This window comes from Pseudorasbora parva, chromosome 3 (assembly GCF_024679245.1).
Source record: "Pseudorasbora parva isolate DD20220531a chromosome 3, ASM2467924v1, whole genome shotgun sequence".
NCBI classification, from domain to species: Eukaryota; Metazoa; Chordata; class Actinopteri; order Cypriniformes; family Gobionidae; genus Pseudorasbora; species Pseudorasbora parva.
In genome coordinates this window covers 46,729,426-46,873,604 of record NC_090174.1, presented here as the reverse complement: position 1 = coordinate 46,873,604, position 144,179 = coordinate 46,729,426, and the positions used below count along the sequence as shown (strand labels likewise).

At 38.7% G+C, this 144,179-nt stretch overlaps 3 protein-coding genes across 6 annotated transcripts; 1 reads left to right on the top strand and 2 right to left on the bottom strand.

Moving 5' to 3' along the window:
- Window positions 1-28,254: 28,254 nt before the first annotated feature.
- Window positions 28,255-50,445, bottom strand: smarca1 (SWI/SNF related, matrix associated, actin dependent regulator of chromatin, subfamily a, member 1). The gene is made up of 25 exons (XM_067439221.1): window positions 50,270-50,445; window positions 49,272-49,355; window positions 48,565-48,731; window positions 48,236-48,336; window positions 46,022-46,122; window positions 45,549-45,728; window positions 45,028-45,183; window positions 44,710-44,841; window positions 43,739-43,807; window positions 43,532-43,641; window positions 41,611-41,837; window positions 41,373-41,494; window positions 39,868-40,020; window positions 39,591-39,723; window positions 37,244-37,389; window positions 36,906-37,034; window positions 36,588-36,698; window positions 35,483-35,596; window positions 35,250-35,372; window positions 35,021-35,153; window positions 32,522-32,640; window positions 32,192-32,266; window positions 31,961-32,098; window positions 29,367-29,477; window positions 28,255-28,888 (listed from the first exon to the last, which is right to left on the bottom strand). Exons 1-25 carry the CDS (start codon window positions 50,324-50,326, stop codon window positions 28,829-28,831), a joined length of 3,051 nt encoding a protein of 1,016 aa, XP_067295322.1. The 5' UTR covers window positions 50,327-50,445; the 3' UTR covers window positions 28,255-28,828.
- Window positions 50,446-52,585: 2,140 nt separating this feature from the next.
- Window positions 52,586-93,031, top strand: gab3 (GRB2 associated binding protein 3). Of its 3 annotated transcripts, none has more exons than XM_067439225.1 (10): window positions 52,586-52,786; window positions 66,065-66,368; window positions 76,485-76,689; window positions 81,748-82,151; window positions 82,283-82,335; window positions 82,480-82,711; window positions 86,444-86,534; window positions 86,881-86,935; window positions 90,531-90,644; window positions 90,989-93,031. In XM_067439225.1, exons 1-10 carry the CDS (start codon window positions 52,715-52,717, stop codon window positions 91,103-91,105), a joined length of 1,647 nt encoding a protein of 548 aa, XP_067295326.1. In that variant the 5' UTR covers window positions 52,586-52,714; the 3' UTR covers window positions 91,106-93,031. The 3 variants fall into 3 exon arrangements, with proteins under 3 accessions (XP_067295326.1, XP_067295325.1, XP_067295327.1); XM_067439224.1 differs by having other exon boundaries at window positions 86,851-86,935; XM_067439226.1 differs by lacking the exons at window positions 90,531-90,644; window positions 90,989-93,031 and having other exon boundaries at window positions 86,395-86,534; window positions 86,851-86,941.
- Window positions 93,032-93,493: 462 nt separating this feature from the next.
- arhgef9a (Cdc42 guanine nucleotide exchange factor (GEF) 9a) lies at window positions 93,494-138,405 on the bottom strand. Of its 2 annotated transcripts, XM_067439228.1 has the most exons (11): window positions 138,216-138,405; window positions 125,518-125,697; window positions 125,094-125,177; window positions 107,718-107,933; window positions 107,237-107,416; window positions 106,910-107,142; window positions 106,605-106,734; window positions 99,192-99,323; window positions 98,324-98,567; window positions 98,074-98,142; window positions 93,494-95,509 (listed from the first exon to the last, which is right to left on the bottom strand). In XM_067439228.1, exons 1-11 carry the CDS (start codon window positions 138,222-138,224, stop codon window positions 95,337-95,339), a joined length of 1,650 nt encoding a protein of 549 aa, XP_067295329.1. In that variant the 5' UTR covers window positions 138,225-138,405; the 3' UTR covers window positions 93,494-95,336. The 2 variants fall into 2 exon arrangements, with proteins under 2 accessions (XP_067295329.1, XP_067295330.1); XM_067439229.1 differs by lacking the exon at window positions 125,094-125,177 and having other exon boundaries at window positions 138,216-138,404.
- Window positions 138,406-144,179: the final 5,774 nt, after the last annotated feature.

Here is a 144,179-nt window from a genome sequence, read left to right as displayed (position 1 = left end):
TTTCTCTAGTAAAGAATGGTGTATCAACCTCCTGCTTATTACAAAGCACCATGCTAATATAGCTAGCTAAACAATGAGTGACGTGTTTCGAAACATCCATTTACATACAACTAAGACATTTTTTGTGATTTTAATAATTCTACAGAATACCTATGTTTATGTTAATTTGCTCTTGCTCTCTCACACACACACACACACACACGAATGTGCATGTACAGACATGCACAAACAAATGCACATGTGCATGCACAAACACACACTATATGGACATACACTCCCCATATTAACACAAATTTTATTGTTGCACCTATCATTTAAAATAAAACTGTTGTCGTGGCATATCACTTTAGTTTTTGTGCCGTTAGTTTTTGTGCATTTTGTCTACCTGTTACAACTTACCCCAGCATGTGTTACAACCTACCCCAGGTAGTGGGGTAGTGTCACAATTCACCAGTGTGAGTGTGCATGATCACCACCAGAGGGCACTCCACCCCGGACTGTCACTCCATCATAAACTACATTACCCATAATCCTTTGCCTAGGACTCATTAGCACTCACTGTTTACACCTTTGTCTCATCACCTCATTACCTCTGCCTATATATACCTTGTTCACTCAGTCATTCAGGGCGAAGTCTTGTTTAGTGTCACAACTGCATTTCTGAGCGTTTCCCTGGTTTCATGTATCTTGGTCTTTGATTTCTTGCCTTCTCCGTGGATTACCCTTTTGCCTGTTCCTTCTGTTTTGTTTGCCTTTTCAGACTGCTTGCCTGTGTACGACCTTTTGCGTTTTATGTACTACGACTTTGGATTACCCTTCAATAAATACTGCATTTGGATCTTCAACCCAACCTTCTGTCTCAGAGCAGTTCATTACAGAAGACTTCGCCAACATGGATTTAGCAGTATGTCTCGTCCGTCTATGCCGGGGAACTCACTCACTCGAGGACCACATCATAGACTTTCTGAACATTGCAAACTTCACCAACCTCCCGGACTTTATGTTGATTGACTTTTTTTGCCATGGACTCAACAAACAGTTGCAAAGCAAACTCGTCCGTGATGGTCCCTGATTGAGTTCCTTGATTATGCCCTACAGGTAAGCGGCTCTGCTTTCACAGTGGGTGTCATGGAGGATGATCATGACATTTCCACTGCATCTGCTGAGCCTGTGTCCTCAGGCAAGATGGCCGTCGAGCCATTGTCCTCTGACAAAATGGCAGCCGAACCTGTGTCTTTGGACAAGATGGCCGCTGAGCCTGTGTTCTTGGACTAGATGGCCGCCGAGCCTGTGTCTTTGAACAAGATGGCCGTCGAACTGGTGTCATGGGACAAGATGACCGCAGAGCCGGTGTCTTTAGACAAGACAGCAGACCTTCCAGAGCCTTGTGTCGTCTCAGCGACCCTTCCAGAGCCTCGTGTCGTCTCAGCAGACCTTCCAGAGCCTCGTGTCGTCTCAGCAGACCTTCCAGAGCCTCGTGTCGTCTCAGCAGACCTTCCAGAGCCTCGTGTCGTCTCAGCAGACCTTCCAGAGCCTCAAGTCACTGACCAGAGTCCCGAGAGGGCTCCTGTCCGTGAGCCGAGTCCCGAGAGGGCTCCTGTCCGTGAGCCGAGTCCCGAGAGGGCTCCTGTCCGTGAGCCGAGTCCCGAGAGGGCTCCTGTCCGTGAGCCGAGTCCCGAGAGGGCTCCTGTCCGTGAGCCGAGTCCCGAGAGGGCTCCTGTCCGTGAGCCGAGTCCCGAGAGGGCTCCTGTCCGTGAGCCGAGTCCAGCGAGGGCTCCTGTCCGTGAGCCGAGTCCAGCGAGGGCTCCTGTCCGTGAGCCGAGTCCAGCGAGGGCTCCTGTCCGTGAGCCGAGTCCAGCGAGGGCTCCTGTCCGTGAGCCGAGTCCAGCGAGGGCTCCTGTCCGTGAGCCGAGTCCAGCGAGGGCTCCTGTCCGTGAGCCGAGTCCAGCGAGGGCTCCTGTCCGTGAGCCGAGTCCAGCGAGGGCTCCTGTCCGTGAGCCGAGTCCAGCGAGGGCTCCTGTCCGTGAGCCGAGTCCAGCGAGGGCTCCTGTCCGTGAGCCGAGTCCAGCGAGGGCTCCTGTCCGTGAGCCGAGTCCAGCGAGGGCTCCTGTCCGTGAGCCGAGTCCAGCGAGGGCTCTTGTCCGTGAGCCGAGTCCAGCGAGGGCTCCTGTCCGTGAGCCGAGTCCAGCGAGGGCTCCTGTCCGTGAGTCGAGTCCAGCGAGGGCTCCTGTCCGTGAGCCGAGTCCAGCGAGGGCTCCTGTCCGTGAGCCGAGTCCAGCGAGGGCTCCTGTCCGTGAGCCGAGTCCAGCGAGGGCTCCTGTCCGTGAGCCGAGTCCAGCGAGGCTAGCTGCTAGCTAAAAAGCTAGCTGCTGCCCCCTGCTTCACTCTCACGTCTTTATCTAATATGTGGGGACTTTTAAATGGCTTTTACTGTCTGTATGAGCTAATGATACAATATTTTCGATCCCCTAAACCAGTGGTTCCCAAAAATTTTAACCTGCGCACCCCCAATCTATGTCCGGAACGGGTTCGCGCACCCCCAATACACACTTAAAAAAAACAAAGCTTTGTTTTATCGTCATATACAGACTGTTTAATCATGGGCAAATAACCAGAACACGAATGACAATAACAACATCAAAAAAGTTTCAATATAATGCAACAAAGCCACGCACAAGCTTCCACTTTTAAGAGGATGTGACAGACACATGCTCAGTAACAGAAAGCACGGTTATTTTCAGCCGCATAAAATAAACATTGCAGCAATAGGCCGCCGAGATAACGGAGCCGAGCAAAGGGAGTGCTTTCAATTAATTCCTATGAAAGTTAAGCTTCCATATACATAAACTGAAACCGCGCCAGTGCGCGCACACCGTGAATGACAGCTAGTCAGTAAATGCGCGCTCTTTGTGGCCAAGCAGATTTTAGTTTCAGTTTTGAATTAGTACCGATTCGGGGGCGGGTTGCTTGAACTGTGGGTTCATTAGCCTAGTATCTTAATGAAAAACACAACAACACACAATGACAAACTCACTTACTTTTACATTTCACTTTGAAACCAAATCTTCCGAGATCATCTTGTCTTTTTATTTATTATTATTGTATGAAAAATCCCATTTAAAAAAAAAAAACGCCATTACATTTTTCCTCTTGCGTACCCCCTGGTGGCAGCTCGCGTACCCCTGGGGGTGCGCGCACCACACTTTGGGAATCCCTGCCCTAAACCTAACTCTCAAAGAACTTTCTGCATCTTTGATTTTCATTATTACTTTATTACCACTTACTGGGACCGTTGTCTGTCACCCCAGTGTAGATGGTTGTGATGAGGGTAAGACAGAGAGGGAAATGAAGAACATTTGAAGAACACGTTTAAAAGCTATCATTAGCTTCTGTTGAGTCAGTATTGCATCACACACAATCAGACTTCACTGCTGGCCTTACATAGATATGTGTGTGTGCAGTCCTGGTAAACCCAATGGTATAGGGACAAAATGTCCCCATGAGGAAAAAAGCTTATACGAACTGCACTAAATGTCTCGTGAAAATCTAAAAATGCAGAAAGTTTTCTGTAATATGTTGTGTTTAAGGGTAGAGTTAGAGTTATGGGAAAAATAATACAAAGTTTGTACAGTATTAAAATCATTGTCTATGAAAGTTACCCATAAAACACAATGAACGCACACACACACACACACACACACACACACACACACACACACACACACACACACACGTCTAAAGAGGGTGGTGAGTGATTGTCTAATATAAAAGGTCAGTTGTTGCTTTGCATTTATTATTGATCTAACTTAAAGAAAAAACAAAAAACAAGTATTAAAATGTCAGTGATACTGAAAATATGCTGTTTATATTGAATGCTATGTCGCATATTGCAGAGCTCTTTTATTTATTTATTTATGTGTGCATGTGTGCGAGACCGAAGAAAGAGAAGTCTAATTTTCCTCTTCCATTTTAATCCATTCAGTGAGAAATTTGATCCATTTCTTATCCTGCACATATTGTGAACAAATGGAGTCAGTGCAATTCTCAGACATATTTGATGTTTGCTGAACTCAGCATGAACTTGATTTGATGATGTTTAGGACTGACTCACAGCTACAAACCCAGATCGTTTTTATCACTTTTTAGCAGCACTAATGAGCAAAAGAGACATTGTTGGTTTAACATTTTTGAAGCAGAAAGAATAAAAAACATTATTTTTTTGTTTATATTTAATGTGTTATTGTGCCATAAGCTGAAATATTGCTGAGGATGTAATTATTTGAATAGCTTTTTGAATGTATGTATATAAGATGTGAGAACAACATATTCAAATAAAACTGTACTGGACCATGTTTGATAAGTTAGATCTCAAATATAGACACAAATATTTGAAACATACCCATTCAGGCAGAACCTGCGCCACGCTCTGCTAATTGATGACTGCTAGGTTTTGTACAGCGAATGTCCTGATGTATTATGCAGGGCTGTGATTTCATCAAAATCAATCGGAGGGTATAAAAATGATTGACGGGCTGGAGTCTCTTTAAAGTAAATCAGTTCGCTCAGTGGCCATCTTGGCAACACCCCCCAGGCAGCTATTTTTTATCTAGGCAATAGGCATGCAGGTACAGATCTAATTCAATGGGGGAAAACAGAAATCTCTGCAAGTGTTTGTCAAGATTACTTTTCAATACCATGTCAAGTCAAGAATCATAAATCAAACAGTATGCTTCTTAAGTTAAATAACACTAAAAACAGGCATGCATATTCTGGAACAAAAGGCATTGTATTTCTCCAATTCATTTTGCCACGAGTGGTCTGTCTTTTCTTCTTACGACTGTCTCGCGAATCCCACAGGGCCCCGGCATTCTAATCGTCACATGAGAGTTCAGCTCTGGGCTTTGCTGCAGTTTACAGTTGAATCACATTTACCATTACTAGACAACAGACATAATCTAACTAACAGGCGCCCAATGAGATTTCGTCCATCGACATTGTACAGAATTCACCAGATTGCCACCAACCAAACAGACGCAGAAAAAAAGCTAAATCCAATATACATTCAGACTCACCTACAAATTCTCCTTCAGCCAAATCCTCCTAAAATGAAGGAATCACTGTGGCGCATCATGAAACCTGACTTGAATTAAAACACTGTGTTTATACAGTATTAATGCAATATTAATATTTTTATTTAGCAAGGATGCATTCAATTGATCAAAATTATGAGTAAAGATAATATAATGTTACAGAAGATTTCTATTTTATAATAAAGGCTGTTCTTTTGTGTAACATTGTTCAAGGTTCAGGGAAGGAGGAGGCGGGAACCGGCGAACATTCAACAAACTTGAATCCGAAAATTAAAGGGTTAGTTCACCCAAAAATGAAAATTAGATGTTTATCTGCTTACCCCCAGTGCATCCAACATGTGGGTGTGTCTGTTTCTTCAGTAGAAAAGAAATGAAGATTTTTAACTCCACCCGTTGCTGTGTGCCAGTCATATAATGGGTAAATAGGTAACAATTCTATGAGAGCAAAACATACAAACAAAAATACATGCTTAGGCAACATGCACAAAAACCCTGCTGCTCCTCATGACACATTGATTTGTTAAGACACGAACCGATCGGTTTCTGTGAGAAACCGAACAGTATTTATGTTACATTTCAACCTCATATCCTGACAAGTCTCATTAAGTTTTCCCATCACAGGAACTTCCTTTAGGTGAGGTCAAAACCGATGCGATCATAGATATATACCATGTAGATCCTCATTCGATCGATCTGCGCAGGCACAAATGAGGATCTATATATGTACGATATATATGATATGATCTATATATATATGATCGCGTCGGTTTTGACCTCACCTAACGGAAGTCCAGGCCACTGTTATCCCTCCTCCTTTTATTCTTTTCAGAGCTCCTCTGTGAGAATCGAAGCCTGTTGTGGCACACGTGACGCTCTCCCACGGCTCAAGGCCTCGCCCTGCCTGCCACATTTTGAACTTTCTATTAATCAAAAGGGCTTTTCACACCGCACTTATAGGTTATCGTCGTTCTAAACATTGTTTCACGCTTGCATTTTATTTTGTATTTTTGCGGGTTTGGCACTTTTTACTTGGGGATATGAAAATATGCAAATATGTAGGTTAATCCAGGGTTCAGGAATGCACAATGAGAAACGTCAGTTTATGAATAGCCAGGATTAATTGTTAACCCCAGGTAAATGTAATTATTAGGATTAAGTTTAACTATTTCAAGTGTGAAAAGCCCTAAAGTATCACAACTCAGATTGATTCTGAAGAATGGAGTAATGGCCGGTGAAAATTCTGCTTTGTCATTATATGAATAAATTACATCCATCCATCCAAATAAATGCAGCTTGGAGAGCATAAGAAAAAATATTAACCCAATGTTCTGAAGGGCAGTGTATATAACTTTAATTTAATTTAATCTAAATGTTAATTTAATTATATTCAGGGTTTTACTGGTATTTCCAATTCTATGTATTGGTGTTATCAGGGTTAGCATTAGCCTTTGCACAAAATTCAGTCGTTTTTTTCTTCCATGACACTTGCCAAGTGCGTAAGTTTGGTAAGATCAGTGGTTGGTTCAGGGTTAGACTCTGGGGTTTGATAATGAATTGTTTGGGCGGTTGTATGATTACAACTCCTGCTGGTCTCAGTGTTCTCCTACAGAGAAACACTTTGTAAATCTTTAGTACTGAGTTTTAAAAGATCCGGCCGCAGCAGGGAGCTTTCTAAGGGTTAACAAAGGAAAGTCAGAGTGAGAGAGAAAGAGTCTTTCGGTTTGATCTCTTGCCCCGTAGAGATGTGTGGAATTGTGGGATAGCAACAGCCCCTTTCCCACATTTATATCTCCATGGTAACGCCCCATAGGGAGGTGGAAGGGTGGAGGTGAGCTAATCTCTAAGTCGATACAGAAGAATGTTCAACTCTAACTAAACTCTGAGAGTGGGGAGAGTTAATCTATTCTCTCTTCCAACTCAATGAGTTGTGCGTGTACGTGCATGTGTGTGTGTGCTGTGTTAAAACTACTAGACAGGAGAAAACACCAGCATGTAACCAGCAAAATACTTCACCATGAACATTTATACAGAAATTATTAAATATATATTCAAAAAGGATAAAAAGGATATTCAATTTTTTATTTTTTATTTAAAGGGAATATTTAATTTTTTTGTATTCCAATTGTATGAAATAAATTAAAGTGCCCCTATTATGTTTTTATTTTATTTTAATATTCCCTTCCATGCAGTGTGTAATATAGTTTGTGAATGTAAACATTCTGCAAAGCTGTAAAGTCGAAAGTGTACATAAATAAATGGTCTCCCAAAAGAATCGCCCATGCAAATCTTTTGTATTTTGAATCTCACTGTGATGGTTCTACGTCACCAGAACAGATATTTGCATAAGGCCTGCCCTATGTTGTACGTTGTTGACCGCAAACTTGACCAGCCCTCAAACGTCACTTTACTGACGACTGCTTCACAAATCTCAGTTCAACAAGGGATTCACAAAACCCTTTTTCTGGAAAGATGGGTCATTACTCAGTTTATTTGTACAAGCTTACTTCTCAGAATCACAACCTGTAAGTATGAATAATAATTATTGATGTATATATTTTCTACTGGGAGTTCAAAATATGTGGTTTGTGTTTTAATTTGAGTAAAGATAAAGGATGGAGCAAGATTTGTTTTACAAACATTTATTACATCAGTCATTCATGTTAGTGCTCGGCTAAAATATAAATAACTCTTAAAAATAAATATAATATACTTAAATATAAGTAAATTAGAAATATACACATTGGTTTGTTGATTGACACACACTTGTAAATACAGATAGTGAGGAATTACAGCTGCAACATCTCATAATGTACCTCAAAATGAGTAGCGTATCACTGAGAAACGTCCTGCTCAAATCGTCCTTGCGATAGAGGTTTGGGTTGAATAACTAGTTCTTCAAATGTTTCATCATCGGACTCACACTCAGATTGATATGGTGAAATCGACGTCATCATTACTCTCTTTACAGCGTGTACAGTCGCTGACCTTTAGGAAGCCTCCAGACGGAGTTACACAGTTGACCAATCACAACAGACTGGGCTATCTGGCCAATCAGAGGAGAGTAGGATTATGGAGTGGGAGTGGGAAATAGCTATGGGATTTCTTTTTTTATTTTCTTATTTGCTTTTATATGCCAGTTTAGAGCGGAAAGTGGAGAATGAAATTGAGACATGATGCCGGCCAAATCTGAACCTGCATCCCCCTTGAGCATGACAGGTCTTTATGTATGCTCTAACTGTATTCTTTCCTACTTTTCTCCAGTTTTCTGTGTATTCTATTATTGATGTATATAGTTTCTTCTGGGTGTTCAAAATATGTAGTTTTGTGTTTTATATTGTGTAAGTTTCAGGCTCTCACACGTTACTACTGTCTTACTGAAATAGATCATGCTAATCAGCTGTGGACCAAGACTACCTAAAACTGTATCTATTAAAGGTGCACTATGTAGTATTTTGTAGTAAAATATCCAAAAACCTCTAGGCCAGTGTTATATATTTTGTTCAGCTGTGTTCTTACAATATCCCTAATATTTCCAACTATTTGTAAATTGTGAGAAAATTGCTATTTTAACTTAGGAGATGTCTGAGCATAGCGTCTGAGAGAGTAGCCTCTCAATTGCGTCATATCTGCGTTACTCTCGGTTTATTTGGCAGAAATGCTTTACTCTTAGCAGTGTGAACAAGAGTCACAGCAGCAGAGTAGGCTCACGGAGAGGAGGGATTAATTGATTCATTCTTCAAGTCGTTTGAGAATCACTGAAAATGTGCTGATTTGCAATGTATATTATGAGAAAATTCAACTTTTTTTAACCTTTGATGAATGTCAACCTGTTAAAAATTAGAAGCCTTTAAAATATTATAATAGGGGCATGTTAAGTCTGTATATTATCTGTCAGATGTCTGTTTGATAGTAGTGTACTGAAGTAGTTTTTCTGTATTTTATTAATTTACTATTTATAAAATGTAGACTTTTACTTTTTCTTTAGTTCAGAGCATAATATCTTACTTTTTACTCCACTATAAACATTTTTTTCCTTGTTATTTGGAACGATTAAATAAATCAAGACCCGGTCCGATATGTAATAGCGATATCCGATTCAAGACTAATTCATTCTTCTGAGAGGATTGTTTTTGATGAAAATGTTGAATCCATAAACAGTTTGCACTGTTCAATTAATTCTCCAATTAGACATAAGATTACAGTGAGCAGAGGACTTGGCTGAAGCCAAGTTTCTTTTGCTGAATTTTAGTATTGTTTATTGTAAATGAAAATCATATTTAGGTTATAAACTTGCATAATAATTGTTCTCCTAATAATGGAACCTGTCATCATTTACCCTCTGAAATGAGTAAATGATGACAGAATTTCTGTCAACTATCCCTTTAATAGTGTAGGACAAGTTTTGTTAATAAAATTAAACATTTGCTTATTTGCAGGTCATGCTTTTTAATGTCTTCATCCAGTAATCTTTTTTTTATTGAGTTGGCTGTCTGATAACTTGTACTTTTATTGAGGACTTTTACTGGTGTAATATATTTGATTAGAACATCAATGCTTTAACTCCGGTATTTCGTCCAGCAGTCCCCTTTCACATAAGGCTGATTTAATTGCTAATATGCATGTTTTCCTCAGTTCTACTCATAGGCTCCAATCTTACCTCTAGGCTATACTCAGATTAAAGGACTGTCACAGCGTCTTTGAGTTCTAGGGGCAACAGTATCAAAGTTGTGGCAACAGAAAGAGAGAGGGGGATGAGGAATGGAAGCCACAAGAAGAGAGCAGAGCATTTACACTGCTAAGGGAAATAGCTATGTGATTTATTTTTTTATTTTCCCATTTGGTTTTATAGTGCAGGCCAGTTTAGAGCGGAAAGTGGAGAATGAAATTGAGACATGATGCCGGCCAAATCTGAACCTGCATCCCCCTTGAGCACAACAGGTCTTTATGCATGCTCTAACTGTATTCTTTCCTACTTTTCATGTCACATTATTCAGATATTACCTTTCATGCAGTGTGTAATGTAGTGAAGGTAAAATATCAAGTTTTAAAGATCAAAGTGCACATATAAAGTTATTATCTCGCAAAAGATTCACTTATGAACTGCCAAACTGAGCCATCAGTAATTAGTCTCACTTCGGTAAATGTAACCATAACTAATTTGCACAATGCAAGAATATGGCTTTCATTGGCTGCCTGCAAAAAGTGTTTACTTTGACCCTCCTTCAAACACTGGTTGATTCATGTTGTGTACATTTGGAAAAGATGCTGTTTTCTGTGCTGCAAAAGCAAATTCTCTTTGTACATACTTCCAAAAGATGCGGATGTGAAGAGTCAATGATTCAAATTACCACAGTGATACCACAGCAGTAAAACCGTTTGTTGTGTTCCTGTCCTTTTAATAACGACTGCTTCTCAAATCTCGGTAAGGTCAATGTGGGGTTTGCAAAGCGCTTATCAATTAAAGATGGGACAGTACCCTTTTTACTTGGACCATCTTCCTCCTCTGAATCACAATCTGTATGATTAATTATTTATGTATATATTTTCTACCCAGTACAACTGTAGGTCTCTGGCTATCCGGCTAACTCACATCTTATTATTAGCGTTTTACTGAAATACTTTACTGAAAAATGCTAATAAGCTCTGAGCCCACTATTATCTAAAATTGTTTCAATTAAGGCAGATTGTCTGTCATTCTTACTACTTTGAGTAAGGTAAAGGATGGAACAAGATTTTTGTAAATGTTACTTCATTCACATTGGTGCTTTATTAATACAGTGCACCTCAATTAAAAAATATACACATCGGTTTGTTGCTGGACACATATGATCACACTGGTGTGATCAGTCTTGGCTGATCCCCGGAGCATACGATCACACCGGTGTGATTAGAACGGTCAGTGCACCACGTGATCAACTGCTAAATTCAAACTCACTTTTTGCGTGTAGCTGGCGCTGAGCCAGAAAAAGACACGTAAATACTAGCAAAACAATACATTTAGAGTTTGTAAAATACACACTTATGTCTATGATGGATACAAACTGATGGACGAATTCATGTGTTGAAAATCTAATAGATCTGATTCTCTGAACTGCGGCACAAACTAAAATGACTAAAATCATCGTGCATATAGCTCAACTAAAGTGATCGTTATAAAAGGTGTTTAAACAACAAAACAGATCCACTTGCCCATATTTGACATTCGGAATATCAGACATTTCATATTATAGCTAAAACATTTGTGAATATTTTTTATTAAAAAAAGGAAAAATTAAATAAAATCAGATTAGTCATACAGCACTTTTGTGACTACGGTGTGCGTGTCATGTGACAAGCAAGGAGTCAATATGGAAACTAAACGTGATCCGTTCTAACAGTTGGCTTGGAAAAACTCAAGCAGCAAGAATATTTTAATGCTGATGTGAAGAAATAATGGTTACAACCTCTCATAACGTGATAAACTGAGTAAAACTAATAACTACTTTCATCTTTGGACTTGTGGTCAAATGTATATAGTAAAATCGACGGCATCTTTACTGTCCTTACAGAGTGCACTGTACAGTCACTAAGGAATCCAGCGACGACCTGCGTTTGTTTATATTTGTTTTTGTATGCAGACAGCAGTCGTCCGTGAGGGGCTGCCGCCGTTATTTTATTTTGTTGGTTTATTTTATTAAAGTCTGCACATTATTACAGTCTCCACACACGCTGAAATAAACGATCTTTGCCGGAATTTAATGATACACAGAGTAGGCTACTTACCCAACATGATCATCATTTTTGAGAGAAATTGTGAAGGTGAATGCATATACAAACAAGCTCTCCGTTTAAGATTTGAACAAATATAATCCAAGTCCCTTTGATGACGTGCATGATAACGTTAATGTTTATCATCTGTCCGTCATCGTCTAAAGCCCGCCCTGATGAAGTTCGGCTGGCATGCAGGCTAACGTAAACCGGTATTCACGGCCAATTTTTTATCTAGGAAACTATGACAATTCCGATACATTTAAAAGCAGCATTTGAGAAAGGACCTTTGAATGAGGCGTTTATTCTCTTTGAGAAAAAAGAATATTTTTCAATGTATATTAAAGTTCAATGTATATTATGAGAAAATGAAGTGAAGTGTTTTTTTTTTGTTTTTTTTGTCCTTGATACATGTAAACCTGTTTTAAGTCACGATTGAAAAAAAATCTATACCTGAGGTCTTACCCGAAGATAACTTCAACTCTTGATTCTAACCTCTGGTTCTAACCTCCACATTCACATCCAGAAGGTATATGAATTCAAACACAGAATACAGGAAAGCTTTGGCGATGTGAATGAACAAAATCTTACAACAGTTGCTGCAACAAATTCTTTGTGTGAAAGAGGCCTGTAGAATAGTGTTCATTATATTCGTTGGTCAATGATGGCTGTGAGTGGGTGTGAAATTCATAAGGACATATTTCTAGCATTCAAACTCTAATGAAAATCAAATAAATTTGTTTGTAAAAGATTAGATACTGCTAAACTAGAACGACAGAAGAAAACCAAGGTCAACATCTCAGATGTTCTGCCATTTATTGTGAAAGAAGCTATCATGAAGCAGTTTGGGAAAAGATTGTCAGGATCTGAAAATGCTGCTCTGAATCATGTACTCTGAAAACAGACAGGCAAACAAACTTTGACCCCCCTAATAAACCTGTAAAGGTTTCTTTTTGTGTTTCTCATAAGGGAGATTTCAAATGTAGTGTATGTCAGCTCTGAAACTCTACAGCGCTTTGAATGTGTGGATATAGACGACAAACAGCCTGTATCGCTTCCCACATACACAACCAATCAGAAATGAGTGACATTTAAATTCCCTGAGCATAAGGCAACTGAAAATACTGAGAGAGGAAAGGACCACAGCAGGAGTAGGCAAGTAACCTGAAGTGACTCTTAGAGCTGGGACTGTGTGTGTGTGTGTGTATGTGTGTGTGAGCAGGGACTCGTGTCAGCAGAGGGGCTGGCTGATGGAACGTCAGAGGCTGCAGATGAAGGGATGAGAAATGACGATGAGCCGAGCTTGGCTGTGTGACACTGGTCGAAAGCGTGTGAGGGAGATGGGAGCTCTGTAGATCAGATTAATCTTTACTCAGATGAGACGAAAGGGAAAAGCATCAAGCCTAGGTATTTTTTCCCTGATACGTTTGTTGCTGCTGTCTATTGGGCCCAAAGATTGAGGGGCTACAAATTCAGTTCACCTTTTGTGCAAACAGTGCAGTATGATGTGCTGGTGGTAAATACGTAATAAATAAATACATGAATAAATCCTTTATGTAAAAAGAACATAAAATATGTAACACAAAGAACAACTTAGACCGGCATGAATCATTTACTAGTTTCCAATGGAATTTACACCAGTTACTGGTGGATTGGTGCTGGCCTAGTGCTGGAGTTGCTGTTTTAGTCAAGGTTTTTGTTTTTTGATGAAATAACTTTTTAATATTTAAATATTAAAAGGATCGTTCACCCAAAAATGAAAATTCCCCATGATTTTACTCACCCTCAAGCCATCCTATGTGTATATGACATTCTTCTTTTGGAGTTCTTCTTTCTATAACTGGAGATATATACAAGTATTCAAAAGGCAGCCCAAATTTTGAAGACCAAAGAAGTGCACCCATTCATTATAAAAGTAGGGGAGAGTTCTCAGTTTGTGTAAATTCACTTGGGGTTCAGAGTATTTCTTTTTTTCCCACATTAATGTCACATGTCTATACAATTACGTGGTTTAGTTTCATTAATAAAGTTTATACTTTTTTTCTTGATAAGCCCCGAAATAATGGAAGAGAAATGTGACAACATGCCCCATAGTAACATGACCAAATTCTATTAAAATGTATATTATATAATTATAAAATCTATAATATTTTGTCAATAAAATAGAATGATTAACTTTTAAAAATAAAATAATGGCATTTATTCATAATTAAAAATAAACACATTTTTGAGTTTGACTACAGCCGCATAGCTAAAAAAAGCTATACGGCATAGTTCAAAACATAATAATGAATAATTTCTGAACACTGACTCTCAGTCATTATTCACCATTTTCTCATGGTTTCTCAAAAGAGTTCATAAAAGTATAATGGCATATTTCTAATAGGGGCTGATTGTAACGCAGTGTGAAAACACACCCCACCTGCACAACTGGGATTGTTGGTCTTCTGCTGGTTAGATCAGCGTTTAAGAACGATCTCAACTCTAAAATAACAGATATAAGATTAAATTAACATCCGATTTGTCTTATTTCAAATAAACACAAAAAACAAAGATGAAAAATAAACTTAAGAAATTTACTTTTGCTATGGTTAAATAAATGGTCAGTAATAGCTTTTCAATATTTTTTTATTTTTTCTCAAAATAATACTGATATGGCAACTAGTAAATACAGTTTTAAACCATGTGTGTTACAACTAACCCGTGTTAGGTTGTGCCTTGCTCCACGCAGCTCTGGGGGGTTATTTAAAGGCCTTCTGAAGCGATGGGTTTTTGTAAGAAAAATATCCATATTTAACACATTATAAAAGTAAAGTCTCTACCTTTTGGCTGAGCGCCTTCCGTATTCAACTTACAAAGGAAGTGTAGTGCCTCTGACTGTTCAAAATGCTTATACGTCCGATGTCATCAGTGCCTTAGTTTTTCGTAAGTACATTTTTTGGGCTTCAAATTTTGGGCTTCCATTCACTGCCATTATAAAGTTTGGTAGAGCCAGGACATACACTGTAAAAAATTATATGTTCAATGAGTTATGACAACATATGTTTTTACATTGTTTTAACTCATCAAAATAAGTTAAGAAATGTTAAACTTGTTTTTTTTAGTTATACAAGATTAAACTAATTTTTTTAAGTCAGTTTAATATAATTTAAGTTGAAATAACTTAAACATCCAAGTCGATTGTACTGCAAAAGTTCAAAATTTGCCTTTGTTTTTTACAGTGTACAGTATTTGAATAGAACTCTTAATTGTGTTCGTCTAAAAGAAAAATGTCGTATACACATAGGATGGCTTTAGGGTGAGTAAATCATGGGGTAATTTTAATTTTTGGGTAAACTATCCCTTTTTTATCATGTTTTGTCAATATCTCTGCATAGTCATACATAGTCAAAATAACATTTTGTCTTCAAAAATGGTCTTCGTTATACATTTTGAACATGAACAAAAACAGATATAACGCATGTAGTGTCATGCCTTAGAGAGGTGGTGGAATGGGGGAAATAGTGTGTCCAAATGGTTTGTTTAGCAGAAAATGAAAGGGGGTATGTTATCACAGGCTGGTTGATGTGGGTAGGATCAGTGACCAGCAGTCATAGTTTAATCCCCCAACTCCAGGGTACAGAGTTCAGTATTTCTAAAGGAGACTTGTCTTGTCTGAGTGTTCAAAATCAGAACACGCTGCCAGCAAAACACCTTTACTGTGCCCCTCCTCTCCCACCTGCTGTAGTCAGGAGACTGACTGCAAGGAGGTGACCAAAAGGACGGGGCGGCACTGACATAAGGGTAGGCGGTAGCTCAGTGATGCTGGTTAAGAAGCGTGCTGAGGAGACCAGCACATCAACATCCATGAAGACCAGCATCCATCACTCTAGAGACAAGCATCCAAAATACAACATATGTTCATCTGTTTAGTAAAATATAAAGAAAGTAGGTAAATTCAAAGCTTAGGCTTTGTTTATCGGTATGGTGTGTGTGTGTGTGTGTGTGTGTGTGTGTGTGTGTGTGTGTGTGTGTGTGTGTCTGGGTAGGTGGGGATGGGCTGTTGTTGTACGGCATTCAGAATCGATGCCTTTAAAACGCCTTTATGAATCAAAAATAATTGAATGATGGGAAGTAGGGTTATACTGAATTGAAATTTTTAATTGATTTTACTGCACTATCTGTTTTTGAGCGCAAGAACGCATCCTCTGTGAAAACCCCTCAGAGAGCCTGATGTCTTCCACAGGCTGTTCCATATTTGGGGACTGTGCATTCTCTTAAATGTTTAGTTTTGACTGTTAGAAAAGGTTTAGAAGACCACAGAGACCTGTTTGTAATAAACTTCACAAGCTTATTAGATATGGGTTGATACATTAAGGGATCTGAACACCAGTAAAACAAAATCAATTTAAGATTTACTAAATCAAAGATGTGTAATGCGATAAAGCTGAAACATTTGGGGCCCTTTCTCGAGAAGATTGCAAATGTCCAGCATGCGGACTGGCTGAAACAAAGATGAGATGTATTCTGTGTTGGGACTAAGATACTGAGGGGAGGAAGAGCTAAATAAATGCTTTATTGGATTTACTGGAAATTTCACGCTTTGCGACGTCCACCGCTTTTGCCACAGCTTCCTGTTCATCCCTTTTGTTCACATGGAGATTTTATGCACAAAATAATGTTAATGAGAGAAGGAGGGAGCAAGGTTTCAGAACTGTCTCTCTCTTTCATTCCGTCCCTTTCGTTCCCTCTCTTCTAATTGCAATGCATACACATTAAGCAATCCATATTTTCAGACTTACTCACTCTCTCTCTCGCTCTCTTTTTATCTCTTTTTCACCTAATTGCATGCACACATTAACATATATTTCCATTCGGGCTAAAAGCAGTGGCTTTGTCTGCCACCGAATATCAAGAGAATGTTCCTGCATGTTTATGAGAGATGGAGACGTGGGACATCTACGAACAGAAAATTACATTTTGTTCACATTGGAAACAGAATGTAAATGGAACTGATGTTACACACTGTGTATGTGTGGGCATGTTTTCTATCCTGGTGGGGACTTCAACCTGAACGCACACAGGCTCATGGGGACTGGTGTCACTGCTGTGGGGACCTAAATTGAGGTCCCCATGGGTACAAAAGCTTATAAATCATGCAGAATGAGTTCTTTTAAATATGTAAAAATGCCGAAAGTTTTGTGTGATGAGTAGGTTTAGTGTAAGGGAATAGAATATATGGTTTGTACAGTATAAAAACCATTACATATATGGAGTCCCCAGAAAGATAGCGTGCCAGTGTGTGTGTGTGTCTGTGTGAGAGAGAGAGAGAGAGAGAGAGAGAGAGAGAGAGAGAGAGAGAGAGAGAGAGAGAGAGAGAGAGAGAGAGAGAGAGAGAGAGAGAGTTTTGGCATTATTTATTGACATGGAATGAAGGCAGCCTTAAGAAATTCAGCATATTCTCTGCCATCTCACGATCAGGGATTAGCCAAGTCTGCATGGGCAAGCATACATACACACACTCTATCTTTGTCACACACTCAGAAAAATGCAATCACTTAAACTCCAAAGTAAGGCCTCATATGCATGCAAACACACGTTAAATTAATTAAATCAAGTAATTAGTCATCCCCATTTAAGGTATGACATTACTGAGAGTGAGAGAGTGAGAGAGAGAGAGAGAGAGGGAGAGAGAGAGAGAGAGAGAGAGAGAGAGAGAGAGAGAGGCATCGACTGTGGAAGCAGGAGTCAACTCGCAGACACTCGGTCGCCATGGGAACCACTGATGCGCCCGACAGGGGGTCACACATGATCAGGTCAGCCCAGAGCCCCCTTATCGACTAGTGCTGTTTACAGATTTCACTTTGTTTCTCCATCTCACATCCCTGCGACTGGGGTGGGGCTCAATGTTAGGAAAGAAATGACACTGTCCTCTAAAAGCTGACAAGCCTTTGATTTTTCTGATTTCCATTCTTTGTGGTCTCTCCAGATGAAATGTCCCGCGGTGTGATATGGCGCTCTGATCTAGGACCAGCTGTTCAGCCTACACATTATCAGAGAAAGCACATGGCCGCTCATAGACCACTGGACATGTGTAGCTGGTGAACGCACTGCTGCATGTGGGAGGAAAATTCGCCATTTCCATTAATAAGGCTGAGGTATTGAACAGGCAAGTGGACTAGAAAAGACTACATTCACACTGCAGAGTTTTGCTGAGAAAAAAAGAAAAAGAAGAAAGAAAACCATGAGATGGGCCCCACCCCATGTCTGTAGGTGAAATTAAATAGTGGCATTTATGGAAACCGTTTTCTTTTTTAATAACTTTCTAAAGCCAAGTGGCATGTTATCTGTACGCAGATTGAGCTATCCGCGTGTATGTCTACGCCGTGCGATTCCGCATGAATGTCTACGCCGAAATGAACCATTATGTGTGTGTGTGTGTGTGTGTCCTCACAATGTAGATAGATTTATACTAAATTATGTTTTTTTTGAAAATGTAAAAATGCAGAATGTTTCTTGTGATAGGTAGGTTTAGGGGCAGGGGCAGTGTGTGTGTGTGTCTGATGGGTAGGTTTCGGGGTAGGGGTAGGGGTAGTGTAGGTCGATAGAATGAAACGGCATTGATAAACACACTAAAAAGTGATTGTGCATCTTGTTAGCACGCCAAAATGGCATAGGAATTGGCGTATCATACATACGCCATTTCATGAGATCAGTCTGATATGGTGTGCAATTTGTACAAGAATTACCATTTCATTTTTTAAGTGTGTAATAAATGTATTTATGGAGTAGGTTGTGCGATATACTGATATCCATATTTTTCGACACCCGATCGCTTCCCGGGAGCCGAAGCCAAAAAAATGGCTGCCCACTGCTCCTGGTGCGTGTTCATGGTGTGTGTGTGTTTAATACTCACTGCTGTGTGTGTGCACTTGGATAGGTGAAATGCAGAGCACAAACTGGGACATCATACTTGTCTACACGTCAAGTCACTTTCATTTCAAATAACTAGAAAAATATAAAAATGTGCAGTAAAAGGTAAAACTATTTGCGCAACAATCCAGTGTGTTTATGATTACGATAATAAAATAAAATGCGATGATAAAGACCAGTTTGCAGAATAAAAGCGCATAACAGAATGTTGTGACAACGGACGCCTTGCGCATTTCAAGGTAAAATGGCTTAACGCTAAAAATAACAGGAATCCAGTAAAAAATGTAATAATTTTGTAAATTTTGATACTTGATCCAAATGACATTGTGCATTATAAGGCACGGTTCGGCAGATCACACAGTGTGATGCTAAGCGTGGAGATGTTGACAAAAGATTAATTTGTCAGCACAAGGCCACTGAAGAGAAGTTTTCATTTAATGAGATATTTATTATTAATCCACATAAATGCCAGTCTTGAAAATGCCCTTTTTCTCTCTGCAGATCGTGTACTTAACTGCAGCAGTGCGAGCACAAGCGCTCAGCGTGTGCTCAGGGACTCTGTGTCTGACAGCCGCAGCCCGTTTTTCTTCCAAAGGGCTACACAGAACAAGCTCTGAACTTTAAAAAGACTAAATGAGCTTCCAAAAATAGAGATTAAGTGCATTTTATGCCTGAAATCTGATGGTCTAAATGCATTCATCACTGTATGAGACACAGAATACGATGAAGACAAACTCCATGGTGGAGGACTGCAAAATAGCGAAATATATTGTTACAGTACCATATGAGCTGATCCATTGTTAAGCCCCTCCCCTCAAATGCAGGTAAGCCAATGGTAGTTAAGTATCAGTTGCACGGGGACCTGGACTCGGGACATCTTTAGGTTTCAGCGCCATAGGGAAGCATTGGAAGATATGAAGCTCTCATCGGTTTGATGGGCAGGTATCTTGAGAGGATGGTCAATGGGTTCCAAATTATTCTTGTTTTATAACCATATTTATTTTAAAATCTTTGACATATCCCTCTTGAATGCTCCTCGACGAGAGGAGGTCTTTCTGTGTCCAAAATTGATCAAAAACATCTTGGGACAAGCTTTTCACACTGACAGCTGTCTTTGTAAGTCAGTAAGCAAATCTGTTTATTTGTCCGAGTTCGCAAAAGTAACTAAGGGGGGCGGGGCTTACCGATAGGTCGATTAGAGACTTTTATTCTGTTTATTTGAAAGGTCCAATCGAGCATTTAACAGAATAAGCATGTTAGTCAAATTTCTTATACCAGGTATAGGCTAATAAAAATAGTAATAATAGTTAATAATAGTTAATTATTATTATTATATAATTATATAACAATTATCATCTGTTACAAATCATTGTTTTACAATTTGCTATCTGTCACAACTGCACAGCCATCACCCTCAGACACAGCCATCGGGCCACACCCACTCGTCCCCAATCACCTGTATACCATACACCTCTGCACAATCACCAGAGCCTGATATAAAGAACTCCTCATCCCCACAGTCGGGGTCTGGTCTTAAACCGATCAACACTTTTGCTACCTGATACTTACCTGAAGTCTACCTGCCCGTCTTCCTCATCATCTTCATCCTCGTCTTCGTCCTTCATTCTCGTGGTCACAGTCTTCATCCTGTCTTCACTAAGGAAAGTCTGTTGTCACTTTGTGTTTCCTTCTACGTGTCAAGATTCACCTTTAAGTTCAACCTGTATCCGTTACCTCTTTTTAATAAACACTGAACACTGCACTAACCATCTGTGTCCTCGTCTGTGTCTGACAGAACACCAGACCATATGCAGAGCTCTTCAGACACAGGCGGGGACCGCACCACCGACCACTTCCCCACTCTGGTTCACACAGTATGGTCCTCACTGAGTCACGACACCGCCACCTTCACCTCAGCAGCTAATCCAGCTAGCTCACCATCACCCGCATCTACGTCCCCCGTCACTTCCGCAGCTGCCTGTGGTAGTCCCATGGCCTGGCCGTGCCGAGCACTTCAATGGGCGCAATCAGTGTGGGAGTCTGATGCCCCCGTCACCGGCTCGGCCTCTGCTTTCTGTATTCATCTTAGAGAAGTCTTTGGTCAACAAGCCGCTGTTAATCCACTGCCCGTCCAACCACCTGTCACCCCGGAGATGACAATGCGTGAGCCGCCCGCAGACGGAGAGCTTCTGCCCGCCACTGACACGGAGCCTGTGATGACAGCGCACACTGAAGCCCCGGAGCCGAAGGTCCCGCGTGAGTTTGTCCAGGGGTGTGAGCTGGCAACAGCCGTCCCGGAGGGAATTTTGGTGGAGCTTGACATGGGGGAGGATTGGCTCATTGACTGGGACACAGAAATACTTGCCTCCCACCCTGATCTATATGAATTATCTTCGGTGACCTCTCTTCCTTCGGTGCCTATTGAAACTGCCAGTCCTCCAGCCCTGTTTCAGCTGTCGTCGTATTGTCTTTCACCTTCCCTTGGGTCTTCTGACAGCATGGTCCAACACTCGTCAGCCTCATCCAGTCAAGAGGATCCATGGGCGCTGCCTCTGGCCTCGGATCCTCTCACGTCACCTTGGCCCGGGTACCTGCGAGCTACACCGTGGCTCCCCCCCACCCTCGGAACCACCAGAATGCCTCACCCCTGCGGCTTCACCGGGTTCCCTCACCCCTCCAGCTCCCCCTTGGACAGTCGGCACCTCACTTCTGCCTCGGATCTCGATCCTCCCGCTGCACTACGGATCTCCACCTCTAGGGCTGCAGTGGGCCCCTTCTCCCCCTCGGACTCGCTGGGGTCTTCGATCACACCAGTTCAGCCTGGGACCTCGGCAGTTCTGGTGTCCCCTCGGTCCTCAGGTCCATCAGCTCTCTGTCTGCGCTTGAGGATCCCCCTACACCGGTGTCGTCTTCATCAGTCGGCCCACGGAGGTTGTTAACCACACCCACTCCATGGCTCCTCCCTCCATCGACAACACCGCTCTCTGGGTCTGTTACATCTGGCCACTCCTCTCGTCAGCGCTTCCTAGAACACTCCCTCAATGGAAGCTCTGCCCACCTGCCTGTCCGTCTACCAGTCCGCCTGTCTTCTGGTTTCTGCCAGCCCTCTGCCTGCTCCTCCTCTACAACCCTACTCCTTCTCCTTGCCCACCTCCAAAACCTCCACCCATTCCTTCTGGTTCACCTTACGTCTTGAGGACGCCCCTACTGGGCGCTGCCTCCGGCCTCGGATCCTCTCACGTCGTCTTGGCCTTTGCGTACTACACCTTTGCGTACTGTCAAAACTGCACAGCTATCACCCTCAGACACAGACATCAGGCCACACCCACTCGTCCCCAATCACCTGTATACCATACACCTGTGCACAATCACCAGAGCCTGACATAAAGCACTCCTCATCCCCACAGTCGGGGTCTGGTCTTGCACCAATAAACACCTTTGCTACCTGCTACTTACCTGAAGTCTACCTGCCCGTCTTCCTCATCATCTTCATCCTCGTTTTCGTCATCTTTGTGGGCACCATTTTCGTCACTTGTCTTCTCTAAGGAAAGTCTGTTGTCACTTTGTGTTTCCCTCTACGTGTCAAGATTCACCTTTAAGTTCAACCTGTGTCCGTTACCTCTGTTTAATAAACACTGAACACTGCACTAACCATCTGTGTCCTCGTCTGTGTCTGACACGATCGGTCTTTTTTTTTGTATATACTTTTGTAACAAAGCAATAATTTTGTCCCTGTTTGTTACCTTAAGCAGATGTTATCAACCTGGGATCCAGTGATCCCCAAGTGAGTCTCTCTCTCTCTTTCTCTCTCTTTCTCTGTGTGTGTGTGTGTGTGTGTGTGTGTGTGTGTGTGTGTGTGTGTGTGTGTGTGTGTGTGTGTGTGTGTGTGTGTGTGTGTGTGTGTGTGTGTGTGTACTTGTTTATATAACATTGTGGGGACCATCATGGGGCCAGTGGTCCCATGTTAATGGATTCATAAAATACTAAATTAAGTTTTTTGAAAATGTAAAAATGCAGAATGTTTCATGTGATGGGTAGCTTTAGGGGCAGTGGCAGTGTAGGGGGATATAATGTACCGTTTGTACAGTTTAAAATCCATTACGCCTATGGAAAGTCCCCACGTGTGTGTGTGTGTGTGTGTGTGTGTGCGTGTGTGTGTTCTTGCAATTTAAATTTCTTATGGACAGGGGGGATCATAATATTTGGGTTTCCACTGCATTAATAAGTTTGAAAAACATTGTGGTTATTGATTCAGTTTTTATAACTAGGTAGTGGAGGATGGTATCTTTCTAAAGCTAAATCAAGTCAGTCCTATTCCAGTGTAAATTCACATGTATTCAGACTTTTGCCTTTTGACAAAGCTTTTTCTGACCAATTACACAGCAAGACACAATCTGACTGACAAACAAATCAATCAGGTTTTTTTTTAAACAAGTTGTTTAGGCAAGTAAATCTGAGCTGATTTATACCACTTGTCATTTCTGTGTGCTGTATACAACAGGCAGTCAGTGAACAGACTGTCGAAGATCTGTGGGCGTGCCATCTGAGGCTAGTGTAAACCCAACTTTTGTGCTATATACGTGGTTTAAATCCTTTTATTTAGTCTTTAGAGGCTTGTCTTCAGTTCTATCCATAGGGCTGCTGATTTATTGATCATCAATGCAGGAACAGACAAGCCTTCGAGAATGTCGAACAATGATTCTAAAGAAATGTCGTTTAGAGATGATTTACATTTACATTAATGCATTTGGCAGACGCTTTTATCCAAAGCGACTTACATTGCATTCAAGGTACACATTTTACATTATTGTCAGTTCTTGCTTTCTTTGGGAATCAAACCCATGACCTTGGCATTGCTAGCGCCACGCTCTACTGGTTGAGCTACAGGAAAGATGATACACAGCAATGATTCCTAGCAGGTGAATCCAAGAAAATGATCCATTACAAGAGTCATTCAAACCAGCCTTAACAGTGCTAGTCACAGGAGGTACTCTGCATCCATGGCAACAAACTCCGAAATCTGTGTTGGGTCCTTTCGTTCTACTCGGAGAGACGCGGTGTCCCTGTGGCACACCCGTGTCTCATTTGTACAGCTGGATAAACAAATTACTCCAAGCCAATTAGCACAAGCTCTTAACACTAGTGTTTCAAGGTCCTTTTGCATTAACTGTACCACACAGTTAAAACTTATTTTAATAAATGCTATTAATGCAACATCAATGCTGCATATATATATATTCTGAATAATTTTTGTTTGGGGAAAGCCAAGGTGGGGTGCAGAAGTCTGTGGTTTAAAAATTATGCTCCTGTGGTATTTGGGCCAAATACATAATTACAACTAAGGATGTAATAAAGATTATGAACTGGGGGTGGTCTATGAATATTTGTCCATAACACTTTTCCTAGAACATACCCACCTTATAATAATAATTCAACCAAAATGAAAATTACAAATCTGACATTAGCTTGTTCGTGCTGCTCTCTGCTATACCACATATTTATATCATTTCTTATAATATTTCTTGATCATCAGTTGTGCTCCTTAATATTTTGATGCAGTTTTCAGGATTGTTTAATGAATATAACAGCATTTATGTATTTTGCAAATTTGTATAATGTGTGTGTGTGTGTGTGTTATATACGGTAGGCCTATATAATCTGTCAATAGACCTTATTCACAGCAGCGCGAGTCTGTGTGAGATAGACATATATCTCTTCAGTGGGTTGTACTGTTATTTAATGTGTTTTTGGATTGTTTTGATGATGAAACACTGCAAAAATATCCATCAGAGAAATATCAGTCCACAGACAATATGAGCTGTGGAAAATTATAAAGTGATCTAGAACCTTTATACAGCGGATGCCATTGAAAACACAGCAAGTCTATCAAATTTCACAGCCTCACTTTCATAACTGAAACTGAAACGCTGCTCTGGCCAATTTTTTATCCATTTAAAACCATCTGCATATATCGGTTTGAAAAAGACTGATTTAACAAACCAATGGTTTATTAATTAACTGTTAAGTTGTATAATGTCTGTTGCATAATTCACCTTTATCTCTGGATAAAATAATTAAATGTGGTGAATTGAGGGGTGATTGAGAAATCTTTTTGCCATTGAGATGACTTGGAAAAAGTGTCCCAATCAACCTAAATTTACCCTTCTTGCTAAATCAATATAAAACCAGAAAATACAGCAGTGGTGCCTGCGTGAACGATGCACGATACACGGGGTATGATATACGGGGCAACTTTCTGAGCAAAGTTGCTGAGAAATGTTGCTGGGCAATGTTGCCGTCAACGGGCAAACAGGTGAGACACAGCACCCACAACCGATCTAAAGTATTCAAATAGAACTTTGTTGCCCATTGTCAATGGGTAAGTGCCCAAGCACTTTGGGTATTTTCACCCTCAGTCCCCCATCAGGCAAGTGCTGCACCTTCTGGAAAGTGTGTCCTTTGTAGGTGTTTTTAAGCCTTGTGAATTTAAATATTCAAGAGGAAGAAGACGTGAGAGAAAAGTCAATTCTCAACTCAAGTTGTGTGTGCGCACACATCCAAAGCGCGCACACGAAAAGCCGTGTTTTAGACCAAGTGCAAATAAATTGAGTTCTCTTTCACTTATTCTAATTCACAGAAAATGTTATTAAATGCCCGTCTTTGTGAAATATCCTCGTGATCCTTGTTTTAATATGAATTAAACAACAAAAGACAACAAATTGTTTATATTTTTGACTAATAACTTTTGTAATTTTAATAAGGATTAACGTGCATTTAATTTATACAATGAAGAATATATTTTACATTTGATTTATTTCTGTACCTGAAAAGTGTTTAGACCTACCTGAAAACCACTGTTTATTTCACATGCATCTTTTGTTCTGTCGTATTTATTTATTTATGTTGGCCTGTTGAATGTTAAAGGGATCCGATCTATGTTCAATAGAATTGATTTTGCAGCATTAAACTAGCTAGTATACCTTAATGCATGATTTTTTAACTTTGTTTTTTAAAACAAAATGAAAACACTTATCTTTTTTTAATGACAAAAGTTCAAATAAGAGAGCAAGTGACAGATATTGGTATTGGTATCCGAATCAGGCAATAGTTGTTTGTGAAAATGGGTACTGGCACAAAAAAATCAGATCGGTGCATCCCTAATGGCATCAGTGATGTCAAACCTGATTTGTCTTGTTATAAATTTACAAAACAGCATCATTCAAGAACATCAAGTATCATTATATTGATTTTCAAAGCTGTCTAATAAAGTGTATAGCTCAAAGCCAAATGAACAGCAGTTGGTAAAGGGAGACAGCTTTGAACAGTATGGGGCCGCGAGACTATTACAAGAGGAGTGTTTTGTGGTAAACAGTCTCTGTTAAACTTCGGAGTACATTTAATTTTGACAGTCTCAAATTCTCTTGAAAATGAAGACTGTGTTCATACTCACAAACCTGTTCCGGTACCCAGTGAAACAGAAGAGTGAATATTGCAGTGTTCTTTCTTGCTTTTTCTGAGCTGCATATGTTTTATATAGTGTGTTTGGTTGAGTGAGATAAGGTACAAAACGCATTAACACCTGCATTCAAGACACACACACACGAGCGTGCGCGCACACGTACGCGGAGATGGATGATGGGGGAGATTGGATTTCTGGGCCAGTGAGCAGGAAGCAGAATGCAAGCGTGTGACTGCAGTTCTGTCACAGCAGGTCATTTGGGTACTAATGACTGTGTGTGAGTGAGTGTGTGTGCCTTGCATAAACCGTATAGGTGTGATTGAGAGAGACACGCTAACACACACGCGCACACACACACACACACACACACACACACACACACACACACACCAACTGCAATTTCAATTTAAAACACCTCATTTTTATATAAAGTAGTGAAGCAGCGATAGCGAAAGTGGCAGGGAGAAATAGAGACTTTTGTTTAGTGCTGTTGAAGCACAGCTCTCACCTGATAGTACAGGTTTCTTGTCTTGTCATCTGCCTGCGCGCTTAAATAAGATGTCATCAGTGCGGTACGGTAACGGATGTCACCAGAACCAATGATGTGCTCAGAATGTAACCGGAGTCAGATACCGGCCAGCAGCTCATCTCTGCCCGTTCAGGTGTTTCTTCGTGTCTTTAAGACAACCGGTTTCTGTACTCACGTTGTCCGAGTGTGTGACAGAAAGTGTAAAGGCGCGTGCTACACATTAAACAACTGAACGGAGCGAGTACTGTTAGCGCGCCAAGCGGAGAGAAAGTACAACAGCGCGCCCAGGTGGCAAAATATGCGGTACTACAGCCCAAATCATCCCAGAATGTAATCGAGCACAGAGTAAGGCTAAATGTTGAGCACGTTCGCCAAGGTTAATGCACCGGTATTATTTAAAAATGTTTAGTGGTATAATTTATCAGTACAGTCTGGTGCTATTTTAATTATAACACCATACTGTCTAGTTAAATTATTATTGTATAGCCTATTCTTGTTTAGGCAGGTGGAAACATATTTAACTCACCGTTTTTTTTTCTCCATAAAAAAAAGGAAAGAAGGTAAAGTTATTTATTTTTTTATTTTTTTTTAGTCAATGTATTTCTCTTTCCCCCCGCCCTAGACTCAGGATCAAAGCCTGAGTTGACAGAGAAAGGTACCAACAAAACATGACTGGATCGGTTTTGTTAACTCGAAACTAATTCTGTAACCCTGGTTCAGGCCTCTTCTGAAGATTAAGAGATCGTTTTATAAATTATTATGAAATTAAATGTGTTTTCAAGGCAGGAATAAACACTTTAGTTTGAGAAGGCAGCTGAAAGAATATCTGACTATCAATGCAATGTGGATCAAAGAAATATAGGTTCACAAAGAGCTTTTGAATACACGTTGTTTAAATTAATTATGAATGCATGTATAATATTACTATTTGACTACTTGTCAATTAATATATTTATATAAACATATTATATGAATTCAAAGTGATTATAATTCATATTATTAAATAATTAGCACCAAATGCACAATATTATTTCAAGTTTTTTCATCCTAAACTGCTTTAATTTGGAACGAAAGATACAGGGGGTGTGGCATCTTTACTTTCAGCTGATTGGTCCAGTTTGGGTTTGTGATCTCTAACCCAGAATAAAACCTGCTCCTGCAAGTTAGCTGTGTAGTGTCAGTTACTTACCATGGTGATGAACACCGCTAAAAACCAGTCCACCTTATTGAGCCCGAAAAACCAGTTTGCTCAAACTAATCTCGAACTTACCTGGGTAACAACTGAAACCAGATTTGTGCCACAGGCCACTGGTCTCCCAGCCTGCTTTCCGAGGGCTTTGGGTACTTTTCAAGTGGTCCCTTCCTCACTGTGAATCAGTTTCAGGGTAGAAAACAAAGAATGTCATGCTATACCTGGTTAGGACACACAATTTTAGTCCCATTATGCAAAGTTTGAACATTTCAAATGGCACAAGGGCATATTGCTTTTCTCCACAATAAACAAAAGTACTAAGATGTAAACAAAACCAACCCATTTCGTTCTTTAATAATACTGGACTTGTACATATAAAGATCAGCAAAGGTTCAAACAAGAATGTGTAAAATAGCTTAAATGCAACATTAAAATGGCACACGAAATGTATAAAAGAGCTTAAGAACATTGGATGTGCAAAGCTACAGATCACATGGATTAAGGTGCAAATCACAGAGACCTCAAACGTACAATAACAGAGTCTCAGGCAAAACGATTTTCATTTATAAAACACAAACAAGATCAGAATGGGCTTTAGAGCCCCTATTTAGCATGCTAAATAATTGACAATGTTGGAAAAAAATGATAAAAACCAGCTCTAGCAAAATGTTGTTTAGCTGCCAACATGTATGCAGCCCGCGGGACAAGATTTAACACGGTATGGAAGTGATTTATATGTCCCAAAAAAGCTTTGTTTTGCTCAAATGTACATGTTTATTTTAAGAAACGTGTGTTGAGTCACAGATATACCAGATTTTTTTTTAAAAACAACGGCAAAGTCCTGTAGAGAGCATCGGATTATTGTAGTGCTTCGTAATGGGGAACTGCGGGCACAGGAGTCAGGTACGAGCTTTCTTCTCTTTCCTGTCAGACGACACTTCGGCTTTACGCTTGTGAGCCTGTGACAAGATAGACAGATGGATAAATAGACAGACAGACACAGACAGACAGATAGATAGATATATAAGACAGACAGACAGTTAATTTGCATGCTGTTCTTGCCTTCTAGACAGATTTAACACATTGTAAATCTTGTTAACATTATAGGCATTTAGCTTGTGATGGAGCGGTACTGAAGCAAAGAGAACACAGACAGAAAAAAATGCTCTTCGCTCCAGGCAAAATCTTGCAACTCGCCATGCACATGCTCTGATAGATAGACAGATGCATAGATATATGGACAGGTTCTGAAACCATGAGTGGGATATACTAAACTTTACTGTGGACAGTAAATCTGAGGGGAATTTTGATCATTTGCATGTTGCTCTTGTTCAGTTGTTCAGCGTAAATTCTGAACTAGAGGGAAAGTCTCTGGGGACGTGAAGCACGGAGCACAACAACAGATGGAGTGAAAAGAAAGAAGACAGGACGTATTACTGATTGTCCTTTGGGTGTTCTTCTCTTTTTCTCAGCTCGCTCTTTCTCCTCTATCTCCATGTTCTCTTTCTCAATGAGAGAAATGAGCGTGTTACAGCGACGCTGCAGCTCCTAGCAAACCAGACAAAACACATGGAAGGAAACTCTTTCATCATCTCTGCACAAGAGTTATACATCACACCTCATATACTTTTACAATTCCTTTCAGGCATCACACAAGCATCCGCACCCACACACTTTCACAAACACGCACACCAATATGACCTGAAAAACGATCCCTGGATGTGATATGATTAAAAAGAGAGTTGCTTTGCATTTGTGTGAGACACGCATACACAGGCTTTTGATTTTACATAAATACTACACATCTTAACCCAAACTGTAAAAGAAAACTTTTGGGATTTTTAAGATTTTATTAACGTTTTTTCAATTGAGGCCCACTCCAAATGGAGGCTTTGTCAGATTCAGTTCACTGCTTTCTTCAAAGTACATCTCAGTAAACCCACATTCACACACAACCATGTACTGTACGTACATCTATTTGAGACTTCATATTCACATCTAATGTGAGCTGACAGTAACTGTTATATAACTTTAAAATTAATAATGAATTAAAGTACAATTTAGAACAGTGGTTCTGAACCAGGGCCGGGGCCCACTAGGGGGCCTCAAAATGACTTAAATTAAGTCAAAACAAAACAAGCATTGAAAATAATCTTAAAATGACTTAAAATAACTACTATTTCTTAGTATTTGGTTATACAGGTCCTTCTCAAAAAATTTGCATATGTGATAAAAGTTCATTATTTTCCATAATGTAATGATAAAAATTAAACTTTCATATATTTTAGATTCATTGCACACCAACTGAAATATTTCAGGTCTTCTATTGTTTTAATACCGATGATTTTGGCATACAGCTCATGAAAACCTCAAAAAAATTGCATATTTCATCCGGCCAATAAAAGAAAAGTGTTTTTAATACAAAAAAAGTCAACCTTCAAATAATTATGTTCAGTTATGCACTCAATACTTGGTCGGGAATCCTTTTGCAGAAATGACTGCTTCAATGCGGCGTGGCATGGAGGCGATCAGCCTGTGGCACTGCTGAGGTGTTATGGAGGCCCAGGATGCTTCGATGGCGGCCTTAAGCTCATCCAGAGTGTTGGGTCTTGCGTCTCTCAACTTTCTCTTCACAATATCCCACAGATTCTCTTTGGGGTTCAGGTCAGGAGAGTTCGCAGGTCTATTGAGCACAGTAATACCATGGTTAGTAAACCATTTACCAGTGGTTTTGACATTGTGAGCAGGTGCCAGGTCGTACTGAAAAACGAAATCTTCATCTCCATAAAGCTTTTCAGCAGATGGAAGCATGAAGTGCTCCAAAATCTCCTGATAGCTAGCTGCATTGACCCTGCCCTTGATAAAACACAGTGGACCAACACCAGCAGCTGACATGGCACCCCAGACCATCACTGACTGTGGGTACTTGACAATGAACTTCAGGCATTTTGGCATTTCCTTCTCCCTAGTCTTCCTCCAGATTCTGGCACCCTGATTTCCGAATGATATGCAAAATTTGCTTTCATCCGAAAAAAGTACTTTGGACCACCGAGCAACAGTCCAGTGCTGCTTCTCTGTAGCCCAGTGGCTTGACCTGGGGAATGCGGCACCTGTAGCCCATTTCTTGCACACGCCTGTGCACGGTGGCTCTGGATGTTTCTACTCCAGACTCAGTCCACTGCTTCCGCAGGTCCCCCAAGGTCTGGAATCGGTTCTTCTCCACAATCTTCCTCAGGGTCCGGTCACCTCTTCTCGTTGTGCAGTGTTTTTTGCCACACTTTTTCCTTCCCACAGACTTCCTACTGAGGTGCCTTGATACAGCACTCTGGGAACAGCCTATTCGTTCAGAAATGTATTTCTGTGTCTTACCCTCTCGCTTGAGGGTGTCAATGATGGCCTTCTGGACAGCAGTCAGGTCGGCAGTCTTACCCATGATTGCAGTTTTGAGTAATGAACCAGGCTGGGAGTTTTTAAAAGCCTCAGGAATCTTTTGCAGGTGTTTAGAGTTAATTAGTTGATTCAGATGATTAGGTTAATAGCTCGTTTAGAGAACCTTTTCATGATATGCTAATTTTTTGAGACAGGAATTTGGGGTTTTCATGAGCTGTATGCCAAAATCATCGGTATTAAAACAATAAAAGACCTGAAATATTTCAGTTGGTGTGCAATGAATCTAAAATATATGAAAGTTTAATTTTTATCATTACATTATGGAAAATAATGACCTTTTATCACATATGCAATTTTTTTGAGAAGGACCTGTATATGCTAAAATATTTTACTGGGTAGAAATTGAGTGTGGACAATGGCTGAGATCCACTGATTTATATTATTCATCAAGCTTTTTTTCTATATTGATATTTGATTAATATCAATTGATTAATTTGATTGATTGACTGACAGTCCTACAATGTTTCATTATTTCATGATTTTTTTCCATGGATTTTCCAGTTATGTGTGAATATTGAATGAGGATTTTCCCACCCCTTTTTTTAATAGTAACACAAATGCTTGTAAAGACACATTCTCACCATGGCAGTCCTGGATTTGATGAACCAGTCGAATCTGAACTGTGGAGCATTCCGTACACACTGTCGAAGTTCTTCATAAACATATTCTTTATCAAAGCCCATCTTATGCAACATGCAAATCAGAAACCTGTCTTCCTCCTGCAGACATACACAGAAAGAAAAGTTTCCATAATTTAAGTTCTTAGTAAACACACGACACACATACAATAACTCTCTCTTACATGCACACACCTCTGTGTAGTTTTTTCCTTTGTTTGTGCCGTACTGGATGCGGAGCTGGTGGAACGGAGCCTTATACCGTGCTATCTACAAGTACACAAAACACACCATCAAACAAGAAAAATGTACTAATTATTATTGCATCAAAAATTACATTTCCTCTGAAAGTTTCTTGCTTTGCATGATAAGGCTGTGACTAATATTGCCTTATACTGAGGTTGCAAATCATCAAAAGCAAAAAAAAAAAGAGCTACCACACAATCATAATTCAGCAGCCATTAAATAAAACCTTGCTTCTCAACAACATAATTGAATTCCATCGTGAGTTTTTGAAAGGTTGACCTTGGCATCCAGGGCTTTTTTGATGCTGATGCGTCTCTGGATGCGAGCTTCTCCTCGCTCTATCTGAGCCATGATCTTCTCAATATCCTGCAGCTCATTACAGCGTTCCCAAAACACAGCTATAATAACGACAAACAATGTGTGAGGTTTATGTCTGTGTAGTTGGTACATGAGTGAAATATATTTGTGTAAGTTAGTTGCTTGTGTATTTTAAGCATGTATATGTGTGTGTGCATAGTTGTGTGTAGTGTACAATGGTTTACTAGGTCCCCAAAATTATACTAGTAATGAATTAGCTTAGTTTTCTTAAACTTTTTAAATTATTTTATAAAATATATTTTTTTCTTAAATTAGGGGTTTCGTGATATACCAGTATTGACAATAATCGTGATCAGTTAAAAAAATAAATATTGTTATTGTGTTAGAGGTGTTGCAATATACCGGTATTTGCGAAAACCATAATATTAAAAAAATAATACATTTTGAATAATAATACATTTGATAATATGGGGCATTAATAACATAGAGGCTAGTACAGAAATCTAGGCGCACCCTAGCAGCAGCAAATCTAATCTGCCGCATGTATCATCTAGCAACTCTCAATACACGTCTGAGCTGTAAAAACCAAACTCTGGTCAGGCCAATCACATTGTGTGTAGAGTCGGTGGGCGGGGCTTAACAAAATGATGGCCGAGTTGCTGCGCTTGCGTGCTACTAGTAAATACAGAAACTGGAGAACGGCGGCATTTTGATTCAGCTTTGACCGCAACTCTGGAAGACTTGGAGTTAAGCTTTTCTCTGAGAAAAGAACAAAGAACAGCACTGAAGTCATTCTTAAGAAGGGAAGATGTGTTCTGAGTTTTGCCAACCAGATATGGCGAAAGTTTAATCTGTCAACTAGCTCCGCTTCACCTTCGTTGCTCTGGTTGGTTGTAGCGCTATCCAGTTGCGTGCAGAGGGAGTTTCGAAGACAACCGTTTATCCCGCCCCTCGGCTTGAGCCCTGTCAATGGTGAGTTTCCAGACCAAACATCTTGATGTGGGTCTGTCTTGTCAGGCTACATAGTGGCAGTATTTGTTTAACATCTCAGTGAACAGTAGATGGCGGTATTGCACCTTAAAGGGTTAGTTCACCCAAAAATGAAATTTGTCATTAATGACTCACCCTAATGTCGTTCCACACCCGTAAGACCTCCGTTCATCTTCGAAACACAGTTTAAGATATTTTATATTTAGTCCAACAGCGTAATCTAAGTGTATGCACATTATACTGTCCATGTCCAGAAAGAGAATAAAAACATAATCGAAGCAGTCCATATGTGACATCAGTTAGTTGATTAGAATCTCTTGAAACATCAAAAATACATTTTGGTTAAAAAATATCAAAAACTGCGACTTTATTCAGCATTGACTTCTCTTCTGCGTTTGTTTTCAAACCTCTAATAAAGATTTAAATGGTCATGAATCAGCCTATTGATTCATGATGTGGATTGCGTGTCAAACTGACTAACCCTTTAAAGCTGGTTACCACCTTTCATAAAACACAAGCAGTAATTCTCCGTAAAAGCATGTCATTAGATATGACAGACAAGACATTCGATACTCTGAAAGTTAGCTTGCCAGTCTGGAAGTTTTTTGGATTCCACGAAAATTACTTACCCAGCTTGCAAGACCTGCAAGGTCAACACTGAGTGCAAAAGGGGCAAAACCACCAACCAAGCTATGCCTCCATTAACTTGCAGATTTAGCCACTGTACAGAGACTGAATTGCAATTATTTTGCTAGTCTTAAAATGGGAAATATTACAATAACCTGTTAACTGCTGATGCCTGTCTGCGTTTTATTATATTTACATCCATCTGGGCTTTTAGTCCAAAAAAAAGTCCAAAGGATAAAAACTGTTCCTTTTGTTTGAAATGGAATGATTCTTCAAAGAAAATTTAAAAATAAAGATGTATTTGACTGATAGCATTGTTTATTTAAAAAAATTTCGAAGACTTCGATAGATATTGCAATATATCGTTTTCATGAATTCTTTTGGCCACAATAATCATGCAGTGAAAATCTCATTTTGTGACAGCCCTACTTGAAATATGTGACACGTGTCGCATAGGATCGTTCTGTGATACTTTTGCATCTTTTTAAAAAACCTTGATCCTGGACGATATTCACTGCCATTATATGGATGAGTGCAAGTGGGACATTTTTTTTTAATTCCATAAAGGGCACACAGCATTAGAACAACTTCAGGGTTAGTTTTTGATATATATATATATATATATATATATATATATATATATATATATATATATATATATATATATATATGTTTTCAGGTAACTTGAACCCACAACCAGCCTAATTATCCAGGGCTTCTTTAAGAACATTAAGTTCGAGTAACCCAACGACCAGTGATGTTTTCTAATATGCCTGCACATTTCAAGTGTGTAATTTCTACAGATGTTAGGCTTGTGTGTAGTTGCATTGGTGTTTATTGTACCCGAGTACTCCATGACTTCTTCAGGGGTCTTGCCCTCCACCTCTCTGGCGATGTTGTCAATGTCATCACGACCATACTTCTCATTAGCTTTAATAAACTGATTGAAATCACGCTTGTTCCAGTTTGTGAAACCCTGTGAAAAACAAACATGTTTTGCTGTAGCAGTGCTCTGTACTTAGCACATTTATAAGAGTGTCTGTGAATGAGAAGAAAGAGTGTTTGTGTCTACTTGTGTGAGTAGTTTCTCTTTTTCCTCTGTCTCTTCAGGGGAGAGGGGTTCTGCCTCGTCTATCTTTGCTTGTTCCTCCTTCTGGACCTGTACTGAATTTGGGATATCTGGATTGCGTGGAACCTACAATAAACACAAATACACGATCGCACACCGCTGTATATCAGATGCAACAGCAAATGCTGATTTTACACAAATATTGAAAACAAACATGATGTAAATGAAATGCTCACCTTGTATCCAATGGTTTTCCTGTAGTAAAGTATCTCCATCTCCAGCAACTCAAAGAGACGTGGTGGAAAGAACTGAAAGTCCTGGATGTTGGGCTGCTTTGGAGGCCGAGGAGCCTGGATCACACAAACATACACACACTTTTCATTATTTAGACACTTATGTGTATATTATCTTGCAAATATTTGTGTGATACTTGATGTGTACTGTATAATGACAAAACATTGTTATGCTCCAGGCAGATGCATCTTTATCTAGCGGACACTTCACTTTAATCAAAACACTCATTTGATTTTCAATTTCATTTAATGATATTCATTAAAATTTAGGTTTATTGGCTCCCTGCTATGTTGCTGACAGGGTTATCATTTTATAAACTATCAACTTCCATCACATTTGGCAAAAATCATTATTCTTTAAAGGAGAAGGTAATATTAAAGCTAGTTGAAACTGTCCATACAAATGCCAAAAAATTGTTGTGGATTGTTGTGGAACAGTTGTGTATAGTTATGCATTCTAGATCCAAATAATATTGACGTTGGTTGGGCCAGTGCATTTTAGTGTTATTTATATACTATTCTATTTTATACTATTATCATTTTTTTTATTTTTTTATTTAATATATATATAAAACTATTGATTAAACCAGCTATAGAAATTAAGAAGCTGCATGAATGGCACATTAACTTCTTCTTCAGCAGCCCCTTTTATCCTTATCGATGTTTTTTATGACTTACAGTGCACTATTCGAACAAACTTCCCCTCAGGAGCAATCTAGTGTTAAGTGTCTCTCTCAAGGGCGCAGCAGTGACAGGACAGGGGAAAGAAGAACATCTAGTTCATGAGGTCATTTCCTGAGTCAGCATTTGAACCTGCAACCTTTGTTTTTCAACTCTTTATCTATTATGTCCCTCCAATATATGATGATACGGCACCCTTCAGCTGAGTCCAACTCACTGAATCCAGTGTAACTGTCAGTGATGAAAACACTGATCTAAGAGCATTATTTATTGTTTAGTAGTGTTGTGTAGACTGTACCTACATGTAGTCATGAGTAGCACTGACAAAAAAATCATTTCAGAGTGTCTAAATCTGTGTGTGCGTTACCTTTGGGGCTCTTGGTTCGCTGACTCGCAGTGCTTCTCTGAAGTAAGCATCTACAGCATAATTGGCCTTCCTTTCTCTCTTAGGAGGCTCGATCCATTCGATCAAACTAAGCTGCACAACACAGAGAGAATTGTTTAAAACTTAAACACACACAAACACACTTTCAGCTACACACCTTCACATAAACTTCACATAAATCTTAAAAAGCTGTTGAATTCTCACTGATAGACTCTCACTTGACTTTAATGCACTTCAGAGCTGCATTATACATGAGTATAAATTTATTTCCACCTGGAAAACTTCCATACAGACACTAACTTTCTGTTTCTCTCTGTAATCCTCTCCCTCAAACTTGTAAAGGCTGGTCTCTGTGCTGCCCGTGTCCATGGTGAAGTTCCTCAGCGAGCTCTCGCCGAGATTCTGCATGCGCTCATTCATCTCAGCTGTCTGAGAGTAAAACAGTCATCAAACACATTAAACAGGGTTAAAATGGCATCAACCATGAAAGATCTCACTAAATGAAGAATGTTTGATTTTTTTTTTGTCTGGGTTTGAATACAATTGCTTTTGGAACTTGGACCTAAAGCTATTATGGAGTCCTCCAGTGATTTTAAGCAGCATTATTGTTTTCAGTCTAGTCTAAGGTCTCCACTCACCTTCTTGGCACCTCTTTCCAGAATGGTGTCAATGTCTTCATCTGTTAGTTCGCTGTCTTTAGAGGCGAACACGTGTGTTGCTCCATGTCGGATCATTTGTAGCATTTCATCCTTCCCCAGTTTATTCTGCTGGTCAATCAGCCTTCCTGTAAGATCACAAATAGCAGATATAGGTAATAAGATTGACACAAACACTACTTATCCTCTTGTTTTATATTTCTCACTGTTCAATTTCAGATTATATAACATACTCGATAGGCACTAATACAGGCACTAAGGACCAATATTTTAACACTGCAATTGGCTCTTAATGCACCAAACTGTCAAATAAAAAAGAAAAGAAAAACATTTTGTGTAGCTTTAACGTTTATTATAAATGTTTTATGTGTTATGTCTGCTTTTGTTTGATCAAAAATACAGTAACGTTGTGAAAAATATATGTGTACATTTTTAAAAAACTTTTTTTTAACTTAAATATATTTTAAAATGTACTTTATTCCTTTGATGGCAAAGCTGACTTTTTAGCATCATTACTCTAGTCTTCAGTGTCACATGATCCTAATGTGATGATTTGGTGCTGAAGAAACATTTCTCATTATTATTAATGTTGGAAACAGCTGTTCTGCTTTTTGTGAAAACTGTCACATATTTTTTAAGATTCTTTGATGAATAGAAAGTTCAAAACCATTTATTCAAATAGAAATGTTTTATAACATTATAAATGTCTTGACCGTCACTTTTGACCAAGTAAATGCATCTTTGCTGAATAAAAGTATTAATTTCTTACTGACCCCAACCCTTTTAATGGTGGTATAAATGAATAGTTCTTCTGTCTAAAGACTCCTCTGAAAATATAAATATTAAACTGTATAAATTGTAAGGTGTCCATCATCCAAAAGTAATTGCAGTAATTCTCTCTGTCACTGAAAGGCTAAATTGGCAGAGTGGAAATGAATTTACCAGTCAATTAAACAAAAAAACTTGTTCTGACACATTTGTAAATATAAGTGATTTGAATGACTTAAAACAAAACAAAAAAGCTACAAAGATGGTTTGCAAATTGTAGAGTAGTGTTGTCATGATACCAAATTTTTGACTTCGATGCGATACCAGTCTAAAATATCTCGATACCAATACTAAATCGATACCATGGTAATAAAACAAACAAAAAACAGGTAATATGAATAATATGACAACAACTTATTATTCATTGTTTTATTTTTTTTACCTTAAAATACACTTGGCCAGCATGTTCCTGCCCTGGTTTTTAAGCATTCCCTCCTCTTATTGCTATAATAACTGCATGCCAGTGTGAAGATCTTTACAGAGATCATCATTATCAATCATGTTATCATTCACTAACCTTTCTCTTCTCAACAGGTTGGGATGACCAAAATCTTATTTTATGATACGAGTAATTTCATATTTTTTAAATGTAATCTTATAATTATAATATAGATTTTTAATTGTATCTGTTTTTAAAAATAAGCAAAAAATGCTAATTACAAACAATATGACAAAAACAGTGCTTTATTTCTCAGGTTAATTAGGTCTATTTAACAGTAGCAAGTCAAGAAAGAAATGAAATAATCAAATATAAAACTGCTTATTTAGTCTTGACTCTATAATTTAACTACACACTGATTCTTAATAAATATATTTTAGTTATTTAGCCAAGCATGTGGTGGTTTTCTATTTTTGATTGTTTGCTTAACATTAGTCACAGACTATTAAGTCTGGCTTAAGACCTGCACTTATCTAATTACCTCAGCTGTATACGTTCACTAAAGACATATTCTACTGTGGTTACCTGAATACTCGCCAGACCGTGCATTTTTACATGTTTGACCATTCAAACCCAAATAATAATCTGCGAAAGAACTGAATGGCAATCGCATGTTTGTTGTCTGAAAGGCGTGTGTGCGTGCTTCAGTCCGGTAGCGCGAGCACGTCCCCCGCCACGCTTTTTCTTCTCATGCGCACATATTTCTATCATGTGCTGCGTGTATATATTTAACTCTTCTACTACTTCCAATGTTTAGTGAACAGTGGAAGCAGTGCTCTGCCACACATCCTGACACCTTCTGTCACACATCCACGCAAATTAAGAAATACAGCTCATATTAGCGCTGTCCTCCTTAAAGTACCGGTATTAATAATAGTCCATATCGTACCGTTTGTAATAGCAGGGTATCGCAATACTTTTCTAGTACCGGTATATCGTGCAACACTATTGTTGATATAATTGTTTTTTTCACTCGAGCAGTTTATGAGCTAGTATTGGATATATGTATTTGGTATGTGATGCTGAAACCTCACAATGGTCTTTGACAATGACGGTTCATACCCTGCTGAATGACTATGGAGTCCAGGCGTAGTTTCATCTCTGCTCTCTCCACAATTCTCTCTTCCACAGTGTTGTCTGTGATCAACCTAAACACTTTAACTGGTTTCTTCTGTCCAATGCGGTGAGCACGGTCCTAAAACAAAGTACACAACACAACAGAAACCATTAAAACTTAAAAACAAGCAGTCATACAAAAAAAAACTGGCATGTCTCTGAGGCTCACAATCATAAAGTTTAGTGTGCTCAGTTTTGTATGTGTGTTTGTTGTGTTTCTCACCATGGCCTGCAGGTCCACCTGTGGGTTCCAGTCTGAGTCGTAGAGAATCACCACATCAGCAGTAGCCAAATTAATCCCCAGCCCACCTGCCCGTGTGCTCAGCATGAAGATAAATTTACTGCTGTTTGGGGCATTAAAAGCATCTATGGCTTGCTAATGCACAACAACAAGAGAGAAGGACAGGACAGGAAAAGAGAAGTTCAGTGGCTGATATACATATACATAATGCAATGTAAATATATGACACAGACAAAATTAAATAAATCAAAATTATTCGTATTCTACACAATATTTACTTAAAAGTTCACAAAAACTATTTTTATAACAGACAAGATGGTTTTAAATTGATTTAAAGCTATTTTAAAATTGATACAACTCATACAAGGTGACAATTCTAAAGGTCCGTTCACAACAAGAACGATAAATAGTTATCTTTATAGTTTCGCTTCCACACCAGTGGACGATATCGTTCTGTTCATTCTAAGCGTGTGCTTGTCTGTCACTTTAAAAACTTGGGTGGATTCTAATTGGCTGTCAATGTTTTTATTGTGTTTTATTTGTGTTTCAATTTATTTCAAATGAATTTGATGTAACATGAATTGTAATTTTATATTTATGTATTGTGAATCTGTCTGTGTTTTACATTTGTTTTTCTTAATATTTATTATTTTATTGTTGGTGAGCCAAAGACAAATTTCCACCTTGGTGGACAATAAAGGAAATACAATTTTTCGTTCATCACCTGAAAAAAAAATTGTTATGAAAATGATTCCAACTATATAATTTCTCTCGTCGTTATAGATGTGGTATGAACTCTGCTAGTCTTTAATATTGAGAAAGATTTTTAGAACTATATCTTGATCGTTATCTTTATAGTTATCATTCTTGGTGTGAACAGGCCTTAACATTTTTAATGTCTAATATTTGCAGGAATATTCTTAGCTTAAATGAGTGTGTCTTACATTCCCATGTAACCGCATAGTTTGCATTCACCCCAGAACTGAATAGTTCGGTTTCTATGACTACCAGGTTGGTTAATCAGTGTTTTTATATAAACTCTGCTGAGATTCCACATGAAGTATCTGTATAATTTATAACTGTATAATTTTATAAAGCCTGTTGATTTCCTTTTTTTATCTTGGTGAATCATTCCTTTCTACCTACTGGTATTTAGGGATGGGGATCCTGATTCCACAACTGCGGCTCTGGTTCCTTCTATAAACTCCTAATGGTTCCATAAGAATTATTTTCCAAGAATTAAGATTTAAATTGTTCTAGAAAGTTCCAGAAAATTCTAAACAGTTCTAGAAAGTGCCACTTACTTAAAAACAGTAACATTTGTTATATTGTTGTTTTAATTTTTTATCCGTGGGTGACCTTTTTAACTTAGAGGAATTAGGGGGATACAGGAAATCTTTCATTTAAAAAATAGTTAAAAAGTTATAACCCTAAGTTACTATGTATGTATTTTAGTGTATGTGTGTGGTTTTTTTGTGAGAGTGTACCTCTCTGGCCTCATGAGGTGTATTGCCATCCAATCTGCAGTACTCAAACCCTCGCCACATGCAATAATCTTCTAGAATATCCAACACACGCGTCATCTGGCTGAATATTAACACTCTGGATCCTGCATGACACATATTCAGGAATACATGTGCAAAAACATGAAACTATTCATATGAATTTCAATTAAAAGAATAAAACTATCAGAATTGAAAAATAATAAACACACAAACTCCTCACCTTGCTCTTGCACTTTAGGCAGAAGCTTATCCAGCGCAACCATCTTGCCACTGTTGATGACTAGGTGTGTGTCTGTAGTGTATGGGGGACCAGGCTCCGCGCCATCAAACAGGTACGGATGGTTGCAGCATTTCCGCAGCTGCATAAGAATATTCAAAAGCCGCATCTTATCCATCTTTCCGGCAGAGTTCAGGATGTCAATATCCTTCATCAGGATACGTGTGTACCTGGTTAAATCAAGGAAACAAACAATTGTGTCGCTCCGTAATTTTTATTATTCCATCATAGTGATAAGTACTCATTATTTAAGGTTAACCTTCTTTGAGAAGTTACATCACTTAACAATTGTTATATACAGAGCTTTCTAAAGAAAGACTGCTGAAGTACTTAAGACAACCCATAGATGAGAGTTAAGGCCAGGCGCATAACGAAAAAGCAAAGCTAACAAGCGAATATTTCGTAAGCGAATATTTCGCGTCAAAACCATTCACATCACTGTGGCACGAATTTGCGACGTTTCAGAGCTCCAACATTCCAAAACATTCACGGCGTCAGCTGAGAAAACACGGACACTTCATCATTCAGTGAAGACAAGCTTTTCATTTTATTTTTAGATATTTTTATTTTTTAGATTCATTTTAAGAGTAAGAAGAAGGTTTCGGGTGCACCCAGTCTTAAAGAAGGGGAGTCTGAAGGGGAGTCTGCTAATCATATACAGGAGCTAAAACGTTATCATGGCCGATTCTGCACTTACTTTCTAAAGTCTGTGGGACAATTTGAGGAGCTCATCCAGAGACAGAAGTGCATCTGGGAACCAATCGATCCGGACTGTTTCCAGTTGAGTCACAATGTAAACATTTAAGTGCCACAGACATACTGATGGCAACATGTTATAAGGTTCATAAGGTTTAGAAAAAAAATCAACAATTTATAAAAGGTTAAGTTATTGCTGCCTGACTGTAAACACAGTAGTAGCCTAAACACAGCTGCAGGTGCACAGCTTTGACTAGACCTAAGGCTGTATTCTCATGAGATATGCCATACCTGGCAACGGTTTATGCTGAGTGAATAGCTCATGACATCAACTGGACATTTCGTCACCTTTGTTTCCTTGTATGTGATTGGTTGAAGCCGAATTTGACGCCGCTAGAGTAAAAAGAAATCGACATCAAAGCAGAAAAAATTAATTTCGCTTTTTCGCCGCAGCACATTCACGTTCGGTGTGGAAGCGCTAATTACACAAACAGCTGATCAAAAAATAAAACCATCGTACGAATTATTCACACGTCAAAATCGCGTCCAGTGTGAAAGGGCCTTTAGGAATCAGAAATCTGGGTGATGAGCAACAGTGTTTATTTACAATATATTTTCATTTCACCAATATCCAGCCCACACAGGACTATATAAACAATCACCCAAAGTGTTTATCAAGCCATATGGCAAGATTTAAAGCGCCCATGTGAAAATGAAGAGTGTAAGGTGATTTGGCGAGAGAAATAAGAAATTCCAAGTCTAGTTCAGTCATTTGTGTGATATTGATCAGGTGATCAGAATGTATAAAATAACAAAACCTCGACATTGCACTTGGTAAATCTAAAAGTTTTTTTTACCACACAAGTTCTGGTGATATCAATGTCACATTGAAGATTAATGTCTCAATATTTTACAAATGGAAAAAAAATTTACACAAAAGTGTACAACTCAATCCATCAAAGTGATAATCTGTTTCATCAGATGTGGTCAGAATCTGTCCCTACTAATCTCTGAATGTTGCTTCAGTTATATGATCGATCAATTCGTCTTGGATAAATTTAAACTGGATTTATAATGTGGTCAAATGCTATAATGATCCAATGAACAATGTATTTCTCTTCCCTTCAAATCCTGTTTATATTTTTAAGGAAGTTGTGTGTGAGCTTACCATTCTCTCTGCATTTTACTGAGCCCCAGGTAAATCTTCACCTCTTTCTTGGGAGGAAGACTCTTCTCCACCTCCGCTTTAATACGACGCAGCAAGAATGGACGCAGAACCTGAAAACAATCATTCAATCACTTAAGTATCTCATCAACAATAACTGCTTCGGTGCTGGACAATACTAAAAATATATTCAAAAAGATTTAAACTTACTGCATGAAGTCTTTCAACCAGCTTCTGGTCACCCAGACAGTTATTTGTGTCGAACCAAGAATCAAAATCCTAAAATTATAGATATATATGTTTTCATGGTTGTAACATAAAACTGACTTCTTGCTAAGGTATTTTTAATGCTAAACTAATCATTTTGCCTGTATACTGTATCGCCCTATATGGATACAGTATACAGATGCGTGTTCAGTTTCTGACATAATCAACTTGTTGGACTTTGCTGACAAAAGGACAAATAGAAGACTAAAAGAACGTTCATGGTGACGCATCCAGTTTAGACAGCTAGTTTGCGTCTCTGTACAGGCTTCAGAAGCATCGCAGCATCAGGAACAAGTGTGGGATGGTTAATTTTAATGGCGTACAGGATTGCATCGGAGGCACAGTGTAATGGAGTGTTCGCAAAGCAACTTTTGTTGAAAGATGAAGTATTGTATCTGACAGTAGCTGCATCACAAAATGTAAGTAAATTATTTAATAATGCTTGGTCTGTAAATGATGTTTTTATGTGGATAATATGTTTCAAACAGTACAATAGCAAATGGGCATTGATTAATTTCCTAAGCAATGATGTTAGCCAATCATAACAGTGACCGCTTACTGACAAGCCTTTAAAGGAGCATGCAAAAAACATTATTAACATTATTATATAACCTCACAGAACATTAAAATAACAAAAAAAATATTCATTTATTTTTATTATTTTTTAAATCATACTGACCCCAAACTTTTTTATGGTAGAGTACAATACAAAAAATTAAAAAACATTTGAAGATATTTTTTCCTAATCTTAGTGCTGATTTGGTAATAAACTTTGGTTTATAATCGAAGGTGTAGACTTCTATAAACACAACACATATGCACACACACAGTTCAACACAACTGTGACAGACACAGCACCATAACGTGTGCGAGGAGATAAAACAGGATGCAATATTTAAAAAAGTATGACTCACACTGGCAGAGTTGAACACATCAGGCAGCAGAAAGTTCAAAAGCGACCAGAGCTCATGTAGATTATTCTGCAGTGGTGTACCAGTCAACAACAGACGATTGGTCGTCTTAAACTCGCGCACAATCTCTGACAACTAAGAGCCGGAGTTAAAAGAGAAAGAGACAGCAAGAAGGAGAAAAAGAAGAAAGATTCTCTGAAGTCTTTTCCACTGTATGAGATTGTTAAATCATCTCAGAAGTTTTATGAGACACATTTCTCTGCTTTTTAGTAACTCTTGCATTAATTGGGTCTCATCAGTTGTTCATCTGTGTTGAGATACCTTTGATTTCTCGTTTTTGATGCGATGGGCCTCGTCGATAACCAGATAGCGCCAGTTGAACTTCTTAAAGACAGATTTCTCCCGAATCACCATCTCATATGATGTCACACACACATCCCATTCTCCAGGCATCATCACATCACGTATGAACGCTGCCTGAAACACACACATACCAATTAAGATATTCATTATTACACAAGCATTTTCAAGGACCTGCTTATAGGATGAAAGTGGGTAGAAAGAAAAAATAGAACAAAAAAAAAAAAAAACTGAAGGACACACACACACACACACACACACACACACACGCACACACATCCCATTCACCAGGCATCATCAAGTCACGTATGAACAGCGCCTAAAACACACACACACACACACACACACACACACATACTAATTAAGACTGATTCATTACTACACATGCATTTTGAAGGCTGTGCTTGTAAGATGAAAGTGGGTAGAAAGGGAACATAAGGAAGGAAAGTGAGAAGAAAACAGAAGGATGTGAGCAGCCTTACTCTTTCATCTTTATTCCCAATGAGACAGACGGCCTTCAGGGTGGGCACCCAGCGCTTGAATTCATTCATCCAGTTATGCAGGGTAGATTTGGGCACTAGGACCATGTGGGGGCCAGGAATGTTCCTGTAGTGCTTCAGGTAGCCTAGCAACGCGATTGTCTGCAGGGTCTTACCTAGACCCTGAACCAATCAGAACACACAAATCCAATGAGTCACAGTCCATGACATCAAGACAGACCCAAAAAAATCACAGTTTCGCTGAAGCCTCTGAAAAGAAGTCATGTTTTCATTGTCATGAGTCTGTGTGGTTCCACAATGACGTATATTTAGTCCATTTCTGAAAATGTAGACATTGAACTACTAAATCATTTTTCCTTTAAGCAGACCTGGAACTATGAACATACTGTACTTCTACGGTTGCTGTGTTGACCTTTATTGTAAAATATTAGAGAGTGATACATTGGGGTTTTTACCATCTCATCAGCCAGGATGCCATTAATGCCGTTCTCATAGAGAGAAATCATCCAGTTCAGGCCTCTGATCTGATAATCTCTCAAAGTTCCATTCTTAACATCTGTCAATAAATGAAAAAAAATGAATAATCAATAATCATTCAATTTGATCACAGGTGGATGAGCTATAATATAATAAATCATCTAAAAACGGGAAGTACTGCAAGATGGGCTTCAGTGTTGCACATCATATTACTGGTGCTGGTTTTCTTGACAGCATGTTATCACAGTTTGTGTTAATTTGTTGTCAATTTGTGTGTTATTAAAGGTGCCATGTCTATTTTCAAAATTGCAAAACTAATTGTCTAATTCAATTCAAACTAATTCAAACACACAAAGACAAAGATAGAAAAATAATGATGATGCATGGCCTCTGTGCTTTTTTGTGATTGAAAACAATCATTATTTTTGCAACTCCATTAGGGCTGTTGGTAGTGCAAAAATTATGCACTTCACCTTTAAAGCAGTGGTTCTCAACCTTTCTCAACCCAAACCCTAGCCTGACAAGCCAGACCCACATCAAGATGTTTGGTCTGGAAACTCACCATTGACAAGGCTCAATCCGAGGGGCGGGATAAACGGTTGTCTTTCAAACTCCCTCTGCAAGCAATAGGATAGCGCTCCAACCAATCAGAGCCACATGACTCGGAGCTGTGACTCGGAGCCACATGCCGTTCTTAGTTATTTTCTCAGAGAAAAGCTTAACTCCAAGTCTTCCAGAGTCGCGACCAAAGCCGAATCGAAAGACCGCTGTGTTCTTCTGTGTTTACTAGAAGCACGCAAGCGCAACTCTGCCGTCATTATGTTAAGCCCCGCTCACTGACTCTATACATGAAGGCCTCAAGACTTTTCCATTTTGTCACGATTTATTTAATTTTTTCAAATATTTTTTACTTACAATTTTTACCTGATAAAATATTTTAGAGCTTGACATAACTAGAAAAATATATGTATATTTTATTAACATACAGTTATAAGACTGTGAAGTCTGTATTAGTGAAGTTTGTATTAACAAAATTTCGTGAGGAGCACGTGCAGATGCACATGCATGTTGGGGGGGGTACTCTGGGTTCGGGCCAAGTACGCATAATCTTTACTCTATTTAATTTGATGTAAGTGTAAACTATTGAAATTCACATTACTTTTCCAGGTCTAAAAATTGTGCTTCTGCAGCCTCATTTACCCAGGTTTTTTAAGAAAACGTCCTACTGAATCCCATTGTTGAGGTTTTGTCTTATTTTAAATCAGTCAAGAAATCTTGAGGTCCCCTTGGAAGTTTGCAACGGTCCCCTAGTGGGCCCCGGGCCCCCTGGTTGAAAACCACTGTTTTAGAAGAATTTACACATCCTGTTACTCATACTGTATCAGTATGAGTAATATGTGTTATATTTTCTGTGGAATACAAAATAAAATTGTTTTTAAAAAAACTCTTTATAGTGTAATAAAAAGACCATGTATAGTAACCATGAACTGTAAAGATCCAAAAAGAACAACAACAACAAATTCAATGACGGTACCATAAAAGTACTACACTATCCGGTTGTTAAGGCTGACGTCACGCGGCAGTGCTTCCGGGTCCAAACGCTCTCTTATACCACAAGAAAAACTACAAACGGTGCTAATATACACACACAATGTGGTGTGATACTACAAAAAAAGCTATAATCATAACCTTTTTCTCCATACCAAAATTCTAGGTGGCCAGACAGTGATTCATCTTTTTTAAATCGTTAAAATATTAATGTATGTGACGCTGTGAGCACAGAGACTGTTGTGCAGACTGTAAGTATTTAAAAATGTTAAACTTTTTTAAATGTTTGATGTTTAATATGAATAAATCGCGCTCATAAACGGGCGTCAATGGCATTCTCAAACGAAACGAGTTGAGGCTTGGACCCAGAAACGGCGTTCCTTACAACGGCGACTTAACAAGCGGATAGGGACTTTTTTACTGCATGCTACGACTTGGCTTGGCATATCCCGGCTCAGCTTATTTTTAAGTTTATCGCTTTGCTTTTCCACTGCAGTTAGGTACCCCTTAAATTATAGACTTATCGTTATAGTTGCGCGACATCTACTGCAGTTACATCATTGTATACATGATATGATACTGAAATTAAGTCATTGTTCATAAACAGAAACAGACTGACTGTTCATAAAAACATTGTTTCATACATGAGGGTGACTCCTCAAAGCGAACAAGAACATTAGCTGCCTTCCTGCTCTCAGATAAGAGTTCCTCATCCTCCTCCTGCTCTGTTCGACGATGACGGTTACTGAAACAAACAATCACAGACCAGAAAGAAATCAAACCAAATCACTAGACGACATGTGTCTGACCACAAGCTTTTGGTGCTAATCTCATGCATCTGAATGTGTGAGCATGCATGTATTTGTGTGTGCGTGTGTGTGTGTGTGTGTGTGTGTGTGTGTGTGTGTGTGTGTGTGTGTGTGTGTGTGTGTGTGTGTGTGTGTGTGTGTGTGTGTGTGGGAGTCTGACTTACTCTCCGACAGACAGCAGGTTCTGTTTCTCATCCTGTTTAATTCGGGGTCTCCCCATCTTTACCTTCAGAGGTGAGGTGGGGGATTTCTGACTGGCAGGCTGAATGAAATGAGCGAACAGTTCAGTCTGCTTCAGCAGGAACTCAAATCTGTTCGCACGGTCTGTTTTCTGTATTCAGGTGAGAAACAAAGATTTGTGAGTGAATTTAAATCTTTAAACCCAGTAAAACAGAATTTTAACGTTACAAAGTTTGGTAAAATTAAAATCGCCCCTGTTGGTCAGTAGGGGGGAAAACAAATCTTATTTTCTACATTTAATGTATCTAATGTGATCTGAAGAGACGGTTTCCCTTTTTGACAAATATAGATGAATATATCTGCAAAACATAGACAGTTGTCTCCTTTACACGGAGGCGCAGACCACGCAGACTAGTTGACAGTCGGCTGTAGTTATCTCTGTGTTCACGTGCAGCTTTTTTGACCAGACGCAGGCAACACGAGGTGACAACACAGCCGGCTTTCATCAGTGCTAGTTCTGTGGTGTCGGCATGTCGGTTTGGTGTGTCCCTACCCTAAAGGGTTTCTACTGCAAACCCAATTCTCACCTGTGGTCACCACTGACTAACAGTTCAATGCATTTAAAAGACCTGCTGGCTGGTAGTACACTACACATTAATAGTGTAAATTAAAAGTGTAATGGACACTCAACTCTTTTTTCCTCATATTCAGGGTCAACCAGGCTCTCCTTCACAGCTGCTTTAGGTGGAGGGTCGAGGAGAAATGGTGGGTCCTCCTAGAAACATAGATCAAAGACACATATCTGACACAAATACTTACAGAAAAGGATTGCAGATTTTTGTAGGATTGTTACATTTAGCTTTAAAAGTGTACTTGGATATAAACATATCAATATATTTACAAAAAGTGTCAGTCCGTATTTTTATTCAATTTACACACTATGACTCAGATGTACAGTATATGACAATACAAATATTGTGTTTTAAAATGCAGGACATTTTATTAAGAACCAATATTGGAAGAAGAACATTTTACCATTGTAACATTTATAGGGGATGTGTTACAAATCTTACATTATAATCACTATAGTATGACAATAAATAACAATCCAAATATATAGCCTACATTAGACTATTTTATGCAAAGGCAGCAACTTAATAAAGTGAGCTGTGACCAAAGCCATGTAATATATAATGTTTAAATTTCTTATAGAACGACTCTTTTTGACAACTAAAAGTTGGACCCCTGCCTTGAACTGCTCATAGTAACAAAAGATCGATACTCCCACAGACAAAATCTTTTCTGAGCTCGAAAATAAATCCAGAATGACATTAGTCATTTCAGCTCGCGCTAACAGTGAGTGTGTGAGTGTTTATTTACGCGGGCAGCGTCTGCATGTAGTTGTAGATGTGAATCAGACAGATTTGCATGCGTTCCATCTGCGGCTTCATGAAGAGTGGCGCAACTCTGCTCCGACCGCAGACGGAGCGCATGTAAATCTGTCAAAAGCCACATAAAAAACATGCTCTTAAGCACAGAGTAATAAACATCTAAAGCTCTGCAGATGTGAACTGAACTCCGCCTTCCCGCCATGTTCCGTTCCCCCCAAACGCAGATGAACTGTAAACTTCTGCATCCTGTTTTTCATGTCCGTCTGCAAACATAATATGTACTTCTCTTTCTCTTTACCTCTTCCGCCTCCGTGTGCGCCTCCCGAGAAGTAGACGGTAGCTCTTCGTCCGACATATTGGTCAATGTACGAAGCTTTTCATGAGTTATTGGTGACCAGACAGTAAGTTATAAAGCATAATTTTGGCATATGCGTCATGACAGGACCGTACAGTCACGGCGCGCGCACACGCCCCTTTCAGAGCTTCATACTAAATATCGCGATATTAGAGTGATCCCTTGCCCCTTTCAGAGCTGTACATTAGATCTCGCGATATTATCAAAGGCTCGAAATGGGTAACTGTCAAACACTAACCAGCTGCACGAAATTGTTAAATATTGTACATCTCACAGTGCACCGAGACGCAAAGCAGGTAGAACGATCAAATGTATCATGTTTTTTTTAAAATATTGTCTCAGTTTAAACTAAATGCCTGATATTACATAAGGTGACCAGATTTCTGAAATGGAAACGGGACGTTGTTTAGTTCAGTTGTCAAAATTTAACTGAAATCTTACTTGCTATTGTCTATCAATTTTTTTTTAAAGTATGTTTTTTGAATTGTTGTAGGTTCCATATATATTTATTGAAATTAAAACTTATTATGATGTCTGCAGGTCAACCTGACCCTAAGTGGTTTCAGTAATTCCCCAAAAATACACTAAGAAAAATATTAAATAGGAAAATGCTTAAGAGTCTGTGACTGGATAAATTTTTGATTATTATATTTCTATCATGTTATATGTTTGACCACAATTATTCTAACACAAAATTATGCCGTGTGTAGCTTTTAATTTCAATCATATAAGAAGACACATAGGTTTAATGGCCACAAGGATGGCAATGTCAAGATTCATCAGGCTCAAACTGTGAAAAAATGCTGGGTAGTGGAGCATGAAGAATCATTTTCACACATGAATTGGCACTTTTTCATTGAAAGTCTTTGGGATGTGCTGGAGTAGACTTTACAGAGTGCTGGACTCTTGCATTGTCATACAAGATCTGGACCAAAAATTGGTGCACCTCTTGATGGAAATAAATGTTGTGATGTTATTATTTCTATCATGATCAATTTTTGGTCAAGATCTTGTATTAACAATGTAAGAATCAAGCACTGTAAAAAAGTCAAAACTATTATTTATGCTCCCTCCCAACCATTATTTCACAATTTGAGCCTCATCCTGGACTATGGTCATGATGCGTCTTTCTATATTGTTGTTTAAGAAATAAAAAACACACTCCAACAATTAGTATTAGGAGTTGCCAAGCATATAACATGCTAGAAACATACTTTATTTATTTTTCAAATGTTAATTTAGCAGTATATTTTGCAGTGTATTTGCAGGCTGTTTTGAATGTGCTGTAAAATGGGAACATCCCAGTGACAGCTCTAGTTGGAGACAGGACACCAAAAATGGTCCCCCCGTGATATTGTGTAACATGTTTTATAGAGTAGCTCTCTCAGAAAACAAAAAGGTTCAAAAGTTGTCACCGGGGCGGAACTCTTTAAAAAGGTACAGGTTTGTACTTTACTTAAAGGGTGCAAATTAGTAACTTTAAAGAAACCTTTTAGTGCTTAAAGTTTACATATTATTTCATTAATGGTACATATTAGTATCTGTAAATGGTACATATTAGAGACATACATCTCAATACATTGGCTCTACAGTCAATTTATTTATTTTTTTGTATATAAATGATCTAAGGTGGAAGTAATAATTTTTTTTTTACTATTTTGATGTAGATATTGGTCACTAGGTGGCAGACATATACCACAATATTTCCTCTTGCAGCACTACCTGCTACTCAGAATATTGGTGTTTCAGCCTGAAACATTTGCAGCTTATGGTGACATACATAACAAAGAAGTGTTAAAATGAACAAAAGTTTGAAGTAATTCCTTTTCATTTTCTGTCTCTCTTTCTTTCTCAGAGGCTCCGACAACAGATGGTCTAGTAAACCAGTAAAAATTCCTGACAGCATTTTCCAAACTGACCTTGGGCTTCACACACACACACACACACACACACACACACACACACACACACACACACACACACACACACACACACACACACACACACACACACACACACACACACAAACACAAGGTCATGTGCTGGTTTGTTGCAAGATACTGGAGGGAGGAACATCTTTCCCTCCTCCTCCCAGAATACACACACAGAGACGGTTTTCTTGTACATACATGTCCTCTTACAGATTACATACAAATACAAAAACACACACTTTCTCCTCCCACCCTCTGTTTGTTCCTCCTCTCTCTCTCTCTCTCTCTCTCTCTCTCTCTCTCTCTCTCTCTCTCTCTCTCTCTCTCACTCTGTCCCTGGTCGATGCTGTGAGTTCCTCCTCTCTGTGTTCGGGGGGGTTGAACACAGGATTCTCACTGCTTTCCTCTCAGTCTGCAATCAGCAACGGACACACACACGCACACAGACGCAGCAGCTATGAGCGCAGATGATGTGGTGTGCACAGGATGGCTCATAAAATCCCCTCCGGAGAAGAAGCTAAAGAGATTTGTGAGTAAAAGTCCTGTGTGTCTGAGCGTGAGTGTGATGTATTGAGCATTAGAAGCACGTACTGCAGTATAATGATCCACTGTCAGTTCATGTTCTCTGTGTTTTTATAACACATGATCTCTTTGCTGTGCTTCTATGTGCTGCATGGTTTGATTTGAATTGCATTTTAAGACATACTATGTTCTCAACTAAGTGCATGGCTTGCCTTGTAACAGTATTGCTTACACTTGAGCTCTCCCTGCTGCTTTCCATCACTGTCAGTGTTTTACTATTTAACTGCTCTGTGCCGAAGGTTCTGCTTGGCTGCATTTTAATTTCTGTTGCCTATGGACTTTTGATTGTTGTTATGTGATGCTTTACACATGCTAATTATTTCTCAGCTGTGTTTGTGCAGCATTTGTGTGCCTTCTTGCACGTGGCTGTGCTGCTTTGCATTCTTGCCTGTGTGAAATTCAGTGCTGTGCTTAGTGACAAAGCAGTTTACCTGTGCAACCACTTCCATATGTTACACTGTCACTGAATGCATCTCAAATCATACATTCCTTTTATAGGATTTGTCATTGCAGTTAATTATAAGTGACAGTTCATTATGCTTTGTCATGTAACTGCAGTCACTTTGTTATTTGTCTATTGCAGAAATACAAAGTGCACACTTTGTTGCCATGTGCTCTTCCAGTGTTTAATCTTCCTTCCTCATTTCTTATTAGTGTGTATTTTGCAATCTGTTTATGTGTTTACTGTGCTTAAATGTCAGGTGTTTCACTGTGTTCCATCTGTCAGACTATAGAAGCTACTGTGTCTCAGAAAATGCTACTTTTTTGAGCCTTTAATTGTGTTGTTGTGTTAATGTTTTGCTTGCCCCAGAATCTAATATACTAGTAAAACAGGAACTGTTAAAGTAAAACTGGAACAGTTTAAAACTGAAACAGCCCAACTGTTCTCGTTTTACTGTGTAAAAAGGTGCTATGTAATTTGTTGACCTAAGTTTTGTTGTAAATAGGGATGAGCGGTATGTCATGGTAATGATACCTATAACAATGAGTAGCTTAGCATCCACACAAATGACAATAGTGTTTTATTATAAGTGTTGTTCCTATGTTCTATTAAATCTTAAAGCTCTTTAATTTCGGATGCATTCTGAATGCGATTCCAGTGATTTTATTCCTCTGTGTTGTTGTTAAGCCCTATTCATTCCAAAAACTATAACTATAAAGTTTTAATAAGCATTCAAGTTCTATGAGAACAGGAAAGTCCACACCACAGGGATAACAATAACAACACAAGGGAATGATATCTCTTTGGAATCACTTTCAAAATGTTTTTTTTTTTTTGTGTGTGCAACTGATGAATGATAAAAACATCAGAATCCACATTAGCATTTAAAGCAACAGATGACATAGCTGCTGAGCACACTTTTAATAAACAGAACATTGTCATCCTTTGGTGCAGACACTAGTTATTGTTATAATGTGTGAGCTAGCCTTAGCTGTGGTGTATACTTCCCTATTCTCATATAATAAGAACAGTTATTAAAACTTTATAGCTATATTGTTTAGGGTGACCTAACGTCCTATTTTCCCAGGATATAGACATTTAGTTTATAGACAGTATTTTGTAATTCACAATTTTCTATCCATACAGAGGGGGCATACTTTAAATGTATTTAAATTAATAAGGCATCTTTGAGGAAACTTTGAGTATCATTTGTGTATCTCAGTTTTTGTGTGTGTCCTGAGTGTCCTGGTTTTCGGCAATCAAAATATGGTCACCCTTTTAAAGTTATTGTACTTGTCATGAACTGACCTTAAATTATATGTTTATGTATTTAATCATTCAGACAGATCACAGTGTTGTATAGTTGTGCAAAAAAACATGAATTTTCAGTTGTTTAGGTGCTGTGACTGGTCACCGTTTCCTTTAAGTTGTTCACCTTTTTTCACTTATTTTATAAATAAAAATTCTGTCACCATTTACTCACCCTCATGTTGTTCCAAACCTGTAAGAGTTTCTTTGTTCTGCTGAACACAAAAGAAGATATTTGAAAGAATGTTTGTAACCAAGAGAATAGAGCAACCATTGACTACCATAGTAGAGAAAAAATACAATTAGAGTCAATGGTTGTGCTCTCTGCTTGGTTACAAACATTCTTCAAAATATCTTCTTTTGTGTTCAGCAGAATAAAGAAACTCTTACAGGTTTGGAACAACTTAAGGGTGAGTAAATGATGACAGAATTTTCATTATGTTTTTGGGTGCACTATCCCTTTAAATGTTCCTGTGGTATGACATTTTAAATATTTTAAATACTTATATTCCAAGTCTATATGTACAGTAGTTATTTTAGAACAGTAGCTTTAGATAAAAAGATAAACATGAGTGCAGTGCTGTCGCTCTTTGACATGTCATTTCAACTGCCCATTTATTAATCTTTTAAGCTTCCCTTGTTGCTAGTTTGGCTAAATATAATAGTGAGTTCATATTTCACAATTATAAAACACGCCTTCCAAAAGCAGGTGCGCAATGATATTAAAAAGTTCATTTATAATCAGGAGTACGTTGTTTAGTCTAATTACAACTTGATTAGATACTCTCAAGATCCTCTGCATGAAAGTGAAGGTCTCAGTTGTTTGGTTGGGAAGAGGAAGGGCAGGGAGGACCTCCAGTCATAAGACGAGTGTTCAAAGTGTCAGGCTGACACCAAAAAACACGCTCTCTTTCGTTCTGTTTCTGTGAAATTTGGGTGTGTTGCAAAACATGGGAAGTGCAGGGTGCCAGGCAGTTGAGAGTGACCGTGCATTCAGAAATGAGCTGTTCTGTTAGAGGCCACACAAGCAAAAGTGGCTTGACTGCTATTAGGAGGTGTAACCGGGTGGCTGACAAATAGTGAGTGCACATGTGTAAACAAGTGTGCCTTTAGTCTGTCTTGTGCTTATGTGTGTGTCATAGTAAATAGTTCAAGGCACTGCATGAAGAGCAAACAAACGCACTCGCTCGCTCACTCACTCTTTCTTTCTTTTTTTCTCTCTCTCTCTCTCGCTCTCTCTCTCTCTCTCTTTCTTTGGTTTTGTGGTTTCATCAATGTTTGTTGTGTGTATGTTATCAGTGTGATCTTTCTTTCTGGCCTTTTCCTACCTTCTCACTTTCATTCTTCTTTTGTTGTTCTTTACAGCTTTTTCTGTAAATTTGAGAAGAACATGCACATATATTATAACAAACCATCTTGTTAGTCAACAAATAATATGTCTGTGAACTTTTTTCAAGATTTTAGGTTAACATATATATATATATATATATATATATATATATATATATATATATATATATATATATATATATATATATATATATATATATAAACTTTAAGTTGCTGTGACTGGTTTCTATTTCTATTTATGTTTCTCCACTTTAATCAGATGTTGTGAGCTTAAATGTCCTTTTTTCACATTTTATTTTACAAATATTCCAGGTCATCTCTCAATGAATACAATTCAGATTGCATGACAAGTAGAAAAAAAAGTTAAAAATAGATTTGAAAAGTATATCATTCTGCAATGTGCAGGACACTTCCACTAGTTCATACACAACTTTATACACATTAATTGAGAAATAATAATCACCTTTAGAAAACTAAGAAATAACATTTCACCTTCAAACTGTTAAACTACTATACAATTATGACGTATATAGTAGTTAATAAGTATATAGCCTACTTTCATATATATATATGAAATATATATATATATGCACTGCATGATTGCTCATGATATGCTTTTAGATCACTTTTCAATAAATATGAAGTTAATATTAATATCTTACATATTAGTCACAATATTCCCAGTAACTTTGTCCAGTTAATTTGCTACGTCAATGTAAATAGTTCCCAACAAATCAGCAGAAAAAAACAACTGCTGAGTTTCTCCATGCAATACACAGCAGATGGTGTTTCCTTCCTGAATTAATTGTGTTTTTAAAACGCCAAATTGTTCAATCAAGTGAGTGATTTATTGAGTACTACTCTTACTGTTTATTCTATAGACAAATACTGTCCGTTTCTCAATATGCATTCTTAACGGGTTAGGTCACGCAAAAATGAAAATTCTATCATTAAATAATTACTAATCCTCATGATGTTCCAAACCTGTTAGACTTTCAATCATCTTTGGAATGCAAATGAATATCTTTTTGATGACATCTAAACATTTTCTGTACTCTCCGTTGATAGCTAAGCAACTACCACTTTGACGCTTCAAAAAGTTCATAAAGAGATCGTAAAACAAATTAATATGAATTGAGTGATTAGTCCAAATTTTCTGAAGTCTCAGAAAAAACAGAAGCTTAAACGTGCTGCGTAACACACAAGAATTAACCGCATTGGTTCTCACACATACATGAACATGCTTAAGCTTACGTTTGCCACAACTGTTGTGTGAGATGATGATTGTTTATACGTGAATAAAAGCCTAAATTCAATCTGTTCATCATATAAAGCGACTGTGTCTCTCCAGAAAATGTGTCCTGTAGTACTGAATTCATATGGATTAGTTTTACAATCTCTCTCTGAATTTTTTGCAGTGTCAAAGTGGCAATTGCGTAGCTGTCTATGGAGGGACAAAAAGCTGTCTGATTGCATCAAAAAGATCTGCATTTGTGTTCTAAAGAATAAGGAAAGTCATATGGGTTTGGAACAACAGGATGAGTAATTAATGACAGACATTTCCTTGTAAATTAATTTGATGATTCACGCATGAAGATCACTTAGGCTGTGTCCATAATCATCCTATACCCTTGAGCAGGGCACTATTTGAGAGGGACAGCCATTGGGAGGGGTGTCGGAAACCATAGTGGACATTATCGAGTGCATTCATTCAATACCCATAATACATTGTAAAAGTCATACACCGAATTAAGTCCCACGTCATGCCAGAAAATTATGCTGTAGCTGCAGAATCCATCCATCCATTTTCCAAACCGCTGGTCAAATGTGGCTACAGTGTAATATCTAAGGCCATCCTTAAAAATATTTTGGTTTGCAGTAACAGTACATTTTTTAAAAAAAAGGGTCGGTAGGTAGGTCTATTTTTTTTTTTTTTCAAATTTTAATACAAAAAAAAAAGTTAATTTTTGGTGATGGTGATTACGTAGGTATGAATTTAAACAAATTGGCATATCGTGACATCACTGACTGGGTCTTCAAGCCGTGCCTTCGGGCGTGTAGGCTAATTGCAGGCTATATAGACCACAAACAAATTGAAATATTTGTCAAAAACATGTTTATTGCATAAATTTCAGGTGCATTCTTTAAGAAAAGGGTCCAACCACCAGCTAGCTGTCATTGACTCAAAGCTGTCAACCCTCCCTTTTTTTCCGGGTTTCTCACGTATTTTAGCTCTTTTCCCGCTGTCTTCTCGTTTTAGTATTTTCCCGTGATATGTTTCTTATTTTTACGCTCGATTGTGTTAACCCAGAACACGCAACTATCTGTGTCTCTGAAGTGGCTTGCACTTCTTGCCAGACCAACGCATCTGGTGATATAGACTAGTGCATTTGAATATTAAAAAGCAAAAAGTTGTTTTTATGAATTCAATTAATTAAGTAGCTATAGCCAGCTATTCAATCAAGAGCAGTGAGTGAGTCCTTATCTTTTGTTTGACAGACAGCAGTAAAGGCTACTGCCCCTTTAAGACCTAATACAGAGATATGCATCGTCTTTCTCAACTGTATAAAGTTCTCTTAAGGGATATAGACTGTCTGATGGATATTCATCAAGATCGACATGTTGACATACTTTTTGTGTGAGTTTATCCGTTCAAACGCAAGACTTGAAAGAACTCAATATTTGCGCGCTGTGAGACGTGCACGCGCTGCGCAGAGACAGATCTTCTCTCACTGCAGAGTTCTCATTCGCGTCTTCTGGCGAATATACCGAGTGATGATGGCGAAAATGACTGGTCATACGGCAGCACTCGCATGCATTGAACACAGTTTACAAAGATAGACCGTTTTGCCCATGTTTTCTTTTATTATCGCTGTTGTAGTGCACGTGTATCCATCGACAGAACCATACATAAAGCATTATTTTTCAAGTTACAACCAGTGCCTCCGCTCCCACCACGCGCTGGGGTCGAGCAGAACACACGCTACCCATAGCAACGCGTTATGACAACGATATTTCAGACTGACAGAGACAAGATAAACGGCTTTTCCGCCATTTGTTACTGTTTTGTACACGTTGTTATAATAAAACGTTGTTTTATTCGCCACAATATAGTAATGATAAATGTTGAGAGGGACACTTTTGATTCATTTTCCAAAAGGGAAGGGGCTTAAAGCCCTCCCCTCTGCAGTGCACTTGCCTGGTGTGTGTAACGTGTCCATGGTCCTGACTCCTGTCACACAATGCGGCGAAATCTCCGACAGGGCTTTAACAGTCTAACATCACAGTGAATGAGAGTATGAGCCGAGCCGAAACGAACGCACGTGCAGGCCATAGTGTGACATCCGTTAACCATAGTGTAAACATAGATGACGTCACGGGTTTTTCTATAAACGAAAGAACGTAGCCTTCGTTTGTATGGCCCAGGCAATTTATACATTTATAATACTCTTAAATATAATTCATATTATTTTATTACTGTTGTATTAGTTGTTTGAAAAGTAAAAAAAAGAAATTGGTCGGTCTTAAAACCAATTTACAACCGGCAAGTCGGTCGGACTAAAAGGGAAAAAAAATAAAAAATTGAGTCGGCCCTAAATTGACAGGGTCGGTCGGGTTACGGCAAACAAGAATATTTTTAAGGATGGCCTAACTGGAATAAATTCCCTTTTAATTGATTATTGAATTGTTTAAGTTTCCATGACAGAGTTCAAGATAAATCTTTTCATCTTACTAATGAGGCTGGCAGTATACTATTTTATACAAATTATTATTAACTATTTTCCCCGCTAGCGTTTAAGAAAAAAAAGTCGCCTGTCACCGCCAGCATTTTTTTAAAAAAATTTCACAGTTTTTTTATTTATTTTAGACTTCCTTTATTGATCACAGAGGGGAAATTAGGGTGTTACAGCAGCAACAGAAAAACAAGACAAATATAGACAGTACAGTCAAACAGTTCTCTGAATATCTATCAATTCAATTTCTGTGATTTCTGTGAATGGCGGGGAAAGAGTAAAACAGCAAGCACAAACTATGGCTGCATCAGAAAACGAATAAAATGCTTCGAAAGTAGGAAGGCATCCAGGTCCGAATCCAATGTTAGCTTCACTTCCTGCCTCCTGAAATACCGTCATCTGTTCGAGTTTTGAAGGCAGCATAGATGTATCCTTTGCTGCCTTTGATATCCCACAATCCTGTGCGTTCCATTCCGTAACAGTTGAACCAGAAAAAGAAAGATGACATCTGAAAGTTGAGGTTGATGGCAGTTTGTGTTAAATGTACATATGTTTTCCACTTCTGATTCCATTTCAAGTGAGAAATTACTACTGTATTAATTCAATATTTGTCTAGTTCTCACCCAAGCTCGCTCTATTTTGCTGTTTTCAGATGCACCCATTTGCAAAGGCGGTGGCCCTTCCGGCGCACTTGGCGTCCGAATTCAATCACTCGTTTTCATTCACCCCTTCAAATGGGCTATATTAGTGGAGTAATGTAGGGAATAGTGAATGAGGGTATGAGGGTGATTTCAGATACAGCCTAGGTCACCAACTACTGGTATAACAATGTAATCTGTAAAAAGAGTCACTGAATGTGTTACTTTTATGTATTAGTCTATAAATAAATGCAAAGACTTTATCAAGGCTACTATCACTTGTTTGTGCAATGCATTATGGAAAAAGATCTGTGGGTGTTTACTTTTAGTTGTTGCCCTTAGGGAGGAAACAAAACACATTGTTAAACATTAGTTTAGATTGACATTTGCACAACATCTCAATCTAAGAGGAACTACACAGACCAAACCTCAAAAACATGCTCCAGTCCAAACACATGTAAACAAACTCATACAAACTCATTTTGCTTCTTTTTAATGTACATACACAAAACGGTGAGTTTTGTTGGTGTTTGCTTTTTGGAGACAAATGTTTGGGCCAGTTTCAGACTTCCCTTTTGTGAAGGGTTCTGGGAAAACGTAGCTCTAGTTCCTCTCTTTGACTAAAACAGGCATGCATAAAGGGAAGAAAATATAACCATTCCAAAAGAAAGAATAGAGAGAAGGTCTTTGTTTGAGACAGAGGTAAATCAAGGCCATGCTCTGACCGTGCTACTCCGCGCATGCGCAGGACAATGTGTGGTCTCGATGACAAATTCTGTAGAAAACTGTTCAGATGAACGGGAAGGATAATGTATGTGGTTTAGTGAGATACACACGCACATTGGTGACTCAATATGAAAGAATTGTTAAAGATAAGCACATTTTAATCAGTGTCTATTGGTCTGTGCTCGTTAATTTTCCATAGTCGGTTTAAAAACGAGGCATTGTTTTCATATTGAGTTTTTATTTGACAGTACAGCAGTGGTGTTGATCAATCTTTTCAATCTTTTTCAATCAAATGCCTGATTACTGAGATATTGCTTGGGATTCAGGATAATCTGAACCCTTTGTCCTCCTTTGTCAGCTTTATTTATTGCATGTCTGAATATTTTAAGTAGACAACGAAGATGGAGATTTGAGCAGTTTAATCCGCATTTTAGCAAAAACACTTCCACATTTACAATTGTGTTATGTGCACATGTTGATAAATGAGTCATGATTACTTTTTTTTTTAAATAGACTTTTTCTTAACTCTTTTTGTGTTCCATAGGAAAAAGGTGATGCGTTTGGAGTGACTTATGGCTAGATTATTTTCAGATTAAAAGAATGTTCTGGGAGAGGTGTGGCTCCCATCAGACTGACCAAATGATTTCTGCCACAGCATTTTACAATTATATTTAATGTACAAAATTTTTTGTTGTTGTTGTTGCTGTTTTCTTTTTTTGAGGGGGTGTTACAAAAACATTTTCATTCAAAAATCATCTAAAAAATCTGAGGTCACTTTAGATTAGGGGGGTGAAACACTCAGTTTCAGTCAATCTCATGTCAATCTTGAGTACATAGAGTAGTATTGCATCCTTCATATCTCCGAAAAGTCTTTAGTTTTTATTAGATTTAGAAAAGAAATATAGGCTGTACCGAGTCTTTCCGGAAAAAAACGAGCGCCTGGAGGCGTATCGTGTGGGCAGAGCTAAAGAATGACTAGCGCGCAGCTACTGCACGAGAGCTTCTGAAAGCTGACATCCTCAAGCGTGGAAAAGAAAACGTTACTCTAATAAACCATGGCTATCAATCAGATTCAACTAATACAGATATGATCCAGAATCAGATCCGGAGGCTGAAATAAATTGAACAGGAGAAACAGCAGCAGCAGGACGTCCGTCTCTGTGGTATGTACTGTATTTAGTGGCCTGTCAACATTTGTGTTTGTTTACTCGTGGTTTATGATGACATGATTCGGTTTATGGACTATTGTATGCGACTAAACCTTAGCAGTAGCAAGCAAAACAGTTTTGCACATCAGATAGTGTATAAAAAAACAATGGAGTAAGGTTAGCGCATTTGAATGAAGAAGCACACTTTGTGAGAACTTCCCTTAGCCTAGCTTTATGTTTGGGTGGTTTTACAATAAACAAACTGACAAATTAGTCAGCTAAACAAATGTATTTAAACACACACCATACATTGCATGCTCCATTGATAAATTAACTAACGTTATACACGATCGTGTTGTTTACTGATGTTTACTTACGCAAACGATAGCCAACAACAGACATTTGAAGCAGTTTTACTCACCGCCTGTTTCCAAAGCAGGACCGAACCTTTATCGCTGGGACCGCTCCGAAACACAATTCTTGTTGATTTGGTGAAGTCCTGTGACAGCAGAGACCGTGGAGATCCACTATTGCGACACGATTGAAGCGTGATGTTACGCTTCTCGTCATTTCTGCATTCAAATCGGTTCATATGCAGCGCTGCCTTCCCGGAATGCTGTGCGGGCGCATTAAAGTCGCTTGATGTCACTCATAGGAATAGAGTGGAGCGCGGCGCGACAGAAGTGTTCACGGACGAGTGGATCTGCACCTTGAGAGCAATGTTTATTGTATGGGTGGGCATTTCCTCTTTCGCCTCAGTCACGTGCGTGCGCACCCTTCCTGGAGAAGAACCCGTACGGCCCATACAAGGACCTTCCGCTCTGTCGACGTCAAGCGGACCCATACTCGAAAAAAACTCTCCGAAACTTGTGAGAAACCGGAAGGAGTATTTTTGACACAGAAATACTCCATCAAACGTCCAACTTAGTGTTTGAAACTTTATCTATGTTTAGGATGGGAATCCAAGTCTTTAACAGTGTAAAAAGCTCTGTATGCATGAAACAGCTCCCCCCCCCCCTTAAAAAGTTTGGCTGTAAAACTAAATAGAGAAGTGTTTTCTGGTCTCTTCTTGCTTAATCTGGCTCTCAGGACTCATGTCAGCACTTAGTCTGGATCTCAGAGAAGAGGAAGAGAGTTTGTCTTGTGACGCTAGAGTAATAGAAATCCTGCAGCTCTGTGCCATTCTTAACCATAATGCATTTGTTTGAAAGATATTTGTATATCTGGAAATACGACCTCAAGGGAGGAAGTCACGTTTTTTCCCTGATGATACAAGTACACTCTCAGAAAAAAAGGTACAGTTCTGTCACTGGGGCGGTACCCTAAGGTACAAAAGTGAAAAGGTACATTTTTCTGACAGTCTTGGAGATTGTGGCCTTTTATTAAATTATGCTGTATAATATAAGACTCAAAAAACTGCTCTTGTTTCACAAGATGTGTTAATGACACTTCCCTGCTGGTGTGTTAATTAGATTATTTAGATACTTAGGCCTGTGAGAGACATCTGTACCATCAGGTGTGTGTGCTGACTTCTGTGGTGAAATCTTGGTTACGGAAATAAAACAGCAACTAACTAAACAAAGACGTTTCCACAGAGAACTGAATGACGTCACAGACAGAAGCAAAACAGAACACACCAAGTTGCTGATGGATCCAGAATGTTCTGGATAGAGGCTGTCACATTGAAAGCATGTATGCAACCTCAAAGGGATAGTTCACCCAAAAATTCAAATCACCCCATGAATTACTCACCCTCAATCCATTTTAGGTGTATATCTGACTTTCTTGCAGACAAAAACAATCAGAGTTATATTAAAACATTTCCTGGCTAATCCAAGCTTTATAATGGCAGTGAATGGGAGCCCCAAATTTGAAGCCCAGAAAAGTACACCCATCCCTAATAAACATAATCCACACAGCTCCGGGGGGTTATTAAAGGCCTTCTAAAGCCAAGTGATGGGTTTTTGTAAGAAAAATGTCTATATTTAACACATTATTAAGTAAAATATCTAGCTTCCGTATTCAACTTATGAAAAAAAAAAATCATAATCACCTCAGATTGTATTCGTCTGAAACCAGGTGTATGTCATATACATCTAGGATGGCTTGAGGGTGAGTAAATCAGGGTAAAAAATATGAAAATAATTTTCATTTTTGGGTAAACTATCCCTATAAGGCCTTGCAAAAATGCTGAACTTTCTCTGTTTTTAACTGAATAACTCTCATGAATGGGAATAAGGAGTCACTACAAATAGACTTTAAGCTAGTGGCAATGACAGCTGGTGTGTGTTTTGAGTTGGGTTTTGGCTTTTTAACTGGAGTTCATCTCTTTGTCACAAATCATAATTCCTACACTGTGTAATAGTTCAGACTGTCACATCATTCAAACCTTATATAACAAAAATATATAGATAAAGAGAATGTGTGTCTTTTGAAAAAAGGATGTACGTTGTTTGGTAAAAGGAATTTTACATTGGCATTAAACTGAAACATTTAATATAAAAGTTATTAATAAATGCAAATACAAACAGGTTTTCATGATTTATGGGGACATTTCACATGATGATATTGTGAACAAATTGTATATTCTATCCCTAACCATCACAGAAAACCTTCAGCTTTTTTAGATACATAATTCTGCATTTATTCGCTGTTTTCCACATTGGGACCAAGGCTATTTAGAGCAAGAGGAAGAGCAAGTTATATATTTTGATCAGTGTTATTTTTATATCTTTTGGGGTATTATCTTCCACAATGATAAAAATAGAGCAAGAAGGAGAGAAAAACTATGAGTAAACCTGGAACAGCATAGAAACTGCTCTACCCTGTTTTCCTTTTTGCTGAGAAAAGTATTTCTCCTGTAGTTTCTATAATAGTTTCTGTTACATCATTGAAAATAGGCGAATTCTCTGAAAGATTTACAGATTTCACCTGAGGCAGGTACTGTTTGCACCTAGTGCGTAGGGAAAATAAAATACTTAAAACAACACAATGTATAATAATCATAAATAATGACCTAATAACATCAAAGTATATGCATTTACCTTATAAGCTAATATTAACCTAATTACCTCATGATGACGCAACTTAATATCTTAACAGAATAACAACTTAATACATCTAATAAACATGTTTTTGCACTGATTACAGTCACTGGTGAAGCCAGCGGATTTATACTGATTGACTTGGTGTTGAATATTTACTTTTCAAAACCATATGTGCAACCTGTTTCTGCTCTGAGAGATTATTCTGTGTGCTTCTTGGGAAATAAGTTTGTAAGTCATCTCTGACTGCAGGCCGTGCCCTGCCCAGTTTAGACAGAAGTTTATCTGTAAGTTTGTTCTTGCATTTATACTAGGCTTGCCATGGTAGACGGTAGGTACAAATGAAACTTCCCTGATACCTAACGGCACAAAGTTATCAATCTAGATCAGTCTATATTGGAATGACTGAACGCTTGTAATGACCAAAGGTTACTTCTAATGCAGTGTTATCAGTGTTATCAAATGCATCTCATTTTTGGAGTTTTGTTCTAATTTTTAGTTACTGGTAAAATAACGAATCAAGCTGTTTTTATTACAGCTATTGCACAATTAAAATGTCTCCTTGTGTGAAAAATAGGACAGTTTTCGTTAGCATTATCCACCGTTAGCATTATTTATATAGTATTAGTATTTATTATTATTTTAAATTATATCATTTATTTATATTTTTTTTATTTTTACATAAAATATTTGTATAACTTTTTTATGCAATAGACTTTTTTTACTTGATTGTTAATTCATGTTAGAGTGTCCAGAAGGACAATGTTAATCTAATTCTCCTCCCCTCTTTCTCGCTCTCTATCCCTCTCTCTCTCTCTCTCTCTCTCTCTCTCAGTCATGGCGAAAACGATGGTTTGTTTTGCGGAGGGGTCGGATGAGCGGGAATCCTGACGTTTTGGAATATTACCGTAGCAAGAGCTCCCGTAAACCAATCAGAACCATCGACCTGCAGGAGTGTGAGGTCACCATCGAGGCAGAGGTACGGCCCACTAAACGTCAGTACCAAAATCAGCACCTGTTTGTGGTCAAGACCACCACGCGCATCTTTTACCTGCTGGCCAAAACAGCAGAAGAGATGAACATCTGGGTACAGAACATTGGACAGATTTGTACGTTTGGAGGACTGAACAGACATGCAGGTGAGGAGTTTTATTATAAATGTGTAATTTTAGTTTTTAGGTCATGGAGAACTTGGTATGACTTGCTCACATTTGCCTTTTTGATGAATCACAGCTTCTGATTAAGTCCTGCTAGTTTTAGACTTGCTGTGGGCTGTCCGATAGGAGCACAGCAAATGATGACGCGTGTGAGAAAGAGAGGAGATATGTTGATACAAGCCTGTCTATTTAGTGTGAAACATTACATAAAAATCTCATTTGTTTTCCCTCATCACATTATCAAAATTACCTAAAGAATTTAAAATCTCACCAACCCCCAAACATTACACATTTTCATTACCATAAGGGTCCAGTCTATTATAAATTATAACAAAATACATTTTAGTATTCAATTAAATAAATAACTTCTGCTCACCAAGGCTGCATTTGTTTGATCAAAAATACAGTAAAACAGTAATATTTATTTTAAAATATTAAAATAATGTATTTCTATAATAGAAAAGCTGAATTTTTAGTATCATTACTCCAGACTTCAGTGTCGCTGGGGTGCATTTCTGTCACATGCCTGTCCTGTCTTGTGTGCACTTGTGGGTTTTGTTATGTTGAGCATGTGCTCGTGTCCCTGTCAGTTCCCTCCCCCTTGTTATCTGATTATTGGTTAATTTGCCCCACCTGTTCTCCCTCATTTTCTGCCTTGTTTGTTCCCTTTATAATCTCCTTGTGTTTGTCAGTCTGTGTTGGATCCTTGTGTAATGTCTGCGTCTTCCGTCCTCCGTCCTCCCCGTGATTCTGTTGGTTTGTTTAAGTTTATATGTTATTATTCTATTATGTGTTTTTCCCCCTCGTGGGTTTTGTTTTGAGTTTGTTTTATTTGTTATAAATAAATATATTATTTTCTGCACTTGAGTCCTCGCACCATTTTCCCTTGTCTGTGACGTGACAGAAGGATCCAACCATCTGAGGACTCAGCAGGACTTGTTTTTTTGTTGTTTGTTTTTCCCTTTTTTTTTCCCTCATGGAGTTTGGGAAGAGACTACGAGTGATGCGACACCTAAACTCGAAGTACATCCGGCAACAGGGGTCGGATGTACAAGAGTTTGCAGGACTGTTCCTCAAGGAGGTCGAACATTTTGGGCTCAACGAGGCAGAGTGGAAGGAGACTTTTAACCTCTGCCTCGACATGCCCCTCTCTCCAGGGGTGATGGACAGGATGGGGAGTCTGGGGTTCTGGGAATTTGTCTACTGCCTGGGCCCCAGTCCTTCCATGGTGCGTGTTCCGGCGGATCGTGCTCCGGTGGTCCCTGTGCCGGTGGATCGTGTTCCGGTGGTCCCTGCTCCGGTGGTCCCGAAACGGAGGAGGAGGAGAAAGGCTCCCTCCGTACCTGCTCCGGTGGTCCCGATTCCAGGGGTCCCAGTACCGGTGGATCGGATTCCGGTGGTCTCTTTGCCGGCGGAGGGTATTCCGGTGGTCCCTATGCTGGCGGATCGTATTCCTGTGGTCCCAGTACCGGCGGATCGTGCGCCGGTGGTCCCTGTGCCGGTGGATCATGTTCCGGTGGTCCCTGTGCCGGTGGATCGTGCTCCGGTGGTCCCTGTGCCGGTGGATCGTGCTCCGGTGGTCCCTGTGCCGGTGGATCGTGCTCCGGTGGTCCCTGTGCCGGTGGATCGTGTTCCGGTGGTCCCTGTGCCGGTGGATCGTGTTCCGGTGGTCCCTGTGCCGGTGGATCGTGTTCCGGTGGTCCCTGTGCCGGTGGATCGTGTTCCGGTGGTCCCTGTGCCGGTGGATCGTGTTCCGGTGGTCCCTGTGCCGGTGGATCGTGTTCCGGTGGTCCCGAGTCCGGAAACGGCCTGGAGGGCTGTGATGGGATGCTTTGTGGTGGCAGTCCTGCATGCGTGGAAGGAGCACAGGGCTTTATCCGAAGCCCCGGAGGCAGTTCCGGTGGTCCCAGTTCCGGTGGATCGTGTGCCGGTGGTCTCAGTTCCGGTGGATCGTGTTCCGGTGGTCCCTGTGCCGGTGGATCGTGTTCCGGTGGTCCCAGTTCCGGCAGATCATGTTCCGGTGGTCCCAATGCCAGCAGATCGTATTCCGGTGGTCCCAGTGCCGGTGGATACTGCTGGACTGGAGAAGTTTCCCCAACGCCCTGCCTGCGCCGCTGAGGCGCCCTGCTCTCCCTGCGCCGCTGAGGCGCCCTGCTCTCCCTGCGCCCCTGAGCAGTCCTGCTCTCCCTGCGCCGCTGAGGCGTCCTGCTCTCCGTGCGCCGCTGAGGCGTCCTGCTCTCCGTGCGCCGCTGAGGCGTCCTGCTCTCCGTGCGCCGCTGAGGCGTCCTGCTCTCCGTGCGCCGCTGAGGCGTCCTGCTCTCCGTGCGCCGCTGAGGCGTCCTGCTCTCACCGCGCCGCTGAGGCGTCCTGCTCTCACCGCGCCGCTAAAGCGTGCTGCTCTCACCGCGCCTCCCTGGCGCCCCCTGCACTCACCGCGCCTCTCTGGCGCCCTGCTCTCACCGCGCCTCCCTGGCGCCCTGCTCTACCCGCACTGCCCTGGCTGCCTGAACTCTATGGGCCGCCCCGGCCGCTTGAACTTGGTGGGCCTCCCTGGCCATTCGAACTTTGTGGGCCACCATGGCCTCCTGAACTTTTTGTTTTCCTCGTTCCTCCCTTGTTTACCCCTCCCTTGTCTGTACCTTCTTTGTCTGTCCCTCCCGTGCCCCCCTGGTCTGTCCCTCCCGTGCCCCCCTGGTCTGTCCCTCCCGTGCCCCCCTGGTCTGTCCCTCCCGTGCCCCCCTGGTCTGTCCCTCCCGTGCCCCCCTGGTCTGTCCCTCCCGTCCCTCCCTGGTCTGTCCCTCCCGTCCCTCCCGTCCCTCCCTGGTCTGTCCCTCCCGTCCCGCCCGGGTCTGTCCCTCCCGTCCCTAGTGGAGCGTCTGGTAGCCGCTCCTTAAGGAGGGGGTAATGTCACATGCCTGTCCTGTCTTGTGTGCACTTGTGGGTTTTGTTATGTTGAGCATGTGCTCGTGTCCCTGTCAGTTCCCTCCCCCTTGTTATCTGATTATTGGTTAATTTGCCCCACCTGTTCTCCCTCATTTTCTGCCTTGTTTGTTCCCTTTATAATCTCCTTGTGTTTGTCAGTCTGTGTTGGATCCTTGTGTAATGTCTGCGTCTTCCGTCCTCCGTCCTCCCCGTGATTCTGTTGGTTTGTTTAAGTTTATATGTTATTATTCTATTATGTGTTTTTCCCCCTCGTGGGTTTTGTTTTGAGTTTGTTTTATTTGTTATAAATAAATATATTATTTTCTGCACTTGAGTCCTCGCACCATTTTCCCTTGTCTGTGACGTGACAATTTCCCATACGATGACTACCATAGTACGTTGCTATGTTGAAAAAATTCTAGCTAGTCACAAATTTGTCATTCATCCACATTTGTTAATGATGTATTAACTTATTTTAATGAATTCGTCTGAGATATCAAACTTAATTTGATATTCATGCTATATTTTTTGCTAAAAATTACAGACATGGCACCTGAGGAGTAATTCTCATTTTTCTCAGTTATTTTGCTTTTTTTCCAGATTCAATCGTTGTCTCGTTTTAACGTACTAGAGCACGTACGCACATGCAAACTCTTCAAAACCGGCACTTTAAATCACTTGATAAACTAAAAGACGCAAATTAAATTTGTATGTTTTCGAAATAAAAGATATAGATCTTACTGAATGTCAGCTTGCTTATTTTGCTCAATGTAAGGATTTATTAAGTCCACATAGTATGCAAACAAGAAACTATGCTTCTAACCACAGGTCAAGAACTGTCATTCCAACCACACAACTTTGCAATGCTGTTTGCGAATGTTCGTTGGAACAGTTTCGGGAAACATCGACTTGTTAAACTATATTGGTAATTGACAGAACTTGTGACCATAGTTGGCTAACAATGTTTCTGGGAAACACGCCTGCCCCTAATTAATATAATTATTTCTGTCTCAGCAAGTGACAGCTGATACAATAAGATTAGCTGAGACAGTAACAAAGTGGACATGAAAATATATACATTTTATTCTAGCTAGGCTAAGTTGTAGAAAACAAAAGCACCTCATACCGTTACATTCTGTGTATGTGCGTGGGTTTAAGAGAAAGGAAAGTACTACATATGATCTAAAACAGGAAAAACCCGTGTACATAATAAGCCTCCTAAAAATAACCCTTTCACCACATCAGATCCCTCCATTAACCTAAAGATTCACATTCCTCTAACTGCAGTTTTCAAATGAATAAACCTAGTCTGGAAAATAATTAGCCACAGCATTTTTCTCTAGAGAGAGAGAGATGCAGGCGGAATCCGTGAGAGAACGACGCTGTAATATAGGCGAGGTCTTATTTTAATATTCTGTTCCATTCCTCCATCTCTCTCTTCCTCTCTTTTGAATAGTCTGCAGAGCAACAGCTGCGTCACAGAGGAACATTCAGACACACACACGTCTGTCATAACGTAGACAGCTCACAAGTATGTGTCATCCCATGTCTTTAACTAATAGCAAACAGTTAGCGTTACAATCTGTGTCCACAGCACATATGACTGCTATTAAAGCAAGAAAATTGTTTTTTATTAAAGCTGACACAATAATTAGTGTAAGACACAGGGAGAATGTTAGCAGTTAGCATATACCAAACACATAGTGAGAGAAACAGCAAGTTACACATTACTTGGAAAGATAACAAACCAATGAGTGATACAGAAGCCATGAGGTTTTCAGAGACACACACGCACTTGGTTACTGTTAATACACAACACACTGGATAGTTGGACACACCTCTAAACTGGTAAAGGCCGATTGTGAAAGATAAAGCTAGTATATACAGAACAACATGCACGTCTATGCCCTTTTCTCTACACTCATGCACAGATAAAAAAAAGGCTTTATTCGTTTCTTTCTTTATGTGGTTTATGTCTCAGATGAAGGCCAGAGGTGACTATCAGACATGTTGTTGAAACAGCGAGTGTAATTTTGGAGAAACAATGTCTTAGTTGCTGCTTAGCCGCTAACCTCATTACAAACCCCAGCAGGACTCCAGCCATGACCTGGAACTGGAACTTTTTATTTACAGACAGACTTTTGCAATGAGGCAGACAGACAGACAGCGGGGTGAGAGAAGAACAGATCAGAGACTGTATAGGCACACCTGGATGACCGCAGTTTCAGATCCTGCTTTAGGCCGTGTGTCAAGACACTTAGAACACACGCTGGGGTCCTGTTAAACCAAGGGTTCAGTGAACTTTTGTAAACTCAAATGTTGATCTCTGCCAGAACCACGTGGTTATGTCTCTTCTTTGACTCTAAACTGTCACCATGCTTACTGTATACAGTATGTACTCTCTGTCACCATAACAACTTCTCAATTTCTTTCATTCTGTCCTGCCGCACCATGACAACTGCTCACTGTAGGTGTTTCTCAATGTCAAGGATGCTTCCTTGGAAGGACTGATCTTTCAAAGTCACTTCCTTCAGAGGCTAGGCGAGGCTCCTCTTTAGCATTCGGAGAACACATAAATGGAACAGGCTAGCAAGTGCACATCATTGTGTCATTACGTCAGTGAAAAGGTCCGTTGGCCATCAATAACGTTGTGTGTAACGTTATTTGTATTTTTTTAATATCAATACAGTAGTAATTTGTACCGGTATTTAAACGTTAAACTTTACTTATATTTACTACGGTTATAACAAATGTTTGGTAACGTAAATAAAAGCATTGTGGCAAGCAGCGAGGTGCGGGACCGTGAGAGCGGGCCGGTGGAGTGATAATGAGCGGCAGCTGATCACCGCCACACCGCTCTCGGCTCACGGCAGTGACGGGAGTATAATTGGAGGAGCATGGAAGACGAGAGAGGACTAGGCCTGGACTTTATCTTATGGTTTGTTTATGTTTTATTATGTGTGTGCGGGCAGTCGCCCGTGAGGGGGCTATTATAAAGTTGTTGAACGTTTGCCGGTTCCCGCCCCGTTCACGCTCCGAGTCCGACTCCGGGAACGTCTGATAGCAAAACTGCGCGCATAGGATTGTGGGTGATTTGAGAACGCGAAGTGCGCGAAGGCTACTCATATGCATCCTTTCCTGTATATGACATATTTTTCGAACGAAGGACTCAGTCCTTGGTTGAATTCCGAGGATCCTCGACATTGGAACAGTCCTTTGTCGGATGTCGATTACGTAGCATCCTTAGAATTCTGGCTTCCGAGGATCCTTCCTTGACATTAAGAAACGCCTTGTATCTCTACTCTACTCTGTCCCATCACCATGACAACTGCTCATTGTGTCCCCACTGTCCCTTTGACCCATCACCATGACAACCACTCATTGTGTCCCCACTGTCCCTTTGACCATCACCATGACAACCGCTCATTGTGTCCCCACTGTCCCTTTGACCATCACCGTGACAACTGCTCATTGTCTCCACTGTCCCTCTGACCCATCACCATGACAACAGCTCATTGTATCTCTACTCTTACTCTGGTCCATCACCATGACAACCGCTCATTGTGTCTCCACTGTCCCTTTGACCCATCACCATGACAACAGCTCATTGTGTCTCCACTGTCAATTTGACCCATCCCCATGACAAGAGCTCATTGTATCTCTACTCTTACTGTGTCTCATCACCATGACAACAGCTCATTGTATCTCTACTCTTACTCTGTCTCATCACCATGACAGCCGCTCATTGTGTCCCCACTGTCCCTTTGACCCATCACCATGCCAACCGCTCATTGTATCTCTACTCTTACTCTGTCTCATCATCATGACAACCGCTCATTGTGTCCCCACTGTCCCTTTGACCCATCACCATGACTACCGCTCATTGTATCTCTACTCTTACTCTGGTCCATCACCATGACAACCGCTCATTGCGTCTCCACTGTCCCTTTGACCCATCACCATGACAACTGCTCCACTGTCCCTTTTACCCATCACCATGACAACTGCTCATTGTCTCCACTGTCCCTTTGACCCATCACCAGGACAACAGCTCAGTCTCCACTGTCCCCTTGATCCATTACCATGACAACTGCTCATTGTCTCCACTGTCCCTTTGACCTTAGCACCATGACAACCGCTCATTGTATCTCTACTCTTACTCTGTCTCATCATCATGACAACCGCTCATTGTATCTCTACTCTTACTCTGTCTCATCACCATGCCAACCGCTCATTGTAACTCTACTCTTACTCTGTCTCATCATCATGACAACCGCTCATTGTGTCCCCACTGTCCCTTTGACCCATCACCATGAGTACCGCTCATTGTATCTCTACTCTTACTCTGTCTCATCACCATGACAACCGCTCATTGTATCTCTACTCTTACTCTGTCTCATCACCATGACAACCGCTCATTGTATCTCTACTCTTACTCTGTCTCATCATCATGACAACCGCTCATTGTGTCCCCACTGTCCCTTTGACCCATCACCATGACAACCGCTCATTGTATCTCTACTCTTACTCTGTCTCATCATCATGACAACTGCTCATTGTGTCCCCACTGTCCCTTTGACCCATCACCATAACTACCGCTCATTGTATTTCTACTCTTACTCTGTCCCATCACCATGAAAACCGCTCATTGTATTTCTACTCTTACTCTGGTCCATCACCATGAAAACCGCTCATTGTATTTCTACTATTACTCTGGTCCATCACCATGAAAACCGCTCATTGTGTCTCCACTGTCCCTTTGACCCATCACCATGACAACCGTTCATTGAGTCTCCACTGTCCCTTTGACCCATCACCATGACAACTGCTCATTGTCTCCACTGTCCCTTTGACCCAATACCAGGACAACAGCTCAGTCTCCACTGTCCCCTTGATCCATTACCATGACAACTGCTCATTGTCTCCACTGTCCCTTTGACCTTAGCACCATGACAACCGCTCATTGTGTCTCCACACTCCCTCTGACCCATCACCATGACAACAGCTCATTGTATAGTGCAACAGGGCCCGTCCTCTTTTTCAGCAGTTGATTCTGTATTTTTTTCTATTAATCTCTCCCATAGGAATAAAAAAAAAAAAGTTTTTTGTCAAAGCTATCAACCAGGCCAAACAGCTACAAGGTGATACATATTTCTTTCTTTTTATCAGACAAAAAGACGGTTTTATTGAGGAAAATAACTACAAACTCATGAAACTGCAAACATTCAAATTAAAACTGATGTCAAAATATAAACCTATTCATTTTAAAATGTTGATTATATCTACATAAACCATTTACTTTAAAATGATTGCAAAATATGCATATATATTGAAATATTTAAGGTGCTTCATAGGAGTGGGCAGAGCCAACAATATTAAGCTCATTTGAGATGCGCCTCGCCTTGCCTGAAGTTTAGATGAGAGAGTAGGCGGCTGCAGTGAAGGGAGGAGTGAAATAAGTGAAGCCTAGATAGACAGTTTTCACGTCTCACAGTGGATCGGACACCTACAAGATCAAAGGTGGAGATTGCATGATTCACACTCATGTGCTGTGTTAATAAATATGAAGTCCTGTTACTTTTATATGAAAATAACTAAAACTAACAAGACACTCAAAGTACTCAAAAACATATTTATCTGTCATTTAATTGTATTTAATTTTTTAAATGCTAACACAACCCATCACATAACCCATAGAGAGATGACACTGTCAGAGAGTTTGGGAATATTACACATCATTTATACACATAAAGCATGATACATCAGAGTTGTTCTTCCTCTTCTTCGTATTTTGCTTGTTTCGACTCTGATTACTAGAATTTTCTGTACAGCGTCTTGGGTAATGTAGTTTGTCACCACAAATTCTGCTTTTAAAGAAGATTATTTTAAAACTATGTTAAAATAAAGTTGGCTCAAGGCTTCGACAGAAGCAGATACCATTGATTAATAACCTTATCGCTCACAGTAGGGCTGTCTAAAAGGTTTCCAAGTTATCATTAAAAATCTATTTCCCTATGGAGAAAATGAATGGAGTTTTTACTTCCAGAACTCGGCTGGTGCACTCTATTTCTATTCTCTGACCCCATCACCAAGACTACTACTTATTGTATCTGACCCCATCACCATGACAACTGCTCACAACTGCTCTGTTCTCCCGAATCCCTTTACCATAGCAACCTTGGACTGCAGGTGTAAAGCAGCTCTCTCTCTCTCTCTCTCTCTCTCTCTCTCTCTCTCTCTCTCTCTCTCTCTCTCTCTCTCTCTCTCTCTCTCTCTCTTTCTATATATATATATATATATGTTTACAGTAAATATAAGATAGCAAAAAATAATACAGCCAACACGCCTGGTGTCTCTCAGATTTCTTTTCTGAGTCATTGTCAGTTATTCAAGTGTGTTGAATACCCAATAGTAGGCTCTGCCAAAGAAGCAATGTTTACGTGAGCCCACACAATCCCCCTCAGATTAGCATGCTAGCTGCAACGTGATCAAAAGCCGGTTATCTACAACTGTTTACCCGCAACGTTACTCACAATGCCTTTCAAGCACCAGCAGGTTGAGTGTGATATCAGACGTATAAACACTGAGTCATCACTGGACACCCCTGTTTATGGGCAATTAAAATGATTAGGATAATCTCAAACTGCCCATTTAATTAACCTGCTCAACAGTAATTCCCAAAATGAGAGCTGTGTCACTCCGATTCATACAGTCAATCTCACGCAGAAAATCACCATGATGGAAGCGGCACAAAACATTCCACGATGACCTTTATCTGCATTATTTCAACTCAGTTCCCCCTTGCAAAAACATTTTTGCTTACTATTAAGAAGAACGATTACACCCCAAAAATCCACCGTGAACATGTCATGTCATGTGTTTTCAGTGTGTGTAACAGGCGTGAGCCTCACGTGTTCATCTGTGGGGTTAGAAATATCTGTCCACTGCTAACGTAATGTCGAGTCTAAACAGGAAGAGAAAAAGAGATGTTTGTGGGTTGTGGTGCGTGGGGGGCTGGAAGGGGCTGATTTGGTCTGCCACCTTCTGGTAATTAAAAGTAAAGCTACTTCAGAAATGAAATGTGTTATATGTGTGTCATTTTTATAATAATCTAAAATAAATCCGTGTATCAAAGACAATCTATGTATTTTTCTCTCACTCTTTCTTTTTTGACAGAATCAATGGACAGTCTAAATCGCACACCCTCTTCCCAGCAGCCATCTCCAGCACTCTCTCCTCGTGTTTCTCTTGTAACCAATCAGGACACAGTTACCATCGACAGCCATGCTGTCCTAGACCGGCCTAGCGAATCAGAGATCAGCCCTCCGCTTGACTACCTCTTCCTATCTCAGTGTGAAACCGGGACAAAGAGCATCGACAGGCAAGGCCCACCTCACTTCATAGGATCACACACTGCAAAAATAATAATTACATGTTCATCTCAATACAGACTTGAGATTCATTCCATGTAGCACCAGACTATCGGCTTTAGTCTGACTGAGAGAGAATAAACGAGGAAAGAAAATCTCTCACGATTTTCGCTTCAGTGAAATCTTTTGATCTTGGTCACTGCAGCATAACACACTGTGATTAGATTCAAATAAAATCTGCTGGGACCTGCATGCAAAGTAAAGGACTTCATGGTTTTATAAGAACGCATAATGATTTTTGTAATGCTGCTTTGTTTTGACTACTGAGGCATCATTATGGAGGGGTTCAGCAGGTTTCTCAGAGCTACATTACTGTTTAAAAGTTTGGGGTCGGTAAGATTTTTGATTTTTTTTTAAAGATATCTCCTATGCTCGCGAAGGCTGCATTTTTTTGATCACAAATATATTAAAAATAGTAATATTGGAAATAGTATTACAATTTAAAATAACATCTTTCTTTTCAGTACCCATTACTTCTTCTGTATCACATGATTATAATTATAAACATTTTACCATCCCTTGTGATCACTTTAATCATTGCTTAATTAAAGTGAGGTAACACTTTAGATTAGGGAGGAACACATATTCACTATTAACTAGGAGATTTCCCTCAATAAACTCCTAATTACTGCTTTTTGATAGATCAGTCAGGACCGATTCTGAGAATAACACATTTATTGACAGTTCTTTGGATTTGGTGAAAGCCTTTGAGGATTTTCTCATAATATAGGCCTACATTGCACATTACCACATTTTTCAATGATTCCCAAACGACCCCGACGGATATCAGTCTCTCTAAATCCCTCCTCTCTGTGAGCTACTCTGCTCTGATTGGCCAGATGGCCCAGTGTGTTTTCATTGGTCCATTACCATAACTGTACTTCAGCTCCACCCGGAGGCTTCCGCAGTCCTCACAAGATTGTACACACGATTTTACCCTCTCAATCTAAGTGAGAGTCCAATGATGAAACATTGGTAGAACCTCCATCGCAAGAACAACTTGAGCAGGACGTTTCTTGGTGATATGATCTTGCTCTATCTTTTATCTTTACTCAAAGTAGTAAGAACGACAGACAATCTCCATTAATAGTTTTTTGTTAATAATGGCCCACAGCTAGAGTAATCATGACCCATCTTTCCAGAAAACGTGTTTTGCGAATTCTGTGTTGAACTCTGAGATTTGAGAAGCAGTCGTCAGTAAAGTGACGTTTGAGGGCTGGTCAAGTTGTCCGCGGGCGGACAACGTACAACATAGGCGGTAGGGCTGAACGATATGGACAAAATTTCATATCTCGATTTTCATGCCAGATATCTCGATATCGATACAATATGATATGACTACGTGTTCGGTGAAAACCAAGCATTTCTCAGAAAAATTAAAAGATTTAAGCCTACATTTCAAAAATGTGTGTCAGAAAATTTATTGTTTTTAAGCCTTTTGCATGTACGATCATACAGGTGTAATCAGTCTAGGCTGGTCCCTGGAGCGAATGATCAAGTGCATCACGATCAACTGCTAAATACAAATGTTGAATTTAGCCAGAGAACGGTGCGCTCAGAGCTGTCATGTTTATTTTAGGTTTCAAACATAAATTCACATAAGTACTAAAAAAAACACACTGTTTATAAAATACACACTGATGTCTATGGAAGAGGTAATAATAATCCTTTCCATTATAATTCGACACGTTTTATTCAGTTATATCAGATACACTGTGTAACTTCAATGTATTTTATTCCCCGTTCACCAGGCACTTACTTTTAAGTATTTTGGGAGAAATGGATGAATTCACATGTTGTTAACATAGAGGTTGTAAATCCAAGAGGTCCGATTCTCTGAACTGAGTCTGCGGCACAAACTAACACGGCGGCGCCCATACAGCTCAACTAACGCGATCGTTATAAAGGTGTTTAAACAACAATATACTTCCACTTGCATGTATTTGACAATCGCAATATCAGATATTTCATGCCATTTCTAACACATTTTTGAATATTCTGAATAAAAAAGGAAAAATGACATAAAAGCAGATAATCATTCATTCAGTGCTGTTGCTACTGCGGTGTGTCAGTAATGTCAGCAATAACGCGTCACCATGGAAATGCCCCCCCCCCCCCCCCCACAATATAGTTCCCACGTCCCTGGTAGTGTGTGCACGCCGGCTTTAGCGGTGTATTCAAGGGCACTCGTAAAACTGATGTTTGTTGTGACTGCCAGAGTTGTATGCAGGGCGAGCGCGGAGAGGGGAAATCTATATCGTTGCTTTTTTCGATAGTAATATCTTGAAAGTTCATATCTAGATATAGATACGATAACGATATATTGTTCAGCCCTAATAGACGGGCATTATGCAAATGTCTTTTCTAGTGACGTATAAAGTCACACAGTGAGATTTCAAATACAAACGACTCGTATGGGCAGCTCAGAGTTGATTCTTTTGGGAGACTATTTATTTATTATGTACTTTCAACTTTACAACTTTGCAGAACGTTTAAAGTCACCGACAGCTATATTACACACTGCATGGAAGAATATTCGAAAAAATGATAAGAAGGGTACTTTAAGGTACACATCTTCCAGCCTGAAGCAATAATTCAATATTTCAGATATCCCAGATACAACAAAGCCGGTCAATGTAATTTCGTAAACAGAAATCCGAATGCTCTATTATGAAGATTCTAGGAGGGAAAAGGGGTGAAGGTGGGTTGAAATTTCTATGTATTTGATTATGTATTTGAATGGGTTTTAAATGTATCGTAGTTGATTGTATTAGGCTGATATTGTAAGTGTTGTGCCTGAACTACGCTTAAATTCCATTAAGCTCTATTACATAAGATAGTAGTTGCAGTTTTTATGTTTAGGTATGGTGTAGGGTTAAGAGATGGTGAATAATGGTCATGAAGAATAAGGCATTAATATGTGTAATAAGTACTGATAATCAGTAGCCTGACAAGCCAGACCCACGTCAAGATTGTCTTTCAAAGACCCTCTGCACACAATAGGATAGTGCTGCAACCAACCAAAGCTAAGAAGAAGTTGAAGTTGATCTTCCTTTTTTAAGAATGACTTCAGTGCTTTAGTTCTTTTCTCAAAGAAAAGCTTAAAGGGATAGTTCACTTTAAAATGAATTTTTTTTGAAGAATGTCAGTAACCAAACAGTTACATGGAGCCATTGACTTCCATAGATTTTTTTTTTCCTACTATGGAAGTCAATGGCTCCAGGTAACTGTTTGGTTACTGACATTCTTCAAAAAATCTTCCCTTGTGTTCAGCTGAAGAAAGAAATTCATGCAGGTTTGAAACAACTTGAGGGTGAGTAAAGGATGACAGATTTTTCATTTTAAAGTGAACTATCCCTTTAAATCCAAGTTTTCCAGAGTCGCAGCCAAAGCTGATTCGAAAGACCGCCATTCACCAGCTTCTTTGTTTTCAAGTAGCACGTTGAACCGTCTCTGCCGTCATTATGTTAAGCCCGGCCACCAACTCTATACACGATGTGATTGGCCTGACCAGAGTTTGGTTTATCCAGCTCGAAAGCGAATGGAGAGTTGCTAGACTGCCACTGGGGTGCGTCTAGATTTCTAGGCTAGATAATCAGCCAGTATGCTAGAAACATGCATGCAAATAAGTAACTACTTAATAGTGAATGTGTTCCCTATTCTAAAGTAATTTCTTCAACAACAAAAAAAGAAAGAAAGAAACTGATGCAAAACTTGAACTGTTGTGTATATGTTCCAGGAAAGTTGTTTTCAAAGTTATTAATTAACATTAACATCCATTGGAAAATTGGAAACGATAGTGTCTCTGATCTTAATTCATTTTCTTTTGTAATAACACACACAGCTGAATAGGACCAGGAAAGTAAAGTACTTATTATCTGATTATAAAAAGTAAATAGGTTAATCTTATTTCATTTTGACTTATGACTTATATGAGACAACTTTTATAATGTAAACCAGATTTGAGTGGCTCAGACACTTATGTTCAAACTTATTTAATGTGACACTTTTTCCCTTAAAGGGTTAGTTCACCCAAAAATGAAATTTCTTTCATTAATGACTCACCCCAATATCGTTCCACACCCGTAAGACCTCCGTTCATCGTCGGAACACAGTTTAAGATATTTTAGATTTAGTCCGAGGGCTTTCTGTCCTTTGAATGTACGTGTAAGCCCACTTGCTGTCCACGTCCAGAAGGTAATGAAAACATCATCAAAGTTGGTCCAAAAATAACAAAAAATACAAATTTATTCAGCATTGTCTTCTCTTCCGTGTTCCTCAAATAAAGAATCTAATGATCATGATTCAAGATTCGAATCGCGTATCAAACTGGCAAACTGCTGAAATCACGTGACATTTGCGATATGAATCACGAATCAATCTGCTGATTCGCGACCATTTGATTCTTTATTTGAGGTTTGAAAACAAACGCGGAAGAGAAGACAATGCTGAATAAAGTCGTTTTTTTTGGGGGGGGGGACCAAAATGTATTGTTGACGCTTCAAAAGAGTCTAACTAACCAACTGATGTCACATATGGACTACTTTGAGGATGTTTTTATAACCTTCTGGACGTGGACAGCAAGTGGGCATACACTTACATTCAAAGGACAGAAAGCCCTCGGACTAAATCTAAAATATCTTAAACTGTGTTCCGAGGATGAACGGAGGTCTTACGGGTGTGGAACGACATTGGGGTGAGTCATTAATTAAAGAAATTTCATTTTTGGTTGAACTTACCCTTTAAGGCTTTACATGTAAAAACATTTTTTTTAAATGTATTAGATTAAAATGTATGTATTTATCATTTCTGAATGAGCACTCATTCAGCAGAGAATGCCTGTGTAAAAATAGTTTAATTATTACACAACACACCACAGATTTTCCATATGCTTTTGCTGAAGAGTCTTTTTTTCATTTCAACGTTGTTGAGTTTCAATAACATTATTTATTTGACTAAACCGAAAAACAATGTATGCCTATTTCTTATGCGTTTTTCCTTCCCTATAGGTGTGACAGCATCTCTAACTCCGAACGCTCCTTTGAACAGAGCTCGTCTGAGTACACAGAGGACGTGTTTAGCCCCACCCCACGCATTGACTCGTCCCCCTCCCCTTTCCTTTTGGCTGGGGTGTCCGAGCCCCCGTTCAGCGCCTCCTGTGGTCCCCTCTCTCTCTCCTCATCTATTTCGTCCAGCCTCTCATCGCCCATATCTCTACGCCGCCCACCGGACATATTCCGATTCGACCGACCCTTCTGTGTGACATTGGACCCACAGACTCCTCCTCCACTCCCACCCAAACCCACACACCTGTCCGATCACCAGAGTAATGAAGATACCGGCCGCAATCAGACGCATCCTGCTCTCCTCCCTCGCAGGACGTCACTTTCAGGAATAGACCACTTTAGAAGAGGTGAACATACACACAAATACACACAACAAATATCAATGAACTCCCCCATCCCTTCCCCATAGCCCTTTTTTCTCTTCAAAACATATCCCAACAAAAGTACTATACATTTTATCATTACTGTCTTTTTTCAGGAGATTTTGACAATGCTGGAAGAAACTGGAACAAGCGTCTAAGCCTCAACCTGGTAAAGAAATATTCAAATACGACATAGTCAAATGAGTCTGGAGAAAGTTAAACATACAGAGTAAATAAGCATCAATTTGAATATTCACTGCCAGAAACCAGATGTATCATAGTGTGTCTCTCTCTGTGCCTCGGCTGTTTCTAGCCGATATTTCTCAATACCACAGTTACTGAAAACCACTGTGAGGATTCATATGTGCCCATGGCCTCCCCACCAATCAGCTGCTCTAATGTCACTTCAGACGGCTACATACCCATGAGCCCCTCCACCCTGCCTGTCTCCCTACTGACCAACGGCAAAACAGAGCTGCCCTCGCCTTCGAATCCCGACCTTGAGCCTCCTCCAGTCGACCGCAACCTTAAACCAAAAAGACGGGGTAAATGTTTTCGGGTTAAAAATGTAGTAAAAGTTGACCAGTATCATTCGCGATCAAAATACATGGTATTATAAAAACATTAAATGTTTTATGATGGTTGAATTCCATATTGTGACTTGTAGCCTTTAGACTGAATGATTTACAGTAAATAGGAAATAAGATGTGCATGCCCTAAAATAGCATGTGCACCATTCCCAGAATACAATGTCCTTGTTCAATATATATACACTACATGGACAAACATGAGGAAACTTGATTTTAAAGGAAGTGTATATAAGATTGTGGCCAAAACTGGTACTGCAATCACTATCCCCTCTCCCCCTCCCCCTGACTCGAGGTTGCCAGATAGGCTGCAGGATCCAGCAGGAACGTTTGTAACAGCTGTGGTAACTCGAGCAGATCTGGCAACCCCGATGCCAAAACACTACTGACTTTGTGATTGGTCGATAGAGGGAAGGTAGAGCTTCAAGTCAAAACACAACATATTAACATCAACATCAGTTGAGGGCTGCAACAATAACTTTTAAATGACAATATCCTGGCCGGACTACTGTTGTCAGTGATATAAGTGAAATATGATTTCTTAATGTCTAGTGACATATCAGGGCCATTTTTATGATTAATTGAAATACATTTCTTACATACATTCCTTTAATTTACATGTATGTTTGGCTATGTAAGATACTTCTATTCCTAACACATTTTACCACATGCTTAAAAAATTGTTTCAATAAATGACTAATCATCTAGTTAAAAACAGGATGTGATGCTATTTCAGAATCCCTTTTCTTTTAAACTTGCTACATGAAAAATAACGTTTAACAGAAATGTCATACAATAACCCTCGAGTCATATAATGTTTCCCTTAAAACCCTTCCATGTGCAGTGGAAAGCTCCATTTTCCATCCTTTTTAAGGATGTATTTGTAAGGACTAATTATGTAGCCCCTAAAGGTACATGTTGAAAGAAACAAATATTAGAAGTGAAGTAAAATTATTTGTCAATTTTTTCGTTCACTGCAAAGAACATAAAGGTTTCTTAGACATTTGCAAGAGAACGCAAAAGCATTTTGCCTCATTTTCCCATGTCCCTTTAGGGGCTCTGTATATTTTACTAAATAGAATGATATACACTCTTAAAAAATAAAGGTTCTAAAATGGTTCTTTGGCAGGGTGTATGGTTCCATGAAGAACCTTTAATATCCAAAAAACCTTTCCATTGTGCAAAAGGATTTTAAATGGACTATAAAATGGTTAGAAAAAAATTGTTCCTTGAAGAACCTTTCACAAAAAGGTTCTTCGGGGAACCAAAAACAATTATTCTGTGACATCACTGTGAAACTTCATTTTTGGTTCTTCCTGGCACCTTTATTTTTAAGGGTGTAGTGTGTTGCGTTAGCGTTCATGAAGCAATTGCATTGACTGGAATATCACTTCTTCAGTTAAAGGCTTAGTTTACCCAAAAATGAAATTTATGTCATTAATGACTCCACGTTCCACACCCGTAAGACCTCCGTTCATCTTCTGAACACAGCTTAAGATATTTTATATTTAGTCCAACAGCGTATCTAAGTGTATGCACACTATACTGTCCATGTCCAGAAAAGGAATAAAAACATCATCAAAGTAGTCCATATGTGACATCAGTTAGTTAGTTAGAATCTCTTGAAGCTTCGAAAATACATTTTGGTCCAAAAATGACAAAAACTACGACTTTATTCAGCATTGTCTTCTCTTTCGCATTTGTTTTCAAACCTCAAATAAAGATTTAAACACTCATGAATCAGCGGATTGATTCATGATTTGGATCGCAATGTCACGTGATTTCAGCAGTTTGACACGCGATCCAAATCATGAATCAATCCGCTGATTCATGGCCGTTTGAAGCCTTATTTGAGGTGTATACTCAAGGTGTGGAACGACTTTGCAGTGATTCATTAATGAAAGAAATTTAATTTTTGGGTGAACTAACCCTTTAAGTAATTAAAATGTTACCCCGATTTAAATTTTCATTAGTGCTGTCAATCGCAAAAACAAAAAAAATCTGTAATTTATCATGATTAAAATCATTGTCATTTTTAATATTTTTATATTGTAATAATTTTACAGTTACTCTCCAATTTAATGTAGGCACAACTTAAAGAGGGTATTTTAAATATTTATTATGAATGAAGGCCAGTATCACCAGTATTTAATTTAAGTGAACTTAAAACGATCTTCACATAAACCCATTATACTAAATGTCATGTGGCCTTCCTGCCTGTTAAACGTTAGACATATACAGACATTTAATAAAGATATCAAACAACTTTCTTCACTGCATACATTTTTAATTAAATATGGATTAATCCTTATTCAAGCTGCAATTTTCTCTGTTACCTTTGTTCTTCGATTAACATTAATGACAGACATCACAGCAACTGGTTTATTAGGCTGCTGTAACTTGACGCAGATTTGACGCTCCGTCATGCATCTAATTTTCTCACAACTCTTTACGTTCATTTAGGATGTTATTTAACTCGTTTAATACTGCTCTTATGAGAATACTTGACAAAAGGGGCATTTTGGCATAATTCTGTGTGTTATTATAGTGAGAAAGAGAAAGCGATCTGGCACGCTGTCTGTGCAGATGATACAGATGCATCTTTCTGTGTGTTGCATTCACAGACAATGATCTCTTTAGACTTGTTGCGCTTAAATGGTTTAAGAGCATTTGCATTAATAAGAGCGCGAAAATATATAATAATGCTACCCAAAGGATGAAGAAAAACAAATGCTGCATTAATGGAATCAAATATTTTTAACATTAAACTGTAAAAAATTATCACACGCGTTAACACAAATTTTGACAGCACTACATTTCATTTAAATTTGCTAATAAAACTGGCAGAATGCCTTTATTACAAAGCTACAGCACAATTGATATGCGGGGACTTGGATTTCATTGTCAATTATTGACAATAATTTATCGATGTATGAAGCACACAGATATCCCTTTCAATCCAAACAGCTTCCTATTGGTCAACGTGATGAACTTGACACTAACTTGAGCCCAGTACGAAAGTCTTTTGTGAACCTCCTAATTGCGTGGATTCCTATTTCAAATGACTGGATTCACTCAAGAAGCGATTCTACAACTGTGAGTTGCTTGGAGACGAGTTTTTCGAGGGCGAAATCCAGTCATTTCAATAGGAATCCCCACAATAGGGAATTTTTCACAAGACTTCCGTACTGGGTTCAAGTTAGTCATGCAAATTCTTCACACTGACCAACAGAAAGCTGCTTGGTTTGAAAATCGACTTCTGCATACATATCTGTGATGTTTATGAGACAGGCTGATGTTTGTTATTTGTTGAAACTATTTGAAATATGTCACAATACTTCATGTAATAGTGTGCGCCGAGTAACACACTGTTTTTTTTTTTCATTGAATAGCTGCATAATTCTTTAAGAGAGTCTATGTGACATATTTGAAATTCTTTTTAAACTGAAACTTTAGGTTTGCCAAGACAAAAGCACATGAGAGGAAGTGCATGATACTGTCAGAGACACAGATCAGGAACCGCAAACAGCATTGTCTTGAGTGGAGGCACAGGGTTCTTTACAGGTCATGCACCCTCACACAAAGGAAATGCCTCATTAAACTCAGTGAAAGTGTGTTTGTGTGTGTTGTGTGGATGACAGAAAAAGATAAGGAGTGTTTGAGTGTTTTGCATTGTGTTTGGTTTCACAGTTCGACCGCCGCCTTTAGACTTGCGGGGCCTGTCCACAATTTCTGAATGTCCAGTCCACGTTCCCCTTACACGCACCATGACAGAACCCAGGTGAGACTTATACAGCATTAAATTATGACTTACATTTACAGATCAAAATGACCTAAAAAATGATCCTAATCTGTTCTTCTTCTCAGCCACTTCTGCCTGTGTTGTTCTCTTTAGTATTTCTGTCTGTGTCCTAAATCTTCAACAAAGATATTGTGTTTGTCTCGATGGTGCTCTTCCTCGAGTCACATGATCTCTATTTCCTGTCTCTGCAAGACTAACATTTTTGTGATGTTATTGGTGACAGACTAATGTTATGTTATTGAGATATTGATATGTTAATAAGATATTGTTTTGTATTTGTATGTTTTGTCTCTAGCACATCACTTCAGTGTGTTCCTTTGGACAGGCGGCGTGGATGGGGCTTAAACAGTTCTGATCAGGAAGGGAGCATCACGCCAACGGTAACGTGACTTCCTGTTTAAGACGTCCTTTCTCATGAATAATTTATTGCTCTGTTTCTCCTTAAAATTAGAAAGAGCAAAAGGGCAACAGAGGGAGAAAAAAAACAAAACAAATGATAAAAAGACAAGAAAACAACAGTAAATCTTTCTAAATTACATCAAAAATAGCAACAACAAAAAATCAACATACAATAATGGATTAGTCCACCCCAAAATGAAAATGACCCCATGATTTACTCACCCTCAAGCCATTCTTTGTGTATATTACGTTCTTCTTTTAGCATAAGCATTTTTAACTGTCAGAGGCGTTACACTTATTCCGAAAGTTAAATACAGAAGACAGTCTGCCAGAGTTAAGTTAATAAAGTTTTAAATATGGATATTTTGATTACACAAACTCATCGATTCGCTTCAGAAGGCCTTTATTAATCCCCTGAGCCGTGAGGAGCAGTTATGATGGATATAGATGCACTTTTTAAGGACTTCAAAAACAGAGCAACTCTTCAACTTATATATTTTTAATATAAATCTGATTGTGTTCGCCTGAAAGAAGAATGTCGTATACACCTAGGATGGCTTGAGGGTGTGTAAATCATTTTCACGTGAACCAACCCTTTAAACAACATATAAAACAAAACTATCTAATGTTACTGAATAAAATGTCGACCCAGGATGAGCTCTAGGACTGCTTTGGGGTGTTGATGGACTCTATCTACTCCATCTGTGTTTTGGTCATCGTTATGAATCACATCTGTATGTAGTCTTTGACAAAAACATGAAATTATTTTTTGCTGCAAAATACTGCTTCATGAGAAACTGGCCCACATTCAGTTGTTGATAAAAAAGAATGCATGAAACTAGAATAAAGCAGATGGTCTGTTGTTTCTTTTGATATATTTACATGTTCAGATATTCACACAAGATATTCTGCGGGCCATGAAACTTGTGAAAAGACCAAAAAACGCTGGCGGTGATGGCAGATTTCATGTTTACATTCACTTAAGACATACAGTGAGGAAAATAAGTATTTGAACACCCTGCTATTTTGCAAGTTCTCCCCCTTGGAAATCATGGAGGGGTCTGAAATTGTCATCATAGGTGCATGTCTACTGTGAGAGACATAATCTAAAAAAAAATCCAGAAATCACAATATATATAATATATGATTTTTTAACTGTTTATTTGTATGATACAGCTGCAAATAAGTATTTGAACACCATTAGATGCACCTGTTTGAGGTCGTTTGCTGCATAAAGACACCTGTCCATCCCATACAATCAGTAAGAATCCAACTACTAACATGGCCAAGACCAAAGAGCTGTCCAAAGACACTAGAGAAAAAATTGTACACCTCCACAATGCTGGAAAGGGCTACGGGGAAATTGCCAAGCAGCTTGGTGAAAAAAGGTCCACTGTTGGAGCAATCATTAGAAAATGGAAGAAGCTAAACATGACTGTCAATCTCCCTCGGATTAGGGCTCCATCCAAGATCTCATCTCGTGGGGTCTCAATGATCCTACGAAAGGTGAGAAATCAGCCCAGAACTACACGGGAGGAGCTGGTCAATGACCTGAAAAGAGCTGGGACCACCGTTTCCAAGGTTACTGTTGGTAATACACTAAGACGTCATGGTTTGAAATCATGCATGGCACAGAAGATTCCCCTGCTTAATCCAGCACATGTCCAGGCCCATCTTAAATTTGCCAATGACCATTTGGATGATCCAGAGGAGTCATGGGAGAAAGTCATGTGGTCAGATGAGACAAAAATAGAACTTTTTGGTCATAATTCCACTAAAAGTGTTTGGAGGAAGAAGAATGATGAGTACCATCCCAAGAACACCATCCCTACTGTTAAGCATGGGGGTGGAAGCATCATGTTTTAGTTTTTTTTTTTTTTTCTGCACATGGGACAGGGCAACGGCACTGTATTAAGGAGAGGATAACCGGGGCCATGTATTGCGAGATTTTGGAGAACAGCCTCCTTCCCTCACTTAGAGCATTGAAGATAGGTCGAGGCTGGGTCTTCCAACATGACAATAACTTGAAGCACACAGCCAGGATAACCCAGGAGTGGCTCTGTAAGAAGCATATCAAGGTTCTGCCGTGGTCTAGCCAGACTCCAGACCTAAACCCAATAGAGAATCTTTGGAGGGAGCTCAAACTCTGTGTTTCTCAGCGACAGGCTCTAGACTGATCTAGAGAAGATCTGTGTGGAGGAGTGGGCCAAAATCCCTCCTGCAGTGTGTGCAAACCTGGTGAAAAACTACAGGAAACGTTTGACCTCTGTAATTGCAAACAAAGGCTACTGTACCAAATATTAACATTGATTTTCTCAGGTGTTCAAATACTTATTTGCAGCTGTATCATACAAATAAATAGTTTAAAAAATCATACATTGTGATTTCTGGATTTTTATTTTAAATTGTCTACAATGACAATTTCAGACCCCTCCATGATTTCTAAGTGGGAGAGCTTGCAAAATAACAGGGTGTTCAAATACTTATTTTCCTCACTCTGTACATAACTACGTTTATTGTGATACTTGACAAAACAGGCAATTTGACAATTTTGTGTGAATATTCGTGCGTTGTTAGCCGCGTGGGCACGTTCATATCTGAGGCAAATACGCAGATGGCAATATATCTGCGACAGGCTCATATCAGCTGATAAAATGGGCAGGCCGATAAATCGGTCGGGCTCTAATTATTATATACATCATAATGGGCACCGGAGCCATTGTATGTGGTTGAGACAAGACCCACCCGCTTTTTGCGATCAATGATTTTGGACCCACTCACTTTTACCGTCTCTAATTCGGCAATGTCTGTTTACTTAACCTAACACTTATTATTAAACATGTTAAACGCTTTATTTACACTTTTCTAATATTTTTTTCCTTTTTATTGAAAATAAATGCCTTTCCGATCTGATGTGTGATGGGATAAGGGAGTAGAGCGAGTTCGGATTCGAACCTCGGATAGATTTGCCAAAACTTGTTGCTATCCATCTTACTATTGCCGCTCTAAATGATTTAGTGATTTCCGTATTTTTGTCTTTCCCAAACAGACGTTTAGTAAACAACACAGTATATTTGTACTTAATATAAATGACATCTACTATAGGAAAAACTTTCTGAGAGAGGACCCACCCACATTTTTTTTCCTTCTGACACCCATGTTACATAATAATTATACATAGTACACAAACATATATTATTTTAACATGAACTTTTATTTTGGATAATAATAATACTTATAAATATTTATTGAGCACCAAATCAGCATATTAGAATGACTTATGAAGGATCATGTGACACTGAAGACTGCTCAAAATTCAGCTTTGCCATCACAGGAATAAGTTACATTTTCAAATGTATTAAAATAGAAAAATATATATTTCAATTGTAGTTATTTTACAATATAACCGTTTTATTTTTGATCAAATAAATGCAGCCTTGGTGAGTTTTGAGCAAACATATTTATAAATAAATGTTTCTATTTATATACATATTGTCATGCCAAGTCATGTAATAAACATGTAATAAAAACGTATAATGTGTGCCAGTATTGAATGTATTGTGGGTGTATGTTTAGGACTCTCGGCAGATGCTGTTCCCAGCTTGTGAATCTGCCCCCTGGATGAGGACATCTCAGCTGGATTACTTGTCACTTGACTTCAACTCTGCCTCCCCCTCACCAGTCCAGAAGGTCAGTGGTGGGCATGAAGTGCATAAAAGACATCAGACTGTTCCAGAAATACATTTCTTACAAGCATCTGAAGCATTCTATAACAAACACTCATTTAGTGAGCATTCATGGGGTTTTAGTGGGCACTGCTATCTGTTGTAGTAATCTTCTCTGTGGCTTTTGTAAACTGGATCTTCAGGCAGCAATAACAGTGACTCAGCATTTCCTATCCCGTTGACAGTTGCTTCGTCACCACTCAACTCTAAACACGACATGGCATAAATCTGCCTGCAGGATTGATAAGGTTCAGCCATGCTGGTTAGCGTTTTGATTGTTTGCTCATATTGCATTATTGATGTTTTCAGAAACCGCTGCTGGCAGACGAGTACAGGGTGGATTATGTGCAGGTAGACGAGAAGAAGACACAGGCTTTACAAAGCACCAAGATGGAGTGGAAGGATGTCCGTCAGTCAAAACCATAAAGCCTTCTGAAGGGGGGGGGGCAATCCATTTAAATTATTACATGGTTCAAAACTTGACTTGTTTTCATCTCCTACAATTTCAGGTACATGTTGTTGAGTCTTTTACACTGCTGTGAAAGGAGCCTGTACAGAGCTGGATAGGAAACCTTCAGAAATAAAATGGCAGAATATTTAGGAAATTATTCCAGAATAAAAGACCTCCAGACCTCCTGTTTTGTTCCACAACATTTATTTCACAACGCCATTCAAAAGTTTGGGATTGGTAAGATTTTTTTTGTTGTTGCTTCATTTAATTGAACAAAAAAAAACAGTAAAATAGTTATATTGTAAAATATTATTATAATTTTAAATAACAGTTTTCTATTTTAATATATTTAAAATATATTATTTATTCCTGTGATGGTAAAGCTGAATTTTCAGCATCATTACTTGCTGCTCAAGAAACATTTATTATTATCAATGTTGAAAACAGTTATTTTTGTTTGAAACATTGATAAAAAAAAATGCAGGATTCTTTGATGAATAGAAAGTTCAAAAGCATTTATTTAAATTCAAATAGAAAACGTTTGTAACATTTTAAATGTATTAGTCACTTTTAGTAATGCATCCTTGCTCATAAAAAGTACTAATTTCTTTTTTTTAATCTTACTGACCCCTGGCTTTTGAATGTTTTTTATTAAGATATGACTGTGTGTAAAACATAGAAAGTTAAACACAGACCATAATTTATTACAAATTGATATCATGACTGAACAGCTCTATTTAAATTTTATTTTAATGGATAATGAAATGCAAACAATGCTAACGGCTTGAATCTGAAAATATTTGTCACCAAAGCCTGAAAATGTACAGCATATTCATTTGTTTACCAGAGTGCACATTAACCCACACTCCGAGATTTTATAAAGGAAATTATTATGAATTATTGATCATTGCTTCCTGAAGTACAGAGCGTCTTTTTGTGGCACTCCTTGGGATGTTTACTTTGGAATAATTCCCCAAATATAACGGCACACTGTTAGTTTCACATCACTGTTGTACAAGGCTCAGATGTCATATTGCCCATTTGTGAATTCTGAAATAATGTTTCCAAAGGTGTCATGAAGTATTTAAGTGGATATTCTGAAATGTAACATATTTATGATGCGTACAATCACTGAAGTGCGTCACAGAAAAAGATTACGCCAATAAATGTTTCTTGCACTGATTTAAAAACACCCCAGAAACCATGTTTAACGTGGACTTGCATTACAAAAATATGGTTTGTGAGTGTCGGACCACTGTAAACCACTGAAACCACACACTGTGATTGGACGCCGAAAAGAGTTAATGAAGGAAGTGAATGTTTTCTAGTAGGGAAATCTGCCTTTTCTTTTTTTTAAAGAGTGAATACTGAATGTTGCGTATGTTAGACCTAACAGGGCTACGAAGGTCTGTGAAAATTTATCGGAATGTATTTTTCCCATCGATCTTGGCCGGTTCACGATTATGAGGCATTACGAATGTATTTCTGTCTTGGGTTGTAGAATTTTAGTGCCATGTCATGCTGTGCTTGACACTGTTCTTTTATGGTGGTCAGATTTTATCTTTGCCTTTGCTGTACTGACACAAGCACAAAAATCCAATGGGAAACTATCACTGTGACATCATCAGTTTCCCGCCAATCCTGATATTCTTCAGTGTATGCTTTATATCATGAAGAAATTTAACTTGTTGTGTGTGTGTGTGTGTGTGTGTGTGTGTGTGTGTGTGTGTGTGTGTGTGTGTGAACGAGTGGGAGACAAAGTGTGTGTGTGTGTTTCTGAAATTTAGAGACCTTACTAACCTGTGTGAATCAATGGATGTTTATCCATCAGCAGGTAAATTATTGTGATGCATATTGAACACAATAAAAACAATTCAGCTTAATAAACTGAAAAACAAAGACTCTTCTTTAATCTGTTATTTTTAAACATAAAAAATATGAATATGTAATATTTGTACCTACACTACCATTCAAAAGGGGGCGATAAGATTTTAATGATGTTTTAAAGGATCAGTATCCGTTATTGTGCTGCTTAATATTTTTGTTGGAGCCATTGTTGGACAGAACAATTTTACGTTACTGTCATTTCGATCGGCTGAATGCGTCCTTGCTTAATAAAAAATTTAATTTCTCTCAAAAACAAAATAAATTACTGAACCCAAACCTTTGAACGGTAGTGAATGCCCATTAACACTAAAAATAAATACTTGTGGTTTTAGATTTTTATTCAAATAAACATATAATTCCCTCCTTTCCTTGGGAATTCAACTTTCTCTTATTGTGAACGTCATTTATTAACACAATTATGTTGTAGTTGTAAAATCTGCAACCAGATGAAATCAAATAAGACCAGACGAAGCATGTATTCAGTTCAACTCTGTTTTCTCCATAATGAAGTTTATTATGAAATAATGATATAATGTTCTTATTTCAATCATATCACCGAATCAAAAATATTAAACTGATATTTTTCTTTATAACATAATAATTGTTTTATGTGGCACTTAGTACACATGTGTGACACATTTCTTCCATACTGTCCTCTTCAATTTTTTTATGCCCTAAAAGGGTCTTTAAAACTCCAGCAGAAGCTCTAAAATATAGAAAGAGGATCAAGATGGAAAAAAAGAAAATCACACTATAATAGAATAAATAATGTTTTATAGCAATACTTTAAATATTGTGATTGGACTAAATACTATCCTTTGAAAGTTATCAGACAAAACCCGAATATACCATAAATTAAATTTTGCACAAGTCCCTTTAATTTGGGAAAAAATAAATATATATATATATATATATTTATACTGTATATATAGAGAGAGAACCAAAAACAATTAAAGGAAGGAAAAAAAAAAGGAAAAGAAAAAAACTGAAACGCTATGTCATGCTAATCCTAGCAGCGATAACCAAATTTCACTGACTTAATTTTCGCCTGAGAAGTCACATGGCGGGGTACCAGCTCATGGGGTTGGCATTCGCACATGCCAATGCACCTGTTAGAGGAAAATTTGGCAACCAGACTATTTTGGCACGTTAGACATGAATTGGCACGTCATTACGAGGTTGATCAGCAGGATTAAAGTCGTCCTGGTCCGAGTATCATTCCCTATAAAATGAAGATGGGCTCAGAGGTGGAATTATTACTTTTTAACAACTGATCAGGTTTTCCAGTCATCTGTCGGATTGCGCTGACGATGGGAGAGAGGAAACAATGATAAAGCCAAGACAGAGACCTCGGGGTAAACAAGGCTCTGACGTAAACACGCTACAGAGGTCCACTGTTCAGAGCAAAACAGTTCCTCCTTCAGGTTTCTCTGGTCTGTAGTTTTTTCAGGGTACCCATAGCTCCACAAACCAAAACGACTTTAAGCTTGATTGATTGATTGATTGATTGATTGATTGATTGTTTCTGAATGTCAAAGTTATTTCCAGTAGACCGTGATCGGTGTAAGCAACTCGACTGACAAATTTGCAGATCGTGATCCATTGTTCTTTGAGACCCGTACGAATAGAATTACACAAATAAAAAGACCTGCAATGAACTGAATCTCATGCAAAACAAACTAAAGAGTGCAGCAGGTTCCGTCCGAGGAGAAATTGTCCAGGAAAAAAAAAAAAAAATCTTCAGCTTTGACCAGACTTGAAACTGTTGGAAAAACACGTGATAATGTGGAGTATGAGATCGAGAGAGAAAAAGAGAGATTGGGTGAGAGAGAATGCCCCGAAGAGTCACAGTGCACGGAGGAACACCAGGGCGGCGCTAGAGAGCAAGAGTCATTGCGGTGGTTTAGTGCTTCAAAAAGTTAAAATTCACTTTCAGTCGATTCGTGTAGAGAAGAGGAACCCATAAGTGATTTTTCTTATTTCATAATTTAAAACCTCTCTAAAAAGAGAGCGCTGAGGGATAAAACGCATATGCTTTGTGTGTGAGTGTTTGTGTGAATTTCTTTTCTGTGAATTACAACATGTCGTGCAGAATTCAGTGCAGCCAGCCCGGCGAGGTGTCCCCGTAACCCCAGTAAAAGAAATATGCCTGGTAAACCCCAGTAAAGCAGTAAAGGTACCAGTAAAGGTCCGTCCTCTCTCCTGTAGTTTATGTGTCGTGTCAAGTCCTCCTCAAGTCCCACAGATGTATCTTAAGTAGAATAGTGCTTTTCCAAGTATACAGAGGCCGGTGTATCCAACCTCTGGTGGATGTGTGTATTATTTTTTAAAGGGAGCTAACCGACTGAAGTTCTGCCAGAAGGGAGATGTGCTGCGTTTGGGCTCGTATTCATATCCATCCGCCTGCCCGTAGCCGTCGGGTAAGAGGTACTGCCCGGGGTTCATGGGGTCCCCCGGTGGTGGGTACGCTGGGGGGACCGACCGGCCCACACCTAAGAAGATGCCACATACATAAACTTACAAAAAGGTTTAACATGACTTATTATCAGGTTTACTTGAACTCTGTGTAGATTTATGCTGTATGTTACATCCACAGGGACCATCTTCTGCAAGGCAAATCAATTCTAATTTGCATTGGTTTATTTGATTACAGCAATACAATAGAATACAGTAAAATTTACTGGAAATGGATATGTTATGCAAAACAAAAAATCTGCATATAGCTACTAACCTAGCTTACAGGGTTAGTTCACTCAAAAATTAAAATTTTGTCATTCATTTCTTACCCTAATATCAATCGACACCCGTAAGACCTCCGTTCATCTTTGGAACACAAATGAAGATATTTTTGTTGAAATCCGATGGCTCAGACAGGCCTTCATTGACACCAATGTCATTTCCTCTCTCAAGACCCATAAAGGCACTAAAGACGTCGTTACAAAGCCCATCTCACTACAGTGGCTCTACAATCATTTTATGAAACGGCAAGAATAGTTTTTGTGCGCAAAAAAAACGAAAAACAATGACATATAGTGATGGGCCGAATGCAAAACAAAGTTTCGAACAGTTACGAATCAGCTTATCGATTCATGATTCGGATCCGAATCATGAATCAATACACTGATTCAAAATGTTCGAAACTTTGTTTTGAAATCAACCCATCGCTATACAAGTCGTTATTTAGGGTGTTTTTTTTTTTTTTCACAAAAACTATTCTCGTCACTTCATAAAATTATTATGCAGACTCTGTATTGAGATAGGCTTTGTAACGACGTCTTTAGTGCCTTTATGGGTCTTGAGAGAGGAAATGACATTGGTGTCAATGAAGGCCTGTCTGAGCCATCGGATTTCAACAAAAATATCTTCATTTGTTCCGAAGATGATGGAGTGTCGAACGACATCAGGGTAAGTAATTATTGACAGAATTTTTATTTTTGGGTGAACTAATCATATAACCCTAACTGACATTTCCGAGTACATTATCTGACATAGTCATTACATTTTTAAAAAAACTCAAATTTGCCTTAAGAGTCCATGCTTTCACAGCGTGATACAAATGCAGTTAGAATTCCCCCAACACTCAAAAACTTATTTTTATCTTATATTTTCTATATGATATAGTTAAGCAATATCACACAACCAAATGCTTTATTTCCCGAATATCAGCATGATTGCAAATATACACAGTTCAATAAACAAATTAATATTCCAAGTTACATTTTAGGCACAACATTGTCGATATTGTCTGTTTTTGCTCTATTTCGCCATTGAAAATGGTTTCAAAGAAATGTTGTGCAATTCTAAGCAACACAGTGGTGTTTCGTTCCTGAATAAATCAGCATTTTTGAACGAATCAATGATGAATGTTCCATTCACAAAGGCAGTCACTTGTTGCCTGGTCCTACCAGACTCGCATACATTTCATTTGTACATAGGGTCTGGCCACTCTCCATTTACAAGCGTTAACTTCCTTGAAGGCGAGTACTCTGTTGAAGTTACTATTGGATCTGCCCAGAGCCACTCTGGATCTGCCATAACCAATCGCTAACATTTAGTCGTGAGACGCATGTCATCTTAAACTAGCACACAACATCAACGTCATTGTTCTCAGCCACTGCGGTTAAAATTTGATAGGAGAAAACCAGAGAATATATCGCAATCCCAGACGGACTACTGAAGAAGGAAAATGAAAATTGAGCGGAAGTACGCAGGAGGGCTTCATTCCTGAATGAATCAGTCATTTGAACAAATCCTTTACAGCCACCTACTGGTGGTTTTAGTTTCAAATTTAAAGTATTTCTTAATTTTGTTTTATTTCAAAACAATATTACCTTTAATCTTGTAGCATTATTTATGAAATTGTAATTGCAATGTAAATGCATCTAAATGCTGTTTAAGATGCGGTTTCAGTGAATATTTTGATTATACTGATTTCATTTTATTGGTAACAACCCTATAATGTCTTATTGTTTAAATTTAATTTATTGAAAGAATTTGACATAAAAGTTGATGTATACATCTAATACATCTAAATTGAGGAATATAATCAGTGTAGTAATAATTAATTAGTTACTTTAATTGAATTACTTTTCCCTTAAAAAAAGTAAAAAATTACTCTTAATGTTTCTGTAATTAAATTACAGTTAGCTGTGATGCCATTGCATTAAATACTTTATACACTATAAAACAATTCTAAATAAAAGAATAGTAGATTTAACATCAAAATTTAAAGTCTAATGATAAAATGTTTTAATTTAACCTTTTAATATTTTGGTCAGTTTAAAGATAATTTATACACTTGTTGAATTTATGTGAAAGAATTAGAAGAGCCATTTTATGTCTATCCTTGAGTTGTTCAACTGGTCAAGGCTGATATGGGATTCAAATAAGTAATTATTAATAATTATGCAATGCAATACTTTTTAGAGAGTAATTAGCACAGTATTGAAATGACACTGTTAAAAATGTAATTCGTAGCTAGTAATTAATTACTTTATACAGTAACTTACCCAACACTGACTATAATACGGGTCAAACAAGCTTCAAGATTTCATACCTTTCTGTTTGGTGACTCTCCTAACGGTCAAGGCGGCTTGCCTCTTCTGATACTCAGAGATTTCAAACCCTGAAGCGAATAGAAGACAGACAACCTTTAATGTAAAACTTTAATGGCTTCAACAACAGCACAGAATCATTATGAGAGTGGTGAACTTGTATGGTCATTGTATTGAAAAAACTGGCCAATTATAAATTTGAAACAACATGAGGATGAATAAATGACTAGACTGTGATGCAAAAGTTCTCACCAATCTTCTCATCTTCCTGGACCATCTTTCTTTCCTCTTGAAATGCCCGAAGCCAACGGATTTTCTCCTCCAGCTTTTTGGGCAAGAACAGATGGATCTCGTCTGTGTCTCTGTTGGCCAGTTTGAAGGCATTCTTCACGCTAACGTTAAAATCATCATCTCGGCCATCGATTGCGTCAATGACTTCATATCGATCCATTTCGATCCGGCCCTTATAGTAGAGAATATCGCGGCGAATGAGATCCTGTGGAAGGTGGAGAAACTTTATTACTATGTTTGTAGTCGGTACTGACGTTCCAGACAAATTACAGACAGAAAGAAACTAAATATTATATTAATTTAAATGTAAATTACATGTACATACATCCATACAATGTGGGGCAGGGTGCATGTGTCACCTCTTTATTAGAGATTAAAGCGATTTGTATTACGACAAATTTTTGTGTTGCTGAACTGTCTGTGTATATCAGATGGTGCAGAGGAGAGCTGTTTTTGCACCTTTGTGGAGAGAATAAAAATGGGCCATGTGCTTTGAGCTTGAGGGTATTTGGAGGACAATGAAACACAAACAGTTTCTACCTTCAGCTAGAATCCAATTCACAAACCCTCAGTAGTGCTACACCACCATAACTGAATCAGTTATTTGCTTCTCCATGCCTGTCTGGTTCTATTCCGCATCTTCACTCTCCACTCCAAGTGATAGGTACTGTGCTAAAAACATCATCCATCCATCCATCCATCCATCCATCCATCCATCCATCCATCCAACTAATTTCCAGACCCTTGTGTGCCAGTTAAAGTGGACTCCTACTTTACCATCAATTGAACTTAGAGTGTTATCGGTGCCTTCACCCCCTCTTTGTCTCACCTTTTTGCAGAGGACCATCTGATGATCAAATAGGAAGAAGATTCTGGTTTGGCTGCGGCCGTATGGTTGATATATCCAGGACATCTCCCCAGTGTACACAAGCTCTGAGCTCCTGTCCAGAATATCCTCACCCTGCACACACACAATAACAAATTAATCATTGCATCTGACTCCACTGAGACTCTGATGTCTTCATGTCTCAGTATGCAGCTCTCCAATCAAATATGATGCCTGCGGTGCAGGTTGCACGTCAATAACAAGCATCAAACCTGTGCCATAGATGCCAGATTTTATTAGAAACTGCACAGAATTGCGAGATATAACGTCCGAATTGCGTGATACAAAGTCAGAATTGCGTGATACAAAGTCAGAATTGCGTGATATAAAGTCAGAATTGCGTGATATAAAATCAAAATTGTGAGTTATAAAGTCAGAATTGTGAATTATAAAGTCAGAATTGTGTGATATAAAATCAGAATTGTGAGTTATAAAGTCAGAATTGCGAGATATAAAGTCAGAATTGCGTGATATAAAATCAAAATTGTGAGTTATAAAGTCAGAATTGTGAGTAATAAAGTCAGAATTGCGTGATATAAAGTCAGAATTGTGTGATATTAAGTCAGAATTGTGAGTTATAAAGTCAGAATTGTAAGTTATAAAGTCAGAATTGTGTGATATAAAATCAGAATTGTGAGTTATAAAGTCAGAATTGTGAGATATAAAGTCAGAATGGTGAGTTATAAAGTCAGAATTGTGAGTTATAAAGTCAGAATTGTGTGATATAAAGTCAGAATTGTGATATAAAGTCAGAATTGTGAGATATAAAGTCAGAATTGTGAGATATAAAGTCAGAATTGTGTGATATAAAGTCAGAATTGTGTGATATAAAGTCAGAATTGTGATATAAAGTCAGAATTGTGAGATATAAAGTCAGAATTGTGAGATATAAAGTCAGAATTGTGAGATATAAAGTCAGAATTGTGAGATATAAAGTCAGAATTGTGTGATATAAAGTCAGAATTGTGTGATATAAAGTCAGAATGGTGAGTTATAAAGTCAGAATTGCGAGTTATAAAGTCAGAATTGTGAGTTATAAAGTCAGAATTGTGAGTTATAAAGTCAGAATTGTGAGATCTAAAGTCAGAATTGTGAGATATAAAGTCAGAATTGTGAGTTATAAAGTCAGAATTGTGATATATAAAGTCAGAATTGTGTGATACAAAGTCAGAATTGTGAGTTATAAAGTCAGAATTGTGAGTTATAAAGTCAGAATTGTGAGATATAAAGTCAGAATTGCGTGATATAAAGTCAGAATTGTGTGATATTAAGTCAGAATTGTGAGTTATAAAGTCAGAATTGTAAGTTATAAAGTCAGAATTGTGTGATATAAAATCAGAATTATGAGTTATAAAGTCAGAATTGTGTGATATAAAATCAGAATTGTGAGTTATAAAGTCAGAATTGTGAGATATAAAGTCAGAATGGTGAGTTATAAAGTCAGAATTGTGAGTTATAAAGTCAGAATTGTGTGATATAAAGTCAGAATTGTGATATAAAGTCAGAATTGTGAGATATAAAGTCAGAATTGTGAGATATAAAGTCAGAATTGTGTGATATAAAGTCAGAATTGTGTGATATAAAGTCAGAATTGTGATATAAAGTCAGAATTGTGAGATATAAAGTCAGAATTGTGAGATATAAAGTCAGAATTGTGAGATATAAAGTCAGAATTGTGAGATATAAAGTCAGAATTGTGTGATATAAAGTCAGAATTGTGTGATATAAAGTCAGAATGGTGAGTTATAAAGTCAGAATTGCGAGTTATAAAGTCAGAATTGTGAGTTATAAAGTCAGAATTGTGAGTTATAAAGTCAGAATTGTGAGATCTAAAGTCAGAATTGTGAGATATAAAGTCAGAATTGTGAGTTATAAAGTCAGAATTGTGATATATAAAGTCAGAATTGTGTGATACAAAGTCAGAATTGTGAGTTATAAAGTCAGAATTGTGAGTTATAAAGTCAGAATTGTGAGATATAAAGTCAGAATTGTGAGTTATAAAGTCAGAATTGTGAGATCTAAAGTCAGAATTGTGAGATATAAAGTCAGAATTGTGAGTTATAAAGTCAGAATTGTGATATATAAAGTCAGAATTGTGTGATACAAAGTCAGAATTGTGAGTTATAAAGTCAGAATTGTGAGTTATAAAGTCAGAATTGTGTGATATAAAGTCAGAATTGTGATATATAAAGTCAGAATTGTGTGATACAAAGTCAGAATTGTGAGTTATAAAGTCAGAATTGTGTGATATAAAGTCAGAATTGTGAGTTATAAAGTCAGAATTGCAAGATATAAAGTCAGAATTGTGAGTTATAAAGTCAGAATTGTGAGTTATAAAGTCAGAATTGCGAGTTATAAAGTCAGAATTGTGAGTTATAAAGTCAGAACTGCGAGTTAAAAAAAGTCAGAATTGTGTGATACAAAGTCAGAATTGTGAGTTATAAAGTCAGAATTGTGAGTTATAAAGTCAGAATTGCGAGATATAAAGTCAGAATTGTGATATATAAAGTCAGAATTGTGTGATATAAAGTCAGAATTGTGAGTTATAAAGTCAGAATTGTGTGATATAAAGTCAGAATTGTGTGATATAAAGTCAGAATTGTGAGTTATAAAGTCAGAATTGTGAGTTATAAAGTCAGAATTGCGAGTTATAAAGTCAGAATTGTGAGTTATAAAGTCAGAACTGCGAGTTATAAAGTCAGAATTGTGTGATACAAAGTCAGAATTGTGAGTTATAAAGTCAGAATTGTGAGTTATAAAGTCAGAATTGCGAGATATAAAGTCAGAATTGTGATATATAAAGTCAGAATTGTGTGATATAAAGTCAGAATTGTGAGTTATAAAGTCAGAATTGTGATATATAAAGTCAGAATTGTGATATATAAAGTCAGAATTGTGAGTTATAAAGTCAGAATTGCGAGATATAAAGTCAGAATTGTGAGATATAAAGTCAGAATTGTGAGTTATAAAGTCAGAATTGTGTGATATAAAGTCAGAATTGTGTGATATAAAGTCAGAATTGTGATATAAAGTCAGAATTGTGAGATATAAAGTCAGAATTGTGAGATATAAAGTCAGAATTGTGTGATATAAAGTCAGAATTGTGTGATATAAAGTCAGAATTGTGAGTTATAAAGTCAGAATGGTGAGTTATAAAGTCAGAATTGCGAGTTATAAAGTCAGAATTGTGAGTTATAAAGTCAGAATTGTGAGTTATAAAGTCAGAATTGTGAGATCTAAAGTCAGAATTGTGAGATATAAAGTCAGAATTGTGAGTTATAAAGTCAGAATTGTGATATATAAAGTCAGAATTGTGTGATACAAAGTCAGAATTGTGAGTTATAAAGTCAGAATTGTGAGTTATAAAGTCAGAATTGTGAGATATAAAGTCAGAATTGTGAGTTATAAAGTCAGAATTGTGAGATCTAAAGTCAGAATTGTGAGATATAAAGTCAGAATTGTGAGTTATAAAGTCAGAATTGTGATATATAAAGTCAGAATTGTGTGATACAAAGTCAGAATTGTGAGTTATAAAGTCAGAATTGTGAGTTATAAAGTCAGAATTGTGTGATATAAAGTCAGAATTGTGATATATAAAGTCAGAATTGTGTGATACAAAGTCAGAATTGTGAGTTATAAAGTCAGAATTGTGTGATATAAAGTCAGAATTGTGAGTTATAAAGTCAGAATTGCAAGATATAAAGTCAGAATTGTGAGTTATAAAGTCAGAATTGTGAGTTATAAAGTCAGAATTGCGAGTTATAAAGTCAGAATTGTGAGTTATAAAGTCAGAACTGCGAGTTAAAAAAAGTCAGAATTGTGTGATACAAAGTCAGAATTGTGAGTTATAAAGTCAGAATTGTGAGTTATAAAGTCAGAATTGCGAGATATAAAGTCAGAATTGTGATATATAAAGTCAGAATTGTGTGATATAAAGTCAGAATTGTGAGTTATAAAGTCAGAATTGTGTGATATAAAGTCAGAATTGTGAGTTATAAAGTCAGAATTGTGATATATAAAGTCAGAATTGTGTGATATAAAGTCAGAATTGTGAGTTATAAAGTCAGAATTGTGAGTTATAAAGTCAGAATTGCGAGTTATAAAGTCAGAATTGTGAGTTATAAAGTCAGAACTGCGAGTTATAAAGTCAGAATTGTGTGATACAAAGTCAGAATTGTGAGTTATAAAGTCAGAATTGTGAGTTATAAAGTCAGAATTGCGAGATATAAAGTCAGAATTGTGATATATAAAGTCAGAATTGTGTGATATAAAGTCAGAATTGTGAGTTATAAAGTCAGAATTGTGATATATAAAGTCAGAATTGTGATATATAAAGTCAGAATTGTGAGTTATAAAGTCAGAATTGCGAGATATAAAGTCAGAATTGTGATATATAAAGTCAGAATTGCGAGATATAAAGTCAGAATTGTGAGTTATAAAGTCAGAATTGTGAGTTATAAAGTCAGAATTGTGAGTTATAAAGTCAGAATTGTGAGTTATAAAGTCAGAATTGTGTGATATAAAGTCAGAATTGCGTGATATAAAGTCAGAATTGTGAGTTATAAAGTCAGAATTGCGAGTTATAAAGTCAGAATTGCGAGTTATAAAGTCAGAATTGTGAGATATAAAGTCAGAATTGTGAGATATAAAGTCAGAATTGTGAGTTATAAAGTCAGAATTGTGAGTTATAAAGTCAGAATTGTGTGATATAAAGTCAGAATTGCGTGATATAAAGTCAGAATTGTGAGTTATAAAGTCAGAATTGCATGATATAAAGTCAGAATTGCGAGTTATAAAGTCAGAATTGCTAATTATAAAGTCAGAATTGTGATATAAAGTCAGAATTGCGAGATATAAAGTCAGAATTGTGAGATATAAAGTCAGAATTGCGAGATATAAAGTCAGAATTGTGAGATATAAAGTCAGAATTGCGGGATATAAAGTCAGAATTGCGAGATATAAAGTCAGAATTGTGATATATAAAGTCAGAATTGCGAGTTATAAAGTCAGAATTGCGAGTTATAAAGTCAGAATTGCGAGTTATAAAGTCAGAATTGCGAGATATAAAGTCAGAATTGTGAGTTATAAAGTCAGAATTGCGAGATATAAAGTCAGAATTGTGAGTTATAAAGTCAGAATTGCGAGATATAAAGTCAGAATTGTGAGTTATAAAGTCAGAATTGTGTGATATAAAGTCAGAATTGCGAGATATAAAGTCAGAATTGCGAGATATAAAGTCAGAATTGTGAGTTATAAAGTCAGAATTGGGTGATATAAAGTCAGAATTGCGAGATATAAAGTCAGAATTGCGAGTTATAAAGTCAGAATTGCGAGTTATAAAGTCAGAATTGCGAGATATAAAGTCAGAATTGTGAGTTATAAAGTCAGAATTGCGAGATATAAAGTCAGAATTGCGAGTTATAAAGTCAGAATTGTGAGTTATAAAGTCAGAATTGCGAGTTATAAAGTCAGAATTGTGTGATATAAAGTCAGAATTGCGAGATATAAAGTCAGAATTGCGAGATATAAAGTCAGAATTGTGAGTTATAAAGTCAGAATTGCGAGTTATAAAGTCAGAATTGTGTGATATAAAGTCAGAATTGTGTGATATAAAGTCAGAATTGTGATATAAAATCAAAATTGTGAGTTATAAAGTCAGAATTGTGAGTTATAAAGTCAGAATGGTGAGTTATAAAGTCAGAATTGCGAGTTATAAAGTCAGAATTGTGAGTTATAAAGTCAGAATTGTGAGATATAAAGTCAGAATTGTGAGTTATAAAGTCAGAATTGTGATATATAAAGTCAGAATTGTGTGATACAAAGTCAGAATTGTGAGTTATAAAGTCAGAATTGTGAGTTATAAAGTCAGAATTGTGATATATAAAGTCAGAATTGTGTGATATAAAGTCAGAATTGTGTGATATAAAGTCAGAATTGTGTGATATAAAGTCAGAATTGTGAGTTATAAAGTCAGAATTGTGAGTTATAAAGTCAGAATTGTGTGATATAAAGTCAGAATTGTGTGATATAAAGTCAGAATTGTGAGTTATAAAGTCAGAATTGCGAGATATAAAGTCAGAATTGTGATATATAAAGTCAGAATTGTGTGATACAAAGTCAGAATTGTGAGTTATAAAGTCAGAATTGTGAGTTATAAAGTCAGAATTGTGAGTTATAAAGTCAGAATTGCATGATATAAAGTCAGAATTGTGTGATATAAAGTCAGAATTGTGAGTTATAAAGTCAGAATTGTGAGTTATAAAGTCAGAATTGTGAGTTATAAAGTCAGAATTGTGAGTTATAAAGTCAGAATTGTGAGTTATAAAGTCAGAATGGTGAGTTATAAAGTCAGAATTGTGAGTTATAAAGTCAGAATTGCATGATATAAAGTCAGAATTGTGTGATATAAAGTCAGAATTGTGAGTTATAAAGTCAGAATTGCATGATATAAAGTCAGAATTGTGTGATATAAAGTCAGAATTGCGTGATATAAAGTCAGAATTGTGAGTTATAAAGTCAGAATTGCGAGTTATAAAGTCAGAATTGCGAGTTATAAAGTCAGAATTGTGAGTTATAAAGTCAGAATTGCATGATATAAAGTCAGAATTGTGTGATATAAAGTCAGAATTGCGTGATATAAAGTCAGAATTGCGAGTTATAAAGTCAGAATTGCGAGTTATAAAGTCAGAATTGCGAGTTATAAAGTCAGAATTGCGAGATATAAAGTCAGAATTGTGAGATATAAAGTCAGAATTGCGTGATATAAAGTCAGAATTGTGAGTTATAAAGTCAGAATTGCGAGATATAAAGTCAGAATTGCGTGATATAAAGTCAGAATTGCGAGATATAAAGTCAGAATTGCGTGATATAAAGTCAGAATTGTGAGTTATAAAGTCAGAATTATGAGTTATAAAGTCAGAATTGCGAGTTATAAAATCAGAATTATGAGTTATAAAGTCAGAATTGCGAGTTATAAAGTCAGAATTGCGTGATATAAAGTCAGAATTGTGAGATATAAAGTCAGAATTGCGAGTTATAAAGTCAGAATTGCGTGATATAAAGTCAGAATTGCGTGATATAAAGTCAGAATTGTGAGTTTTAAAGTCAGAATTGCGTGATATAAAGTCAGAATTGCGTGATATAAAGTCAGAATTGTGTGATATTTTTTTTATTCTGTGGAGGAAACAAGCTCCCATTATTAAAGTGACATTTATAATTTCTCTTTCAAAGAATGTTTATATATATATATAAAATAGATAAAAAACAATAAACAACCAAATTTTCAGCTACAAGTCTTCCATTGCTCTCTTTTATATCTCATATCCTAAGTAACTCTGAAAAGCTTTAGCCACACACCTCCCAGTCCAGTACAGAGGCCTGCCATTGTGCGATTTTGTCAATGTTCTCAAGCCTTCGTTTGCGTTCGTTGATTTGCTGAGTGACATTTCTCATTACAGCTAGCGCAGCAGCCACGTACCGATAATCACTGGGAGAGAATGGGAAAAGAATGAGCAAAAGAGAAGAATAAAAAAACGAGGGCTGCCAAAATGATAAGTGGAAAGCAGATATGTCAGTTCAAAATTCGTCATATATTTAGTGGACCGGACCACCATTATCTCATGATGCACCTGGATTTAGCATATCCGTGTTTCTGTGTGTACCTGTGTTCTTGTACTGTATATTTCAGTAACTCTGCCAGCTGTAGAGGGTATTTGCAGATTTTCTGGACTGGTGTGAGCAGGTAGCCGTCAATGGCGATGTCGATCATCTGCTGGACCAATCGGCACGCTTCAAAGAAGTGCTGGTATCGTGCGTCTCGCATGAGACGTGTGAGCTCCATGCAGGCGTCAACGTGGTTGTTACAGTATTCCGAGTAGATCCAGAATCCATCTTGCTGTAAACAAAAATATATAAGTATTAAAATGAATCAGTTTTCGCCCTGACCTACTGTGTATATGTTAGTTATTTTTCTGTGTTTGAATACAGACATGTTCCAAAAAGCAGGGTCCGATCTCACTGAGATGAGGTTCTTCCGTGTTAAACTGTTTCTCCAGGTCTCTGACAAAGCTTAACTGGAATCTGTAAATGTCTTCGATATTTCCAAATATCACTTTCAGCTGATCGTCGTTAAACATGTCTCTCCTCTTTTTACACTGGCGGAGATACCCCTGAAACCCAAACACATACACACATATTTACACTACTGTTCAAAACTCTCTTATTCTCACTAAGAAAAAAACAATAGTATGAAATAACATTACAATTAAAAATAACTCTTTTCTATTTTAACTAATTAAAATGTCATTTTTGTGAAGGCAAAGCTGAATTTTACTGTGTTTACATTTGCCTCAATTGTGTTTATGTATATTTCTCCTCAGGAATTTTAGGAGACACGTCTGAGACAGCTAAAGAAGAACAGAACGCAATGAAATCTCCTGAACTTTGAGAGAGCTGATATGTGTTTTTTACCTCACAGATGTCCTTCAGGTGTTTGATGTAATGTCGTTCTGTGCTCATAATCTCATTGATGACATTGGCCCTCATCTGGTCCCGGTTCTGGGTGGGCTGGCCCAGACACAGGCAGTCGGTGCTGGGGTTCGGACTGGCCTCCGCATGGCCGTTCTGCACCTCGCTGGAGCTTTCGGCAGCCTCCACCGCTGTGTTTTCCTCCTGATTTACCCATAACTAGAACACACACACATTAAAACAGACATGACTTGATCTTCAAGTCCTGTTATCATCAATTAAGCTAATCATAATAATTGTGCTCACATTGGATTAGTATTCAGCTCAGAAAATCCAGAGTTAAGAGTCTGCATGATTGCTTTCATAAGGTCATTAAAGTGTCTAGCATGTTGCTTTAAAAGCTTCAGGGGTTAAAGTTACATTGACGTGAAACAAAGAGTCAGAGTGCGCCCTCTGGTGGCACCAGTCCCAACTACATTTTACCACATTAGAGGCATTGCAGTAAACCCTTGTAAAATCCGTTTTCACAAGGACATAACTGAATCTGCGTTTGGACCTGTTACACTGCTGCATAAACACACACAAGACAGAAGATGCAAAGAGAAGGAGGGAAATACAGATGCGCACAGTTAGGAGCATGGTGTGTGTGTGTGTGTGTGGTTGAGAGAATGTAATGTAATTTTATTTGCCCTGATTATGTAACTTATCATTTGCTTTCCCAGGTGAGCCTTATGTGAACACAAATGCGCAGATACACACAAACTTTCTCTCTCTCTCTCTCTCTCTCTCTCTCTCTCTCTCTCTCTCTCTCTCTCTCTCTCTCTCTCTCTCTCTCTCTCTCTCTCTATATATATATATATATATATATATATATATATAAAACACACAAACACAATGAAAACCCATGAATGCGCGCACATTTTTATTCTGAGCTGGAAATATTTCTGTTACTCACCCTCATATCATTCCAAACCTAAAAGAGTTACTTCTTCTGGGTAACACAAGGAAATATTCTTAAGAATATTGGTACCAAACATTCTTCTTTTGTGGATCACTAAATAAGAGGTTTTGAAGAAAGAATTGTTTCCTTTTTTCTTGCATTTACAATGAATGCAGGCTGGAGTGTTCAAGCTTCAAAAAGCATGTCATAAATGCACCATGAGAGGATCATACAATTAGCATATGACTTTAATCCAAGTCTTCTGAAGTCATACTGTATAATAACTGTGTGACAAACAGACTGACATTTACATTGTTACTCACTGAGAATCTTCCTCTCCGGTGAGTTGTTAACCGCTGTGATCAAATCATTCAGTCAGCGAGAACCAGATCAGTCCAATATATATATATATATATATATATATATATATATATATATATATATATATATATATATATATATATATATATATATATATATGAATCATACAAGACCTGTTTTGTGAACTGGATCAATTGATTCAGCTCCAAAGAACCAGAAGAATATCTGGTTAGTGTTTTTACAGAAGAAAAAAACAGCATACAGGTTTGGAAGAACATGAAAATGAGTAAATAATGACATAATTTTCATTTAGGATGAACTGTCCCTTTTAGCCGTATGCCTCATGGAAACTGGATGGTCTCCACGCCGTATAGTTGATTTTAGGTTTTGTTATCCTTGTAGGGACATTTGGATTACACAGAGATAGCAAAATTGGACCCACACACACACACACACACACACACACACACACACACACCAATGACCTGATCTAGAGTACCAAACACTGCAAAAAAAAGAGACAAAATTAAAAATAGATTTTCATAAATATACACAAGCCTGTCACAGATTCTATTCACCCTGAAACCATGTCCTGCATAACTCCCTCGCCCTCTCTCTTTCTCTCTCACACTGTTTCTACACAGTGTCACAGATATGATGTATAATCTCTTGAAGGATGTTTCTCGGATTAAGATCTCATTAAAATCTCAAATTATACTCTTATACCTAGAAATCTCTGCCTCAGCGCAACTTTCCAGTGCATTAGCCTTGCTAGCTGTCCGTTCTCATCCTCATCAAACGAAAGGCTTAGTTTAGTGATCCTGCTGCGTGTGTGTGTGTTGCTACGGCTCTGTGTTAAAAAAATAGAGGAATCAGAAGAACACTGATGACGCAGATGTTGCACACACACACACACACACACACACACACACACACACACACACCTGCGCACATACACACACATACAAACTTCCATCTTCTCTTTCCTAGCTCTCAGTGTCCAATCTATTTTAGCCTCTCTCTCTCTCTCTCTCTCTCTCTCTCTCTCTCTCTCTCTCTCTCTCTCTCTCTCTCTCTCTCTCTCTCTCTCTCACCCTCTCCTCCCAGAGCAATCTGTTGTTTGTTTTTTGTTTTTGTGTTTTTTTTTTTTTCTGTTCTTCTCTCCTGTCCTCTAATGAAAAGTGACGTCTCATTTTATGCTTCATGACTCAACCTCCCTGAACAGTGAAGAGAAACACAAGACACAGCAGAACCAAGGATACGGTGTGAAGGTGTCAGCATCTTACACCAAAAATCAAACTACCCCTTGCAGGTGACATTAATACAGCCTTTATCAATCTCTTTTACTTGGGTACTTCCAATTATTGTATTCACTAATCCTTCTCAGATGTAAGAGTTTACCTGCCCATTTAGTCTTAATAGTTAATGGTCCTTCACAGGGACTCAAACCCAGGTCAAATTTTCAGCTTTCTGTCCCATTACTAAATATACAGCGACATTGTCAAACAGATTACACTGTATAGTAATTTTAGGTCCTTGAAGATAAGGGAAACATTTGCAGAAACAAAAATGGCAACATTGTTTTCAGTATAAAGTTATTCAATGCAACACAAACACACAAATATACATTATATTGCTAAAAGTATTGGGACACCCCTCAGAATCATTGAATTCAGGTGTTCCCAACACTTCCATGGCCACATGTGTATAAAATCAAGAACAAGGCTTGCCGACGCATGCAAGAATGGGTCGCTCTCGGGAGCTCAGTGAATCAAAGCGTGGTACCGTGATAGGTTGCCATCTGTGCAATTAGTCCATTCATGAGTTTGTGTGCCCATATAATCTTAGTGAAAGTGGTAAACAGATTTGGCTTGCTGCCTGCTATAGAGGGACTCGGAGAGGATGTTCTACCCGAGCTCCGATTGCCACCCTATAACAGGCAAAATTGAATGAATAAAAGAATGAATGAGTCATTTATATAGCGCTTTCATATGTACTACTGTACACCCAAAGCGCTTTACACTCGTGTCAGGGATCTCTCCTCAACCACCACCAGTTTGGTGTACAAAATTGTACAAAAGGAGGAGCTGGGGAGGAGGAGGGATGCTGCAGGAACTAAAAGGGGGAAGAGGTAAGCTGCTGGTTTTATACCTTGATATTAATTGAAAGATTAGATGGTCGTAGCCTAGAAATCTAGACGCACCCTAGCGGCAGCAAATTTAATCTGCCCGCGAGTGTCGTCTAGCAACTCTCAATACCCTTCTGAGCTGTATTCCCCTAACTCTTGCCGGACCAATCACATCGTGTCTAGAGTCGGTGGGCGGGGCCATAATGACGACGGCCGAGTTGTGTTTGCGTGCTTCTAGTAAACACAGAAACTGGCGAACGGCGGTCTTTCGAATCAGCTTTGACCGCGACTCTGGAAGACTTGGAGTTAAGCTTTTCTCTGAGAAAAGAACAAAGAACGGCACTGAAGTCATTCTTAAAAAGGGAAGACATGTTCGGAGTTTTGCCGACCGGATACGGCGAATGTTTAATCTATCAACAAGCTCCGCTTCACCTTCGTTGCTCTGGTTGGTGGTAGCGCTATCCTATCGCGTGCAGAGGAAGTTTGAAAGACAACCGTTTATCCCGCCCCCTCGGATTGAGCCCTGTCTATGGTGAGTTTCCAGACCAAACATCTTGATGTGGGTCTGGCTTGTCAGGCTAAGATGGTCGTACTCCTGCCGAAAATACGTTTAATAACTTCCCTTTGTGAAATCTCCTCACTACTGAATATTCCACGGTCAACTGTTAGTGGTATTATAACAAAGTGGAAGCATTTGGGAACAACAGCAACTCAGCCACAAAATTGTAGGCCACGTAAAATCACAGAGCGGGGGTCAGCGCATGCTGAGGAGCACGGCGTGCAGAAGTCGGCAACTTTCTGCAGAGTCTATAGACCTCCAAACTTTGTGTGGCCTTCATATTAGCTGGAGAACAGTGCATAGAGAGCTGGAATGGGTTTCCAAGACCGAGCAGCTGCATCCAAGCCTTACATCACCAAAGGCAATGCAAAGTGTCAGATGCAGTGGTGTAAAGCACAGCGCCACTGGACTCTAGAGCAGTGAGATGTGTTCTCTGGAGTGACGAATCACGCTTCTCTGTCTGGGAATCCGATGTACGAGTATGGGTTTGGCAGGTTTTGCCAGGAGAACGGTACTTGCCTGACTGCATTGTGCCAAGTGTAAAGTTTGATGGACCTTTTGGGCAATTTCATGCTCTCAACTTTGTGGGAACAGTTTGGGGATGGCCTCTTCCTATTCTAACATGACTGCACACCAGTGCACAAAGCAAGGTCCATTAAGACAATAGTAAGTTTGGTTTGGAGAAACTTGACTGACCTGCACAGAGTCCTGATCTCAACCTGACAGAACACCTTTGGGGTGAATTAGAGCAGAGAATGCCAGGCTGTCTCATCCATAATCAGTGCCTGACCTCACAAATGTGCTGTTATAGCTGCAAAGGGTGGGCCAACTCCATATTAAACCCTACGGATTAGGAATGGGATGTCATTAAAGTTAATGTGTAAAGGCAGGCGTCCGAAATTTTTTAGTCTATATATATATATATATATATTATATAGAGAGAGAGAGAGAGAGAGAGAGAGAGAGAGAGAGAGAGAGAGAGAGGAGAGAGAGAGAGAGAGAGAGAGAGAGAGAGAGAGAGAGAGAGAGAGAGAGAGAGAGAGAGAGAGAGATTAAACACACACACACAGCAAAAAAGGCAACATCCTCTCACTTTCAGCTGCTTTTATTTCCAGCAATTTTCTTAATACGTGTAAATATTTGTATGATATGGACATAAAACTATGAAAACACAACTATGACATAAACTGAAAAAATCTCAGACATTTGTCAGAAATGGAATAATGAGTCCCAAAACAAGGGATATTAAAAGTAGCAGACAGTATCTAGTGTGGCCACCAGCTGCTTCTTGAACACAAGGTCTTGAACACATCTGGGGGGACATATGTTTACACATGGTTTGGCACTGCAAGGAAGATCAGCTGTTCTTTTAGTCTCCCTAGCAGTCTTAGCTTATAGCTTATTGCTCTGCTCACATCTGCAGTCCTCGTGCGTCCCTGCAGCAGGACTATGGCACGTTCATGCAGGTGATCAGAGACTGGTGTTTTTCAGAGTCAGTAGAATGGTCTCTTTAGTGTCTCTTAAAGTTATTGAAACTGTGACCTTAAATGTCTACCGCCTTTAAACCGTTGTGTCAGTTTACTGTTTCACAGGTGCATGTCCAACAATGGTTTAACAAGCAACACTTTTTGTAGTCTGGATTTGCATATTGATGCGATGATCTCATTTCCTAAAGACAAAAGTAGAAAAGCAATTATTATTTATTTAATTGTTTAATCTGGTTAATTAATGCATCAGTGCATGTTGGACTTAAAACATTTACTTACCAGAGTCAAAATGAGTGTATATATCCAGCCTTCTTGCTTCACTGTTGCAATCCAGTCATCACATTGTTTTTCGTAAATCTAAACACTTTCATTTCCGAAAGTAGGTTAGTTCCGGGCCTGAGGGAGCATCCAACCACCGAGCAACAGTAACCTAATTTTAATTTTGATATTTTTAATAGCAGGATTAAATTAATTATCGCAATCCGACTGTGCATCAAGAATGTGAACGTGCTCAACAACTAACATGAAACATCTAAGGAACAAGAAAGACGTCACTTCCTTAAACCGTCGAATAGCTGTTGAAATCTAAGTAGAATTCGGAAACCCTGTTTATTAGCGACACCGGTGGCCCTTAAGTGAACTGCAGCCAGCAATTTATTGCATGTGCTTGCTCTCAAGTTAGTGGTGTCAGATTAGGCAGGTTCCCACCCAACTGGACATCTTTTGACCAGGTTGGACCAGAGAAAAAGACATTGGGTGGGGTGAGTGACGAGGTTTTAGCATAATAAGGGACCCGATTTTGAACGTGTAGCTGTAATGCAAAAGTGGCCTAAATATAAGTTGAACGGTAAAGAGCAGGAGAGTGACTCTACTCTCAAAACATGAATAACAGTTGTGGTGGGAGATAACTTGAAGGATTTTAGTAAATAAAACTCTGAAATCAGAGCACAATTGAATGATCAAACATTTTAACCGTGAATGGGTCTACACTAATCCTGTCGAGCATGAGGACATCTTTTAATTGCGTTCTACAATTTGTACTTCACGAAAGTTGTACTGTAGTTCTCTCTGAAGTTAAAGCGCAACACAAAGGTAAGCACATTCTTGTTGTTGTTAATTTTTTGTTGTCGGATTATCGTACAGTGTGTGTCAATGAATGCTACATTTTGGTTGTGGTGTGTGTGTTAGCGTGTGTGAAATGCCTGCTAATTACGTTGCTTATTATTAGGCACTTTACTGTTGGCACTAAAAATGATTCATGTTTTTTTCCTAAATTGAAAGTCATCAGCAAATTTCTTGATTGCTGTTTTGACATAGTTTCCATCCAGACACTTTAGTCATAATTGCTCATTCTCTTTAATGTATTTGCCATGTATTTGATCCATTTAATGACAATTATTTTGTCATTATTTTGTTTTAATTAGATCAAATGCAGCTTATCAACCTTGATTGACATGGCAATACAATTCTATCACATTACACCTACAGTTAAGGTTTTGGACAGGTTTTTCATGGAGTGGGCAGAATTTGGTGAGCTTTTGGGCTAGAAATTGTCAACTCAATCTGGCAACACTGACATGCGCACGTAAGAGACTGAACATGATTCAAGGCCCGATATACTCACAGCGAAGTTCTTTCTTTTTCATTCTTTGCTTAGAAGAAAACAAGTTGGAAATACATTTGCAGACAACCCAAAGCAGTCCACACTTCTAATATGTAAATATGTGGACACTTTCCTCTTAATAACAAAATAAACACACAACAAAAAAGACAGCGGTTAACTTTTAACTTTTTATACTTTTTACAGTATAGAGTAGTTACGGTAATTACGACATGCCGTGAACACACCTTAAGTTTCAGTTCACAGTCACACACTGGCAATACAAAAGTGATTAATACATGAAAATTCGTACATATATCCCCTTTAAAAGGGAAGTGTGTAGCCTTTGTGCTACTAGCAGCACCTAACATAATTGGAAAAGTAATTAAACAACAAATGGGGTCCTGCCAACAATTCACCTTATTGATCGAGCAATAAGCTTACATGTCAGACTGTTCAAAAGAAGAAAGAAAAAAAGAATCGTAAATGCCACATCTGACTGCAAACAGTAATTATTTTAGGAATTGCCGCAGAAATTACACGCTGCAATTGGGATGAAAGGAAACTTTCATTAATAATGAAACTATCATGTAACTATCAGCTCCACTGTACGCTGCTGATTCTCGTATGCAGGCACCGTTTGTGTTTTGCATGTGGACTGTGAGTAAACAGTGAGCAATGATTTCTGATGACACGAGAGCTCCAGGTCTCAGCAGGAGAGAGACGCCAAACCTGCAGGCCAGCGCCACCAACTGGTGTGATATAATGCATTCAGACTCTACCCCATCTATCTAATTCTCATCCTGTCTATTTCTCCTTGTCCTTTCTCAGTGTTGCATAAGAGGTGCCCAAAAAGGGTCAGAATAAAGGCCATGCTGTACAGATTGATATAGTGTGTGTGTATTAAATATGTATCTGTCTGTGTGGACACAGGTGATATTCTCTGTACAGCGAAGAGATTTTCTCACACCTGTCATGCCCGAGAGAGTGGCTTACACAACCTGCCATCTGCGTAACTGTGAGGAACTGTTTTTGGGGAGGAAGGGAGGATAGACGACTGTTAGAAAAGAGAGGAAAGAGAGAACGCAAAGGGGGAACTAAGAAATGCACTTAGGAATCTCTACGTATCTAGCCAAAGTTAAGATCAAGTTACATAAAAGTCCCATTAAAGAGCACTCCACCTTTACGAACACATTCCTCTCTCATAAGCACATCCCTATCCTACACCTCCTTTTATCCTTTCACCCATCATCCTCACTAAAAGGGTTTATGTTCATATTTCAGTACTAAGCTTAGGAGTTCTCAGAAAGCAAACCAATGGATCATACAAACACACAAGCTTTGTCTTTCGGCCACAAGTGCAGTGGACTTTAAATGCAGATGCATCATTTACAATATGATAGCAGTCTATTGCATGCATTATAAAAAGAATGTAAAAAATAAATCCTTACTTGCATAAAATGGCATTAAAATTTTTACTACTAAAATTAAGATTTTTTTTAAAAAAAGATAACATTTTGACGGTCCTTGTTAGGTATGTTGCCTGGACTGGAGGCAACACTAGCTCCATTTCCATTACCCTTCAAATTGCGCAAATTGAAAAATACGCCCAATGGAAACGTAACTTTTGCAAAAATATAAAGCAAAAAAGCTTTTGTGCTCGCATGAGGTGGTTTTTCAGGAAATCTGTAAAGGAATATTTAGCAAAATTGCAATATTTATATATTTATATATCTTCCGTATTTACGGGTCACCTGGAGTACATAAATGTCACATGATCATTTTTTAAAGATGGCATGGTATGTTTAGACAGAAGATGAGACAGAGTTCTTTATTCTTCATGTATTGCCCTATTGCATTGCACAATTCAAAAAAGGTTGATCTGTTCATCCAGAAATTCTGAATCCACAGTTCCTCTGTGAAATCAGATACTATAACCTCCATGAAACACCTCGAATACTGTGTTGCCAAAAGTGTTGAGACACCCCTCCAAATCATTAAATTAAACACTTTCATTGTAGGGGAGTCTAAAATCAAGCACCTTGGTGTGCAGACACTTCTACAAACATTTGTGAAAGAATGGGTCGCTCTCAGGAGCTCAGTGAATTCAAGCAAATTCAACCTGTGCAATAAGTCCATTTGTGAAATTTCCTCACTATTAAATATTCTACAGTCAATTGTTAAGGGTATTATAACAAAGTGGAAACAATTAGGAACAACACCAACTCAATAGCTATATAGTCAATATCTATAGACAATATATAGTCAATAGCAACTTTATGTGGCCTTAGCTCAAGAACAGTGCGCAGAGAGCTTCATGGAATGGGTTTCCATGACCGAGCAGCTGCATCTAAGCCTCACATCACCAAGTGCGATGCAAAGCGTCGAAAGCAGTGGTGTAAAGAACGGCGCCACTGGACTCTGGAGCAGTGGAGACGTGTTCTCTGGAGCTTCTCTGTCTGGCAATCCGATGTACAAGTTAGGGTTTGGCGGATGCCAGGAGAACGGTACTTGCCTGACTGCATTGTGCCAAGTGTAAAGTTTGGCCTTCTCGTCCAACATCTTTGCCTGACCTCACAAATGTGCTTCTAGAAGAATGGTCAAAAATTCCTACAAGCACACTCCTAAACTTTGTGGAAAGCTTTCCCAGAAGAGCATCCCAAAACTTTTGGCAATATAGAGTACATAGCCGCGCCCAAGTATAAGGGGCTTTCCCTGCCATTAATGTTTGGATAACAAGCCTACGTCTCCTTTGATTAAAAATAATAGCTAGTGCGGTTGCTTCGTAAACCTACAAACATATATTGCCATGATTTTTAGAATGACTTATCGTGAGAGGAAAAAAATTAAGCTTTACTCACATAACATTGGTTCATTTAGCTTTACTCACATAACATTGGAAAAGCTGTCATTTCACTATAGTTTTTTATTGACATTTAGAAAATATTGTAATAAATCTGTAATCAAAACTAGGCTGCTGTCACTAGAAAGAAATTGGCTGATGTCACAATTCTACAAACAAAATGTAATACAATTGGACCCTAAATTCATAAGACTTATTATATTAAATGTATTAACATATTACGTCTAAATAAACAACTATAAATAAATATAAATATATTTAACATAAATATACATCATTTATTCCTGTGATGCGAAGCTGAATTTTCAGCATCATTACTTCAGTTTTCAGTGTCACGTTATCCTTCAGAAATCATTCTAATATGCTGATTTGGTGCTTAAGAGACATTTCTTATCACTAAAATAGTACCAATAATAATATGTATTTTTAAACTTTTTCCAAAGCATTAACAAAAAGCTTTAAACAATAACAAAGTTAGAATGTTTTTCCCTAAAATAACCTTTACAGCTGAAATAATTAAATGTACATACAAATATTAATATAACAATAATTGTAATAAATAAACTTAAGAATAATGTGCACGTTTACAGAACATTTCTTATTATTATCAATGTGGAAAACTGTGGTGCTGCATAATATTTTTGTAGAAACCAATTTTTTTTTTTTTTAGAATTATATGATGAATAGAATATCTTGTGTAACATCATAAATGCATTTATTGTCACTTTTGATCAATTCAATGCATCCCTGCTGAATAAAAGCATTAATTTCTTTCCACAAAAAACTTTTTGAAAGAGTGTTTTTAGTCTGCATAATATGTGATAATTTATAATATGAAATGTAGATGATTCAAAAGATAACATTTAAACAAAACATATCATGTTATCTCAAAAGGAGCATACTCATACTATGTCATATACGTTAATTCATGAAAATGAAATTGTATTCATGTCCATTCTGTTGCTATAATGTGCTTGCAATGTGAAGAGAATGGATTTGTTACCCAGAGGGATTGTCGTGCAGTAGAGGGTTAATCTTTAGTTATGTGCAAGGACATCACCCCCCGGATGGCTAGCGGCAAATCTGCATGTATATGCATATTATCGAGCATGTCTGTGCTAGCACACTATTAATATTTCATTTTTTACTGTACAGCATGTTCATAACGCCTACTTTAGTTTTATTCATAACATTTGAATGCATTTTGCTCAGGATATTAGATCTGGGTTTTGTAGTATTACTGGCAAATTAACACAAAATACAACAGACTTTTCTACAAGAGGTTGGGGGGCTTCATGCATAAGACTGGCTCACTATAAAGAAAGAACATTTTGTTGGGGGTAGTGTTTAAACTTGGACCCCACCAAAGGCCAATTCACACGGCACTGACAGACGCCGACCAACGTGGACAATCACCAGATTACACTACGTCACTTCTCAGACATTTCACGTTCTGACCTGAACACGTTCAATCGGTGAAAAACAAGAACTAACCAACAGCAACAGATGCCGACGGGGGTAACACACTGGTCTGAAATAAACAAACAGACAAAGTGTCTGTTGCCATTGGTCAGCACCTGTCGGTGCAGTATAAGACCCCTGACACACTTTAAGAACTGTTTGGAGGAGAGATGCTGAAAGAATAGCTGAAGGGCTTATATAATTGGTGTTGTGGGTTTATTGTTTAAACTTCTGTTTGAAAATCTATTTTTGAGTTTTCTTTCTCTCTAGCTCTCTTTATAAATATATATAAATGTGATCAAACAGATCTTTAACATATAGAGGCCCTGTTTAAACCAGGTATTAAGATATGTTTTGGTTGAAAGGATCACAAGTAGATGAGGGAGATATATTCCTGCTTATGCCTAAGGTCTCTTTTGTCCACTTTTGACCACTTCTGTCCTGATTTCTTCAAAGGGAGGGTTTATGGGCAGGTAAATGTATGACCTTTTCAGGTCTTTCAGTCTAACGGACAAAATAAATGTGTGCAATTAACACATGTATGCGTCCAGAGACGATGGAAAAACACGCAGAGAGCAGCTGCTTTTGTTTCTACTATGACAGCCGCAATGGGTATGGCGATACCACTTATTTTGTTTTCGATACGATACCAATAGTTTCAAGGCCAGTATCGCCGATATCGATACAATGCGATACCTCTAAATGGAACTTTTAAATTAAGAGTAAAATGAGTAAGGCCGTGTGTCCACCAAAACGTTTTTAGCCAGCAGAAAACGCTAGGCGCTCTGCTGAAAACGCCTCGCTGCGAGCGCTTGAGAGCGTTTTGGCAGGCAGTGGGTTTTTTTCTTCAGTTGAGACTCTTTGCTTGTTATGATACGGAAAATCCACGGAAGTCTTACTAATTTCACAGGTAGTTTGTTTCTGTATTGATTCTATATAAAACTACAGATCCAATGTAAAGTATTTGCTCTGGTTTTTGTTTTAAATCATTTTGTTCCTTTATTATTGCTTGTTTTCATCAGATGACGACACGCAGAATGTGGCATGTGGTCTGCGTTGTATTTGTCCCGCCCCTCCTCCACTGTGATTGGATGGCTGAGTGAAGAGTGACAGTGATGAGCGCTGCGTTTTAATTTAAAGTTGAATATTCTTCAACTCTCGGCGACCAGTTAAAAGCGTTGAGCGCTTAGCGCGTGAAATACTCGCTCAGCGCCTCGTTGCGCTCCAGGCGTTCTAAAATGCGGCACTCTCATTGAAAACGATTGAAAACGCCAGCCAGCAGCATGAAAAAACGCTTTGGTGGACACATGGCCTAAAGATACCTACTCAACATTATATTTGAAATCCATTTATTTTAAACCTTTTTATTTTTCAACCTGGAATTTATTAGATTATATTTTTGCTTTTAAAGTGGTAACCATCGAATACTACAAATACTGTAGTTGAACTATGGTCACTGTGCTCATGTAATTGACACGTCATCCTCAATGAACCCGTCTCTTGCATGATACCCAGAAATTTTGAATATTCCGATCTAATATGATTTCTGAGCTACAAGGTTGCCAGAATAATAATCATACACTGTGTGTTAATAGGCCAGAGGAGAACTGGTACCCCGACTGAGTCTGGTTTCTCCCAAGGTGTATTTTTCTCCATCATGTCCTATTGGAGTTTTGGTTCCTTGCCACTGTTGCCTTTGGCTCGGCTTGCTCAGCTGGGGACACTAAAATTATGATCCAAGTTATTCAACTAAATATACAAATACAATTAATTAATTAGGTCTTATTTAATTCTATAAACTATAATACTGATCTGCCAACATTGTCGCTATATGATAAATTAAAATAAGCTGATAACATCACTGTTTTCTCCAGAACGACTGTACAGCCAAATACAATTTTGTTGCAATATTGTCCTGTTTAACACTGTGACGTTGTTTTGAAACAATCGTGATTGTAAAAGCGCTTTATAAATAAAGAAGATTGATTGATTGATTGACTGTAGTAAAACCATGGTTCAATTTTCATAAGTGACTGCCAGTGACAGGCCATTGCACCTATCAAATGCAACCTTTTTATTCTGACAGTGTATGATTTATATTAACATTAGTTACAGAATAGAACATGATCAATATGAACTATTTACATTATATTTATAACTATGTAGGCTACAATTTTAATTTGTTTATAGTGAATGAACTCAAACATAATATGTTTTTTGTGTGTGTCTTCTGCTGAGCATTGTTCTGGGCTACGTTTCCAAAAGCTTCAATGGTTTCTTATAATGCTTTTGGGAAACGCAGCTCTGTTTAAGTACAGTGTCAGCAGTAAGCGAGCAATCTCTCTGTAATTGATTGGTTCTGTCTTGCAGCATTTTCATGTGTACTTCAGATCATGGTTCAGATGAGCAGGAAAATAGTGCTATACTACACAGTTAATAGGCTTACATAGGTTATTCGGATTTTACACATAAAATAATAAACACAAATACTGGTAAAAAAAAAAGAAAAGAAAAAAGAAAACTTAGTATCGATACTTTTCGATACTCACATCCCTAGCCACAAGGCCCTCCCCCAGAATGCAGTGACAGCATGTTAGAAATCAGGAATGATGAGAGAACATTGTGCTTGGTACGTTTTTCGTTTTCCAACCAAACTTGGGTCTTCAGCCGACAAACTTGAAATTTGTCGTTAGCAAATTTGTGGTTAGCTTAGCACGCTTCCCATAATGTTTAACGCATTAGGTCCGTAGGAGGAGAGTAGACGTTCGAATGCATTCGACCACATGAGAGTCTATACTACGAAAAACAATCCGGTCTAATGAGTTTTTGACTCAGGGATGGAAGTTAACTTTTTGTCCACTAGCCACTGTGGCTAATGTGTTTCAAAATCTACCAGCCACTCAATGTTTTTACCAGCCACTTTCTTGTTTTTAACCGACAAAGTGTTACTGCATGTGTTGCAGTTAATATACAAAAATGTATACTACAAGCTCTACAGTACTTAAGCAGTTTATTTAATCTCAAGTCTCAATGAAAAACTGACATTTTCTCTTTCTCTCTTATACACACACAAAACATGAACTGATATACATTTCATTAAATGAGTAGGGATCTGTGCGTTTTTTTGTTTGTTTGTTTTTTACCTGAATATGGCATTTGGATGATTTGTGGTCTTTTATGGCTTCCAGTTTTAGGTTTTTAGTCCCAACAATGAAACTATTCATTTTGGCATCTTCTGACAACATACCGAGCAGAACATTGTCAGTAGGGATGCACCGAAATAAAAATTCTTGGCCGAAACCGAAACACCAAAAGAAATTATGCCAATTCTTAGTACCATTATTTATGGCTAATGCTATGACTGTGTAACTTTACTAAAAATCAAGGCATTGCAATTGCATAAATTAATATTAAAGTTTCAAATAATAAATCACAACTTACAAATTATGCAAATATTTATTTAGCACATTGCAACAATTTACAGTATAAAATAAAATTAAAACTAAAATGTTTAACTTGACCTCACTCATGTGTACATTAAATAGTAATGTGCAGGCCTACTGGCCTGCAGAAAGGTACAGAAATTGAATCAAGTAATCAAATGTAAAATAACTGCATATTTAACGGTTTAAATTAAAGATTAATCCTTATTAAATCTACAAAAGCTATTCAATCAAAAGCAGTGAGTGATGTACTTTTGTTTGACATTAAACAGACAGCAGTAAAGGTTACTGCCCCTTTAAGACCTAGTGCAGGGATATGATCTTCTTTCTCAACTGTATACAGTTCACTTGAGGCATATTCAGACTATGTCTGCTTGGATACTCATCAAGATAGACATGTTGACATACTTTTTGTGTGAGTTTGTCCGTTTAAGCGCAAGACTTGAAAGAGAACTCAATATTAGCGCGCTGTGAGACGAGTGCGCGCTTTCGGATGATGCACAGTGACGGATCTTCTCTCAGCGTGTGCGAGTTCCTATTTGCATCTTCTGGCTTTACATCCGGGTAATGACGTCGAAAACTACTGGACATATTCGGACCAAGCCTGGAGTATCCCTCTCAGAAACTGAAGCTTTTGCGCCTCGATTGCCCCCCGGTAACCGGTCCCTGTATAGCCGCCCCTCTATGTTTTCTTATGAATGCGAGGCAAACTAAACAATAAAATTACACTTCAAATATCTTTTCCCCAAAGTTAGTTTATGTCATTGAAGGCAGTTATCATCACAATGATTTCATTTCAAATGTTCGTTTTTAAAATAAGTTTAGTTTTAGTTAGTTATTTAATGCTATAAAAATGGGGGGGGGGGGTTGCGACGTCTTGATTGACAGCTGAGATCGATGTCTTAGGCTTGTTCGACTTCACCCAGCGATGCACAGACCGATCGGAGGCAGACTTGAAGCACTGCATGCCGGTTAGAAATTTTGTCCGCCTTAAGGCAGCGCCGACGGCATGTGACTGTGACGTATGTCAACAAAGCGCTGCGAGAGCGATTCGAAATCAGCTAGCTGATGCAGCCGGTGCAGATTCTCAAGGGGGACTGCAGCAGGCTGCTAGAGCTCTGATGACGACACAGCTGGTCCACGATTGGCCGGATTCACCGCATGACAGCGAACGATCACATGTTTTTCGTGTTTATTCTAAAACCTTATGTTAAGCTAATGCTCACAAATCATTAATTTATAACAGTAAAACCTCTTCTCATGTAGTCGCGATGTTACATTGTCATGTTTATCAAAGTAAAACTGATAAAAAACGTTGACAACACTTCATTGACAGTGTAGGTTTATATGTTGAACTTTAATCTTGTCCAAACAGACGCTTTATTAAGCAGTACATAAAGTATTGAAAGAAAATGTCATTTGAAACATCTGTGTGTTTGAGAAATATTGCATTTATTTAACTTCAGCTGTGATAGAGTTTGCAAACGCAGCGCAAGCGTCACCACGGGAAGCAGAAAGTGTCCGAATTCACGTCTCCGTTTGCAGCTCCTCCCCGCCTACACTCGGCTACTCTCGCCGATCGCATGCATCCAGCCGCAGCCTATGTCGAACACACCTCTTCTCTGAGTGAAGTTGTCACTGAGGCGCTAACAGACTTTTTTCCGAATTTTTGGGAGCAGATTATAGCTTTAGCTTTAATTTCCACATTTCCATAACTGTTTATTTCACACCAACATAATTAATTGTTCTGTATCTGTGAGAGTGTGGACAGGCTTTTGATATCGCGACTGTACTTCCTGCTCTCTACTGCGCAACTCTGGTCCGAAATCGCTACTGTGCAGACTCTGTCCCAAGATATCAGCGCCGTGCAGGCCGCCTGAAAGCTTCAAATCTGGCAAGCGGAAACGGATGATGTCGAGTCGTCCATATTTTTTTACGGTTTATGATTCGGACATATACGGCAGCACTCGCATGCATTGAACAAAGTTTACAAAGAGGTGAAACAGTATGCTATTTTTATTTACCCGCCACGGTGGCCGGTAGGTGAAACGAGTTTACCCGCCACAACTCAAAATCACCCACATTTGGCTGGTGGTGATTTCCATCCCTGTTTTGACTACCTCTAGAAGTGGTCGAGAGTGGAGAAGCTCAAAACATTTTAGATCCCATTTACACCTGCATTAAGCATTGTCCTCTTGTGATCCGATCGACCAAAACGCATCTTAATACCAGGTGTAAAGAGGGCCGGAGAGGCTCAAATTAAGACCAACATCTGTTCACAGATAAAAGTGGAAAAAAACAAGTCACCAAATACTGTCAGAAAGGAGGGAAATATTGATAGCTGCCATCGTTAAATGTTATAATGGAGTCAGCATTACATGAACACAATCTTTTTCCTATTTCAGTATTTTCTGACAGACCCAGACTGTCACCGGCATGAAGATAAGTTGCCATGGAAGCGAGGCGCAGCGACTGTGGCGGAAACAAAACGTTGGAACACAGCGACAGCATGTGAGCAGTAAGCGATGGGATGCATTTAACGGTCAAACGGTAAGCAGTGGTTTTGAAAAAACGCACCTTAGCCGTGGCGTTTGTGAGGCGTGATGCAGCGACAGGGTTGATATAAAAAAGCTGTTTGGTTTGAGGGGGGTGGGACTCCACCTTAGAGAAACAACAACAGCAACACAAACAAGAGTTTGGGTTCAAGATGGAGGTTAAAGGGCAGAATGTGACCTCTTCTGACTGATTATCTAAAAATATGTCAACTAAATATTTGCATATTTATTCTACTGTTCATTTCTCGACAGGGCTGTATGTTGCATCTCTTTTAAACAGCTTTATCTGACTGATATTCAGTTAGAAACAGTATTGGATATGTAAACAGCTGGCTTAAACAGATGTGGTTCTGCAGGTGTGAATTAGGCAGGTATTTGTTAGATAGGTGGGCATCAGACAGCTATATGTCAGACAGTAAAGTGTTACAAGTCGGAGATGGGCTCACCCTGACGAAGCTGGCAGGAAACCAGCCCTCCTCTTCGTCGATTTGACCCCACCACCAGTCCTTATTCGAGGCGTCCAACACCTTGATGACATCACCTGCCTTGAAGGCCAGCTCCCGGTCAGCCATGGTCACATGGTCCCATACTGCCTCGGCATTCACTACAGAGCCCCCGCTGACCAACTACAGAAAGATAGAAGGAGAGACGCAGGATAAGCTACAGGAAGACAACAGTTACATAACATCAAAAACATTCTGGATTAACATCAAACAGTCACATGCTGGCTTCCAGTCCGCAGTCAGCTCTCTGGAAACAAACCTGACAGGGGTGTTGCGATATAACGCTGCATCTCATTTGGGCTTGCCCTGTTTCTCTAACTGCTTTGGCTCAGTTTTGAAACAAAAGGTGCAGATGAGGTTGCTAGGATAGACACAACACCCCTATTCTCAGGGTTTTTTTTGGTTTTTTTAGTATAATTTTTTTTTTAATGATTTTGAAAGATGCATCTTATGCTCAACAATGATACATTTACTTGATCAAATACAGTAAAACTTAATATTGTGAAATATTTTATTCTAAAATGCTGATGTTGTGCTCATGAAACATTTCTAATGTTGAAAAAAGCTGTTCTGCTTAATATTTTTGAGGAAACCATGATACTTTTTTTATGTTTCGTTGATGAATGGGGGAAAAAAGAACAGCATTTATTATCAATAGAAACTTTTATAACATTATAAATGTCTTTACTGTCACTTTTGATCGATGTAATACATCCTTATATATATATATATATATATATATATATATATATATATATATATATATATATATATATATATATATATATATATATATATATATATATATATATATAATGCTGCTTCTAGGTGACAAACATGTTTATGCAAATCTACATTATTTATTTTTATGACAAATAATATATAAATAACAACTATTATTTTAACTATATATTAAAACTATCCTATTATTTGATGGGTGGGTGAAAATTTCTCAGGACAGCATTTCTCAGGACAGTTCTCTTGAACAAGAAGTGTAAAAAAATAAAATAAAATAAAAAACACACACACACATACACACATACACAAACACACACAAAGCATATGTCATAACTCAATAACATGATAGAAAACGTGTCCACAATTCCATTCTAAGAGCACACCTCAATAAAACTCACTCTAAACATTAATACAGAAATGTGTACAGGATAATACAGATAAGCTAGTTCACCAGGCAATGTTGCCATTGTCACCACAGCTAAGTCAAGAAAGGGCAGCTCCTACTCCTCTATCATAAACGTGTTTGCTGTATTAGTTATCTGTATTAGTTGTAGTAGAAGATGTACAACTCCAAATTTAAGTATTATGACATTTTCATGGCACTAATTTTTCTCCCATATACTGTATTTCTGTATCATAACCAAACTGTGTATACATATAACTGGCTCTCACGGTTCTTTTGTGTTCATATAGGAAGGAAGTGCCAATGTACAAGTTCACAGAGCTATACAGAAGCTGTGCTTGAGTAACCATGGCTTCCATGCTTGAGTAAAGACGAGATGCGTTATAGTATTGCTTCCTGCTGACTTTTACATATACAGGCCCATGACAGCAACTTGAGATGATGGCTGGGTAATTCTCTACACAGAAACACTCATACATAATCAGTACTGGGATTTCACCCCCACAATTCCAGGCTCTTTTCCTCTCTATCGCTCTCTGTTTCAGAGGCAGCCAGGCTGTAAAAAACATCTATTTTTTGCACATTTAAAGAGAAACAAATGTTATGTTGTCAGCAGAAAGAGTAAAATCAGTTTGATTTGTATAAAGCAGCTCCATTTGATACACCAAGGCAGTTGTTATCTCAGTGTCACAACACACTGTGGGTAAATGTAAGAGTTCTCTGCTGATCTGCTATCTAAACTCCATTACTGAAATCTGTTCATGTGTACAGGGCACTGAATTACCAAACACAAACACACACACCTACAGATACACACAGCCTTTAAGGGTTTGAATTATCACTCTATCAGTATTCCTTTTATCTACTGTACAGAATCTTTTCTACAGGCGATATGTATCTCTGTGTGTGTGTGTGCAAATGTATTACTTGTGTCCTATATATGTTTCTAATTGGCCATGGTGACTGTATCTGTATTACATGCTTGACAGCTTTGTGTACACACCCAACGTGGCAACAAATGACTGCCTTTATGTATGAATCACTCAATTATTAATTCAACTAATTTGTTTCAAAATTCGTGATTCATTCAGGAACACAACAGGTACTAGGTGAGTAAATCACTGAAACATTCACTCAGCAGATTCACTAATCTGGTTCATTTTCAAGCTACTGGCAATATTGTGTCTAAAATATACTTATTATAATTTCATACATCGAAGTTCAGTTTGTCACTTAAAGATGGGCATTTAAAACATTAATTTCCACAATCCATTATGCTAAAATACATTTTAAATATTTGACTGAATAGTTTAAAGGACAAATCCGGTGAGAAATGACCCTAGGGGTAATTAACAGATAGTTACCGAGTAGATCGTTCTCTGGGATGCGTTTTCGTGAAAATCGAATGTAAAGAGTTTTATCTCTAAAAACAGATTAGCTTATAACGCTTGTCTATGGGGCAAAGGGTAAGTGAAATTTAATACAACTAACAAGGCTCAAAATAGCCTCACACTAACACAGTAGCATAATGAGGGTCCCTACATGCAAACCGAAGGATTGAGAACGTTGTAAGTGTACAAACAGTTAAATAAGAAGATGCTTTATAAACACAGTACATTACACAGTTATGGACAGGCACCATCTTGGAAAACAGTCTCGACAAGTCAAACCAATAACATGTTTTAACCTAATAAAATGCTATTTAACAACGGTTTCAACGTGTAAACTGTCATAGTCATAAACATTTTCTTCCAATGTTGAGTTGTTCAGACTTTTTGGATTGATTCATCACTAATGTCAGGAAATTAATGAGTAAGATCGAAACAAAATATTAAATTGAGAAACATCTCTCAGTGCAGTCAATAATATTGCAACGTTTCTGTTTTTTCTCTCTCTAAAAGGAACAGTAGGCAGTAGGATTATGCAAATAAATCAGAAAAACTGCAGTGAAAAAGCTGTGTTCCTGTCCCAGCTAGCATCAGATCCCACTAGAACAAAAAAGAGAACAGCTGATGAGGGTCACAGCCCTTAAACATCCCAATTCATCCGCAGCTTATTTTCACGCAAGATATTATTATGTGGCACTGCATGTATCAGAGCTCTAGGCTATCAACCACACACTGAAATATTACACTGCACACACAATAAAATGATGTAACAGCCCCTGAGATTATCAGATTGGATGATGATGAATTTAGTGGGATTAAACAATGTCTCTAAGAGCCAAATAGAGGCAATCTGTTCACAAACAGTGAGAACACAGAATTACTGTAACACTAGCATTAAAGGGCTGTGACTTGTGTGACTGTGTGTGTGTGTGTGTGTGTGTGTGTGTGTGTGTGTGTGTGTGTGTGTGTGTGTGTGTGTGTGTGTGTGTGTGTGTGTGTGTGTGTGTGTGTGTGTGTGTGTGTGTGTGTGTGTGTGTGTGTGATTCTTACGTTATGGGGACAAAATGTCCGAAATCCTTGTCCTTGTGGGGACATGTTTTGGTCCCCATGAGGAAAACATCTTATAAATCACACAGGATGAGTTTTTTTGAGAAAGTAAAAAAGCTGAATGTTTCCTGTGATGGGTAGGTTTAGGGACAGGGGCAGTGTAGGGGGATAGAAAATATGCTTTGTACAGTATAAAAACCATTACGCCTATGGAAAGTCCTCATCAAACATGGAAACACTACGTGTGTGTGTGTGTGTGTTTGTGTGTTATCTTTTGACTCTTCATTCCTCCTGCCTTTATTCCTGCATGAATGAACTGTACTCGGGAACATTCTTCCTCTTTCTCTCTCGCTGTCTTGCTCAGTCGCTCTTTCTCTGTGTAAATGCCTTGGTGCACACATCTACAACACTACGTCCTTCAGGCAACAGCCAGACCTCACACTCATTAAATTGATTGTGAATCATGGGTTAATTGAACGGGCATCGGTTAAACGTTTGACCCAAATCACTGAGCTTTCCCTGAAACTGACAAGAGATGAGTTTGACTTTCTGCTTTAGACCATTCTGTCTTCTCAGCAGAAATGATGTGTTCTGGCTTTAGATAAATGTTACATCTCAAGGAGAATGCCTTTTAAATTACAGTTCATTTAGCTGAATTTGAATTAAGGTAGAATGCAGAATCAGAACTGTAATTTAAATGCAAGAAATATTAATTTAAGTAGAAATAAACTGAAATTGAGTACTTTGCATCACTGGATATTACTGTTGATCATTGGCCAAAATTGTAAAAAAAAATCCAAAATTCCTTTTGGAAGTTTTTTTTTTGCCTATGCCCTGTATGACATCATAAAGGGAGGAATTCCTTGTATGGGCACTTCTCCCGAATGAGTGGGATCATCAATCGTCATCTTCAATCAATCATCTTCGGTCGGGTTACGGAAGCCGTCGACAGCGGTGTCATTATGTTTTTAGATCACAAAATCAACAATGTCACCAAGTGTGTTTTTGGATGTGAGGGAATGATAACCTTGTTCAGCTTCCCATAACCCAGCGTTAAGGAAACAGTGGATGCAGTTTGTTTGTTCCCAGTCATTAGTCGAAACAGCAGGCGGTGACTGAAACTGCATCAAATGTCTGTGTTTTGTTGGCAATCAGCACAACACAAACGTACATTGAATGGAAAGTTTTCCAGGGGTAATGACATTATGTATTGTGTGTGTGTCATAGGTGTGAGCTTGTGTCTCTTCAGCTCCTCCCCGAGTTTGGTTGTTTTCAGAAAGAATTGCTACAACGTATCTGTCTTTCATAAATATGATAAAACTAAACTCTTCAGAGATATGAAGGATGTAATACTTCTACTAATGGTACTTAAAGGGGTGGTTCCGCGTTTTTTTTCTAGGCTTGGTTGTGTTTATGGGGCGTAGTATAACATGTCTTAATACTTCTTTCTTTTTTTAAACACCATATTTTTCTTATATTTGACCTTTATTCCACACCGCTGTCTCCACTGTCCTTTGAACGGCCCATTTGCTTCCTGCTTCTATGAAGCCCATCCCTCTGAAAAACGCAATGGTCTTAGATTGGTTAGATGGCCAAATGTAGTTTCCTGTATTTTTATTGGCTGAAGTGCCAAGCACAGGTTGTCCGGAAACGCCACGCCCCTTACCATTACGGGCAGAAGCCACATCTGGGGCAGTGTTTATGTTAATAGCAAGGGTTTATGATGTCACCAACCCGCGAAGAAGCTTGTTGTAGTCCAAACCGGCCGTTTTTGTAGGCAATAAACTGCCATAATTTTAAAAGACAATATCTACGTTTGCATTGAACTTTCAGCGCTGTAACTTTGCAGATACTGTTTATGCTCAAGCAACAACATTACACACTAACTAAAGTTAAAAAAGTGAAATCGCATGCAACCACCCATTTAAGATTAACATGATATTGGCAAAAACCCTGTGTGTTATGTACCCTTTAACATTTCTAATGTAAAACTATGTCAATGTTGTCAAATATTAAATGTTTAGCTACACATTACCTCACTTTTTCACAATTAAAAACTGAAGCCTCACACTAGAATTTATGTTCATTATCTGAACAATAAAAGCCTATCTTATTTGATTGGCCTTGTCAAACATTTTTGCTTAAAAATGTAAATTTTAAAACTTTTGAACAAGACTTTAAAAATATATATTGGTATGGCCGATAGATAGATAGATAGATAGATAGATAGATAGATAGATAGATAGATAGATAGATAGATAGATAGATAGATAGATAGATAGATAGATAGATAGATAGATAGATAGATAGATAGATAGATAGATAGATAGATAGATAGATAGAGAAAAGGAGGTAATGTCCAATATTATTATTATTATTATTATTATTATTATTATTATTATTAAAAGAGAGACCAAATACATTTATATTATATAACTGGAAATTTATATTTATTAAAGCCAAGTATAAATTTCATCAAGTTAGTGTTTTTCAACATTAAGGCAGTAACAATTTAAACAATTTGTGAATGTTGAGCTTTTCTTTTTAATAGTCCTTTTCACCAGTCTCACAAGCTTGTACACACTAGTCATAGACACAGACAGTTGGGGGGGGGGGGGGGGGGGGGGTCCACTAGGCCTACAATTAACTGAGATGATGTCCCCTTGCTTGTGAATAACCCTTCATATCCAAGCATAGCACAATAGAGCCATTGCTTCCTCTCATGTGACTTAAATCAATAATTTTCTCATCTAGATTTTTCGCCTAGAAATCTAGGCGCACCCTAGCGGCAGCAAATCTAATCTGCCCGTGAATGTCGTCTAGCAACTCTCAAAACCCTTCTGAGCTGTATTCGCCTAACTCTTGCCGGGCCAATCACATCGTGTATAGAGTCGGTGGGCGGGGCCATAATGACAACGGCCGAGCTGCGCTTGCGTGCTTCTAGTAAACACAGAAACTGGCGAACGGCAGTCTTTTGAATCAGCTTTGACCGCGACTCTGGAAGACATGGAGTTAAGCTTTTCTTTGAGAAAAGAACAAAGAACGGCACTGAAGTCATTCTTAAGAAGGGAAGATGTGTTCGGAGTTTTGCTGATCGGATACGGCGAAAGTTTAATCTATCAACTAGCTCCGCTTCACCTTCGTTGCTCTGGTTGGTGTAACGCTGTCCTATCGCGTGCAGAGGGAGTTTGAAAGACAACCGTTTATCCGCCCCTCAAATCGAGCCCTGTCAATGGTGAGTTTCCAGACCAAACATCTTGATGTGGGTCTGGCTTGTCAGGCTATCTTGATGTGATATGTATAAAAACATCATCAAAGTAGTCCATATGTGAAATCAGTTGGTTGATTAGTCTCTTGAAGCATCGAAAATACATTTGGGTCCAAAAATATCAAAAACTACGATTTTATTCAGCATTGTCTTCTCGTCCATGTGCCTCCAAAAGGAATCAAACCGTTATTGAATCAGTGAATCGATCAATGATTAGGGTCACCAATGTCGCGATTTCAGCAGTTCGGCGTTAAGCTGTTTCCTGAATACCATCACGACTGAAAATGACACTGCTTTCATATGATAGTTTTATAAACAATAAATTAACATTCACTTACATTTACATTCACTTAAAGTCACTAACATTTTAGATGCAATATTGAGTGCTTTTTTTCGATTTCAGCAGCGAAAATCGTTCACACACGTCTCACAGCAACAAGTGTGTTACTGAACGATTCAGTGTTTGAATGAATTGTTTGAATGAACGACTCAATGACTCACTCATTAAGACGGCCACCTGCTGCCACCTATTGGAGGTTTAGTTTCATGTTTAAACATACTTTCCAACATTTCTTTTTTGTCTATTCAAAACTACAAATTTCAAAACATTGTTTAATGCAGTTGTAATTTTTCAGTGTAAATTATTTAATTTTATTACACGGCTCTGTGAAATACTTGATTCTGATTGGTCAATCGCGCATGCCAGCGGTACGTTATTTCCAGATAACACCCGCTCATACGGGTACTACGAGTTATCTTGACCGGTACTACTTCTATGCTTAAAGCTGGCGCCATCTTGTGGCTTAAGCAGCCGTGGGTTACAATGGAAGACTTCAAGGCAGGTTTCCTTTATAACGTTTTTAATATAGATCTTTTTCTGACACAAACGCATCGATTCGAATCAGAAGGCTCTATTAACCCATCGGAGTCATGTGGAGCACGTTATTTGACGGACAACTGCATTTTTTATGGACTTCAAACACAACTACAACTACTGCTTGGATTAACGTTAGCCTGGACTTTTTAAATATAACTCCGATTGTATTTGTCTGAAAGAAGAATGTCATATACACCTATGATAACTTGAAGGTGAGTAAATTATAGGCTTGGTTTCATTTTTAGGTGAACTAACCCTTTCAGCATTCATTTTCAACATTTAGCAAGGGCATATGGCAAATCTTCAGCAATAGATAAAGGCTTAAAGCAGGTTGGAACTGTTTTCCTTCGCGGAAGCTTTGCGTAAGAGCTAATAAAATATTTAATCTCGAGACAATATTTTGTGTCTAATAATTATTTATTTGAGACTAGTAGCCGTGTAATAAGCGGGATAATGTACACCCAGCCGGTTTTTATCGCAGAATAAACCCCTTCAGAGTGATGCAAGATCACTCTGTCAGGGTTTATTCTGCGATAACAACCGGCTGGGTGTACATTATCCCTTACTTATTGTTTACAGCCCTTATAGTGTCTTAATTTAATTTAATGTATTGATCAAATTTAACAATATAAAATTAACCCTGAAGCATAGCATATATTTAATAAGATTAGGGGGAAATGCCCTTTATAAAAGGTAAAAATATCACAAATTTAAAATGATTCAATAAAAAAATAAAAAATAAAAATTCACAAATATGCAGATTTAAATATGTCAAAGCTGATTGAACACTGGTGAGAATATTGCTTCAGAATAAATTATAGTTACAACACACACACACACACACACACACACACACACACACACACAATTAAAAAAATATCAAACTTTTTTCCGGACAAAAACATTTTTTACTCGGACAAGTGAATGAACGATTTACTTGTCCGAAGGACAAGCACATGAACATGCTTAATGTCAAGCCCTGGGGTGTATTCCTCAACATCTGGCACCTTCGCCCCAATATAACTGCCATCACTCCATCCTTCCTTTCAATGAATTAAAGAACTTTGGGCGTCTAAACAGAAAATGAAGTGTCTTGTTCATTCAGCATCATCATTGCTGCACTACAGACAGAACAGCCCTATAATTCAGAGGACTATAGGATAGCATCCTTCTCCATTTAGAGGGGGAAAAAGGAAACAGAACATCTAAGGGACCAGAGGATGCTGCCTCAACATAGACACACACGCACACACACCTGACTGGGGAGGACGATTATGTAATCAGAGTACAGTGGTTTAGGAGTCTAGGAGAGAGAAGTGGAGAAAGCACGTGGAGAGAAATAGAGAAAAAGAGAGAACCTTGCATTAAAATAGACTGCTACGCTATGGATTAAGCTCTCATAACTGGATACACACACAAACAAACTCATACATCCATTCATTCTCATAATATCTCGCAGAGAGAGATGATAAAAGAGACTGAATGTGCAGACAGCGAAGTAACATTATGAACCGAATGTTTTAAGGAACTACTCGACTCTTGAGCTGCTTAGCCATATGATGCTGCTTAAGCCCGTTATTCCCTCCACATTCTGATATGAATCATCCTGATCAAACATTTTGCACTTTTCTTGAGGTCTAAATTTAGATTATAAATGCTTTAAAACCATGCAGCACTGCCTGCCCACACGGTTCCTAAAACAAACACAAGCGGAGAAAACGCACAAAAGCCTTTCAGCCATGAAAGATGCAGAAGATACGCGTGTGATACAGCTCACATGAAGCCGCTGTGCGTGCTAGTGTGAGTGTGTGTATGTGTGTGTGGGTGGGTGGGTGTATTCCCAGCCCACGCTCCCAGTGCAGATGTTTCTAAATCTGGCCATTCTCTTGGTTTTCCCACTCTTTCCCGCACTTACGTAGTCATATTTTTGGATGCACATGCCTCTCCATGTGAATGTCGTGCACCAGCTCAGTGGAACCGTCCTGAAACTTCAAGACGCTGATTTGAAAGGTCAGAACGCACCCCTAAAAGGTGCGCCGTGAGATCAGAACCTACATACTATCTGATAAATCTGCAATCACCTTTTATGTAAGAGTTTCCGAGCTGAATCCAGTGCATTTTAAGATGGCTACAGAGGACAGGATTAGAGCCTGCTGGTATCTAGAGAGTAGGATGTAAAGTGAGTCTGTAAGCTTCTGTTTTAACGAATACGCCAACATGCGCATATACACTCAAGATTTTGTTCTAAAAGAAGGCATCTGCCTCTAGGGAATATAACGCAAACTATATTACTTCATTTGCAACATTAAGACTAAGTCACTTGCTTGCACCGGCAGTACACTTCCCAGAGTTCCCTTCACCATTAACAAGTACATCAGACCTGTTGGGGGAGATGGACTGCATGCTAATGCAAAAGGGAAATATCCTGCCATAGCCTGGCAATACAGAATAAAACCAGCGTTCAAATTCCCACACCAATACATAACATGCATTTTCCGTCAGGTGTTTCTCTTGTATTGACAAGGAAAATGACAGAACTTATAATAGGTTTGGTGTGTTAATGGCTTCAAATCAAATGGCAAATTATATGCAATATGTACTTTGCCTAAAGAATCATTTACAGAGACACTGGTGCAAAACCTTTTTTCCATTCATTAAAGGCATTTTTAATATGAAAACCAGTCACTAAGTATTAAAGGCTTTCAGTATCCAACGCGAAGGAGTTTGATGTAGCATGCCGTCAGTAAAGTTTTCAGGAGCAATTTCTCCGTAGAGACAGTGAGTCAACGGTTTCAGCACTTCAGTGGGATGCATCCGAACCATTATGCTCCAACGCACAACTAAACCCCATGTCTGCAAATATGTGCTTGCAGCGTGAACACACGAAACACTAAGACTGACGGTTTGAGCAACATGAGTTCAAGGGAATGATTCGGCTGAATCATGGTTTAGCTGATGGCAGTGATTCCGTAATCATCTTTAATGAGAGAATACTCATGTCTGTCCTCTAGAAGGGTCAGGTTAAGGATAAGCATGTTGGAACACCATCAGTTTAACCAATCCCTATCGTACATGACCATCACTGAGGAAACGATTAGTCTCTTTCTAAAAAACAAAAACCAGCACATCTGATTTATAATTTGACCTGCATTCATGTTAAATGACAGAACTGGTATCACATGAATCAGCGGAGTCTCTTGTTTCAATTTATATATAACATCCACATAAGAGTTTCATCAATATTTACAAGTATAATGTCTAATCAGAAGAGGAGTGATAGCCCTTTCCAACTTTTACTGGACCAGCAAAGAACGCACAATTTGGGAGAGTGTATATGTATGTGTATAGTGACAGTTATATGCACACAAACAAGCAGCAAGCTTTTAAGCCTATGATTCATGCATTTCAGTTGCATTTTGGTTTGTTGTTTAAAACTAAAATGTGTTTTATGTTAAAAATTTAAATACATGGCACAATAATTACTTAATAATTACACAACAACAACAAAATCTATTCACAAAATCTAAAATTGTAAACAGCTTGGGACAAATTGTACTTAAAAACACTATTACAGGATTTATTACAACACTCACCAACTACAGTCTACCATTTTTTACCTGCACAAAAAGTGTGTGAAATCTGATCAAACAAACCATGCAAAGGAATGTCACAGGTTTAAAGGCAACTTCTGTGTTTACAGCCTAAACCCTGGATGAATGGAGTGTGCACCAAGGCTTGGCCTCAATAGGCTATATGAACATTCATGTGGAATTGCCTGGATACACTCTTTTATCTCACAATTCCAAACACATATAAATTCTCTTCAGGGGTTTGATATTAGCTATTATTGCTAATACGTGTAGTGTGATTATAGGTCAACAGATCTTCCCAATAAAACACCCAAACTATTAAACATAGTTGACAGACATAGAGCCTAACAGAAAAACTAAAGACAACACAATATGGTGCACAATAAATGAAAGATGTGAGAGGCAGATCGAGTGAGCACAGGCACCTGAGATTAGTGCGATCGGACACACCTCAGTATTTCCCCCCCAAAGGAAATAAAATACGCTAGCATTCTTTCACGTGCTCGTTGACCGCTCGCGAATTTTGCTCGAGCTCCACAGTAGCTACAGCCCAAACGAAAAGTCGGCCTCCACGGCAACCCCTCACGGCTTTCACGGGTTTTATCCTCTCTAACGCTTGACAGAAGCCAGATTCGCGTCATCGACGGCCTAGCGCACGAGTCTCTGCGTTTGACACGGATAAACTGCGCACCGCGGATCGTATCTGTGTAAAAATAAATGAAGCGGACGCACGCGTTTGAGAGTGCGCGCGCCCCGGCACTTGACTACAGAATGCCGGTTGCTCATAATCAGTAAACAGGAAAACGCAAACTCGCATGAGAATCCAGCACGACGAAGCGACGGAGGAGAAAACCGAACGGATTTGGCGCACGCACACGCGTCGCGCTTAAATTAAAGGTGAGCAGCCCCTAACGGACACCGTGACACATTTTGTAGAGCGCAAAATATACCAACGTCATTGACATGCCCGAGGCTGCGCTGAGGAGCTGGGTATCCCCCTCTGTCGCGCGCTCGCTCCATCTCTCCCGTTTCCATAGCACTGGAACGGTTCTAGGCTCTCCGCGCGGGCGGACGGACAGCAGCGCGAGGGGGAGCGTCCATTAACTCGCAGCCTCCCTGGTGAATAAAATTAAAAGAGAAAAAAATACTTCACGGAGCCGAAATGTCATTCTCGCGCTTTCGCGACCTCTGCTCAGCTCATGTATATCCACCATCGCCAAAAGACACCCCCCTCCCTCCACCGAACCACCTTCATTTTTTCTACCCGTTAACAGAGACCGTCGGTAAGCCAGAAGAATGGCGCTCACGGGAGCATCACAGTCAGCCTCACCTTCATCATCCTCAGGGTCAGTCCCGGTCCTGGATCAATGTCCTTTCCGCAGGTTCGAGCCCCCGACGCCAGCTGCAACCCTGTATCCGCGCCCCCGTGAGCAACGCGCGGTGTATGGAAGAGAAACGCGCGTCCGGTTAGACACTGTTCTGTTCTCACGGCGAGGTGGGAGTCTGCGTCTCTCTCTCTCTCTCTCTCTCTCTCTCTCTCTCTCTATCTCTATGAAAAGAGCTGAAGTATGGGCGGCGCTTGTGCACACTGAACACATACACATACACACATACTGGGAGCCAACCATCAGTCAAAAGAAGGGGTGCTTCACTTTGTTATTGAGGCTACAAGCATTACATAATGCAAAAAGATATACAAAATAATAGTAATCTATTGGCTTTTAAGAACGTCATCATCATCATCATCATCAACTGCATGCTGTTTTACATCATTCAGAGGCAAACAAGCAGCACACAATATATATCTATTTAAAAACATGCAATGTGAAGATAACAAAATACAACCCTGCAATGTGTCCAGAGATATGCATAAGAAAAAAGGGTCCTAATATAATCTTCCCATGAAAAATAACCCCCACTATTGTAAAAACTAACAGAAATTAAATTAGCTTCAGTTTTGCTATTCTTGCTAGTTTTAATCAAGTCACTGCATTGAATCGTATTCCTAGTTTCTTAGATTAAAGTAAACTAATTTGTTTTAACAAAAACTGCAATGGAATATACCAGAATAGAGCTATATTTTTTTAGTGCAAAATCAGAATAAATTCAACATGCAGGTGTTATTTTTTTCTTTTTTAATGAATCCAAGTACTTCAGATGTGCTTAATTATGCAGCATGCAGACAAGTACAGTCCTGTGCAGCCCTTTTTGATTTCCATCCTTTTCAATTTTTTCCCAAATCATTTTTAGTTGATTATTATTTAAACATAATATACCGGCTTAATGTAATATGATATGTTAAAAATTGATCTCATGGGTGAAAAGAGATGTGCTGTAGCAGATTGTTCTTTGCCAACAGGCATAATTATATACAGTGTGTTTGAAATAACAGACAACAAACACGCAAGAGCTGAGGAGCTAATGTGATGTTTGAATCACAACTTCATTTAGGATGATCTTAATGTCTGTGAAGATATGAAGAGTGAGCTGCTGCATATATCCACTATCTTTCGAAAGCTTTTTTTTTTATGTTTTTGAAAGTCTCTTATGCTCACCAAGTTATTTATTTAAAAATAGAGTACTATTGTAAATTATTATTATTATTACAGTTTAAAATAGTTGTTTATTTGTTTTATTCCTGTGATGGCAATGCTGAATTTTTAGCAGCCAGCGTTTTATTCTCACATGATCCCAGAAATCATTCTAATATGCTGGTTTTAACGCATCCTTTCTGAATAAAAGTATTCTTCTTTTACCTTTCAATAGATTGTAATCTAGTGATGTGTTAATTATAATTTATTTTATATATATATATATACACACACACACACCTGGAATGGGTGGAGAAAAGTGTCAGGTCTGTTGTGTGATAAAATTGTACCAGCAGGATTGAAAGGAAAGGTGTAGTGAGCTGTAGTGATACCAGCAATGTTGTATGGTTTGGAGAGGAAAAGACAGAAGGAAGAGCTGAAGATAATAATAACAATACTACTACTACTACTACTACTACTACATATATATTATATTAAAAAGTAAAAATATAGAATAATACAAACAATCAGCCAACAGTTAAAAGCTTTTCTGAACAGAAAAAAGAGCTGATGGTGGAAGTCTCTGTAAGCTCCACAGTACACTGGGATCCACTCCATGTTTTACATTTCTCCCAGCACTAGATAGACCGTAAAAAAAATATGGACGACTCGACATCATCCGTTTCCACTGAGCAGATTTGAAGCTTTCAGGCGGTCTGCACGCCGCTGACATCTTGGGACCAAGTCTGCACAGTAGCGATTTCGGGACCGGAGTTGCGCAGTAGAGCGCAGGAAGTAGAGCAGGAAGTACAGTCGCGATATAAAAAGCCCGTCCACACTCTCACAGATACAGAACAATTAATTATGTTGGTGTGAAATAAAAAGTAATGGAAATGTAGAAATTAAAGCTAAAGCTCCAATCTGCTCCCAAAAATCCCGAAAAAAGTCTGTTAGTGCCTCAGTGACAACTTCACTCAGAGAAGAGGTCGATCTCAGCTGTCAATCAGTTTGTCTTTTAGCTGTCAGCTGTCTTTTAAAAATGAACACTTGAAATGAAATCATTGTGATGATAACTGCCTTCAGTACCGCCGCTGGCCGCCTTGATGCCATACGCATCATTACTTTATGTGGGTGTCCATCGCGTTCAGGTATTTGTTGATTTGGGGTGGGTGCTGAGAGAAAATTCTCAAGGTGCCCCCCTCAGCACTTGGTGTCCTATGCGCGGGGTGGGAGCGGCGGCACTGACTGCCTACAATGACATTAACTTTGGGAAACAAATATTTGAAGTGTAATTTTATTGTTTAGTTTGCCTCGCGTCCATTAGAAAACACAGAGTGGTGACTATACAGAGACCAGTCACCTGGGGGCGATCGAGGCGCGAAAGCTTCAGTTTCTGAGAGGGGTGCTGCAGGCTTGGTTAATACATATTCCTAATTCGGCAGTGTATTGATGACGTCGTCGAGGCATGACAGAGACCAGATGGAGGGGATCGCCGCAGCACTATACAGGAGGCAAACCAAGTTTCAGGGCACCTCTGTGGACACACCGGGGTCGGTGCAGAAGTCCAGGCCGTTCCACGGCCGACAATGCAAGACAGAACAGCAGCGCAGCCGAGACGCAGAACATCCCAACATCATGCCCGATGCTGATGATGCTGGTCCAGTGCAAACGCCCCCAATTAACCGGCAACCTCAGCCACTCAGCCCGAGGGAGACCACCAGTGAGCAGCCGCAGCGGGCAACACGAAACTTCCTTCAAACCAGAAGCAACCGCAACAATCCAAAAACAAAAATAACACCAGAGAAGCGGTGGAAAACAGCGAACGACGAACAACGTCTTCTCATCGGCCGTAAGCAATCAGCAACAGTCCCAACTGCAGCCCTGACCGTTTGACTAGTCACAGCCACAAGAAAACAAAACAAAATCGAAATCTAACTGTACAGTTAAAAGGATTTGTGATGTTGAGGTTCTCTTTGGGAGTGACGAGGATGTATAGGATCAGGAATGAGATCAGGATCAGAGTCTGCACATGTGAGAGGTTTTGGAGACAAAGTTAGAAAGAGATTGAGATGGTTTGGACATGTTCAGAGGAGGGTTTAATTCAGTGCCACCAGCACAAAATAGTCTCGGTGCAGATCGACACGCTGCTGCAGACGCACTGCTCCTGGAAAGCACTGCCGGACCGCATCCGTGTGCAGTGTGAAAGCTGTAACCCGTTAATATATATATACACGCACTACGAATGGACTATGAGTGAAACAGGCAATAGAGTCATCTATTTGTGATCAAACTATTTGCATTGCAGATCTAAGCAGTTCCTAGGAGTCATTTGTTGGACTACTACACAATAATAGAAGGACGTGTTTTCTTGCTTTATCTCATTGAAGTGAACTGCATTGAAATACACTAGCTGCCTGCTGAGGTGGCAGACGGGGTGGCAATGGTCTTTCTTAGGGTGGCAGTTGACCAACTGGTGGATTACCGCGATCCAAAAAAATCTGAAAATGTAATTTTTCCAAAATTATAAAGCAAAAGAGAATTGTCTTGGGGGCCCCCTGGTGTTCAGGGCCCTGGGCTGCAGCCCATGTTGCCCATTAGGATAACGTGGCTTTGCTAAGGGGCCTAAAGTGTGCCAAGAAAACATCCCCCACACCATTACACCACCACCATTACCAGCCTGCACAGTGATGACAAGTATTGATAGATCCATGTTCTCATTCTGTTTACGCCAAATTCTGACTCTACCATCTGAATGTCTCAACAGAAAGCAAGACTCATCAGACCAGGCAACATTTTTCTTTTGTCTTTAACTGTCCAATTTTGGTGAGTTTGTGCAAATTGTAGCCTCTTTTTCCTATTTGTAGTGGAGATGAGTGGTACCCGGTGGGGTCTTCTGCTGTTGTAACCCATCCGTCTCAAGGTTGTGCGTGTTGTGGCTTCACAAATGCTTTGCTGCATACCTTGGTTGTAACGGCCCATTCTCCTCTGACCTCTAGCATCAACAAGGCATTTTTGCCCACAGGACTGCCGCATACTGGATGTTTTTCCCTTTTCACACCATTCTTTGTAAACCCTAGAAATGGTTATGTGTGAAAATCCCAGTAACTGAGCAGATTGTGAAATACTCAGAACGGCCCGCCTGGCACCAACAACCATGAGACACACTCAAAATTGTTTAAATCACCTTTCTTTCCCATTCTGACATTCAGTTTGGAGTTCAGGAGATTGTCTTGACCAGGACCACACCCCTACATGCATTGAAGCAACTGCTATGTGATTGGTTGATTAGATAATTGCATTAATAAGAAATTGAACAGGTGTTCCTAATAATCCTTTAGGTGAGTGTATACAGGAGGCAGTGTAATTCTTTGTGTAATGTTCTGCTGGGAAACCTTGGGTCCTGCCATCCATGTGGAAGTTACTTTGACATATACCACCTACCTAAGCATTGTTGTAGACCATGTACACCCTTTCATAGAAACGGTATTCTGTGTTGGCTGTGGCCTCTTCCAGCAGGATCATGCACCCTGCAACAAAACAAAAATGAATCAGGAATGGTTTGATGAGCACAACAGCAAGTTTGAGGTGTTGACTTGGCCTCCAAATTCCCCAGATCTCAATCCAATCGAGCATCTGTGGGATGTGATGAACAAACAAGTCTGATCCACGGAGGCCCCACCTTGCAACTTACAGGACTTAAAGGATCTGATGCTAACGTATTGGTGCCAGATACCACAGCACATCTTCAGGGGTCTAATGGAGTCCACCTCGATAGGTCAGGGCAGTTTTGGCAGCAAAAGGAGGATAAACACAATATTAGCCATGATGGTCATAATGTTATGCATGGTCTGTGTAAATATATAAAACATTAAGTTTGCAAAATATTAAGTATATCGTGTTTTTATCGTGTTTTTTTAGCTTTTTTGATCATTTTAAATCCATGTAGTCTCTCAATATGAGGTCAAAATCTGACTAAATACTAATTATATTAATATATAAGTCCTTATAAAATGAACATCATGGATGTGTTCGATTTCACAAAAAGATTTAAAAAAATTACAAATGTTTACTGAAACACTGTCAATGCTCCATTTAAACTCCTTGTTGATGTTTGGACTTTAATTTCAAATACTACATACCATAATCATCTCCATCACTATTTAATCATTAATGGCAGACAAATTAACCCTGAAATAAAGGACTAATCTCACAATTCTGTACCAGAAAAATAGAATGACAGAAAGAAACCCAGAATGCCAATCCAGTTGTGCTGTTCTGTTGGTACAATCTTTCTAGCTGACTTTCACATATAAATATTTTTGTTACATTATGCAATGAATGCAATGAAGCAGGAGAGATGATGTAACAAGCATTCGGGGGGATCACAACTTCCCTCTCTGTGTCCTGAGGTTTTCTGTGATGCAGCTTTTGCAGACGTAAGAGTGTATTCATAGCTTAAAACCCAGGCAGGACAGTGTGTGATTTGGGATGTCACTAATGGACTCAATGGTTAGGAGCATATGAGGGAGTGGGTGTTCAGTATAAAAGCTTTTTGAGACAATATGTACTCTCCATGAAGTTTTAACCTTTAGGCATCTTATACACACAGTCATCACAAGCTTTACCTCATTCCCATGGCGCTATTTAGAATACTGCATTTTGTGGCATATGTGTTTTGAGTCATGAATAAATCAGCTGAGAAGAGAGCACAAACTTTTATAAATAAAACATGATGCTATATTTGCTTTTATAATGTGGAATAT

Bases quoted from the DNA above. Each gene is read 5' to 3' on its own strand.
- arhgef9a (XM_067439228.1), bottom strand. The intron at 107,934-125,093 runs GTGCGTTTTTTC...TGTGTGTTCTAG, and splicing joins TCACAAACGCCACGGCTAAG to TTATGGGTAAATCAGGAGGA. The intron at 99,324-106,604 runs GTGTGTGGCTAA...GTGTGTGTGCAG, and splicing joins CCTCTGTACTGGACTGGGAG to GGTGAGGATATTCTGGACAG.
- smarca1 (XM_067439221.1), bottom strand. From the start codon at position 50,326: ATGTCGGACGAAGAGCTACCGTCTACTTCTCGGGAGGCGCACACGGAG. The intron at 44,842-45,027 runs GTATCTCAACAC...TCCGGCTCTTAG, and splicing joins TCAAAAACGAGAAATCAAAG to TTGTCAGAGATTGTGCGCGA. The intron at 36,699-36,905 runs GTTAGTGTCTGT...TGTGTTGTGCAG, and splicing joins ATTACAGAGAGAAACAGAAA to CTTAGTTTGATCGAATGGAT.
- gab3 (XM_067439224.1), top strand. From the start codon at position 52,715: ATGAGCGCAGATGATGTGGTGTGCACAGGATGGCTCATAAAATCCCCT. The intron at 66,369-76,484 runs GTGAGGAGTTTT...CTTTTTTGACAG, and splicing joins AGGACTGAACAGACATGCAG to AATCAATGGACAGTCTAAAT. The intron at 86,535-86,850 runs GTGAGACTTATA...TTTTGTCTCTAG, and splicing joins CGCACCATGACAGAACCCAG to CACATCACTTCAGTGTGTTC.